Source organism: Scomber scombrus, chromosome 1 (assembly GCF_963691925.1).
Source record: "Scomber scombrus chromosome 1, fScoSco1.1, whole genome shotgun sequence".
Classification (NCBI taxonomy): Eukaryota; Metazoa; Chordata; class Actinopteri; order Scombriformes; family Scombridae; genus Scomber; species Scomber scombrus.
The window spans coordinates 13,197,458-13,300,383 of NC_084970.1; the positions used below are offsets into that span (position 1 = coordinate 13,197,458).

General features: G+C 39.3%; 4 protein-coding genes across 4 annotated transcripts in view; all 4 read left to right on the forward strand.

Moving 5' to 3' along the window:
* The first annotated feature begins 1,155 nt into the window (after positions 1–1,155).
* Positions 1,156–8,811, forward strand: slc7a9 (solute carrier family 7 member 9). Its single transcript, XM_062415830.1, has 12 exons — positions 1,156–1,290; positions 1,844–1,991; positions 4,033–4,275; positions 4,818–4,943; positions 5,033–5,132; positions 6,640–6,684; positions 6,944–7,067; positions 7,333–7,436; positions 7,649–7,745; positions 8,058–8,207; positions 8,311–8,485; positions 8,723–8,811. Exons 1-12 carry the CDS (start codon positions 1,156–1,158, stop codon positions 8,782–8,784), a joined length of 1,509 nt encoding a protein of 502 aa, XP_062271814.1. The 3' UTR covers positions 8,785–8,811.
* Positions 8,812–23,607: 14,796 nt separating this feature from the next.
* On the forward strand, positions 23,608–41,487 carry LOC133981949 (AN1-type zinc finger protein 3-like). Its single transcript, XM_062420833.1, has 6 exons — positions 23,608–23,963; positions 30,396–30,436; positions 31,333–31,521; positions 33,331–33,396; positions 35,751–35,954; positions 39,451–41,487. Exons 1-6 carry the CDS (start codon positions 23,881–23,883, stop codon positions 39,603–39,605), a joined length of 738 nt encoding a protein of 245 aa, XP_062276817.1. The 5' UTR covers positions 23,608–23,880; the 3' UTR covers positions 39,606–41,487.
* A 34,253-nt stretch (positions 41,488–75,740) lies between these two features.
* Positions 75,741–76,517, forward strand: LOC133982015 (uncharacterized; the record flags this gene model as incomplete). Its single annotated transcript, XM_062420909.1, has 1 exon — positions 75,741–76,517. A coding segment is annotated over one exon (777 nt), but the record flags the coding sequence as incomplete, so codon positions are not given.
* A 3,084-nt stretch (positions 76,518–79,601) lies between these two features.
* LOC133978514 (MAM domain-containing glycosylphosphatidylinositol anchor protein 1) overlaps positions 79,602–102,926 on the forward strand; it is a 175,894-nt gene continuing 152,569 nt past the window's right edge. Inside the window, exons 1-2 of the mRNA XM_062416775.1 lie at positions 79,602–79,605; positions 80,988–81,077. Of these exons, the coding sequence (XP_062272759.1) occupies positions 81,011–81,077 (67 nt within the window). The 5' untranslated portion in view covers positions 79,602–79,605; positions 80,988–81,010. The remainder of the gene's footprint in view (positions 79,606–80,987; positions 81,078–102,926) is intronic.

A 102,926-nucleotide genomic window follows, 5' to 3' on the forward strand; every position in this document is an offset into this window, starting at 1 on the left:
CACGTGCAATTATAAGCATCTACTAAGGGCTTTAAAAACTCTTGCCAATGTGACTTCTGCTTGTTCTCCAGTGTACCTAACATGCTCAGCAAAGTTCTGTTGAATCTTTCCACTGTGTTACCCCTTGTGGGGTATGGGGTGGTTCGGATTTTTAGATCCCTGAAACTCCACATAGCTCCTTGATCAGCTTAGACTGAAGACTGTGTCTGCAGTGCACTGTTATCCCTCTGTACAATATGCTCCACCACCATATGTTGCACTTTTGGAGAACTTAAATCCTGTGCTGTGAGAACTGGGATACTTTGAGCTCCACTACATTGAGCTGGGAGAGGTTGCTTATCAACTTTCAATGGTGTTCCTTTAACAGGAGATGCCACAGCTGAAGGTGATGTTCAGCTACATGTGAATCAGGTGAGTTATCATTTAACTCTTCTGTGGGACATCATGTTCTTAAGAATGATGTTTAGAATAATATCTATGCTCAGTAAGGTAAGACTCAGTTGTACTGTTCCCACTCTGTGTGTAAACACTAGCAAGAGCCTGCATGTGATAGCTGATGCTACCAGTATCTTCAACTGTATGAACACAGGGTAATAGTGGTTATAATTCCTGTATAGGAGCTCCTGAGTTGAATCTACAGTTAAGCTCTGGAGAAACTCTAAGGTAAGATCATCTACTTGTATGATTCTGTTCGTGGACCATATTGTTTCAGGAAATCTGCAAATTCCCTCATCTCTCTCTTCCCCACTTTTTCATCAGAGCCTATGCTTCTGAATGATATCCAGTTTGGTTTGAGATAAATGTTAATTCTGAAATGCAAATTCAATAATTTACCTCCTGGCTGGCTCACCAGGAATTACTGTAACCCTGTTAACCTTCCTGTATTGATTGAAACCCATAAGTAAGCTTCGACTAGTTACCACTAGTGGACCAGTGTCTAGGTTCATGGAGGTAAATGCTGTGCTGAGTGATAGTAAAACAGGAGACACAGAGACCCAGGGATGAGCTTAAGTTTAACACACTGTATCAGGATGCAGGTAGAAAAAAAAAGTTTTACAACTTAGCAGCCATCATCTCTATAAAAAGTACATACCTTAATAAGTGCACTTTTATGAAACCAACAACATTCTTACGTGCATGATTTTGTGTTTTCACATGCACCAGAAGACTGAAATGGGTGAAGACAGCATTAGGAAGAGGAAGGAGTCAAAGAATGGCTCCACTGGCCTCAGCGTGGACTCTCAGGCTGAAGACAAGCAGCCTGTGAAAGCCACTGTGCTTCAAAAGGATGTGAGTATGTGTGTGTATCTCTTTTCCTTTCCTTTGTATGTGTGTGGGTTCCTGAGAAAGAGTTTCATTAGATGTTCACACTGTAGGATCCCATCATACTTTTTTTTTTTAAAAAGTGGGGCTGAGACTGAGTACCAGGCAGTACCACAACAACTGTCTCTAGACATTAACTCCACAATGATTTCCTCCATGGTGCTGTCTTGGTCCCCTAAGCCTCCTAAGCCTTAATGGGAATTGAGGGGGAATGAAAGTGTTTCACTGGGTAGATTATAACCATGATTGACAGTTTAGAATAAAGAAACAAACCAGAGACATTTATAAGTTATTCATAAGTCAAATATTCACTTGTCTTTTAGCGTTGGTTTGGCTTTCATCTAATAAATTAATTTATATTTCACAACACAATCATATCACAACATTAATCCCAGAGTGTTTTAAACTTTAGTGAAATCCAACTGCCTAAGATAAGTTCCTTTGAAACGGATGCTAGATAACTCCCAAGAGATGTGACCTTTGAAGTAACTATCATTTTTTTCTGTGTGTGTGAGCTCAGGTTGGTCTGCTGAGTGGCATCTGTCTGATTGTGGGGACTATGATTGGTTCGGGCATCTTCATTTCTCCCAAGGCTGTTCTGCTGTACTCTGGAGCTGTGGGACCCTGCCTGCTTATCTGGGCCGCCTGTGGTGTGTTAGCCACTCTGGGTGAGAAGGGAAATCAAACTAATGCATCACTACAATCAGCATCAGATTTCAGTTCCTGACACACAGTGAACATGATAGACACAATAATAATGATAATAGCTCTGGTTATATAACACATGCAATTTCGTGATTTTTGAGGTGATGTTTTAATGGTTTGAATTAAATTGAGAGGTGTAAATGATAGTAGATGAAACAAAAAAACATGTCTTGTGTTGGATAGGAGGGAGGTTGGCTGCAAGAAAGCTAAGAGATTTGAAATTTACAGCTGGCATCCCTGCCTTGTCCTTTGTATGCCTGAATAACTATTAGAGACATTCATCATGAACTGTCAATAATGTTAAGCTGGGAGCTCAATTTTCAAATTTGAACTTGAGGTAGAGCCCAAACATGAATATTTTCACTGGTTGAACCAATCCTTTACAAGAACCTCCATCACTTTACACACGAATAGGTTGCAATCGCAAGCAGAACTGCTTGTGTACCTGCCAGCTGTTTGTGTTGTGGACACAAAACTAAAATATGGAAAAAAGTAACGTGCAATTGCGTATATCACCATATCATTAAGAATCACGTAAACCTGGTAAGCGGGTCATAAGATGTTGATGTAGCACCTGGCTCTTATTAGCTATTGATGGTGCTGTCTGAAAATCAGTCAGTGATTTTCACACACTACAGGACACAAAGGACCGATTACTCAAATAAGTGTGTCATCAAGAGTCTCCAGCTGCATCAGAGGTGGCAGAATTCAATCAGAGGATGCCCTTCAGGGAGTCTGGAGAGGCAAAGTTTGTCACAAGCACCTTGTGCTTTCATAAAAAAGCCAAGAGGGCAAAGAAGACCTTCATTACTCTCTGTCACTGTGTCTGTGGGAACTTGGAAGGATCTGCTAGCTCTTGACTTCCATCATGTTTTTGTGCTACAAACAACATCATGCCAAGGTCACATCTGAAACAATAACCCTGGAGAAACCAATGAAATGCAGATACTCGATCAAAAAACAAAAGCATACCTATGAGATCACTTTGTAAGACATTGTTTTTGTTATATATATATATTTTTTTTTTACTTCTTTGCATCTTCTTATAGGATAAATTACTGTATAAAGAAAAGATATATAACATACTTTGCTGTGTAACAAGTACAACTCAATTCTAATTCCAACCCTATCTCACTAAATCCTCATGTATATGTATGGCCACCTGTTATGCGGGGAGGGAATCATCAGAAACCAACTTAACATGTCTGTCAGACGCAGCAGTTGGTGTTTGCTTAACAGCGCATGTTTCAGCTTTCTCTGTTCTTGTAAACATACATCGTCGCCGTAATGCTTTAACGAGAGACGCCACACTGGACAAAATGATGTCACTCAAAGCACACAAGGAGAAACTGACACAATAAGCTGACAACAAAACCAATTGCTCCAGTGGCAAGTGTGTTTTTGTGTTTAACAACAGATGTATCAGACAGACCGCTGCAAGAGTTTCCTTATTTGATGGAAAATTGCCAAGACTTTCACACAGCCAAGCCGCTCTTTATGAGCTTGGTTAAATATTCTTGGTTTGTGTTCTAAATCTCTCATTTTATACCCAAGGTTTTGATACTTTGTCCTTTAGTTTAAAGGTGGTAAATGTTAATGTTTATCATTAAGGTTGGTTTGGCAGCAGCAGTGTAATCATTGCTTACAACCTGAAATGTTCTTTGTAATAAAAAATTATGAGCCGGTTTTGTCCTTGTACCATGTACCTTCTAAGTGTTAACACACCTTGCCAAGTTCACGATCAGTCCTGGGTAATAAAATACTAGAGGTACAGTGGTTCATAGAAATAAAAAAAAGTCTCTCCCACAATATCCAATCTAAATATACACAGTATGTTGTTTCTAAAATCTACTGAAGAAACATATTTCTTTTTCATAAAAAAATAATAAGGAAATTAACTGAGAAATGTCTTGTAGATCCTATTTCATTGTAAATTCTCACCAGTAGTCAGTTTGCGTTACATCTTTCCTCCTCTCTCTATCTCTCTGTGTGTTTTTTGCACAGGGGCCCTGTGCTATGCTGAGCTCGGCACCATGATAACCAAATCTGGGGGGGAGTATTCGTATTTAATGGAGGCTTTTGGCTCCCTCCTAGCCTACCTTTACTCCTGGACCACTGTTATGGTGCTGAAGCCCTCTGCCTTTGCCATCATCACACTGAGCTTTGCAGAATATGCCTCCACACCTTTCTACCCCGGCTGCACTCCTCCTCTTATTGTTACCAAGTGTCTGTCGGCGGCAGCTATATGTGAGTTTCACTGTAATGATTTTGAGTTAATGGTTAAAAGCAGTCAATTTACACAGATTGTAGATGTTACAGATTAATGGACATATTATAACTGCACTGACCACTGAAGTTTTCCCCTTGTGTGTGTATAGAGAAATATCAATAACCTGTTAATTATCAATAACTATGCTGCCAAATCACCTGCTTACCAGTTTGTTGTTGTATTGTTGAGAGTAAATAGAAGTGGCATTTGATAATAATAACATTAACGCATATAATTTGTACTGCACATTTCATTTGCAGTCAATGTCACGTCAAAAGAAACATACAACAAAGAACATTTTTAAACAATCCAATATTATGAATAAGTTCACTTGTACCTTTTGCACAATATTACAAGAGAAAAAGAAAAAACAGTGATGCATTGTAAGTAAATTGTTCATGTCTAAGTCAAAGGGAAAATCAATTAAGGTTTAAGTATTATAATATAAATTGTTCTTTAGGAGCGGTTTTTAAATCTCAAACGTTCAAGTTGCCAATTCTGAGATACTGCTTTTTTTCAGTTTTGATTGTCACTGTCAACTGTTTGAGCGTCAAACTGGCGAGCTACATGCAGAACCTCTTCACAGCAGCCAAACTTTTCATCATTCTTGTCATAGTGGTAGCTGGGATTTTAATGTTGGCACAAGGTGAGCTTTCATGTTTTATCATTGGCTTTGAAACTCTGCCTTTTCAATTATTGTACTTAATAATATTAATAACTGTTATGTGTTTCCAGGAAAATCCAAAAGTTTTTCAAATGCCTTTGAGGGCAGCTCATCGTCTGTTGGAACAATTGGACTTGCGTTTTACAACGGGCTTTGGGCTTATGATGGATGGTAACATCTGTACTTGTCTTCACTTTGCTCTGTCTAAAGCAATTCATTGAATTGTGCTTTCTCAACTGAATGAATACTGTGCTTACTTCATGTGAGGAACACTGTGACCCTCTTAAAAACCAATGTGTTTTCATGTGGTGGTGGCACCCTTTTTGCCTCGAGAAAGGTCTCAACAATTCAACAGTAGCACACCACCTTTCAGCTACTCTGTAACCCCATGCCCCTTCTCAAATGTGTGGGTCCAACCCCAAGACATGCACCTTTATATCAACTCCAAATCCAAATGTCCCACACAGTGCGGTTAAATCAACAGTTAACCAGGTTTTCCATGAACTGAAAAAGTCTCTTTCTAACTCCCTGTGAAGAGCACAATTCTCTCAGACTAGACTAGACTCCGGGTTAGTTGAAGAAAACCTGCCAGTGAGCAGGTTAGTTCCACTGAGTATGTTGCCAGGGTAACTGATTCAGAGCTTTCACTAAACCTGCTTTCTGAAACATGCCCCTGTGTTTGCACGGTAAACGAGGACCATGGTGGTGTTGTGACTTGCTTGTGCATTACAGAGCACCAGCAGGTGAAGGTTGCCACCACCTTTTTGGTTATGAGGATGAATGTGGGAGTGTGGAAGTGACTGACCTCTCAGGGATATAATATCCTCTGATTAGTCATTTTCCTGTGTGTGTCTTCATTGTTGTAATTTGAGTTTCAGTAATCATGCTCGTGTCTTCTGTGTCTGGGACAAGCTGGGAGTTGCTGGTGCTGGGGTGTTTGGCCAAGCCTAACGGAGGTTCCTTTCTTTGTATTGCATAAGATCAGTCTTGGCTTTCTCTGGAGGGGTATGGCAGGGTGATGCAGTTTAATTTTTATGTCATGTTGGGATCACAGCAGGATGTCAGGCTTTAAAGGACTATTGTGTAAGATTTAGTGGCAACTGAATAGCCTTCCCATTTAAGCATATAGGAGAATTTACGGTGGCTGGAAAAACGTACGAAAAATGCGAAGAGCCAGTGTTTGGTTTGTCTGTTCTGGGCTACTGTAGAAACATGGCAATGCAACATGGTGGCCTCTGTGGAAGAGGACCCGCTCCTTATGTAGATAAACGTAATGAAACACAATGATTCTTTTTTTCATGGGATTATTCACTAATTGAAACATATTTGTAAATATTATATTCCATCTATGCCAAGTCCATTATGTTAGATGCCATTAAATCTTTCACACTAGTCTGTTTATTAATAGGGTCAAGGGTAAAGCCATAGAGAAATACCATAAACACCATGAATACTTAAGATGCTGAGGGGGTTTACAGTGATTCTCTTACATAGGGTTAGCACTGCAGGCTGACTGATTAAGTCCATGCAAATTTCAGTAAGCTGCTCTGCAGAGGAGAGTGATTTTAGAGAACAATCACCTTTGATTGTATCAGAGTTGTTGGTATTGCTTTAAGGTAGACTATTTGTAGCAGACACATAACATATGTTTTTTGTTTTCTCATTTTGTTTTTTTCAGGAATCAGCTGAATTTCATCACCGAGGAGCTGAAAGACCCATACAGGTAAGAGATTCTCATACACTCTAAATCTGAACTCAGCCCAGTCAAAAATTGCAATTATTGCGACCCTGTAATAGTATAAAAAGTCAGAGCAGTATGTCTAATTCTATAGGCTTGTATAGATACACTGAACAAACAAGAAGGCTTGCTTTTAAGTGTTCACACAGAATTTGTTTCAGATACATGAAGCACATATTCTTGTTTACAGTCCACAATGTGTTTATTACTTATATAATAGACTCTTTCTGTCAATTTGCCACAGGAACTTGCCACTGTCCATTCTCATTGGGATTCCTTTGGTGTCTGTGTGCTACGTGTTGGTCAATATTGCATACTTCACTGTTATGAGCACAACTGAATTGCTGTTGTCTCCAGCTGTTGCCGTGGTAAGAAGCATAGAAGATTGCCATGGTTACCAGAGGGCTAAAAGTCATTAAGGTTTATAGTTAGTTTCATAATGACTTCCTCGGTGTGGTTAAAAATGAGCATAATATAGTAAGGACTGCCTTGCAGGAAACAGTTCATTATTTCACATGTGTATAAAGTATGTGTAAATGTATTGTTTTTTCCAAAGATTGAACCTGAAATGGCTCAGTATTCATTTGCTCTGCTCCCTTGTCTTTTCTAAAGGATTTGTTTGTGTCCCTTTAGACTTTTGGAGACATAGTCCTTTACCCTCTGTCTTGGATTGTTCCACTTTTTGTTGTCATGTCTACATTTGGCTCTGCCAATGGAAGCTGCTTCACTGCTGGCAGGTAGAGAAAGACAACTGTCACTTTATACAAATACAATGTTAATGTGGTGTGCATATTTGTGTGTATGTGCAAAGTTTGAAATGATCTTGGAGAGATTTTGAGAAAAACAGAGGAAAGAGATACACATAGAAAAAAACACTGTAACAAATATGCAGTTCAACAATTATACTCACCAAGATAAAACCTTTTTTTTAATCTTTCTATTCTCACAGGCTGGCCTATGTATCTGGTAGAGAGGGTCACATGGTGAAAATCTTATCCTATATTAGTCTGAGGCGCTACACGCCTTCCCCTGCTCTCATATTCAATGTGAGTTCTGTATATTTAATGAGTCAACTTATGTACTTTTTAATTTGATCAGGTTATTCATCATGACTGTGTTACTTATTTAATGCTAAAAAAAACCTTTGCATGGGCATTCACTGTGCGTTAAATAAGGTTTGTGAACCTTAAAATCTCAATTCTCACAATGCATGAACATAATATGACAAAAAAAGTAATTTTTTTTAATTTTTTTAATATGATAAGCAAATTACTGTGTGGTGACCAAGTGACCAAGATACAGAATTGTGTCCTGGTAGCCAGTCACTTTTTGGTTTCTCTTATTGTTTTATGTTTTAGGGTATTTTGGCTATTTTCTACATCATCCCAGCAGACATCAACACCCTCATTAACTACTTCAGCTTTGCTCAGTGGGCATTCTATGGTCTGACAGCCTTGGCTCTCATAGTCATGCGTTTCACCAGGAAGGAACTCCACAGACCAGTGAAGGTGAGGCTTGCCGGTGGCTTTGCACAGTTTTCAAACGACATGTAACCGCACAAAAACAGCACAAGTAAAAAGTAAACAGTGAATTCTGTGTGATTACCCAAAGGTGCCGATTGTCATACCAGGCCTAATGGTCCTGGTGTCCTGCTACTTGGTGATGGCCCCTATCATTGATAAGCCAGACCTGGAGTACCTTTACTGTACTATCTTTATCTTTAGTGGACTCCTCCTCTACTACCCTTTCATCCACCTGAAGGTCAACTGGGCACGCAAACTCATGAGTAAGTTCACTAATATGAATTAATATTTAATTCTCTCTAGGAACATACCTGTGCAAATAATAATGGAGGTAATCTCAATAAAATACTGAAACGGTTCATATAATCATCACTGGACACTAAATTCCTAATAAATGTGGTCAAAAAGATACAAATACAGAAACAAATGTCAATGTTGTGCTCATGGTGAACTAACTCCCACAAAATACTGATACTGCTGTGACCTTTGACCTTCATTAGGGCCAATCACTATGCATCTCCAGCTACTGATGGAAGTAGTTCCTCCTGAGAAATCTGAATGAGAAGAGACAGTAATGACACCCAGGTCAACTTCAACTGGTTTCCTATACTAGGAAACATGTCAAGCTCCCTTTGGCTTGATATGTAGAAATGTGGCACCCAGAGTGGGATAGAGCCAAAAATCAGAGCTCACTTCTGTCTGAACAGCTTCACGATAAAAGTAAAAGTGGATGTGTATGTTCACAAACCTGTGTACCAGGGTAGGATTTGTCATTTGGGTCCAGCACTAAAAAAATGAGGATCCCTGTTTTTAAAGTAAGTCCCACATGAAGACTACTGCTTCAGTTAAAATCTACTTGTGTATGTATATATGTGTAGTAGAAGCCAATAGTCAAAATACTTCTTTATAATTGTAATTTCCCCCCCCCATTACAAATGATAATGTAACAATTTGAGTTAAAAGTTGAATATTTGAAAATTGTCCATGAATTTCAGAAGTTGTATTTGGGGTGTCCCCCTTTTGCTTTAATGACAGCATGCACTCGAGCTGGAATGGACTCCACAAGTTTGTGCAAAACCTGATGACCCATGTTATCCCTACATGATGTGACAAGGGTCCAAAGAGCTTCTTAAAATGTCACAGTGGCCTTTCTCAGTCTTCAAGTGCCCCATAAATGCTCAGTGGGATTTAGGTCAGGTGACTGTGAGGGAAAGTCCATGACAGTCAGGACTCCTTGGTTTTCTTTGCTCTTCAAGTAGTTCTTGCAAAGCTTTGAGGTTTGTTTGGGGTTATTATCCTGCTGCAGTATGAGTCCTTCTCCACAACCAGAGGGTATAGCATGTCTCTGAAGAATGGCTGTTGCGATATCAGACTTTCATTACTCGATTATAGTGGCCAAAATAATTCGTAATAACAATATTATCGTGATATCTGTAGAAAATCTGAAAAAAAATGTTACCAATCAAATAATCTCTTTGTCTCTTTTATGGCAAATTTATTATGTTCAAAATACAAGTGCAAAGCAACAACGGAAAGACAATCCAATGACTTAGGTGTGGATTATTTACAAATAGATATATTTGTATTATTAACAGGATATTAATATTTAATTTTTTTAATTTATCACAGTTATCATCAATACCAGCATATCACTACACCCTTACTCTGCATAATAGAGTGCTCCTTGGTCAGGATGTATTCAGTTCAGTATAGATGTCCAATTCCAGATGGGGCAAAACACCCCTGACTTTAATATTCCTACCACTATCTTTGAATGTGGGTTTGATACACTGCAGTATCATTCTCCCTACTGTTCATCTCCTTACATCCACCCTTCTGTTACTGCCATAAATCTCAAACTTGGATTCATCAGTAAATAGGGCTTTTTTCCCAGTCATCCACTGTGAGATGCTAATATTTCTTAGACTAACCCAAGCAAGACCACTACGTAACAGCCTTCTTTTGACAGTGCTTTTGCTGATTGGGGTTTGGACACAACTGATTCATTATCTGCAAAGTGTTTTAGAGCTCCATGCACTGCCATCTCAGAGACCTTTAGTCTAGCCATGATATGATGCTGAGAAAGCCCCTCTTCGCTTAGAGAAACAATTTTGATACTTACACTTAGTTCTGATGCCATGTTTCCCACTGCAACAGTGCAATGATTAGTAAGCAATGATCTGCTGGAAACTTCAGGTGCAGCCACATTTATAACAGGTGAACACAAGTTGAATTACTTGATTGAAACTCTGCTGAGCAGATAAAATCCACATGAGTGTCATCTGAAAGCATGCTTCAATAGATGGGATACAACTCAAGGAAATTTGACCTTTTGTACAAAGGCGATATGTTGGTGAATGCCATACATTTGCTTAAATTTGATTGCTGACCTAGAAATAGCACATAATCAAAAATATACAGTATCTTCTTCATTTTACATGTCATAACTTCTTCTGTTTTTGAATATATCTGAATCCTAAAACATTCTGATCATTTCCAGGTTTATGTGAGATTTTCAGTATGGTCTCAGACCTATGGACCCCACTGGTGTACTGTGTATATTTAAAATAAACCCATAGCCTGTGATATAAACAACTTGTTATTGCAATTATAATCAGCACTTATAGGAAGCATTAAGCAACCAGCAAAACATTTCTTCATGTAGTTGATGTGCAATACAATATTTTACAGTATCATTCGTAGAGCTGCTAGATGATTTAGATATGCATGAATCTACACTTGAGCAAAGGGAAATAGTAAACATTTTAAATGCAAAATGCAACATGAAGGCCTCGCAGATCATGCAAGGAAGTGATGTGGAAACATGTTTATTTTTGTTTCTCCAGAATGTGTGAGCTAAAAGATCAGAATGTCCTTAATGATGTCTGTGCATTATTTAATAATGCTCTCTCTCCTCTCTTTCACACTGGATTATACTTAAACTGTGCTGCATTTTGTTACATTAAATGTATCAGTCTCTCGTAGTGTACATGAGAAATAAACAATATGTAATTCCGCCAAAGATCCCTGCTGTCTTCATTATCTGACGGCTGCTTTAGCTAAATGTGTTTTGAGAAACATGTTTGCATACTATCTCTCAAAGGGGATAAAATCACAGAGAATAGTAGTCTGAACAGTAATGTGTGATTATGAAATATATGTTTGCTTCTAGTGTAACGTAGGTACATGTGTAGTGTGTTATGTTTCATTGTCAATTTATTGTCAATCACAGTTAGCAATTATAATTAGCCTATATTTTACCTTGAAAGACCATTGAAGAGGAATCCTCATTTATAATGGTGTTGAGATTCAGAACAAATGGCAACAAGACAACACAAAGGTAGGTATATAGAAGAAAATAAATACAATAAAGGAATACAAAAAATGGAAACAGATAAGATTACAGTGAAGTTAAAAGCATTTACAATCCATTAAAACACAGTCAAGGCCTTTGAACAGCTGGTCGCAAAGAATCCAAGTTTATGGCCTTTTGCAGATTGTTCCAAGTGTAAAGTGCATTGTAAATTCAGACTAGTGGTGTGTTGAGCAACATCCTATTCTATGAGTAAGTACCAATATCGTGTAACTTTAGAGGTAAAGGAGATTATATATGGGGTGGAAATAATACAGTTTTATAAATGAATAAAAAACAATTCTGATATCGCCTCAATGCCAGTGATGACCAGCATCTAATGGAAGTCTGTCATTCACAGTGAGTTTTCAAATCACGGTAATACGCCAACATGTTTAGGAACAGTGAGGTCAAAGAGTATCTACCCGGATAACTGGTTTATCAGTTTAAAGCAGTAAGGCGAAGAGACTCAAAAGTCATGTGTACCTTATGTCTAAGTCTAAAAAAATCTGTCAAAGAGGAACAGTGGGATCATTCAAGAACAAAACAGAGCAGGGTATTTTTCTTTAGTCCAAACTCTGATTTATATATAAATGTATAGTTTGCTCATATACATGCTTTCAAAATTCAAAATATAGGACTATTTTATTACATTACTGATATAAACAAACCATTTAAAGCAGCTGTTGTCCAGTGTTCTTCCATGTATTAAACGACTTGTCAGTGTGAGAGTAATACCAAACTGTAATTTCTGTTTTGATTTTCAGCAAGCATTTGTTAACATTTGGATTGCAAGTTGCGCCTTGAACAAAACTGCAAACTGTTGTTTCTGAAAATGTCAAATATTTAACACTGCGAACTTCACGGTATTGGTATTTACTGCAGAGGTGCTCATTTGTTATTTGGTTAACATGGTGGTCTGTAATGAGTTCATGGACTGTGTCATGCTTGAAACAAGGAATTTTTAACACCTGTTGGCAATGACACAGCTGTTAATAGTAAGAGCAGCAGACTGAGTGAACTGACTGTTCCAAGGAATCTCCACCAGATGTCAGCACAGTATTGATATATGGAGCTGCGAGTGCATGGAGGGACCCTCACATTTTAATTATCGTCTTTGTATTGATAAATAATAGTAAATATCATGGCTTGGGTAAATGAGAAAATCTAAGCAGTGAAATGTTTCTCTGTCCAGTATGTATTGTAGTTCAATGACATGCTGTAATCAAGTAACGAATGCAGACTTCTGCAGAAAGTAGATGTAGTGTTTGTTGCCCTCTAGTGGTGCATATTTCACACACGCACAGCCAGATCTTCCATGTGTGATCCCTTAGTGTAAAAATTGAGATTTTTATGTGCCAGTAAATCTGCATTGATTGTGCTGAATGAGAGAACATTTGCAGAGAAGCTGCTTACAAACTTCTGTCAAATTAGGCTGGAACTGTTAAGATAAGTAGCATGTGAACGGTGTAGCCTGTTATGTTTGGCTCTGTTTAAATGCACATGATGTTTTTGGGAATGACAGGGAAACAGAGGAGTGGTCACTTGCATGCAAGCTATTGCCCTCCATGCTAGGTTGGTACACTGTATTATCAACAGAGAGGTGTATACTACCAAGGGAATGCCTCATACACTGATGAACGTTTTGGACAATACAGTGTTTAACCTTGGTAAAGCAAGGCCCCTGAACTCTTGTGTATTTTCTGCACTGAAATGGGCAGCAACCACTTAAGGCTGTCAAGGGGTAACATTTTAAACACGATTCTATCATAGCCTTGTAACTATGTAATTTAGGATTTTATGTACATAGTAAGCAGTAAGTTTTTATAAACTTTCCTGATATTGGGTTTGAATTGACTGAATTCTGAATTGGCATGGCAATCCATTTATTATGAAAATTAGGCAATAAATTCCATGAACCAATCATAAACAGTGTAATGTACTGTGGCAAACAGTTGCCTGCTATGTGCTTCATTACTGCAGCTAATTACCTGCTCCTTCTTTTAGCGACTAACAGTTTTTTACATGTTTTTCAGATCTACAAATCTGCTGGTTACTTAAGCTTAGCAGTAAGTGATAGCTTCCCTGTCTAACTCTTCTGCTGTCTCTTGCTCGGAGTGTCTTATGTTTAGCTATTTGTCTGCCTCCCTTAGTGAAAATGTAATTTGAACATCTTGTGAGATTCATGGAGACATAATCCCACATCTCATTACACCTGGTGTTAAGAGACATTAAAGACTTGACTCCTGCCAAAAGGTTAATCTCTATAAGAACAGAACCACTTGACATGAGGGCATTATTGTGTTGGAGGTTTGTACATATTTGCAATATGAGAGGGCTTTATACGAGGCAGGATGAGGTGCAAAACTGTTAATGACACTGTTACATACAGGCTTACTTTATGTTTGTTTTACTTCCTTTTTGAACCAGCCTTACAAACATGGCAAAATGTAACATCATATGAAAGTTGGCCATCAGTAGCGGTAGATGCAGGTTTGATATTTGAGGGGGTATAGGACTTCAAAAACTTTGGGAATCACTACTCTATCCTATCTCCTGGTATATTTGTAGGTTTTTTTGAAATGTTGTATAGTAAAGATACACAGTTACATTCTGTTTCATCACTCTTTAATGGGTCTTGGATCCCAGGATGAAAGAATCAACATTTTTCATTTAGGTCCTGGGCAGGAAAAGTGAAACCATTCAAAATTCACAAAAAAAAAAGTTCAGTCTTTATGTGGTGTTGGTGCTTTTGAAATGATGCAAGGCAACTTTCCATTTAGTGTCAGTGGAATTCAGGGATTTGGTGGCATTGCAGAATGAGTCTGTAATTGTGAAATATAATTATTCAAATTCAGAGATCTATGTCCAGCTGACTTACAGTAGATCACAGGAGGAGGTAAAATGTGGTTCTGTGGAATATTTTCTGTCTGTGCCTGGCAATATAAGGCATCATGCTGATAGAATGTGCCTGTGTGAATGATGTATTTTACTGCTCAGTTCAATGTCAAGAATATAAGTCTGCTAAATTGATCCACTGAATACAAATTGTGTCATATTGACTGACTTTGTCACCTGTCCAACAGAAGAAAAACACAAATCTGAAAGCATGAAATTTTACTTCTTTGGATTCACATTCAAATGTTTAGTTTAATACCTTTACAATATGTTCTTGAGTTTTGGATCCCTATTGGCTGACATCCCAGCCAGCAGTAAACCTCTCTGGGCTCTTAGGCAAACCGGTTGACCAGCATATTTTGGGAGAGTGGATAGACACTACAGCACCTATACACAACTTCAGACATCACGCAGGAAGGACCAGAGCTGAAACTTTAACCCAAATCTTTCTGGCTGTGAGATGGCAGTTCTAGTGCTGCCACTCACACCCATTTATGGTGATGATGTCTTCTTTATCTCTTGGGAATAGCATCATTACCATCATCAATAATTAGTTATGTGTACATGTTACATACATGACATGTACAACATACATTACAACTTACTTCTAACTCCGAACTGAGTTCACAATTAGTTTTTTCTGGCTACTGTATCTTAATGTCAAATTAGGAGAGAATGTGGTCATGTGAGCTGGCTGTGATGTAATCAAGTGCATTTGCTTCTGCTTGTTAAATACAGACTATAGCATGTCTTAATCAAACTTTGCATTAGTGCAGTAGTAGATTGATTGAACATTAATATGCTAAATAGTCTGATGAAATGAATGCACGCTCTAACATACACACATTCAGTACATATGCATGTATCCTTGCCTACACACACACACACACACACACACACACACACACACACACACACACACACACACACACACACACACACACACACACACACACACACACACACACACACACTGCACTCAAATATTAACTTATTAATGGATAGACAGCCCTGATGAGAACTCTCATCTCTGCATATCATTATCATCATATTACAGAGGTTTTCCAATCAGTTACTGAATTAGCATTTGGATTAGAACCTTGCAATCATTCAGCGACCTTTCCAAAAACCACATTATACTGCGTCACTAATGAACATATGCTACAGATGAAGTCCGCATTTGTTCCGATTGTTTTTGGCCTATCAGAAATAATGCTTCAAGGCATGAGAGAATAAAAACGTTTTTTTTTGCAATTTCCTGGGCAAGCTCAGTTTTTATCTGACTTGATATTTGATCTATGCACTGTGGCTTGTTTCACTATATATTTTATGATATTAAATTAGACTTAATGGTTTAACTCTAAAGTGGTTCTACAAAATGTACTCAGCTTATTCATTTAAGTAACCGAGGGCATAGACAAGTCGCAGTGAAAAATAATATTTTCTGTGGACTGCAAACACAAGTGGCAAAAAGAACCAAGTATCACTTCAACATCTAGCCGAGGAGTCTATTTTGTCAACATGACCTGTTTTCCTCCATTGGAGGGCACACTTGAATAAGCAGTGGCAGTAAAGTGAGCCAGAGCCCTTATATGTACACAGTGATCCATTTACAGTAGAGGATCCACATCCATTTCTCCCAGACACATTCCCTAGATTTGTGGCTCACCTCCACCTGGCACTTCTCCCAGAAATGTCCTGGCATTGCCTTTAGTGTTAAGAACATTATGAAAAAATGCTGTTCGCATGAATTATTATGTTTCAAATGATTGTTCTCTCACAAATTTCTCATTAATAACTATGTTTGGCAGCATTTCTCTTGCCATCTCATGCGTGCCTCTTTCCTTTTTTTATCCAGAAGGTACTGCTGATTTACTTAATTTTTAAGCATTATGTGACAGAAGCTTCCAAAAATCACATAATCATTATGCTTTTTAACCACATAACCGTAATAGTGATTAAAGCTGAGTAAAGTACTAATATGTATTATTGGTGTTTTTTAATCTGCTTCTCCTAGATTGGGGACATTTAACAAATTATATCTATCAGTGTCATAAATAAATACGGTAAAATGTGCTGCACTTAATTAGAAATGTCTTTTGTGTTACTGTCTATACTCTTTTGGCACTGAATAATGGCCCTCTCTCTTAAATCCAAACCATCTGCCATATTGAGTTGCCTCTCTTTCTCTCTCTCTCTCTCTCTCTCTCTCTCTCTCTCTCTCTCTCTCTCTCTCTCTCTCTCTCTCTCTCTCTCTCTCTGTCTCGCTCTCTCTCTCTCACACACACACACACACACACACACAGACACACACACACACACACACACACACACACACACACACACACACACACACACACACACACACACACACACACACACACAACAAAAAACACCTGCTAACTAATCTTAAAAATGTGGCTTTGTTTGTTTGCTCCGTGATTCCAGGTGTGGATAAGCTGAGCCCAAGGCGCTGGATGCTACTGCTGATGAATTGTTAATGACATGAGTTGACCTCACAAACTCTGCCAGATTATGTGGTTTTACTGTGAAAGTTATTTCTGCAATATCACTGAATATAGAAACAATTAATCACAAGTGACTTGAAGTTGACTTTTCTGTTTATGCTGCCATCTCTTCTCTTTTTCTTTTAGTTCTCCTTGTGCTTTATCCATCTCTTTCACCATATTCCTCTATATTACTCTGAACACTCGGTTTCCAACAGTTTCATTTATACTTTCAGCCCAAGCTGAGGTAGACTCGTGATGGATTTCTTTATTTCTTTATTTCATTATATAGTCATCTGCTCCACACATGGCGTGCAAGTTCACTGCTCCGCTCCACTAACATTATGGGGTAGTCGTGCCAAGCCATGACTCAAGCCGAGCATGCACGCTGTGAGTTTTTTATTTTACACTGCAGGGTAAAGTAAAATAAGTAGTTTACCTGATGGAGGTGTGCTGGTCATCTGCAGCTCTTCATCAAATATCATCATCACTGTGTTTTTCCACTTCTATCCCTGGATTATTTCGAACTGATCCGCTCAACAAAGAGCTCAAAATATCTCTAAAACAGGAAATGTTGGGTTTTCATTGGCAATAACTTAAAGCCACTCTCATATGGCTTCTGGAAAAGGAGGCCATTCAGAGCAGAGTGGGCTCATCAGGTGGGGGGCCTTAAAGGATGACTCCAGCTGAAATTGTTTCTAGGTTGTTCAAATATAAATCCCCCCTTCCCCACACAACCTTTAACTTTTGAGGAAATAACATGGCAAAAAAGATTGACATAGTAGACATGGTGACTTAGCACATGTAAAACGATAGACAATAGACATAACATAACATGAGACAATTAGATAGTGTACAATAAGATGAATGTATGTTAGTGCAGGTAAATTGACCAGATATACTGCAAGAGATATAGCAATGCTGAGTCTGAGTGTGTGACATGTTTACAAATGCCCTGGATGAAGCGGAGGGACAGGCGGCTGCTGAGTGCTGTGTGAGCTCTGGAGGAGAGAGGCGGAACCAGAGCTGGAGCTTCGGGATGAGTGACACCCACAAGTCACACCCGATTCTGCTCTGATCCAGAGCCGTTAACTGGCGGGTTGAGATGTCAGAGTTTATTTTTTAAATTTTGAACAGCAGCAATAGTGAGTGCCTCATTTGTGTCTGTCTGTGTGTGTTAGCACGTTTAGTAGAGCAGCAGCAACAGTGAGTGCTCCGTCTGTCTCTGTAGCTACTGGCTAGGCGGGCCCGGGAGATTATATTGGTTTATATGTAGTAACGTCATTATGCATAAACCTGCGTGAGGTCATACGTGAAAAGAGATTTTAGAGAGGGCTTAACCAAAATGTGATTTTTTTGGATTTGAATACGGAATGCTAGGAACACTGGGAAGCTACAGAATGATAAAAAATAATATAAAAACCTTAAAAATAAATAAATAAATAAATAATAGACCCACCCTTTAAAGAGACGGCCTTGTCAGACAGAGGTTGAATTGAGAGGTTGTACAAAGGGCCAGTATAAGATAAATAACTTTATAACGAAAATAACTTTTCAACTGAATCATGAAAAGCTACTTTAGTGGAGTCCAAAAATAAAAAAAATATAGAGCTGAAAATGAGCATACTAGGTCCACTTTAACCTTTTCTCTGACTTTCTCTCACTCACATCTTCACTCTTTTCACTTTCACACACATCTATTCCTCCCTATCTCCTTTTCCTGCCAGGATTTTCTCTGTATTCTCTTTGATCTTTCTTAAGGCTCTTCACTAACTTTAATTGAGCAACTTAGAGATCAGTGGCAGATGCTATCGTGCACAGTGAAACACAGGTGAAACCACAGTTAATCTTTCTTTGTATATGTACGCGCGCATATACAAAAACATATACAAGCAGAGGTATTTTTGTGGGTTTGTGTTTATTTGTATGCACATACAGTATATGCATGGCTGTGTTTGTGTGTGAAAATGTCAGGGATTGGGAGTGGTATTCAGCATATAAAAAAGTGGTGCTTGCTAATTGTGTTGCTGTGCATGCTCCTCTTTTGCACCCGCTGTAGTTTCTGGCTGTTTAGAGGCTCTTTGATCAGCAGATAGTGAGATGGTAGGGAGGCTGGTTATGCTGGCTTCCCTGCCTGATGCTCGTGTGCATTCTGCACACAGTGGGAGGCTGGACTGTTGATGTGTGTGCACTTATGTGTCTGCATGTGAAAGAAAAATACAGAAATAGAGAGGGCAAGGTATCTAGGCAGAAATGTAAAAGAATAAATTGTATGCGGTGAAAGAGAAAATTAAAGAATGAGAGGGAATAACAGTGTAGGGAATTATTAAACCTTGAATGACAGGGTGCAAACAGCTTTTACTGGCTGCCTGACAGGGTCCTCTCTGATGTTTATCCTGCCTGTGTGTACTTCTAAACATTGCCTACAGCCATTACTGCTTCACAACCAAGTTATGATCTCTCAGCTCCTTGTCAAAGATGGTTTTCCTCGTCTGTCAGCAAGCATTTGTAGGGCAGAAAACCCCATATTGATAAAAGAAAAAGCATGTATATTTAGTGTAATTTCAATCAGCACACTGCTAGTGCAACACATTGCAGTGCAAGAATGCAGCAAGAAGAATGAGAAACTGAACTTGAAATAATAATTTGAGGCAAATTGTCTTCCACTCACCCATTATTTTTCATTTTGCAATATCAAAAGTCACTCAACTCTAACCATCAGTAAATATTACTGTCCCTATCCTGAACCAATATCCAAAGTCCAAATAGCCTGCTTATCCAAATCCATAATGCTGTTTTCACAGTTATCTGACTTAACTAGGTAATCCTGTTTTCTGATAAACCCCCTAAGAGCAAATCTACAAGCTGTGACACGCGGCTTGTCCTCCAGTCAATAACACCCAGCCTGCCTATCTGGGGATGGCATTAACAGATAAGAAAGACTCTCATTTATGGACAAATGTATTCACATAGATTTTCCATACAATCCATCTATGGCATGTTTTGGAGTGCCTGTTTCTCATGTTAGCAGCCATGAATCAACTTTCTTTATTGACACATGGAGTAATGCGAGTGTAGCTGGGTAATCAGCATACACTGTACAGGCTGTGATTTGTTACTGTAGTAAATACAAATGCTACATCGGTTACACAGGGGCTGTGAGATTGCAGGATGGTGAAATAACACCATGGATATTGATTAGACCATATGGGTTGGCCTACCCATAAATAAAATGTACTGCAAAACTACTCTACCTTCTTACCTATAATTTAAACAGGATTTTGTTATATTTCACAGATGATCAGAACTTCTACTCCTTTGATGTGAGCCAAGGGAAAATGAATTTGGGAGCTGTCCTTGTGGCAGAAACTCTTTAAAAACAGGCCTTCAAGGAGCAGTTATTGTATCAAGGAACATTTTCTGTGCATTTTTACAGGGCTGCAGTGCTGTCCCTCAGTGCGAGGAGCAAAGCCTGCAAAATAATCCTATCCGTATTCCTCAGTGAATAAGAGAGGGGTCAACAGACTGCCTATATGTAAGCTGTCATGCTGGATCGGAAATGGAATGTAGGCTTCAACATACATATCAAAGGTAACCCACATGACAAGGGATACAACACTCAACATGTGATTGCACTATACTGGATGTCTTCAGTGAGCTGAATTTACTCACCCATGTTTGATCCGGTGTCTAATGAATTCCTTAAGTTCTTGTGTTTATTGCAGGGGAGGGGAGAGAGGGTATATGGTGTGTAAGGAGAGGGGATCTGTCTTTGAAGTGGTGTTCTGCATGTCTCTGGAGGACAACCAAGCCGGAGGCTGGACTCAGGCTGTGGGGAGGGAAGCAACAACCACTTTTCTACAGCGAGGCCCAAAGTGAGGCTTGCCATGGCCAAGTTTGCTACACTGAATGACTATTGTTTTTTGTTTATTTGAAACAGTAAATCCCATCAGATATATAATGTCTAAACGTCAACAGGAAAAGACTAAAAGTTTACTTTTATTGCAACCAAGAGGTTACCTAAGCCTTTGCTAGCACTGTTCTGCTCTGCACAGAAATATGGGCATTAAAGCCTCTTTCACACATACTGTATGTTCCTGGTAAATTACAGGGATAACCTCCTAAGGCACCTTCAGTGATTTTCATTATTCACAAATGCTACTACACTGGAGGCAAAGGACAGTCCAGCAGATGACGGTCATGCAACTCTTATGGTAGCCAACTGCTCTGCATCGATTCAGAGGAGCTCCCTTATTTCTGAATCTGTCCAGTTTCTAGCCATTCTTGAAAAAATGAGCTTGTTTGCAAACAAAAGAATTTGTATTGCTTGTTAATCATCAAATCAACCACAAACGCACTGGCAAGGCAACCGTAAACAAGTTGTTGATTCAAATATGTCATCAGTGGTCAAGTATGTCAAGCGTCTTTTGTCAGACAGATATAGCCCTTTATGTGCTTGTCCCCACAATGTTAGTGCTTTGATTCACAACAAAGGTGTACCAGCATTTCTTTGAAATGTTACTAGGTTTTGAGGTGGGAAATTGGCTGTACAGATTTCCCTGAATATCGATCCCTGCTCGCATTAACACATGACCCCATGCAGGAAATGTTTGTAAACATTTAAGGGAAAGATTGTAGGTGTTAAAGGGGCTTTAGCAACACTGAAAAAAGATTCTGCATTCCTCTGTGGTATCCCCCTCCTTGTGCCCAACTAGCTAATGAACTATTAGCTATCTATCTTCATTCCCTCATGGCCGACTTGTCCTTCCCTGCAGACAGAAGCTACTTATTGGCAGATCCTGCTGAGGGAAACCGAACTTCCTGGCAGTAAAGTGAAGTGCTGCATTTTTCTGAAAGTCATTTTAAAGGTGAAAAACAGAATTCAGTGATTCTATTTCTGTTGTAGACAGCACACGCAACCAGGCAGTTAAGGCTGTGATCATCTGCGATGTTGGCAAAAAAACAAATCCTCATAGCAAATTGCAGACTGGTGTTGTGGACTAAATGTGGTCTTTAATTAAGCACAAACCTGTTGACTCTTTAGTTTTGTTTTATTCATACTTCTATTTATGTCCACATTTCAAAATCAACAAGATGTATTACTATTGACACAATGTATGTAAATTATTCTGTGCAAAATTGACATTTAATAAAAGTATGTTGAAGGAATCAAATAGCATTCAACAGCATAATCAATTTGCAAGCCATATTATACACTAGACAAAGGTCTCATCTTATGGGTAAATTCAAAGTTATAGTATATACAGTAGACCCATTTCATGTTTGCACATTAGATGTGGAGTAAATTGAAAATGTAAAAGTATAAAAACTAAATACCTGGGAGGTGCTTGTGACTTACATTCAATCAGAGCCTGACTTAATGTTAGGGGTGCCCACAACACCTTTTTCCCTCTGCTTTACAAGAAAAATAATATTGTCATATGTGCTGATATCAGCACGCAGATTAACATACCCACAGTTAGTATGATAACGTATATGATAACAACTAACATCAGATATGTTGACCTGTCATTACAGTAAAAGATAATAAGAATACACCTGTGCTTTTTAACAGGTCACTAAAGTGTTGTAAGTCATGTCAGTAAGTCAAAAATACCAGAGCCCTCGAGCTAGCACATGCACCTCAAGTGCATGCAGCTATTATTGTCTAGTGAGAGAGTCCTGTTGTATGTTATATGCTGACTGTTAGCATGTAATGTTTTGCATGTGAGTGGCCTGTTAGCATCAATCTTAACGGAACAGAGGCTGAATGTAATTGGATCATCACATCTAGATGTTTCTTCATAAACAGTGTTGAACAAGTGGTAAACCTGACCTGTTTGTGCTGCTGTAGGGTGGTTTACCCAAATAAAGGACAAAAATGTTTCAAGGTTATGCTAATGCTGGCAATCAAAAATCCAAAGGGAAAACGGCACCTAGTAAATCCCTCACAAGAGTAGGCCATTGTTTAAGCATGTAATTCTGTCAGACACCGACATGACAGTCTTTTAGGTCTTTCTCACTGCACACATTTTGACTTATTGACCTTAGGTGTGCTTTTAGTCATAATGCCCACAATGACAAATACCTATTGGTTATGCAGGCCAGGTCACAAAAGCGCACATTTTTAGATAAAAGTACCTGTTGCACACCTGTTAACACCCTACATAAAAGGGCACTTTGCAGAAAGAAAGAAAGAAAGAAAGAGCACTTTGCAGTTACTGCATATTTTCTACATAGAAGAAAATGATCAAAAGTTATTTTAAAAGTTAAACACATTTCAAAGGTAATCACAACAATCATGTTTTCATAATTATCTTACTTTAATGTCCATTTTGTTACTTAAAATATGCCTGCATTTTGTCAGTGTTGTGGCTTCCTCCAGTAGTTGTAGGGTAGCATGGATCATACCATGTTAACTCATGATGTCCCAGAAATCAAATATTTATACTCAATCACGTACAAAGGTTAAATGAAGTTTTACTGTTAATAATGTTTAAAATGATTACGACGTGTACTTTTCTTTCACTTTCTATCCAGCACAAAAATATCGGTGTAACTTACTGCTGCCCAGTCTGCTTCTCACACCCCTCTTGTCTGTCAGTGGTTTGTTCCTCACTCCAGCTGATCGGCCCAGGATCCCCCCGGTGACTCGGTCCGTCTGTAGCTCTGACAGCTCCGATATCTCAAAGTCCATTTAAACTGTTTTAATACTCCGCACTTTAGTGGCCGCTCGTGTCGGCAAATCGTTCGTCATCCGGTGAAACTTTGAAGGATTATCGGGCCGGGGCATTGAAGCTCTACTTGTCAAAGCCAGGAAAAACCTCAACGCAAATACGAGGCCCTCACTCCGTCCCCGGATTCACCTGCTACGCGGAGAGCCTCACACGGGAGAGCCGACATGGGGGACACGGGGAGCGAGGGCAGCAAGCCTCCGAGCAACGTTAACGTGATACCCCCGCGCTGCCCCTGCGGGTTTTGGGGGTAAGACTAAAAACAAATGTATTTCTTTCTCTGCCGACAGCTAGCCGAGTCGGTAGCCACTAGCGTTAGCAGCTCAAGCAGGGATGAGCTGCTCTCCTTGTTATTACCCCCTCCCCATTGTTTTGTAGCATTTAGCTGCGAGCTAACACCAGCTGGCCTCGGTCATCTCCCTGTAGAGGCAGGGAGCAGGTAAGGGGGGGTGTGGGATAAAGCCTTCCAGGTAATGTGACAGGTGTGACAGAGCTAATAAAAAAGCTGGTTAAAGTATACAGGTAACATGAATCAGAGTCATCTGTATTGGCCAAGTGTGTTTACACATGCAATGGAATTTGACTCTGGTTTAGTGGTTTTTTTTATGTACTTACACAGAATAACAACACAACAATCTTCAGAAGCATACGCAAAGAGTGATTATACAGGCGAAGTCGTTTCTGTGGACTGTAAACAGGATTAATACAGTACGAAAAAAAAAGAGTTAAAAGAGTGAAGCTCACACTGAAGCTATACACAACCATTAACTGATCTTAGGTGGCAGCTGGGCACTGACAGCTTTATCAGTCACAGTTTGCTGACAGGTGGTTTACATGGTAAGATATTATTTGCACAAAATGACAGCTAAACTAGAGAAACATATTGACACTGCATTGTTTCTACAGAATTGAGCTGACACTGAACAGGTCAGACATAGGGTTATAATTAGGACACTGGACTCTTACCAATTAATACCACTTGAATCTGTTTTTTTTGTTGCTTTAAGTTACTATATGGTTTTGTTATAGTATGTTTCCAGTGATAATAATTATTCAAAATGTCAAAGGGCCTGTACATGTCTGTCAAAACAGGGAAGACATTAATATTAATGCATCACTGCCCTTGTGTTGTCATGTGTGCGTTTAGTTGTCCTCTAATAAACACATAAAGCTCAATTTTAAAAATGTGTTAAGAATGAAAATTAAAGAGGAAACCTATAGATTTACAGTGTAAAAAGTAAACATAGATATTCATGCATTTAATTTAAGATTTAATTACATTTAGTTTACTATTTGCATTTGGTTGGCCAAATTAAATGTTATTATCACTCTTTAAATGGGTATTGCTGTACTATAATTGTAGACACTATGGGCACAGACAGCACGGGGGACGTGTTGAAATTTGTGAATGACATTCTTTTGGAGGCCAAAGTTGAAGTGCATGCTCATCATCATAGCCATAAAGCATTGGATGAAACTTGGCAAACCAAGTTGAAATGTTTGTTTTAACCATTATTATTCACCTAAGGTGTAAGAGCTACTTTAATACTTCAAAGTAACAGCTTCACTGTTCACATATTAAAAAGTGATGTGCTCTGTGATGACAAGCCACCCACTGAATGGTTGGATAAGCATTAGAAAACTGCAATCTGTCACCAGATCACAGTGCAAGAGACGAGGGACGGAGTTCAGAAGCATTTTATCAAATTAGATTTTATCAAATCCCTTTTTGAATCTTACTAAGTTTACTTCTCAACATAAGTAAATAAAGGCTAAAAATAATTTAAATCCAAAGATGTTTAATCACTACTTGTTGGCTGAAAAGGCAGAAAAACCTTTTCAGTTTTTTGTGGCAGTTTAATTTATGTTCATAACATGTAACAGCAACCTGAAAATGAGATGAGCAGCGTAATCATTTCTCTGAAAAAGAGTTGCCATTCTGTGAAACTGTAAAAGCACACAGTTCCCTTGCTGTCGCACAGTGGTGTTACAGAGTTATGTGTCTTTTCATTCATATACAATCTTTGGCTGAATACAGACACTGGCTGCAGTGAGCACATCAACCAGAGAATTGATAAACTTTTTAGTTTAGCTGTTGCAGAATTAATGTTAATTAGCTGCAGCTGATCTAATGTGCTGCTAGTGATGCCTGTCATTTTAAGTAGAGATGGCAGGTTTAAAATGAGAAGCCTGCTGTTCTTATGTTTCTGAATGCTTTTTGCAAATGAAAAAGAGTGAGGAAAGATTAAAGGTTTGATAAGAGACTTGCTGGCATCAAAGGTGACCAAGGTATTTTGCAGATGGAATTTTGGGTTCAAGACCATAGACAACACCCACTGGTTTGTGGACTCCTGTTTTGAAGCCTTGAGTTTGGTGATTTGACTGTTGCCATCTTGACTTTGTAGCCAGTAGCAACCATATTCAAACAAGAGGGTGGAGCTGAGCCTAGTGCTTGGGTAGCACGATGCACAGTGCATTTACAGTCTCTGTTTAACAGTGAGAATGCTAATGTTAATTTTCGCTAGTAAATAACAGGTTTAAAGTCATAAAACAAAATGTTCTTAAAGGAAAAAATGACCAGCCTTTTAGAACAAGCAAATGCTGAACAAGATTATTGTAGGCGACCAAAATGTTACAATTAATTGAAAAATGAACTAAAAAAACACTGTTAAATAGCAGCAGTTACACCTACACTCTGAATCTGGGGTTTCGCTATGGTTATGTTGTGTGCACTGACCTGTCAATGACAAGGTAACCACGTCCTGCTTTAACCCTTCTGTATCATCTATTTATTCTCCATGATGCACAAAATGAGCATTATCCTGTATTGAAGAAGACTTGAAACTAGTGATTGAGACCAAAGTCTACTGAAGTAATAAATCGTGTGAGAAATAGGGTCATTTTCTTATAGACTTACATACAGTCTGACTTATTTTTGCAAACAGCGGGATCACCCCTGCTGGCCATTTGAAAGACTGCATGTTTAAGGCACTTCCGCATTGGCTACACTTTTAAGACCTGGAGCTACCTGCTTGGTTAGGAGCTTTTGGGGGTGATGGTTGGTACAAGTTAATTTATCCATGCTTTCCAAAACTGTTATTAATCACGGTTAAAAAATTGTATTTTATGGTGTGACAATGCTGTAGTTACGTCTGTTTAGCTTTATTCACAAAAAACACTTGGTTAGGGTTTGGGAGAAATCATTGTGTGGGTTAAAACAATCACTTGAAACGTGGTGTGGATTACAGTTATTACGTCCTTAAAGTTTGTCAACCTTCATCATCATGGCAGCAGTTAACGCCATGACAATTTATTTATTTGTTTATTTGATAGGGAAAGTGCTCATTAATTGACAGACAAGATTCTGTAAATAAGCCAGAGTTAGCTGTGTTTGCTAATTTCCATCCGTTGTCCCTAGCCAGTTCTTAAGAAGGCAACCTGGAATAGGAAAATAATAAAATGAGTAAAAACACATATGACTGGGTACATGTCCATGGATGGCACATGGAAGCTAGTGCCCAGACCAGCACAATGCATACCCATCAGCCAGACAGTATGGCACAGCTATGGTTAAACATTATACACAGAACAAGCAAACAACCACAAAATTGATAAAATTAGTACAATGCAAATTTCCTGCATAGTGAAAAGTATATACATGTACATACAGCTTGGGATAGTGCAGTGCCAGGAATTGGGGAGTGTGACTACATATGATCACAAGTTTGGTTTGGCCTAAGCCAGTTTTAGTTAAGTTTTTTGAAAAAACTGTCCCAACTCTCAAAGTGATCTTCATAAGGGGAGGTAAAGAAAGAAGGGAAAAGGAAATGTTCATTTCCCCCCTTTTGCTAATGTTTTCTCACTACAGCACTAGAGTGGTGTCTCTCTGTCTCTTAATGATCTTGTGCAGATAGTACTTCACTTAAATATAAGTCCTTATCCAGCTTCATTGGGACCTGTCTCAAGTTGTTAGTTGAACGTAGTCAGGTTGTATCTCCTGCTCTAATTATTCCCAACACTATATACCCATATGGGTAAGTACACAGCTTTTATTTTTTGGTGCTGTGGTTAGTCACTATGTTTTGATAATTAATCTTTTTTGTGGGGTAATCCTTAAAGGTTACATGTATTAGTTTTCAGGTCAAAGTCAAAGGAAGCTTTTTCTTTTCCAGTACATATGATTGAGATATGCTCATTTTCTGAAATTTCAGTTGAGAAAGAGATAAAAAGCAGATGGAAATCAATGCTGGTGGCTGAGGGATTTAAGAGCGCTGACAAATGAAGGTGATGTAAATCTAGATTGCAATAAATGAATCCATTGATGTATATAATTGTCTAGAGACATTAAAAGGAGAGCTATCCCAGTGGAATATAGTACAATCTCTATAAGCTGATAGATCCTGTCAAGGTTTTGTTATATCCAATAATACCATGACCGACCTTGCGATAAGGTGCGTCAACTAAACGACCAGGCTTTTGATGTGCAGATGTGTGCATACTGTTTCGTTGCTGTGCTGTGTTGTTTGCTGTGCTAAGTGAACTGTGTTGGACACATGAGAAAGAAAAACTGAATACTTGGAAATACTTGGAGTAAAATCTCTGAGCCAGAAAGATGAATCCCATGGTTTAGCCCCAAAGTTTTTTCTCTGTGCTTTCTTGCCTTTTATCAAATGTTAATAAGCAAGTTGTTTTAAAGCTATTCAGATCAATGTTCTTCCCAAGCATTTTTCTATCTAGAATCTTGGACAACTTGCATATATATGTCACTTAGAAAGCAATCCAGTTAACAGCTGGTTATGCCTCATGGGTTGTTGACAAACTTCTATGAATAGCATTTCTAACAGACTTCTATCTGTTTTCATTTAAGTTATTTTTCCATTTTAATGCTCATGTCAGCAGCATTTATTGTGACGTATTCTCCTCAAAATGTGTATCAACCATTCAAGCCTTCACTCCATTGTGTCACTCAAACTGAATCACCAAAGTGACAGATCCCATCTTCCTGTCTGTTCCAATCAGATATTCTCATTAGTAGCAGCAGTGGGCCAACTATGAAATTGACTGATTGTGTGCACTCTGAACAAACTTCACTCAGCTTAACAAGCATGCAGTCATTTCTTTCCTGGATGTTTTTTCTCACCCCTTTTAGTTTCCTTAATTAATCTGTGATTTGATTACCTCTGATTTGTAAGGCTGACAACAGGAAATTAATTGTTGTTGTTTACTCAGTATTGGCTTCCTCCCAACCCGTATCTCATGATGAGGTTTCTCTTCTATCCTTACTTCCCGCTTCCTCCTTTCCGCTTTTATACCCAAGACAACACGCCAGCAGACTGACAGACAACCCTCAGCTTGACTGCAGCTGAACCTACATTTAGGACAAAGGTGTGCACTGAACGCCCAAAATAAATAGAATGTGACTGATAGCGGCGACCGTCACGCTCGGTGCACAGACAGTATGGACGAGGGCTGGAGAGGAAATGAGAGGAGCCCTTTGAGAGGAAAGCCAGAGACATCTGTTATGATAGAGGTGTGCCACTTAAATCAGCAAGGCTTCACTGATTCACACCATAACAACAGCTTTTTGGATCAAAGATCTTTATCCATGATTTGGACGGGGAAGGTGTTGAGGTAACAGAATTTTTTCCATCGAAGCACATGGATCACGATGGGCAGTTAATGTAGCGTAATTTTCTCAATTCATGCCTCTTGCTCATCCTTATCAGACCAGTTGAAAGGTTTTCATGTCTTCTGTCGGCACTGTCAACATACTGGCTTCACGTCTTTGATGAAAAACAACAGTTTGATGCAAACATGAGCCAGCCAGTTCCACCAGAATCAGTGTCTGTTAGCTGGAGATGACAACATTGACATTGACCATAAAACATTGACAATGACTGATTTTACTACAGTCACTGCACACTACAGTCAGGAAACAACAGATGACCTACATCTGGTTAATTTTAAAGCTGCATGAAATATGATGAATTTAAGTTCAGTATTTACCTGCTTTTAGCTCTGGTTGGTCAACAAACTCATGAGAACAGTATCTGGTAGAGATGCTCGACTTTCCTCCCCAGCCACTAGTTCATTACAGCTCTGTGTAGTTTAGCAGTAAGTATACAATCAGCATGTGTGAACAACTGGCCTTTAAAATTACTCAGTTCTTTAAGCGAATGTGATCAAAATAGGTGCATCATACAGGTTCAAAATTGAAAGAAAAAAAAAGTTTTAGTTTTGATGCCTCCTATGTCTGAATGGGAATTTTTCTTTCCTTTAAACATTTTGAATTTGTGTTTGTTCTGCAAGACCTACGGAAAAAGATCAAAATGAAAGTCATATCTCGGTTGATATAGTCTACTCGCTGGTTTGCCATGTAGACCTTGAAAGCCTCTTCGCATGACAGCTTTTGATTTTACTGAATAATTTAAAACCGTAGTCGAGATCAAATTCTGCATCTTGAACTTTTCTTCATTTCAGAATCTCAAATGATAAATTAAGTCTGAGCCTGGGACTTGGAGGTCATGGAAATGTGATGTTACTCTTGCCATGTAGATGTCCACCAGCAAATGGCTTATTACACTTTTAAATCCTTCTCCACCTTTTTTTTTTTTTGAAAACCTCATGCAAGAACACGAATATTTTACTAACATATTTTCTTTCCTCTCTGCTCTTTCCCCAGGTCGAGCAAAACTATGAATCTGTGCTCAAAATGTTTTGCAGGTAAGTTCTTGTTCTGCTGTGTGCTCGTTTTGTTTACTGATTTTGTTCCTAATGTAGACCTGTGTGAGTCGGGTGGGGGGGTCAGAGACTGCCTCCGCTACTGTAGCTGCTCTGGACAGGACTTGAAGTGACTGAGGAAAAGAAAAGAAAAGAAAGGAAAAGAGGGTTTAAGTGAGTAAAGTGTTACTGTCACTCCTTACTCTGTTTATTTTACAAATTGTTATCATTTTAAGAAAAAATTTGAAATTTCATACTACATTTTTACAATTTTCTGGGAAAGAATTTGCATCCTGTAACTGTATTGAACTGGAACGTTACATTTCTGTTGGGATTTGCAACCATTAGGCAGTTACTATTTTCGATGCTTCTTTTCACCAATAAGGTGAAAGATTTTCTTTCTTAACTCACTGCTCTTAAGAAACTGTCAACCACGGGACATGGACAATCTCCACTATTTATATGCAAATCCTCTCACTTAATCCCCCTTTGGATCTTACTATGGGAAAACTTGTGGGTTCAAGACTTTGGGGAAGAAGTTTTGGAGGTATGGAACACAGTTTTGTGTTAATTTCTTCAGTTTTGGGATGGTTCAGTGTGTGTAGCCCAATGGCAAGTCTCATCAGAGTATTTGGTCCCTTCTGATTTAGGCTATAGTTCATTCTCCAACAAAACCAGCACAAGAATTTTATGCAGAAAATGATGTTCATTTACATAAGAATTGTGTCAATTTGCCACAGTCACTTAAGTAATATTGAGCTAAATTGAGCACCTGAGTCCCTTCTTTGCCATGCTTGTTTGGCAAACTGTTCAAGTTCACAACTACTCGATCTTGTAAATTCAAACATGTACACACAGATGCCCAAACTGTTTCACCATTTGCTTTTTTTAAATTAAAGACATACAGAAGAAACAGACAGATGGTGATTGTGCCCCAAAAGCCTCCTCAAGCTCCAGCAGCAGCCAAGCAGACATCTTCTGTAATGAATCGAACAGCAGCATCAGTCCGTCGCTCATGTTGATGTCTAACACATCAGAAGAGCCTTTGCCAGGAGAGACAGGAGTGACATCTCTACCTGCTCAGGACGGTAAGACAGCTGTTAATCAGAGAGAAATTAATTGCATTAGGTTTTCTCTTCAGCTTAAATGGGGAGGTTTGCTTAAATATTTCAGATCAGTGAATGACTAGCTCCTTCCTTGCTTCATAGTTCATTGAAAGATGCATTTTTTTCTTTGAACTTATGCAGTGTGGAGCACTTCCATTCTGAAAGGGAAACTGTTTGAAGTATTGAATTCAAAGGTGATGGTTATATGGTCTGTTTGGTTTGTTCTAACCATTGAGGTAATGTATTGTGTGTCGGAAAATGTATAATCTACAATCCCTCAGTATTGTAGCTTTTAGTCCAGGTCATATTCCTGTAAAAGATTGCTGCCAGTTTCTGCAAGCTGAAACAGCAGCTGCAGTGCCCCTGTCCTGGCTATATTTGTCCCCATGGCACAGATAGAGGGAATGATAGGAAAGGGTATCTATTCAGAAGTGAAGGTCTTAAGAGGACACCTGCAATTGCCAGGGCATCCGTCATCGCTATACAGTGACAAGGTTATTTGTGGAGGCTGATCCAGGACACAATAAAGTGGCGACCAAATGGATGTGCGGAACTTGTGAGAAAATTTCCACACTACCCTGGTGCCCTTGTTACAGCAAGAGTTATTTTAGTAATTTACCCAATCACATGGTTATTGCAGGTTTTTTTTTCTTTTATACAAAGCCCATTATGGAACATGCTTGTAATGTACTCACAAAGTGGCTGAATATGCATCAGTTTCATCAGCTGTTCTTTATGACTGATGCTAACATATTATATGTTGCATGTTTTGTTGTGACATGAAATGTTTTGGTTTTTTTGGACTTGTGATTATTCCTTGTACCTGAAAATCTGATCACAGCACTCCCAGCTGGGTAGTTATGCATTAAATCATGATGAACAATGAATAAACAGTGCCACATGAATACCTTAGGAAATGTCACCATTTTAACTAAGATCAACGGGGCATGACATATGAGTTATAATTAACACGCTTATTATAGAAAGTGAAATTGGTACAGTTGTGTCTGTAACATTAAATACTTTAAAGCAGCTTTTAAAACACCAGGTGGATGATGTATACATTGTATTTACGCCTATATTCAGCCGTTTTTTGGCTGGCTTCAGTCTGCATGCACACATGCTGCGGTCTGTCCTTTACAGATATCTATCATGTTTGCTGTGAAAAGGAAAAAAACAAGCACACAACATTATAAAGGATTCCACACACGGCAGTCATGGTCTTTTCATCCTGCTATGGTGTGGAAATGTTACAGAAGTATCCGAGCAACCACCAACAGATTTTGCAGCAGCTTCTGTCGTCAGCCTGTTACCATTAGAAACTCTGTTTACCATTTATAAACTATGCATGTCAGGGTAACCCTAATGCATGACTCAATCTGTTGCAGTTTACCCCTTTTTTCACACAGTAGTTTGGCTTCCATATTTTCCTCTATATTTTCATAGTGTGTGTATGCGTGATTATGTATGAGTCAGTGTAAGAATTCTTGACTTTAAAAAAAAAAAAAAATGTTTTTACAGTTTGTGATTGCCTGCTCTATATTAAGATTATTTATTGTTGAATTATTTATTGGTCTGTTTTATTTTCATCATACCGAAGAGACATTTTATCTTCTTACTGTTGTACACTTGTATGATTTTGATATTGAAATAAAATCTTAAAGTCCTGAGGTCTACCGGGGACAATATAACATCAACTGCATTATTCTTATTCTGTCTTTTTGTCTTTTCTTCTATTTTCCTTCTTATCTTCTCTCTCTTTCCCTCCCTTCTACTCTTTCTCTTTTTCAGAAGTATCCAGCACAGACACCGTCTTCAGTTCACTCTCCACTCCCACAAAACGCTCCTTTGAGTCAGGTATGCCTCAGCTAAACCACAGCAATGTTTGTCATTGGGTTTTGCACTGTGTGCTTGTCATGTCTGCTGATCCCAGCACCACCAACCAGTCCAGGTTAATTGTTCTTACAGGGGAGACAGTAAAGGGAAGAATAATGGGTGATGCAATAGAGCATGTCTGTGAGAGGGTGCAATTGTAAAGACAATCAAATGGCCAGTAAAGTGAATGCTGGGTATGCACACACGTGTACTTCTCTCCTTGTGTCTGTATATGTGACAGTGATATGATGAGCTGGTGACATATCCAGGGTGTGTCCTGCCTTTCTCCCAAGTTTTTCAATTTAGTTACCTAGTTAGACATTCTTAATATTACATCTACTCTATCTACCTCATTAAAAATTCAGAATCTATGAATATGTAAATATTTGCATAGAAAAATATAAACTGCTGGACACAAGACATCTCCTTCTTCACTGTGAAGTTCACAGTCTTCAGTGTCCTCAGAGAAACGTTCCCCCTTCAGCAGATTAATGTGAAAACAGCCTTTCAGTGTCAAATTTACACATGCATTGTTCTGCACATTGAAGAACAACTGAACTGAAAAATTGAAGAAACAGGAAGAAAAACACATTTCTGAGTGGAGGGGGACTTTAAGTGTCTAAAGAGCTGCTGTGGACAGAAGCCTTACTGTCAGAATTCATTTAAAATGAGAAATCTAAAATACTTCTTCTTTTAGTGTAACTGTGCCTTTTTTGTGTTCGCTCCTGGGTGATATCTAGCTGCTGTATGTGACACACAGCTGGCTGCACTCACACACGACTTAAGACAACTGCAGAGTAGACAAGGCTCAGAAATGGTGTGTGAACATGTTGATCCCTTGTCTGTTGCTGTAGGATCAAGTAAACACAAAACACACACACACACACACACACACACACACACACACACACACACACACAAAGCATCATTAAAACATTGAGGTGTGGTTGAGGAAACTGTTTCTCTAAATGTGTCCCTCTGTATTTCAGTTTCAAGCATACATACAGTAGGTCTTTTCAGCAACCTATAACATGCCTAAATTAAACTGTAGTGCACACGTCTTGCCTTCAAATGGCCTTTTTTTAGGGAAAAATTAATTAGAGAGTTGTTGACTCACATTTAAATTTGATGTGTCACTCTAAATTGGCCACATAGATTTACAAAGTTAACAAAATTCAGTCAAGGAGGAAGCATTTTTTTTTCCTCAACATGCACTCGCACATGTGCAGACACACACTCACACACGTATAGGGATCGATGGGGCAGGCAAGGGGGATCTGGCTGCTCAGCTTGGCCTAGTTCTCAGAGATTTATTGAGCGCTGATCTGCATTCGGCCGGGCCAGGAAAAAGTCTGCAGGATTGATGAAAAAGCTGAGTTGAAATTCCAGCCGACCCCTGAAACTAGCTACAGGTACAGGCTCTTCCTTTTTTAGGTGCTGGCTTGAATGTAATCTATTGCAGGGGGACCATTCATCTCTAAAATGCCTTTTACTTAACACAAAGAGGTGTTTTTTTGTTCTAGTGTGCCATCATCAGTTCTCTCCCAGTTGCAAACCTCACTGAATGAGAGATGATGTCTTTATATATTAAATGGAAGTTGTTATGGAGCCTATTATTTGAGGTCCTACATTTTCTCTTGACATTCTGGTCAAAGCTGCAGTCCTGGACACACAGGAGATGAATTATTTTTGGAATATTATGTGGGCAGGGGAGTAATAAAGGGGGAGAAGTTTTGGCTGCAAGAATATTGGTAAAATTAATTATTTAAATGTGTTTCTTGCAGGTCGATTAACCTTCATTTGATTTGATATCTGTCCACAGCAGAAAGTCGACCTATTCATAGCTATCTATTTGCTTAATTCTGTATAACTGATTAGACTATTTCAATTTTTGCTACATGATGATCACTAAAAAAATATCAAAGTATTATTTTGTTTGATGTAATGATCACAAATCTTTTTCATAATTTGGATCTTACAACCTCATGTTGTCTATTTTAGTTGAGAATATCAGTATGCTGAAAAGGAACATTTTTAATCACCTCATTTCAGTGAAGTGTTACCTTTTGCTGAACAGTACAGTATAAACAGATGGGACGAAGACACATTTGAACCCAATGGAATAAAGATGTTTAGTATGCACTGTTGAGCTATTAAAGGTTTTACTATTCATTTTCCTAAAAGCTGGATGGTTTGGCTCCAGCCAGACTTTCAGACCACTGCATTAGTGTTCCTAGTCTGCAGCATTTTCTTTCTTTTTGTGAAAACCCCCAAAAATGTTAAATTGAAAATGAAATTATTTTTTTCCCTTTCTGTTCGTGTGCGTGTGTCTCCAGCCTCGGAGTCAGAAAGTGACGTTTCTCCCGACAAGCGAGTGAGAGTGGGCGAGCTGCCAGAGAGTGAGGAGTCGTCGTCATCGTCTTTGTCTGCATCACCATCCTCGTCTCGCGGTGGCTCCAAACAGCGGAGCCGCAAACGCTGCCATCGCTGCCAAACCAAACTGGAGTTGGTTCAGCAAGAGCTGGGGTCCTGTCGCTGTGGTACGACTGTGTGCACATAAACATACACACTATAACCCCTGAAGAAACATAGACAGACATATGCAAGGGGCCCTCACACACACACACAAACAAACACAGTATACAACATACATATTAAGCAGCATACATATGAAGCAGCAGTACTTACTATTAAAGACCATAATCATGTATCTTTCTTCTACCCTCCACTACTAATGCTCCAGCTTCAACAGCATGTCTGAGTCAAATGTTGAAAAATTAAAACCCGCTTTGACAAAAAATACTCACGTCACCCAATCAGCTGATGTCAGGATCATTACACCTGACTGAAAACAGAAACAAAACAAATCAAATTTAATATTTTATTTAGCACCAACCCAGTAATTCAGTTCGGCATGAAACACAAAGGTAATAAAGGACTTTTGATATATCTAATACTGGCCTCATAAATACATGAATATGTTAGTTAACTTGTTTTTTTGGTGTTTTTTTTTTAACTAATCAATTTCACATTCAGTGCAGAGGAGTGCATCTACTAACTTAGCGTGTGTTTGTGTGTTGACAGAAATGTCGATGACCAAACTGCTTTTGCTAGCCTCAGGGGACCATTACTGAAAGCCTGAATGTTTCACATTGCACATAAAACATGAGCCAATTACCACGAACACTAATGCAGTTTAAACCAATACTTGGCTTGCTAATCAACTTGTTTGCATACATATTAAAGTACTTAAAAAGTCACAGCTATTCACTGACTTAAAGACCATCTGCTTAAACCCACACAATAATTTCTAAATTGGAAATTGACTTGAATGTTTTTTTTCTCCACTAGGCGCTACTTAATGCACGGGGTATCCATCCTTAATAGCCCAATGCTTGCTATGAAAACATACTTTTTACAGACTGAAGGGGAAATGGGTGCAATTATAGTGATCCTGACTATTGCAGTAATTGTAGATTACTTTGCTAATGGTTCTGCAGAATGTGTCAGAGTATAAGCCAAGAAGATCTGATAATGAGTTGGAAACATGAATACATTTCAGATTTTAAATGGGGAGAGAAAAGATAGCTCCAGCTGAGTATCTGATCCAATGTTGTCACACTCAGACTGCTGCTGTTACACAGTGCCTCTATTATTTGTCTTACTTCATGTTAGTATAACACAGAGTAAAGGCACTGGGACTTAAAAAGCTAATTAAAGCGAATATGGTCTCTTCTGGCAGTGGCAATTCAACAGCAGCACTTTATCTTGGCTTTCACTTTGCAAACAACGGTCATAATATGTTTGATTTGAGAAACACTCCTATACTTTTTCTCAGTCCAGTAACTTGTAATAAAATTAACTGGCTATATTTTGTGTTTATTTTAAATCAGAGTGGTGAAATACTGGGTTGGACAGTCTGATCTGAACCTCTCTCGGCTGTTGGCCTACTGTTCAGGCTGTAGTATGTAAAGTAGATGGTGGTATTCTGAATTTGTAGGTTGAGTAAATATTCATTCAGTCATACAATGCATTAAAATCACATAATGGCTGCAATCTATCTGACCTTGCTGGAATGCTGCATGTAGTGCAGTGGCAGTGATGGTGAAAACAACTTCAATAATTAGCCTATTAATTAATGCCCTTACTACAATAACTGGTTATGTATAAAGCATTTCTGTCTTCGTGTGTGCATGTGCATGTACGCATACATGTACGTGAAAATGTTTTTTCAGCTTTCTCCTCAGCCTTCTGAAATACTTTTGTGTCCATTCTTACCTTAGGTGCAATACATATTTAAGTTTGCATTAAATGTAATAAAAACTTTGAAAGTTAGAAACTTTTGATACTGATACTGATTTTATTTTACCTAAAAGCATTCTCAAATCCCTATAGTCCCTCTGAGCACGCTGATGTTATAAAAATGAACCCAATCCAAAATTACATTTTAAAATGTCAGCAATGATCTGGTGGAAAATGTTTGATTTGGGGTTTCTCATGGGAGAATAAAAAAAAATAGTGTGGTAGAAGAATTATTATCTGGAGGTCCAATCAAGTTATGGGACAAATGGAGAAATTGTATTCTATCTTAATCTACACAGATACATTTTTATCCACTAAACTCATTCATTCTTAAGTCTTCTTGAAGGAATCATGAATCAGTGGTTCTCAGCCTTTTCACCTTGTCACATTTTGCATTGTCCAGTTAAGTCGGTTAATCGTTTTGTCCACAAAGTGTCAGAAAATTGTGAAAAAATAACCGTTAAAGTTTAGAGGTTATATCTTCAGATGTCTGGTTTTGTCTGAGTAACAGTCCAAAACTCAAAAATATTCAGCTTATCATCATATTCAACAAAGTAAAGCAATAAATCATCACATTTTACTTAAGAAATGACTAAAATGATTATTCAATTATCTATTACTTTTATTTATCCAGTGACCCCCATGTTGGGAACCACTAATGCGGATGGTTAACCGTGGAGCACATAGCATACATTGAATGACTCTGTACCCTATAAGTACACTTTTGTACTTAAATTACAGTAAGTGAATGAAAGTAGTTTTGGTCTCCATTGCTGCCTCGTGGTTTGGGGAAATATCTAACAGCCCATCCCTTTGAAAGACTCCAGAGTTACACAACTCACTCCCTTCCTCTTCATTGGTGTTCGCTGCAATCACATAGGTTTTAATTGCATAGCAACCAGCCGTCAAACTGGGCTTTAAATCACTGCTCATTGAATGCCAGCAGTGTTATTATGTGTATTAATGAATGAATTTAAGACGATGAGAGCTAACGAGCTTCTCTGAGCTTAACGAGCCTCCTACAGTGGCAGGGCCTTTTGTTAGAGTGCTACAGTAGAGACAGAGAGTCAATGAGAAATGTATGGTTGTCTGCCTTTGTTGAACTGAGTCAAAAAGAGGAAGCTATAAACTAGAAAGCCTTTTCTGGTAACAAGACCTTTAACAAAGACGTGGCTCCAAAGCAGTAAATATTGTCTCGCCTTTGCAATTAAAAAAAAACTTGTATATTTAAGGAGTTCAGGACATTTATCTTCCAATTTCACAAGGAAATAAGTGTTTTTTCTTTATTCTTATCCATGATGTGACCCAGTCTGCTTTGATGTGTGCTTTCGTGTGGAGGGGTCATCCACAGTGTGTCACCCCTCTTTTACCCATATCTCCAAACAGGGAAGGAGGCAACCCCTGATCCCTTTGCATAGCATTACATAGCATCACATAGCCTAGAGGTGGTGTCATCTCTATCATCACACTTTGTCAAGTTCATTCCCGATTTTATTGTTGTTTGCACTATAGACCGTTTTCATGTTGCAGCACTTTACTTAGATGTAGACAGCAGAGGCAGGGATATATAGACCAGAGGGGGAGAAATCCCCCTACCTCCCCAGCAAATCGCACCCTGGTCGTTTAATTGTAATGGTTTTTAAACATGTCTTCCAGTAATACTTATACATTTGTTGAACTTGGCAAATGAACTACTCTCTCTCTCTCTCTCCCCCCCCCTATCCCCTCTGCTAGGTTATGTCTTCTGTATGCTCCATCGGCTCCCAGAGCAACACGATTGCCTGTTTGACCACCTGGGCCGTGGTCGGCAGGAGGCTGTCCTCAAGATGGTCAAGCTTGACCGCAAGGTGGGCCGCTCTTGCCAGCGCATCGGCGAGGAGTGCTCCTGAGCGGCTGTTTCCCACAAAAGAATCTCAGTGTTCAGACGGTGTCTTAGCACTAACAGGGATTTGATTTTTTTACATTTTTTTTCCTTCTCATTTTGGTTTTCAGGATTTTTGCAGGTTTTTTTTTTTTTTTTGGATACAAACCTGCTCATTTATTTTTAAGTTATGCTTGATTTTTTTCAATCCCACTGTTACCCATATCCAAGTTGTTTTCTGCTTCTGTTGGCTTGATCATATCCCTACTGCTAAGACGCCTTTTGGAAAATCCAAACCCAGGAATAAGAGAACAAGAAAGAGCAAAGGAAATATATACTTTCTTCGCTTTTTCGCCAGGTCCTGACTACAAAAGTGTGAGTGAAGTAAGAATGGATATAAAGATGAGGAGAAGAAATACAAGGCTTTATACAAATGTTTGTCCAGGAAGCCAGTTTAAGACTATACTCTTTACCTCAAAAAAAAAGGAAAAAAAAAAAGAGGAAGGGATGGTTACCCTTTGTGTACACTTTTGCTTTGGCAATGTTTATAGACTGTGCTCTTTACCTCAAAATCAGACAGAGCTGCTTTCTACTCTGCGCCAAGCATGGACTTAGTGAAGCGAACCCAGCTAGCCAGCGTCAGTTGAAGTCGGTGTCTCACCCCCAGGCCGTCCACCACCTGTAATCCTGAATCACCTGTTAATCATCCACCTCAGGATATCAAAGCTCAATCTTAACCCTTCCTTCATCCAACTTGCATCCTTCTCTTTTCCTCTACAGGACACTTTTCTGCCCCTTTGGTTTCATCATTGTTCTGAATGTGTTTCTGTGTTACTGAGGACACCACTGTGGACAATGAAAGTGGCGTATTACTGTAAGCTCAAGTTGAGAATTTGCAGTGTGAGCTGGGCTAAAACACATATTGTGCTGGTGGGGACAGTGAGCTGGTTGTTGGACTGCAGCACAGATCTTTCTTTAACATTGGTGTGATTGATCAAAACTTAATATGTTGAAAATTCTCTCGGTCTTCCTCTTTTTTTTCTAAGTCTTTATCACCTGATTTTCTCCAGCCCATGTGGATTATGTGTGTTGGACGTGACAAGATGGATATTAAAATGTGCTTATGATTTGTAAGTTTGCATTGTACACAAACACTTTATAATGGGTATGTGCCCAGCTGTTGTTCACATCGAGCACAAGCAGGTAAAAATCAAACATTTGGAGTCACTCAGAGGTTGTTGCTTGTTTGGGATGGTGATGGTTGTTATTGTTCAGGTCTCTCAATGTCTTAGGCCTTCATTTCAGTTATCCACAGTTTTAAAGGTCATTTTTGGCTCTAGCTGTGAAACAAGACTCTGTGTTCTTGGGTTTTTCATTCCTCTTTTCAGTACTTAAAAAGTCCTCCATACTTCACTACCCCATGTTTTGATTTCCAGATAGCATGACAAGCTCTCATGCACCCTCCTCCTCCTGTCTTTCACTCCCCTTTTCTCATCTTTTCCTTATTGATTGATCTATATTTTCCCCCCTTATTTCAACCTCTCTGTCTTCCCTCCTCAATTGTTCTTGTTGTACATGAGGGGAAGAGGGCTGTGGTGAGCAGAGCCTTGAAAGTCAAAATCAGCAAATAATTACTTTCTAAACGTTTCCTGGTGGACTATGGGAGACATGAACAGAAAATGCATAATGAATGAATATTCTGTATCTTAAAGAAAACCTTATTTAACCCTTTTTTGCATTTCAGATTTACTTACACTTTAGTGTAGAGTTGCATTTTTTGGTTGTAAGATGGTATAAAATGGGAAGATGAACCTGGAAAATTCTATATTTTGTTTCCATTACATTTTGTTTTTCCTCTCCAACTTTTTCTTTTATTGAGAAAGAATAAACTGGATTAGACAAAATATGAACATCTCTGGTGTACTTATTGGATGGATGGAATGCTGATGGATTGTTTGAAAGAAAATCTCTTGTGAATAGAGAAAAGTGACTTGATCAGTTTAATTTAATTTTTTTCATCCACTGGTTTGATTTTGCAGTGGCATTCTGTGAGAGGATATCTGAGATAAAGGTACATACCTATGTGCACGATGTGTGGTTCAAAGCATGTGGGTATGAGATGAGGTTATGTACAGTACCAGTCAAAAGTTTGGACACACTTTCTCATTGATGTGAATGGGAAAGTGTGTCCAAACTTTTGACTGGTACTGTATGTGTGTGAGTCAACAGTTGAAGCCTTCCTGCAGCATGTTGTTGGCTCTATGCCATGTCCTGCCATTTTTTTTTTTTTACGGTGATGTAAACGTCTGTTTACTGCTCACAGAGGGCTGCCATAAAGCTACTCTCATTTACTTAACAAATCTGTTTGAGGCTGTTTGTGCGTGCTTGTGTGTGAGCATGTGTGTTCGCTAATGGAGAATTTTAACTACATAGGCTTCTGATAGCAGCGATGAGTCTTGTGGGCTGTCTGCACTAATTAATGCTGTGAAAAAAGAAAACATATGTAGCCCTGATCAAAAGGCATCTTCAAATGTTGAAGTTGGCCGGCTTCCAGCACGAGCATAATCTCTCACCCTACTCTTTGCCCAAACCGAGCCAAAACTATCGAAGTAAATGTAAAGTAGTTGTAATCAAAGTTTCTCCTCTGTCAAGGTGGTTGAAACCTTGAACTACGCTGGATAACAGTCTGAATTTACACCCTTTAAGAACTGCCCTATGTGCTCTGTGTGACTAGCTTGCCTAGTGTTATTTTTAAGTTTGACATCCAGTCAGTGTTACAGGAGCTCTCTAAATGTGTTTGATGTGCAGGGCTTTTTAATTGGGGAAAAAAATAAATGTTTTCTACTTGATCAATTTGGGTATCACTATGCTCTTGTGTGTACAAAAGCATATTGCATGTTGACTTATAGTACAGCATATAGTTTATGACAATTCTCTAAATTCAGAGATCCTTTTCAATTTGGAGCCTTGTTTTTTTTTTCTTTTCTTTTGGACACTGTGTCCATATTTTCCTGCTTCGTATTCTTTTAAATTGAATCACAAAATAGACGGGATAGATTTAATCTTCTAAGATCCCCTGGAGCTTTTTAGAGCTTCCTTTCTTTTTGATTGCCAGTGTCTATCCTCTCTATTTTGCTTTATGTTTTCTTGATCATATCCTGACACACGGGATGAAGCCCAAGTGCCAGGATTGGGTGGCAACAAGTAACATGAGATCTGTATTTGCTGGAGGCTAGTGTTAGGAAGGGATTTGAAGGATAAGATGTTGTGGCCGGTGATAAGTAATCTGCTTACAACTCTACAAACAAGGTGTCCTGCAATTATCAGCACCTTGTTTGGATGACATCATTTAAATACACATTTGTATTGGACAACGCCTATGTCTTGCTACTCTATCTATGCCTTCATGTCACGACATGTCACTTTTTCTCTCATCTCTCCAAACCACAAGTTTGTACTGAAAAAGTGTAGGAAACACTGACATGCTAATTCTTGCTTGAAGAGGCAGGCCATGACTCAGAGGTTATAGAAAGAATGATCTCAGATATACAGTAAATGCAAGGTAACAATGTCTAAAGTCAGTGGAGGATCATTTTCTAATGGGTCATAGGCTGTTTCCTCTGCAGGTGTTACCCAATCCAATGATAAAGTCTTATTGAATCCGATGAGCACTTCCCTGCATGTCTGTAATTACATCTGATGTATTACAGTACAACCACTTACCCACTTATGCTGCTCCTTCATTTATTATGCAAATAAATGACACATAAATGGACAGTTGATACCAGATTACAGCTAATGTGATAAAATATTTTTAATAGTAGTATAATATGCATTTAGTCGTGAGTCAGACGTGTTTCTTGGATATGATATTAATGTAGTATGACATTACATGAAGTTTGTCTCACTCATTAAAGCAACTATCATCACATTTTTTAATAATAAAAATGAATGAATTGACAGCATTGTTTACAGCTGTTCCCGCTGTCTGGAAGTAGCCAAAAAATTAACTGCAGGTTTAATCAATGAACACAACAAAACAAAATAGTACATTTTTTAATAGTACGTCATCAGATGGGTCAGCCATGTGCATCTCCTCTAAAGCAGTAGGCATGTTGGAGAAACTGGTGTCCTATTTGTTCATTTTTGACTTGTCTTTGTGAGCTTTACACTTCTATTAACTGCAAGAAGTTTTCCTTTGAGATGCATTCACCAATTAGTGTCCCTGCTGATGTTATATGTTATTAGCATGCATCCCGTGTTGATATATTATTTAAAATTCTTTGCATGGAACTCCTCACTAAGAGACATGTAAGGCATAATCCTCTCTTATACCATAGCTAATGACTTCAGCACCATTCATTACCATCAATACCATCTTTGGCCACCACAAACTGACACTATACTGCAGGAGCCTCAGACAGGCACACTGCTGACATTTGGTGAGGTTTAAGAGGAAATTAGCAGCCACTGCGGAAGATCCAATCCCAGCGTGGCCATTATTGTCACTTGGACATTTTTTCCCCTCCGTCTGACCTTTAAAGAAGAAGCTGAGTTCACACTTTGCTTCATTTACTGGCTGTCTTCAACAGAGTGAGATAAACCACTGTAAAAGGATGAGACTTTATAAGGAATTACTGATGAACTTGGAGGTTTGTATTACAGTGAGATGGCCTGTAATGGATGAAAAGAAGAGAGGTTTCAGGTTTCAGTTTTCAAAATGACGAGCTCAGCTTCACTAAACTATATTAATCTTTGAAAACAAAACTGCCTAAAATCACATTAAGTGTTTCTAATAGAATGTGTTACCTTCTAACCGTAATGTAATTTTCTGCTTTGATTGTGTGTCACCTCTAACTGATGGATATATCTCATTGCGCAATTAAGCTCCTCAGTGTGAGTGATATTGTGCTCAACATCATCAGCCATTACTTACCCGGGATTATGTTGTGGTTCAAACAAACACAAAGTGACGGAAAGTAGAGCAGTCCTCAAAATCAATAACATATTCAACTCCCATTTGTTCAATTTAATGCAACCATTTAAAAACACGTTTAAAGACTGAAGAAGGGTTGTGCATTTTTTTGCTGTACAGCCTTGATCCAATGTTGAGTTTCATATGAGATCCTGATCATGATGTAAGCCATGATATTGTCATGATTTAAGTAACTAACCATCATCAACATGAGCTATTAACTTTATTTTTTGAGTGAGGATGCTTGCAATGCATTTCATATGTTAGCAGCACCCTTTTTATTTTAATTTTTTCAGCATAGACACCTTTATTCAGCAGTAGACAGACAGGAAACATGGGAGAGGCAGAGGGGTGTGACATGCAGCAAAGGACCTCCGGCCGGGATTCGAACCGGGGTCGGCTGCGTATGTGGCATGCGCTCTAACCACTCGACCACTCGCCAGCAGCACCCATTTTTATGTAGATTTCTCATTCTACACCCTTTCAGCATTTTCCTTTTTTCCCCCATTATTAATGTATAGTCATCGTTTTCCACTGTAAAGCCACCATTATTCGGCCGTCTAGCTGATCGCCAGTATTGATTTGCTGTTTCTTGATTCTCTTAACGGAAGCCAAATGGGCAGCATATTTGGATCTTTGTTTTTTCTCTGTTTCTCTTTCTTCTCTCCTCTTTGTCTTCTTTTCCTTTATCTCTAACAGTCCCCTCTCAGCTTTCCCCTCTTTCTTACTCATTGGTGTAATGTTCTGCTTTACTTCTGTCGCTGGCATGCTTGGTCTGTTTCCGAGACCCAGAGGTTAAAAAAGTTGAATCCAGTTTGGACTGAAGAAGGAGCTTTGACAGCTGCAGCATAATAAGCAGCAAAACATCCTGCCCACTTAATGCTTCAGTGGATTCAAAAGACCACATTGGCTATTTTGGCAGGCAAAAGTCCCCCTCTAACCAGCTTTCTGTCATCGGACCAGAACATTGGTGGATTAAATGCTTCTTTTTTGTTAGTATTTAGTTCAACATGACACATTATGTACTGTCTGAAAAACTCTACAAGTGTTAAAGTGTTTGCATGCATTGCAAAGTACCAGATTAACAGAGAGTGCCATGCGATTCTGAGCTACGAGTGTCATTTTTCACTCATATGATTGAGGTTTGGTGTGAGACAAATGCAAAGATGTGTTAGCATAGGGCAGCTTATACTGCCACTGTATATGACACGTCTAATACCAAAATCCTGTTTTTATTTTCAGGATAACACGTAATATGACACCCATATCTTTATATCGCATTATATACAGAACAGGCAATAGTACACTCAATGAATCATTGTTGCTTTAAGCCTCCATAATGCATTAAGCATTTATAAGATATTACAAGTTCTAGTTTCACTGTTTGCATGAAAGGTTATAGGCTCTTATGAACATCAGGGGGCTTTCTGTAACCATAATAAATGAAGAATGTGTTTATGACGGCTTGCTGTCTGCTTCAAGAAAAGTAACGCTGTACTGGTTCAGTGTCCATTTTGCTTAAGGGCTCTGACCGAGACAAGATACAACCATCAAGCTTTTAATTGATCCTGACATGAGAGTCCACATTTGCAACCTTGAGAGAGTATGGCAAACATTCAAAGTGGAAGTGTGATTACAATTTTTCAGTTATTTCCTACAATTTCATTTAGCTGATACTTTTATCCAAAGTGACGTACATCTGAGAGTTGATACAACAAGCAGGGATCTCGTCCGGAGATGACTACATGAGTAAGGGCCATAAAGCTAAGTTTGAATCCTACTGGACGTAGGTGCCAACAGGCAGTGCACAGAGGCAATGCATAGAGTTCACAGAATGTATAGAAGTTGTTTTGTTTTTTTTGATGGAGAAGGATACTGCGGATTGAATAGAGTTTGGTAGCTTATACCACCACCGGGGAACTACTGTAGAGATGGCCCAAAGGCATCATATTTTTTGGATGTCTAAAAAATAACACCAGAAGACATGAGTATGAGTGCTGATGAATTGAAATACGTCTCATACTGCACCTGGTTTTCGGTTTTTCTCAGACTGTATCTGTAGTTTTTTTTCTTTTTAAGCCAACTGGAATTCACACAAATCTTGAAAAAGTATTTGCAGTCTATCAACCGAAACTCTTAATTATAGTAATGAATGGTTAAACTTAAAACACTTGAAATTCCTTATGACTGCTTAGACATCACCATGCATTGTGAAGGTTTATATCAATGGAACATATATTTTGCATGCCACATTATCTAAGTCTCTGTGGTGCATTAAAAACACAGGCCTTAATGCTATTAGCGAAAATGGTGGACAGTATTCATATCCAAGTTGGGTACAGGTGAAGGACAAAAGCAGCAACAAAGGAAAATGAGAAGCTGTCCACACACTGAAATTATTCCTCCCAAGTTTTCATAAATTAACACCTGATTATAATTTTAACACCTGAAATAATTTCAGGTTGTTTCCTGTAATGGTATTAATCATTTGATTAAGTTTGCCTCCTTAAGTTATGATTATGTCATTTTAGAATTTAAGTTTATGGTGACATCCTACGATCAACACATTCTGGAGGATTTGTTCCTACTAATAGGTCTAAGTCACACGTGTACTGTGTCAATAGAGATAGAACCTTTTTCCATTTAATTAGTTGTTGCTAATAAATACTTTTTTATTTGTGTATACATTTGAGATACCAGATAATTTCCCCAATGGGGATGAATAAAATCTATCTATCCATCTATCTATCCATCTATCCATCTATCCATCTATCCATCTATCCATCTATCCATCTATCCATCCATCCATCCATTCTTGAGATATCCGGCATGTGTGAGCTTCCATCTGTTATTTACAGTAGGATTTGTCTGTCCATCTGAAATCCATCCAGTCAGCCATCCGTCTGTCCTTCCATCCATCCGGTAGCTGCAGGCTCTGATGGTAAATGGTCTAGTAAGTATCAGATGCATTATTGTCAGTGAACTGAGCACAGTGTGTGTGTGTTGTAGCAGTGGCTGCAAAACACCTGCAGCATGTGTACTGCATATCCTGTATTACCCTGCAATTCTGATCAGGCTAAATAACAAAAAAAGAAAAATACTTTTATATGTAGGAATGTGGGAGTATTGCATGTCTCCAAATACACTTCAACTGCAAGCTTCAATCAATGTGTCTGTGCCAAAAAAACTGTATTGTACCATGTCTGTCCACACAGTCCTTTCTAGACTATTTGTGATTCATTTTCATAAAATGTCAAGCATATCGACATCCAAAACTCAATGTTCCTTCAACAACGGAACATTTCTTTCTTTCTTTCATTCTTTCATGTCTTTCGTTTCTTTATTCTCTTTTTTATGTAGACTCGTTATGTAGGCTACTTTTGCTTTTGAGCATATTAATATTAATTCATTCTTTTTTTGTGTGTTAAAATGAGAACAGTGTCAGTTATTGCTCCACTGGCGTTTTGTTGGCTCATGTCAAGTCACAAGTGACAAATCTGTGTATTTGAGAAGCTACCAGCTAACAGGAAAAATCCTTTTGCAAAGCAAAATAAAACTAGATGTCCTTGTTTGACATGCAAGACACAACAAATTGGCATTCCTATTTTTATTCCCTCTTCAGACAGAAGTAGGCACTTTAGAGCTGAATGGAAGAAGCATATAAACGCAAACAAAAATACACACACACACACACACACACACACACACACACACACACACACACACACACACACACACACACACACACACACACACACACACACATACACACATTCTGTGATGTCATCAAGAGTCCTTCAGTATCAGCTCGATCTAAAAGGTCTAAATTTTCCACCATCTCACCTTGAGACAAACACAGACACACACACACACACACACACACACACACACACACACACACACACACACACACACACACACACACACACACACACACACACACACACACACACACACACACACACACACACACACACACACACAGAGGGTTAGCCAGGAAACCACATACATGGTTTACCAATCAGTAGATGGCCTTACTGTCAATCCATTTGCTTCCCTTTCTGGTTATCTTGCGTAATCCCCATCCAGTATGTCTTCATGTACTGTATGAGTGTGCCTGTATTTTTCTGTATGTGTGTATGTATTAGTGTGTATTAGTGCATCTGGTCTTTGTGTGTATCTGTGTGGTAAATATCATCTTGGAAGAAGGATTTAGTTTCTTCATTGCGCAGGTTTCAGATTTAACTGTGTGACCTGTTAATTGGTTGAGCAGCCTTTAAACTACACCTCATAGGTTCACTTTCTAGGACAGAAATTAAGACTAGCCCTAGACTTAAGACAATATTTTGTGAAAATGACCATTGAGAAACAATCCCTGTCCGGGAAATTGGCCCATAGTGTTTACACACTCACTCATATGCGTGCACACATGCACAGACAGGAGCACATATTATGAGACAATGACACACATCTACAGTGTCTTAAACCCTTTGCTATGTCTCATTTCTCTGTTGGAAACAGACACAACTTATAAAATAAAACGTGTCCTATACTCAAGTCTTCTGCATATTTTCCTCAAACTGTTCACACCTGTTCATACACACACACACACACACAGTCTCTCTCTTCTCTGCTTTCTCTTTCGCTCTATCCCTCCCTCTTTGTCTCTTTACCCTTGCTGACCTTTCATATTCACCATAATCTATAACACACAGCTCTTCTGATCTGCTGCTGATCTAGCAACTTTATATGATAGAGATCTGAACGTGTTAAGATCAGTTTATACTCGGTACAAACTACTTTGTATGTTGCCTGACCAAAACATCAAAGTGCTTAAGGTGGGGTAAAAAATAGAAAAAGGGAAGAGTTGTGTAATATTGTTTAAATACATGGATAATGACACAAATTGTATCTCTTCTTGAAGATAGTAGTATAAAAACCTCATGGTGTGAATGTTGAATTGTTGGTTTTGCAAAATGATTGTAATGCTCCTACACAGTTTCTTCTAATCCGGCGTTTCTGGCCCCTGACCACACTAAGGGCCTGAATTACTAAAAGTTTGCATGTGTCAAAACATGTGTAAACTTGATATCCCCCGCAAAAAATGTGCAAGCTGATCAAATAATGGCATGCACTGAGGATTGTGTCTTTCAAATGTGCAAGATAATACGCGCCATTTAGTACGTCTCCACCCTGCTGCACCCGTCGTCATTTACGCAGTTACGCAGCCACTGCAGCATATGGCACATGATGAGAACATGACCAAGTTCTTTAGCAGAATAATATATATAAATCAAAGAATATGATGCATCCTTTGACCAATTTATAATTCAGTACTTCCTTGGCGAGAAAACTTCTAGTGCCCCAGAAGCAGAAAAATACATCAGCCCATGCCAGAGCCATAGAGAAATTTTCTGATCAACACATGAAAACTGCTCCTATTCTCTTCATCATCTGACCATTTGTTTCATCTTCATGAGTTGTCACGTTGCTGTAATTATTCTATTGTTCTCCATTTCTAACTAAATTGTTCTCATACACACATAAATCCACAAGCGTGCTTTCAGAGGTCTCATCATTATCTGAATCATATGTCAGTTCTATGTAATTGCCTCTGCAATATCGTTTGTGAACTTTCATACCAATAATGCTCATTAAATTGAGAGTGAATAGAAGAAGCATGAGAAGGTGGGGTGGGTCTGCAAGGAAAAGCTTCGCTCATCTTTCAGGAAGACTGACAACACAATCTTTCAGACCCCTCCTACCTCGCTCCCCGATTCCATTACCCAAGCAGTGATAAAATTTCCCATTGACACCGAGCACCACCGCATCTGCAAAAGGCGCAGACAGAAACATAAATTCAATGTACCAGGGCTGTATAGTGTCTAATTGCTAATTGTTGTAATATCACATTACAGGCAGCGGGTGCTAACAATTTGCAGAGGCCTGTGGTGTGTGTGTGGAGACAGGATTGAGTGGGGAGGAAGTGGGAAGGCAAATTTATTTATCCAGAGTGATGTATGATATTGGACAACTTGATCCAGGTTGGGTTTCAGTGAGGCAGCAGCTGTATTTGTGTGTGTGTGTGTGTGTGTGTGTGTGTGTGTGTGTGTGTGTGTGTGTGTGTGTGTGTGTGTGTGTGTGTGTGTGTGTGTGTGTGTGTGTGTGTGTGTGTGTGTGTGTGTGTGTGTGTGGGGAGGGAAACCTCTTTTTCCACAGTAAACCATAAACTGCAGTCCAAAAATATGACCTATAGCTTTAAGTAGTTTGCCACTGAAAACATGGTATCTACAAATAAATTATCAAGTATCATCACATGTAAAAACAACCATGATGAAACCAAACAGGGTCCACAATATGTACACAAAATAAACTGCACACTTCTCACAAACTCATAAACCTTTATCGATCCTGGGAAGGTTTCTCACCACACAGCCTTCTGTTTGTATTGACTGTAGCAGTACCTTCCTAGTGCTTGTCGGACAAACAGCAAGAGCAAAAAGTATAAATATAAATTAAAATGAAGTAAAATAGATTCTCAAAAAAAAAAATGGTTACGTTTGAGTGACAGACACCATCTTGAGCCTGTAGTAATTATGACCTGGAGAAGTGACACAGTTCAGATAACGCTGGATGGATGGCGAGATACATAGACAAAAAGTAAAAAGTGGCAAAAAGTGGACATTGTTGTGAGTGTTATGTTTCCAACTGTGAGTTGGCAGTAATACTGCAGAGGGAGTGCCTCGGGAAAATTCTCCATTGAAAATGAATGGGAATTTTTTTTTAAACCACAAAATTTCACCTTTTTTCGGAGTCATCTAGCTCTCTCATAACTGCACGTACAAAATGTGATTCAAACTTTAAAACGGAGGAAAACTTGTGCTCTCTCCAAAACACCAAACTGTTTTTACATAACATGTAAACCTTTCAAACTATGAGCAGTCAAACGAGGAGTGGAAATCACTTTTTCTTCAAAGTTAGAGTGGAAGCGTCAGTTAGAGAGTGCGAGACGAGAATAAACGTAATTTTATTTTTAACTCGAGCTCACGGCCAAACCGTAAAAAGGAGACAAATAATTTTTTGTCAAAATGTAGACATAGGTGTTGGGATTCATAAAATGTGACGTTGACAGGCGGGGTCCGCACAAAATTTAAACTGGGGGGCCGAGACCGGTGGCAATACCTGTCTCGCTCCCCATTGATCATAATATAATCGTCTTTTTTTTTAAAAGAATCTCACTCTGTATTCGCACTGAGCTTACACGCTCATTTTAAGGAATATCTGAATAAAATAAACGCTGTCAGAATCTGCCGGCTTCTGTGTCTCTCACGGTGTTCTTGGTTTTTGGGCAAGAGTTACGGTTTTCTCACAGTTTGCAATTGTTCGGGACCTTGTCAGAAGCCAAATTCTGGGGCGTTTTGAGAATTTTTTCCAAGCAGATTCTCAAATCACTGTAGCAACCGTAGAACCTCTGCTGTCCTTGGCAGCCTGTTGCTGGGCAGAAACTGACCTACTTTTTTGTGATTGGCTAATTCCTGACTGTCTGTTTTGCCAGTTAACTGAGCTAGCTCTCAGCAATAGCGTCCATGTTTAGGGTAGAGGTGGTGACTTTAATTGACAGGTGACACTCGATAGGGGGCGGGGCTTCAGCGAACTAGGCAGGAACGCCCACAGCGTTTGGGAGCAGAGACCAGGGCTGATTTTTACAGAACTTTGAAGCCTAATTTCACATATTTAGCTTAGTTAACAACACACTTTTCTGTGGTATGTCAAACTCAGAACACATATTTATTCTTACTTTACAGTGACTTTAATTAGTTTAAATAAATATTATTTATGCTTAAATATGAACTTTTTAAAAAAAATTAACATTTACTTAATATTCAGGTATGTTAAGTTGAGAATGAAGTACTTTACACTTGATACTGACTAGCAAGATGTACTTAATACTCGAAACCAGAATATGATCAGGGTGACTTTTGAACCGGGATGAGTACATGATTTATTTCCAGTCAATTTACAAGCAGATTTCCAGTCATAAAAAAGTATAATAAAATCTGCTCTCTTAATTACGGAAGCTTATTGCATTCATTCAATAAAAAAAAATACAGATCCTGTTTTTCTGAGTAATTTTTCAGTTTTTCTGAGTAATTTTTTTTAAAATCAGTTTTTCTGAGTAATTTTTTCTGTTTTTCTGAGTAATTTTTTTAAAATCAGTTTTTCTGAGTAATTATTTCTGTTTTTTTGGATCAGTTTTTCTGAGTAATTTTTTTCCTGTTTTTCTGAGTAATTTTTTTTGGATCAGTTTTTCTGAGTAATTATTTCTGTTTTTCTGAGTAATTTTTTTTTTCCTGTTTTTCTGAGTAATTTTTTTCCCCCTGTTTTTCTGAGTAATTGTTTCCCCTTGTTTTTCTGAGTAATTTTTTCCCCTTGTTTTTCTGAGTAATTTTTTTCCCTGTTTTTTTGAGTAATTTTTTCTCTACTTCGAAATCTCGCGATAACACCTCACTTGCAAGTAACTTTTTTTTTTTTTAACAACTTTATTTTTGCTTTACAAAATAACAGTGCATACAACCATATGAGCATCATATTAGTAACAATTGGATAACAAATAGACGTGACAATAAAATAAAAACATACATAAATAGAAATAAATAATAGTAAAATAAATAAATAAAATAAAATAAAAAAAGAGTCAGACACACCAGGGGATACGAGCAATGGAAATTAACTTGAATTAAAGATATTAAATTGGGAGCACAGATTTATAGTTTTGATAGCTTTCTTGTTATTAGCAGAGGAAACTGACTTGAAATACACCTCCAGTTCTTTCATGAAAACACAAAAAATGGGTTTTACCTTGGCAAATTTACACTTGTGGATATAAAACTTTGCAAGAATTAAAATGAGATTAATTAAAAAATATTCTTTTTCAGCTGGAGCGTCACTCTTTATAAATCCAAAAAGGACATTTTGCCAGAGGAGCTCAAAATCATAGCAGATATTATCTAAAATGAATCTACAAATATCTTGCCACAGTTTACGGGTATATTGACATTTCCAAAACAGATGAATAACAGTCTCAGTATGGGAGTCACAAAAGGCACACTTCAGATCTAGGTCAACAATTTTGAATTTGATAAAGAAGGGTTTAACTGGGTAACATCTATGAATAATTTTAAATGACACTTCTTTCACCTTATTAACCACAAAAAATTTTTGAGGAAGAGACCAGATTTTTTCCCAACATAAGTTATTTACACGACTATTCCAGTGAAATGTTACAGGAGAAACAGAAGTGATATTACATTGGAAAAGAGCACGAATTTTACGATTGTTCTTACTAGCAGATGGGTTAAAACATACTTTACCAGCTGGTGAGTCAGTTACATCAGTAAAGGGAGCATCAAGTACAGAAACAGACATATTACTTTTGAATAACATGAGTACACCAGATGGAATAGCATCAAAAACTATGGCATACTGTTTAGGAGTTACAGGTATTCCATAATATTGAAGAAACTCCTCATAAGAAAATAAAACACCATTGCTGTTGAATAGCTGTCTTACCCAAATAATATTATTGCTAAACCATTCCCCAAAATATATAGATCTTTTCTTATACAGTATATCTTTGTTATTCCATATAGAGTAACGGTGTGGTGAAAAATTGTGCTTGTATATCATTGACCATGCAAGCAATACTTGTTTATGAAAGTTGGAGAGACGAATAGGGATTTTTTCTATGTTATAGTTACATACTAAGAGGAATTTTAGACCACCAATTTTTGAAAAAATATGATTGGAGATACAGTTCCATATTGAATTTGGTCTTTTCAGAAATTGTTTGATCCAATTGATCTTAAAGGTGTTGTTCAAAGAAACAAAGTCCAAAAAATTAAGTCCCCCATTCTCATATGTGTTAATGACAACAGATTTTTTTATGTAATGCGTTTTATTTTTCCATAAAAAGTTGAACAACATCTGATCTATGCATTGAATGGTTTTACTTTCGATATGTAATGAGAGAGCAGCATAAGTAAGTCTAGATATTCCTTCTGCTTTTTTTATTAGAGTTCTGCCTCTTAAAGATAGATCTCTTAGCAGCCAGAGATTAAATCTTTTTTGAGCTTTTTCTATGATCGGGATAAAATTTAAACCATTCCTGGCTTTCTGATCTTTGGTGATTGAAATTCCTAAATATGTTACAGTATCTTTGACAGGGATGTTCGCTATTGAGTGAGTAGCTGAGTCTTTCACTGCCAATAACTCACATTTGTTTATGTTCAAGTATAGGCCAGATGAGATCAAAAGTGAATCGCCTTTCTTCCATTTTATTGGCTTGGCACAAAGTAACGGCGTTACTAGGCTAATAACGCTTTACTACCCAACACTGCTCATAGCCTATGAGTCATAGGCTACGATTAGCATATAGCTTAATATTATGACGGCATGTGGGCTCGTTTTATTTGTGCCAAGCCAATAAAATGGAAGAAAGGCGATTCACTTTTGACAAAAGAAACTGTCCGGCATGATGGAAACAAAACTGTTAGCGGCTAACTAAACTGAAATCATGTGTATCATACCCTGTGTGTAACTTGCCTCACCTTAATTGACCCCGGTGGAGTAGAGAGCTGAAGACGGGTCATAGCAGGAGCAGGAGCTGCAGGAGTCACTTGCAAGTGAGGTGTTATCGCGAGATTTCGAAGTAGAGAAAAAATTACTCAAAAAAACAGGGAAAAAAATTACTCAGAAAAACAATGGGAAAAAATTACTCAGAAAAACAAGGGGAAAAAAATACTCAGAAAAACAGGGGGAAAAAAATTACTCAGAAAAACAGGAAAAAAAAAATTACTCAGAAAAACAGAAATAATTACTCAGAAAAACTGATCCAAAAAAAATTACTCAGAAAAACAGGAAAAAAATTACTCAGAAAAACTGATCCAAAAAAATTACTCAGAAAAACAGAAATAATTACTCAGAAAAACTGATTTAAAAAAAAAATACTCAGAAAAACAGAAAAAATGACTCAGAAAAACTGATTTAAAAAAAAATTACTCAGAAAAACAGAAAAAATACTCAGAAAAACAGGATCTGTATTTTTTTTTATTGAATGAATGCAATAAGCTTCCGTACTTAATGATAAGATTTACTTAATAATTTCATAACAGTGATGTTCCTGTCTGTGAAAAAATGAAGTAGACTTTACTTAATTAGTGCACTCAACCGGAGGACTTCCGGTTGAGTGCACGCTGGCGCATTTTGCTGCCGCTGCTCACTGGCCCTTATCTGTGATTTTTTTGCGAATTAAATTGATATATGGACTCTGCAGTAGATATTTTACCTTCGGCAAACACGGCGCTGTTGGATTTATACATTGGCTCTCCCATCAAAACCATCTGCTTGTCAGTTTTGTCAGATCTGGTCTGCTCACCTGTGGACTGCTCACCTGTGGGGCTCCCACGCCTTCCTACTCCTACTGCTTTCCGGGTACGTTACTCCTCTCTGGCTTAACATGAAGATCCACAACCTTGCCGTAAGGTTTGTGCTTGCCTGGATTGTTCTGTCCATCATATTTAATCCATCGTCAGCCCTACTCCAATACACGGCTGCTGAGCTCCTCCAGTTTCGGCTCCACCGGTACGATTCTCCACTGCTTCAGCATCTCTGCCCTGACATCGCTCGGCCACCTCCTCGGAAATACATCCACCGTGGCTCGAGACAAAGTTACCACATCGATGACTCCACTGCAATCAACTCCATCTGGTCTACAACTCGACATCCTCCGACAAACTCCGGTAGGAAAGTGGACCGCAGTGTATTAGCCAGCCTAGCCAGGTCGGCTAACATCACCTTCACCAACGAGCGCAGCGACGTCAAAATTGGATTATTTAACATCCGTTCCCTTACGGGCAAGGGACCACTGCTCCAGGACCTCCTCCGTGACCGCAAGTATGACTTTTTATGTCTAACTGAGACGTGGCAACAACCCAATGACTTCTCTCAGCTGAATGAAACTGTACCACCTGGGTTTGTTTACACCTGCCAGCCCCGTCTCACCGGCAGAGGAGGAGGTCTCGCGATAATCTACCGCGATACCTGGAAGGTTTTACCTGTTACAGTTCCACTATATTCATCTTTTGAAACTCTGGCTCTTCAACTTAATGGTCCGACTCCAACTATTTTACTTAATATCTATCGCCCACCCAAACCTAACAAGGATTTTATTAATGACTTCTCTGCTTTCCTGACTCACATCTGCTCTCTCTTTCCCAATGTAATTTTGCTTGGTGATTTTAATATTCATATGGACAACCTCAATCTGCCTCTTACCAAGGATTTTACATCTTGCCTGGACAGTTTTGGACTCAAACAGTACATTGGCTTCCCTACCCACACTAAAGGACATATTTTGGATCTGGTCTGCTGCTCTGGTGTCACTCCTTTTAACTGTTCCGCTGATGATCTTCCCATCTCTGATCACTTGTTAATTACATTCAACTCCAGCTTAAAACTGTCCAAAACTAAACAGTCACGTCTTATCTCTTTCCGTAATATCAAAAACATTGACCTAGCAGCTCTCTCCTCAGGTATTGACAGCCTCCCCAGTTTCATCTACTCCTCCCCTCCTGATCAACTGGTTACCCTCTACAATGATCATCTCCACACTCTGTTGAACTCACTTGCCCCTAAAAAAACTCAGACCGTATCATTCACCCACTCAGCACCCTGGTTTTCACCTCTTTTACGACAACTCAAAACCAAAGGACGTCAACTTGAACGGCTCTACAAAAAAACTGGACTCTCTGTTCACAAGGAAATGTACCACTCCCACATTGCTTACTACAAAGACACCCTCTCCTCAGTCAAATCCCAATATTATAAAGATCTGATCAGTGCTGGTGATGGGAATTCCAGGGCCCTATTCTCAGTACTGAACAAAACACTACGCCCCCCGGACTCTTTTCCCCCTCATTTCTACTCCACAGAACACTGTACCTCCTTAATGACATTTTTTAATGAAAAAATAAGCAAGATCCACCAGCAACTGACCCCTCACTCATCCTGCAATCCGTCTCCTCTGGCTTCTCATGCCCCCCTCTTTCAACCGTTCTCAAGCTTCCAACTCCCCTCTCCCATTGTCATTTCTGACCTCATCCTGAAGTCTAAAACATCCACCTGCCAGCTCGACCCACTGCCGACCTCTTTAGTCACTGCATGCCTTCCCTCTCTGTTGCCCCTGATAACTGCCATCATTCACTCCTCCCTAACCTCTGGCTCTGTTCCATCATCTCTCAAATCCGCGGCTGTAACACCTATTCTGAAGAAACCTGGTTCTGATCCCAACAACTTCAATAACCTTCGTCCGATTTCTAACCTACCATTTATTTCAAAAATCCTGGAAAAAGCAGTGGCATCTCAGGTTCATACTCATCTCCATAACAATAACCTATATGAACAGTTCCAGTCTGGTTTCCGCCCACGCCATAGCACAGAGACTGCTCTCCTTAAAATCACCGACGACCTCCTGATGGCAGCTGACTCCGGACTATCTTCCATTCTCATCCTCCTTGATCTGAGTGCGGCCTTCGACACCATCTCCCACCCCATCCTCCTCGACAGGCTAGCATCTATTGGACTATCTGACACACCTCTGGACTGGTTCATTTCCTACCTCTCTGGCCGCACTCAGTTCATCCAGCTGAAGACATTCACATCCCAACCTTCTCCCCTCTCCTCTGGTGTTCCTCAAGGCTCTGTCCTCGGTCCCATCCTATTTATCATCTATCTCCTTCCTCTTGGTCATATTTTCCGAAAATATAACATCCATTTCCATTGTTACGCGGACGACACCCAGCTCTACCTCTCCTCTAAACCCACCTCCACCTTCCCGTCCCCCTCCCTCTGTGTCTGTTTACAGGAAATCAAATCCTGGTTCTCTTCAAACTTTCTCAAACTCAACAGCGATAAAACTGAGGTCCTCCTAGTTGGTTCAAAATCCTCTCTCACTAACACTCCCAGTTTCACCATCCCCATTGACAACTCCTCTGTTTCCCCCTCCACTCAGGTTAAGAGCCTGGGTGTCGTCCTTGACAGCTCTTTGTCATTCCAGACTCACATTAATAAGGTTACCCAGTCAGCCTACTTCCATCTTCGCAATATCAACCGCCTCCGTCCGTCCCTCACTTCCAACAGCGCTGCCATCCTGGTCCACACTCTAGTTACATCCCGCCTAGACTATTGCAACTCCCTCCTCTTCGGTCTCCCCCACAAGTCCCTCCGTAAGCTCCAACTGGTCCAGAACTCAGCTGCTCGTATTGTCTCCAGAACTCCATCCATCAATCATATCACTCCTGTTCTTCAACAACTTCACTGGCTTCCTGTCAAATTTCGCATAGACTTCAAAATCCTGCTTCACACTTTCAAGGCCATCCACAACCTCGCCCCCCCATACCTCTCTGACCTCCTCCACATCAACACTCCCTCCCGGGCACTCAGATCAGCCTCCTCCATCAGCCTCGCTGTTCCCTCTGCCCGTCTGTCCACCATGGGGTCCAGAGCCTTCAGCCGCTCTGCCCCCCGCCTCTGGAACTCCCTTCCCCCCGACATCAGGAACATCACCTCTCTATCCATTTTCAAATCCCGTCTAAAAACCCACCTTTTCAAACTTTCATACTCACTTTAATTTGTCATCCATCCTGCAGTTTTCTGATTGTATTTGTTTTTTTTTGTTTTTTGTTTTTATTGCACTTACATGTGTCCCTTTTGGCTCTTTTAATTGTTTTTTATCTGTATTGTAAGGCGACCTTGAGTGCCCTGAAAGGCGCCTTAAAAATAAAATGTATTATTATTATTATTATTTAAATAAATATTATTTATGCCTAAATACATTTACTTAATATTTTCAGGGATGTTAAGTTGAGAATAAAGTACATTACACTTGATACTGACTAGTAAGATGTACTTAATACTTGAAACCAGAATATGATCAGGGTGATTTTTGAACACTGGAAATAAATCGTGTGCTCGTTCCGGCAGCAGCCCCGTGGCACTCAAAATTTCCCTGGAATTTTCTAGTTATTCTTTATTATTTTGATTTGTAACAGTTTTGGAAAGCACAGATAGAGGCTGCATATTATAAAAACTCTCCTATGGGTTGTTCGAGAGTGCATGGTACAATTGATCTTTGTAGTTGTTTAATTACTAAGATGTGTTGAATTCAGAAGCTAATTACAGGCAAATAGGCGATGTAGTACCCTATGGGTGCTTTCCCATAATGAAGCTGTGGCAGTTAATTTGATGGCTTTTTGCCATAAAATAATTATGTGTGAAGAAGAAGACAATGTTGAAATAGCAGCAATAGTTTGGCATGTTGATTTCTTAATACCTAGTTACATTACTGCTCGAGTGTGTAACTAGGCCAGGAAACTCTGCTGATAAACAACAGCAACAAAATGAAATGCCATAAAATGAAAAAACCTACAGCATCACAAACACCATCTGTTTATCTGTTTTACTTATCAGTTATATATGGAGAAAAACACTTTATTTGTTATTTCCTTTTGCCAAGCCTCTTTGCTTCCTGCCTAAATAAGTCATGCTGTCTCCATCAGCCATCACAGCACCATACAGCAGTTAGAACATAATTGCTGTTAGATACTGGTTTTGAGTTGACATCAATACTTTCAATTCATTTAACAACTTAGCACAGCGGTGAACTAGTTAGCACTGTTGCCTTATAGCAAGAGGGTTCTGTCTTCGATCCCACCGGCTGGCTGTGGCCCTTCTGTGTAGAGTTTGCTTGTTCTCCCAGTGCTTGTGTGGGTTCTCTTTGGGTGCTCTGGCTTGTTCCCACACACCAAAAACATGCAGCTTAGGTTAATTGATGACTCAAACCTATCCATGGTGTACCCCGCCTCTCACCCAGTGTCTTTTTGTTTTGATTGTGACACACTTTGTAATTTATTATTTAATGGAAAGACTGCACCAATAATCATCTCTGTGAGGTACTACGCGTTTGGTTAACATGTTTTCTGCAGTTTTCCATAAGCCTGTTTAGAGATCTATGTGTACAAGTCACCCTCACTGCCCTCACTGGGTGATGTCTACCAGGTTTTTAAAGAAAGCATGTTTAAAGTTACCTTGGAAACTAAATGACTGCCCAAAAAAGAAAACTGGATTTGTACCTACTACTGTGACCTGCTTCTCTTTGTATTGGTGTTCTGTCCTCTCTGCCTTCCCAAGGCACACACACACGCACACACACAGAAAGGCACACGCGCCTCCATGTTACTGCGTGAGTGTACAGTCAGCAGGGAGTGAGACGCTGCTTTTTAACCACTAATGGAGCACACCTGACAACCCTCTCTACTGCCTTTTACTTTAGATAGAGGAGTTGAGTGGACAGTCCAGCCTTCGTCTGTTTTTAATATATCTTTCAGGTGGGAGTGAGGACAGTGTGGAAGAGAAGTTGATGTTACAGTTGAAACCAGAAGTTTACATACACTGTATAAAAAGACATATAACCTTTTTTTTCCTCACTGTCTGACTTTATATCAGACGAAACTTTTCCTGTTTTAGGTCAGTTAGGATTACAAAAAATATTCATATTTGCTAAATGCCAGAATAATGAGAGGGATCATTTTTTAGACAATTTTTTATTACTTTCTTCAAAGTCAGAAGTTTACATACATTTCATTAGTATTTGGTAGCATTGCCTTTAAACTGTATGACTTGGGTCAAACGTTTTGGGTATTCTTCCACAAGCTTCTCACAATAGTTTGCTGGAATTTTGGCCCATTCCTCCTGACAGAACTGGTGTAACTGAGTCAGGTTTGTAGGCCGCCTTGCTCGCACACGCCTTTTCAGCTCTGCCCACAAATTTTCTATAGGATTGAGATCAGGGCTTTGTGATGGCCAATCCAAAACATTGACTTTGTTGTCCTTAAGCCACTTTGTAACTAATTTGGCGGTATGCTTAGGGTCATTGTCCATTTGGAAGACCCATTTGCGCCCAAGCTTTAACTTCCTGGCTGATGTCTTGAGATGTTGCTTCAATATTTCTACATAATGTTCTTTCCTCATGATGCCATCTATTTTGTGAAGTGCACCAGTCCCTCCTGCAGCAAAACACCCCCACAACATGATGCTGCCACCCCCGTACTTCACAGTTGGGATGGTGTTCTCAGACTTGCAAGCTTCCCCCTTTTTCCTCCAAATGTAACGATGGTCATTATGGCCAAACAGTTCAATTTTAGTTTCATCAGACCACAGGACATGTCTCCAAAAATGAAGGTCTTTGTCCCTGTGCTCATTTGCAAACTGTAATCTGGCTTTTTTATGTTGCTTTTGGAGTAATGGCTTCTTCCTCGCTGAGTGGCCTTTCAGCCCATGTCGGTACAGGACTCGTTTCACTGTGGATAATGACACTCTCTTACCAGCTTCAGCCAGCATCTTCACAAGGTCTTTTGCTTTTGTTCTGGGGTTGATACTCACATTTCTCACCAAAGCACGTTCGTCTCTGGGACACAGAACCCGTCTCCTTCCTGAGCGGTATGATGGCTGGACATTCCCATGGTGTTTATACTTGTGTATAGTTGTTTGAACAGATGAACGTGGCACCTTCAGGCATCTGGAAATTGTACCCAAGGATGAACCAGACTTGTGGAAGTCCACAATTCTCTTCCTGATATCTTGGCTGATTTCTTTTGATAATCCCATGATGTCACACGCACAGGAAGCAGTGTTTGAGGTGTGCCTTAAAATACATCCACAGGTGTGCCTCTAATTAACTCAAATGTTGTCAATTAACCTATCAGAAGCTTCCAAACCCATCACATCATCATCTGGGCTTTCCCAAATTGTTTAAAGGCATAGTAATCTTAGTGTATGTAAACTTCTGACTTTGAAGAAAGTAATAAAAAATTGTCTAAAAAATGATCTCTCTCATTATTCTGGCATTTAGCAAATATAAATAATTTGTGTAATCCTAACTGACCTAAAACAGGAAAAGTTTCGTCTGATATAAAGTCAGACAGTGAGGAAAAAAAAGGTTATATGTCTTTTTATACAGTGTATGTAAACTTCTGGTTTCAACTGTATATGCTGTGGTTGAATGCACAGTGCTGCAGAATAGAATAGAGAATGTGTGCATTCTGCTTCAGCAGTCATCATGAAACAATGTTAATGAATCTAAACTGCTGAACGTGTCCATAAACTAAATGTTGTCTTTCCTTTTCCTCCTTCTCATTATGGCTTTATTTACCTTACCGGCATTTAATCACTTAGACTCCTATGGCTGTTCATAGTGTTTGTTGATGCTATGTGCTATAGCTATGCTATGATGGCGTAGCAGCTAGTGTATAAAACAATATTTCATTTTGGTATAAGGAGTTAACATTTTTACTATTACTTTTGGGTACAGCTTTGTTAATGGTGTTTTGTCTTATTAATTGGATACGTTTCTTTTGCTTTTTCTAATTTGGTGGATCAAATTAAATTGCTACTGCAGGTGATTAAATATACATATCTTTCACTTAAATATAAAATGTTTGGGAAATTCAAAGAAATTGGTGGTATTTACATTGATGTTAGCACCAAAACGTCTGCAAATAAATATTTGCAGAGGGATCAATTTTAAAACCGTGTGTTTTGTCAGTAATGTTTTTTAAAATAAAAATTTTTTCCCAACCCTTTACTCATACAGTAATTTTCTTTTATAGTGGCAAGTGTGCATGTATGTATGCAGGACAATAAAAGTAGAAATATTGCATTTACAATTAAGATAAGAGACAAATATTAAAACCAACAAAGCTACAACATAAAATAATGTAAACATAGCAACAACAACAACATAAAAGTAATAGTGGCTTTTGCTACTGAATTTCTAACATTTTCTTGGGGGCGTCCACACTCTCGGTGGTTACAATGAATCTACATGTTTAATGACATTTTTCTTTCATGCTTTTATACAGTTGAATGGGCCTAACCATTTATAATTGTACTGATGTTAATCTAACTTATTTTAACACAGCACAGAGATGCCACAGAGCTGCACATCATTGTCATCTTGCATGTATATTTTGCATGATCTTTTAAGTCCAGGTCTATAAGTTACTTTTAAAGACAAACCTGCTTCCTGCGTTCAACAGAACACACTCAGTCTTCATAGATGACTTACACTCTCCATGAAGCCAAATTGTTTACAGTTCAAGTCAAATAAATGCAGGAGTTGTTTCAAAGTATCACTATATGTGGTATGTAATTTACCCAGCAGCAGGCAATAGCTGCTGGCAGAATGTGTTAATGGGCTCAACAGTGGCTGCATCATTTACAGGTCAGAGAGAGAAAGAGAGACACTATTATAGTAGACAACAACATTTTCAAAGCAACACCAGCTCCCAATGGATTCATCTCTCCTTCTCTACAATCCTAATTGGGGAAAGAGATGTCACACTGTGATTGCTATTGGAAATTGAGACTCTCAGTCGATTCTCATCACTCCCATAGCTGATCAACGACTGAATGGGAAGGTCTCATCTGACGCGTGCTTATTTATTGTAGCGCTCAATTAACACATGTGAGCTACAATCTCCTGGGTGGTTTTGGATGAGTTGTATTCATATCATCTCTCCACCCTTCTCTCCTATCTAGCTAGTTATCCTCTTTGTTTTAGTCGTATCTATTCTGTGTGTTTCAAATAATTGCTTTACAAATAGCATTTGGTCACACACTAATACTCTAAGCAACATGGGATCACACAATAAGACAACACTTCAGTTGAGGAAAAGAGCCTATTAGCTTACAAGTGAATTCATGTTTAGAGAAAGCTATTGAGACTATACCAAAACACATGACAAACACGATTATGTCTTTTTTAAGACAAAACATGTAATTCTAGAAAATAATGTGACTGTGCAGAGACAACCATTATATATAAAACGCTGTTTAATCTACTAGAATCATTTTGAGGAAGCTGCTAAATGTTGTAGGCAATCACTGAGACATAATAGATTTCAAAAATGTACAGCACGCAAGTTCATTTTTATCATCATTGATCATTCTGATCTGAAATATGTGAGCTGACAATGTGAACAACCCTCACAATAACCTTAGCAGCAAAAGCTACCAACAGACAGCCATTTGTGGGTATGCATGAACAATGTGATGTTGTCACAAGGAGGAAGTAAAGGTAACATGGTAAAGTAAGTGTTCAGAGCAGGCTGAAGTCTGGCTTTTGACTTTCAAAGGAGCATTTTACATATAATTCACCTCACGTTTGGTAAGAAAAAGTGATGTCATTATCTTTTTAAAGGTAACAAGAAGTGCAATTGATAATAATTTGAACTCAATAATTACATCAAAGCTTGTTCACACTGTTAACAGGAGTTAGATGAGAGGGTTGATATCAAGTGTGTGTAAAAACTGTAGAGACATGTCCGGTAGGCTACATGTTAGCTTGGTGCAGGTGCCAGAGGTAGGGTGAGGTGCCTAGTGAATTTGCAAACAAAGAAGGAATACGCCGTCAGGTCGCTCATTAATTTACACACATTTTCTTTCTAACTAGCAAGCTAATTAAGAGTAAGCCTTTATATTAGAATACTTAATGAACCAGACTCTCAGGGTAAGATTAAAAAATCATTCAGAGCTTCAGTCAACCCCTGGGTTGTAATATTAACTGGACACAGTAGGATTAAAGTCTGTGTCTCTAAGCTGCCTCATAACTTTAGTGTCAAATCTAGGAAAAATCAACTCCACCAATTCCTAAAACAATCACTCATGGGATAATTCAAATCAAAATCATCTAAATATAGCCCAGCCTGAGTAGTTAGGTTTGGGATTTAATCTGGTCCAAGCACAAAATAAAAACAGTTCCATTCACTTGATCTCAGTTTGTCTGCATATTCCAGTGTTATTTACAGGCAGGCCCAATATTTGAATTCCTATTATTTGCTAAATAGTAGGCGGTTCAAGAAAGACATTCATGCCTAACAGACACTCTGGGCAAACTGCCAGCTCTAGCTCAGACTATCTGGCAGATAACCCGCCTTTCTGTGAGGTAATTGACTGTGTGGATGACTATTGCAAGGATGCCATTGACTTGACTACCATCAATAGAGGCATTTTGCGGAAAGTATGTCTCCACTAGTAACCACACACACATGCCTGCACACACACACACATACACACACACACACACACAGAGGGTGATGGCGACTGCACATCTAAGAGATGGGAATGCGGAGACCTAGACAGACTCTTTGTGGCAAATCATTACTTATTAATGCCCAAGTCTGATTCACACACAGCATTTGATGTAGAAGCAGCTATGTCACTTTGGGGGCATGATAGCTTTTCAGGCCGTGACTGGGTTGATACAGCTAGTGGTTTATCTGTGAGGTCAAAAGACGAGGACTGACATGTCTCTGCTGATGATTTTCTGTGTGCATACTGCTTTGTGGACACTCTGCCCTTTGGCTAGCTGTTAGCTTATCTCAGGATCTGCTGGCTGGCTGGTCAGGCTTTGTGTGAGCATGTGTGTATGTGTAGATGGCAGCGTTGCACTGGGTTAGATGGATGGAAGAATGCATAGCTAATCAGAATAATCAGGCTCTCTTCTCTCTTTCTCATGCTCTGCTTTTAACTATGCAGGATGCAAAGAGATGACCCTCAACATGCCACAGAACAAGGATTATCCCCTTAGGGGTCGCCCTCTCCAATTTACTGCCTTTTCTCCTTCCTCTCTGCCCTGCTGACAGGCCTGTATGGGGATAGCGAGCGTCAGAATAGACCCGTAATTGAAAGGGAGTGGAGAGTGTCGACTGCTTGTTTGTTGTCAGGGAGCAAGGGCAGAGTAAGAGGGCATCAGAATGAAGGCAGGGGTGAAGACATGGGCTGGGAGAGAAGTGGCTGTTTTGGTAGCCCAGACATTTTGCTGTCAGTGTTTGGAGAAAAAGCAGGAAAAAAACCATCGAAGGAGCTGAGGCTATTGTTGTTTCTTTAATACCTTTTATCTAGGCAAAAATAGACATGAGTCATATGTCTATCTAAAAATCCCCAATCTTGCTCTCAACAATGTTGTACCAGTCCTCTACTGCAAAGACAATCTGAATGGATGATTTAATTTACTAATTTCTTCTTGTTATAAGGAATGACAATAGATGGTGTGACAAGCAACTGTGGAGAGACATGCTGAGTTTTTTCCGTGTGCTTTCTACTCGTCATGGTTACATGGCTATAAATGATCTAATACAAAATGGGAGAGTTCCCCAATGACTGCTGTTAGTGTTGTACGTCTGATGAATTGGAATAGTATTTAAAAAAGCATTGAAAGCACTTATGATTCTGGTTCAGATTTAATAAGCTGAGGATGAATTAATCATGTGAACACAGGCATGCTCACAATCTACTGAATCCATTGACACAATGTTAGATTTATTTGGTAATTTCACACCAACTTTAAGTTAGATAGTCTCTTATATTATTCAAGAATGGTAAAAAAAACAAAAACTTTCAGATGGGTTTAGGCCTGTTTCAGAAAAGCGATTTGTGGACACTGCTTACATGCAGATCTCAAATGGTGCCAGTGTCCTGTTTCACAAATGATTAACACTAACAAGCTCAGGCATGGTATGATGTTTGTTTGATTAGTTAAACATGTCAAGATTAATGTGAGAGGTGATTGTCTCATGTTGCAAGCTAAAACCTGAATGTTGGGCCCTTATAAAGGGTAAAGTCATGATCATATTGTTATCATAGTCCTATTTATAGAGGGCAGGTCTTTGAGAAATAAGTTCTCAAACTTTCTGGCACATTTACAGTCCTCTGCAGCTGGCTGCCACACCATCTATTATGATTCCTGATGGCAGAATTGAATCTATCCAATCATCTTTGCAGTAGAGGAGTGGTATAACACGGTTGAGAACAAAGTGTTGGATTTTTATAGGATAAACTCTTGCCATATGAATCATGTCTGTTTCAGGCAGGCACAGGGAAGCAGGAAGGAAACACAAATGCAAGAAAGTGAATGTGCTGGAGGGATAGCGAGTAACTTTCTTGTTGAGACTGTGATGGGCAATATCCCTTATCTTTGAAATGATTTGATTTAATTTTTGTCATCTAAGTGTTATCCTTAATGAGCTGAAACCAAACTGTGAGTGCTGTGTGGTTGAGAACACTCTGGGCCTGGTTGTCTCAACCCAGCGAGAGTGAAGTGACACAGTGAGAGACAATTTGTACTCTGTGTTTCAGGTAAGGCCTGCGTTCTCTCTGTGGCACCAGCAAAATATGAAAAAACAAAACAAAATACCAGTCCTAACTTTTACAGTAGTGCTCAATATATGTTATTGCCTTTAAGTAGCTGGTTTTGCTACAAGGCTTTGTGTTAACAACAATAACTACCTATGCTGTGACGGTACTGTGAACAAAAACTGCTAGTTGGTATAAACTTTGAAATCTGTGGCATGATAATACCATAAACTACAGTAGAAGTTCTGTGTAGAGCAGAGTGTTACAGCAGTGTTTGGTATATAACATTGTTATGTTGATAGCAAGAGGCGAACACCTCAGTTTAGCTATTTTAAGATTTAGGTAGTAAGAAAACTTCATATTCACACTATAGTACTTTTATACACTTTTTAACAGCAAACTAATTAAACTAAAGAAATCTAACACTTGTTCTTCAAATTAAGTGGTATTTTCAATGTGTAAAAAGACTGTGTATAATCTCCACCACACACACACACACACACACACACACACACACACACACACACACACACACACACACACGCACACACACACAGTAACATACACATAAACTCCATTCAATAGGCATCTCACCACTGGACTGATAAAAAACAAACAAAGTTAGTACTAATACCAACCAATATAGCCTTGGAAAGGAATGAAATATTTGATCCCCCCGTTGTGAGTGTGGAGCAATTTGAGCTGGCAAATTACCTCCTTCTAATAAAAACTCAAATTTGGAGAGAGTCAAGGAGAGAGTGAGGAGAGAGAGAGGAGAGAGAGAGAGCGATATTAGAGTTGATCTCATACCACTGTTGCAGTAATGATAGTGTTTGCCCGTGGCCAAACACACAGAGAGAGCTGTGTCTTAGCAGCAAAGAGAGGATAATAGCAAAGAGAATTATTAGACAGATCTTAGCAGTCTGTGTTTGAGTCAATTCTTTAGCCTTATTACACACTGCAGGGGGTGGGGGAGAAAGGGAAGGAGGGGAAGAGATTTAAACAAGTAATACTGCATAACAGGGTGACAATAATTACTTATACCACTCAAACTGAGGCATTAAGACAGCAAAGCACAAGCTGTGCACACACTTCCTTCCTTCTACTCTTTTGATTGTTTGCTGCTTTTCACCTTCTGTCTGTCTTCCCTTCCTCCTCACTCCTTTCCCCGAATGCTGTCTTTTCCCCTTCCTCTCCTCTCCACTTCCTTTTCCTCGCCTCACTCTCACTTCGCCTCTCTGTCTCTCTCACTCTCTTCCTTATCAGGAGGGTGGCGGCTGCCTGGGTAATGAGGATCAGTGTTGTTTTAAATATGAAATGGTGAGGGGGGCCTGGCGGAGTGGAATCAATAAGAGCCATTACCTCTCCTCTCTAATGATGTGGCCACCCCCTCCTCTCCTCTCTACTTACACCACCCCTTGTCTCAGTCCATTTCTACCCGCTAGCCGATATCGGATGGGAGGAGGTTATGTATTAACGAATCCCAAGGGCAATGTGCCTCGCCGCCAATTACCCAGTGAAAAATGACCCTTTCTTGGACGTGTGTGTGCGTGTTTGCCTGCAGATGTGTGTGAATGTGCTGGGTGGAGAAGTTGACGTGGACCAGCTGGTGTCACACAGTTGTGGACAGCTATGCTTCCTTTATCTGTCCGTCTGTCCTACACACAAACACACACACTTATTTAACTGTGGCTGTTCATTGTGACTGATTATGACATTTTTTTCTTTGTTTACTCAGTTTTTTGGAGTCTGTGTAGGTGCAGGGAATTATTCAGCTTAAGAGGACTACAGGATTTCTGTTGTTACCACACACTTGGGAAAGTCTGTCTTTCTGGTGGTGACCAGTTTTGCATAATAGGCTACAACATAACTATGACCAACAGAAAGAGCATACTTCAGACACGGACATCAGTTAGCCATCTGTCAATAGTTGTATTTCTGTAATATATAATAAATAACCAGTCTGTTATTAATTTCTGCTAATTTGCTGCCCTTTACAGTTTTGCTCCATAAGTCATCCTCAAAATAACTGTTCTTCAAGACTGCCAATGAGCCAGGACTTTCAATTTGTCACATTGCCTCCAAGGAAAGTAGTGTACTGGAGGAGGAACATTGTTGGCAAAATGTGAAAAGGACAAAATACCAGTCTCCTGCAAAATATGTTCACAGTGAACAATTATGCAGTTGTGATTGTATCAAATGCCAACCTTGAGTGCCAGTTATGGAAATAATGTGTCAATTGTTCAGTGTAATGAAGTATAAAGATGTGGAGCAGAGGTGCCCAACCAGTCGACCAGTCGATTGCAGACTGCTTCCCAGTCTATTGCAAGAAATGTAAGACAGATATTGCAGACTTATAGAAACGTTTTTCAGTATTTCCCTGTGCACACTCTCTTTTTCACCATCATATACTGATAAACTAAATACAACGGTAATAACACACTTTTCATGTAACCAATATGGTAATAAACAAATCAGTAGCAAATCAGTTTCCGCTGTGCATGCAGGATTGTTGCTAGACACGTTACGTTACTAGGGACTCGCTGTTACAGTGGAGAAGTTGAGAACGTGTTGCAAAGTAAAACACATTTCATTCAGACTGGGAGGAGGATTATCTTTTTATATATTCAAATTTGAAGTTCATCTGTCTTATTGCAATGCAAGCGTGACCTTATCGAAGAAAGGCAATTCGGAGCGGCATTTCAAGACTGTGCACAAAAGCTACGATGCAGATTTCATGGCTAAATCAGCTCTACGCACCTTAAAAGTCCAGGAACTGAAGGTGAGTGTGCTTTCTCTTACGTACATGAAAATAATGAATTCCAAGTACAGATCTACATTGACTGATGACCACCTTGTTGCCTGCTTAAGGCTTGCAACCATAGACTGTATATAAGAAATGGATGTAACATCCACCAGTAGTATCGGATCTGAGCAGCGCCATCTTGAAAATTTCAGGTGCATGCCGGGAAAAATAAAAACACGGATTCTACTTATATGGGCATCAGGAGGGGCATGAGGCGCCCTCCTGAACCTGTGAACCAATCAACCTGTCAATCACGACGTAGCCACGCCCTAATGCATACCCTGCTTTATAAAATCAGGGAGGCCAAAATTTCACAAATCACTGAGGTTAGAAATCAAGTGAGAAGTTGGTGAATTCTCCATTGACTTGTATAGAGACGGAAGTCCTTTTGACACCAAAACGGTCGCCCACTGGTGGCCTTTTGATAGAATGCAGTTTTAAGTTACTTCCGCGTTGGCCTCATTTCAGAGGACCGGAACTCCCCGCCTGCACCTACTGCCCTGACTATGAGAAACTAGCTGCCTCTTCCCAGTGCCAAAGGTCCTAGCCTACTAAGGTAGAGAAATAACTTTATTGTCACTTTTCAAGCTAGAACTAGGCTGTTTTATCTGGATTAGCATTGAGTAATGGCTGTGACTTTCTACTGGACTGGTGGATCTCGGCACACTGGCAAATTTAAAAGTAGATCTTGGTTCAAAAAAGGTTGGACACCCTATGTTATTGTAAAGGAAATTCTAGTGAACGTTGAAAACAGAGTGTGTGATAAGAAAAAAAGAAAAAAAGAAACAAAATCAAATTACTATTGTTTGTTTTCGTAGCCTCTTGTGCTTGCCAATCAGAACAGAGTTGTGACATCGAGAGGGGAGCCTTAAATAGACAGGAACTAAAACGGCCTGTTTCAGACAGAGGCTGAACTGAGCACTGCATAAAGGGCCAGTATAAGATATATAAGGAGGTTTTTGACTGTAAATAATACAAAGGTATTACAGAAGAGCCCCATAATACAAATACAGACCATAAGGAGGTTTTTGACTGTAAATAATACAATGGTATTACAGAAGAGCCCCATAATACAAATACAGACTTCGAAATGTGCCTGATATATCCTCTTTAATCATACCTTAACCATTCTTTAGTTGAAGAATAGATAAGATTGGTACTGAAAATAAAAAAAAAATGTTGTCAGTGAATGTAATCTGGGGTTTGCAGAAACATCCATTTGCAACATTTTGCAAGGTGAATGGCTTTACTTATCAGTCCCAACAGAAAAATACACACATTTAAGATTATGCTTTGTAAACCTTGGTTCATGCGAACATATAGCTTCTACTGAGGGACTTTAAAGGATATGGCTGGCAATTTTCTACAGTACGGATTACGGTAATTTGTTTAGAAACAGCTCAAAAGACTAATAACAGCGATTACATTTTCATCTCCCTAAGAGAACATTTCCTGTAAGGCTGATGCCACTGCACCTACGTGGAACAACAGAGATCTACGGCACAGAGGAATAAGAAATATCAGGCTTTGGATACACGCACAATATTTGTAAAAGGATGAATTCATTGTTGGTTTGGCTGTATATATGACATTTGTTGACAATCAGAAAAATCTAGAAAATTGCCAGCTATATCCTTTAAGGTGTTTTCAGACTGAGCGGTTGCTGCTGCCGCCTCCATTAATTTTAGTGCAAACATGACGTCAGCCGTGTCACTAAGGTCAGAGCAACGGCAAGAAAAATGCACCTGCTAACACAACGGTGCATACTCTTTGCTTTGAGTATCTATTTTAAAAAAACATACTGTCGACTCTTGGACCACCTTGATCTAACATCAGATGTCAGTCATAAATCTCGCTCAGGGTTTTAGAATACTCTCAACTCTGTGGTCCATTTCATGGTCTGCTATCCTTCTGTGTCTGTGTATTGTAATGTTGAGTTGTCAAGTTGAGATGCCTGTTACCACATCTCTGTTTAACAGAGTTACATTGCCTCTCTAGTTGCCCGGTGTCTCCGCCACACACACACATGCACATGCACATGCACACAATGAAATTATTGCCAGTCTCAAGTGTATCTTTTCTGTCCATTTAGCTGTTTCTATGTGGGAAGTGCTTGGTGCTGATATACAGCACTTTGAGCTCTGATTGAATTACACTGATGGGAACATCAATTACAGAGCATGGTACCAGAAAAAAAATTTAACCGAGCACCTCAGATCACATCACACTCTGCAGTGCTCTTATGGTTCCCAAAATAAAATGTACTGGAATCATAGTACATTTACAGGTAAATACACAACAGTCTTTTTTTTAATTGCAAGGTGTGAATTCCAGGAATTTAGTTAAAGATGATGTCAGTGTCGAAATAGAAAATCACTATTTGTAAACATTTTCATATACAGTAACACAACTTAGGTTTATGTATTACCTACAAAAATCTATTTCCATATAGTCTGTATCTTTATAGCATATAGCATCTAATCGTTCCCTTGTTTTGCTCCTCAGTAATAATACAAATAAATAAGTATACATATTAACAATCATGCAGTATAATTGTCCTAAAGCTTTAAAGTTTCTTATTCTATTGTACCCTTGAAATTGTATATATAGTAGACAGTAATTTTTCAAATAAATAATACCATAGTACCGAAGAACGTCAGTAGTAGTACCCTATTTTTTGTCCCATGCCAGAGGTATTTCTCTACGGATGCAATGTCAGTCCACCACATATCTTGACAATCATCACATGGATTGCTATGTAATTTTTGGTCCCTAGAGGATAAATCTTACTAATGTTGGGGAACCCTGAGTTTTCCTCTGGCACACTGGTAGTTCAGAGTGAAATATCTCAACTACCTGATGGAATGCAAAAATTGACATCATGTATTCAAGGTCCCTTGAAGATAGTTCTCTGACTTTTCTTCTTGCGCTATCAGCGGCGACGTTGTCATATTACTCAACATCTCCTTGATGGATTGGCGCAAAAATTTAATTTGCTGGTTATCAATAATTACACTCACCCAATGTATCTCCAGTTTCCTCAACTCAGTCTGCAAGGAAATTATATTGCTGTATAGACCTTTGATAATTCATTACAAAACCAGTGCAGTTTCTTGTGAGGATGCTTTTTTTTACACAAAGAATTATTGAAAAGGTTTTGAAAATGTTCTGATTACAATATCCAAATTCAGTATTTTAAATGAAAATTGCTTAAATCTTAAAATCTTCTTTAATTATTCTGACAGTTATGAAGGTGATATAATGGACCATTCATCATGTAAAAATAGTTAGATGTACTCTTCAACAAAAATGTTTAACATTTGACAGTATATACTGTGTTTTTTCAGGTTGATTGGCTTTATATTTTAACCAACAGGGCAGCAAAGGGATCTTGTTTCTCTAATTTCATTCAGTTGTTTTTTGAACAATAATCACTTATTTTACAATGTTAATTAGAGATATGGCTGTGGTCACAAGTGAATAATGGATTTGTGAAATATATAAATGCTATAAAAATGGTAATACTGTGAAATTATTATAATTAAATATAGCACTACACAGGCAAACTCACTGCCAGAGAATGTGATCACTTCCACCAGCACAAGTTACACACAATACAATAGTGCACTTATTGTAAATTATAATGACATCTACACCTGTAACACATGAATGGATAATGTTAGTTAGAGTGACTATGCAGCTCCACCAAATTTCTGGCAGATGGATAGCGCATCTTTGTGTGTAGAGTCAAAACACAGAATTTGGCAGGTGTAGTGTTTTGTTTTGTCTGTGTTCATTTCATTGTTGGCTCACTGCAATTATTGCTTCTCTCAGAGGCCTTCTGCAATTCATGGTTTCATGTACAGTGGGATGAATGTGTGTGTGTGTGTGTGTGTGTGTGTGTGTGTGTGTGTGTGTGTGTGTGTGTGTGTGTGTGTGTGTGTGTGTGTGTGTGTGTGTGTTTGTGTGTGTGTGTGTGTGTGTGTGTGTGTGTGTGTGTGTGTGTGTGTGTGTGTGTGTGTGTGTGTGTGTGTGTGTGTGTGGGGCTGCCACCCAAGGTTGTTCCTACAACATGTTGTCTTTTGAGATTCATTGCCTTAAGCAGCGATGATATGCTCTCAGCAAGACATGCCAAGACTGCTGGCTGTAGTCCAAGATGAGGAGCAAAAAAAGAAGGGAAGGAACAGAAAGAGACAGATACTTGAGCCAGATCCCATGATTTTGTCTACTCCGAATAAAAGATTAATTTGAATTGAGAGTGCTAAGTAATTAGTGAGTGTCTTGATTCTGTTTAGGAATGTCAGATGAAAACCCAGGATGTTTACTGCTCTCTGTTGCCCAGAAATGATTGAAGGGCACAAATGTTACCACCATGTTAAAACAATCTGCGTCTTCTAAAAACGTTGTTCTCAGTAATCATGATAATGATTCAGTTGAAAAAACAAAACAATTTGCTAAATACACCTGCCCTATCCACGTTAATAACCGACATCATTCATTCCTCACTGACTTCTGGTGTTGTCCCAGCATCACTAAAGACTGCTGCAATAACACCAACACTCAAGAAACCTGGCACTGATCCGAATGATTTGAACAACTTCCGACCCATCTCAAACCTGCCATTTCTCTCCAAAATTCTGGAAAGAACTGTTGCAGCCCAGCTCCACACCCACCTATCCGACAATAAACTCTATGAACAATTTCAGTCTGGCTTCCGTCCCCTTCACAGCACCGAGACAGCACTAGTGAAAATCACCAATGACCTCCTGATGGCATCTGACTCTGGACTTCTCTCCATTCTGGTTCTCCTCGACCTGAGCGCAGCTTTTGACACTGTCTCCCACCAAATCCTCCTGGACAGGTTATCCTCCATTGGAATCACTGACATCCCTCTGGCCTGGTTCCGATCATATCTCTCTGGCCGCACACAGTTTGTTCAACTTAAGAACCTGAGATCCGGCTCCTCCCCAGTCTCTAGTGGTGTTCCCCAGGGCTCTGTCCTTGGCCCCCTCCTGTTCATTATTTATCTTCTACCTCTTGGTCATATTCTCAGGAAATTTGACATTCAATTCCATTGTTACGCTGATGATACCCAACTCTATCTTTCCACTAAGCCTTCTTCCACTCTGCCACCCATCGCCCTATCGGATTGCTTACTGGAAATTAAATCATGGCTCTCACTCAACTTTCTTAAACTCAACGGCGAAAAAACTGAGGTCCTCCTCATTGGTACCAGATCTACCCTAGCAACACTCAACACTTTCTCCATGTCCATCGACAATTCCACTGTTCCTACATCGCATCAGGTAAAGAGCCTGGGTGTTATCCTGGACAGCACATTATCTTTCGAAGCCCACATCAATAACGTTACTCGGACTGCATACTTCCATCTACGGAACATCAACCGTCTCCGTCCCTCACTTTCACCAACCTGCACCGCTATCCTGGTAAACACCCTGATCACATCCCGTCTGGACTACTGTAACGCTCTCCTCTTTGGTCTTCCGCGGAAATCTCTTCACAAACTCCAGCTGGTACAGAACGCAGCCGCCTGTATCATTACCAGAACCCCCTCTATTGAACACATCACTCCTTCCCTGCAGCAACTTCATTGGCTTCCTATCAAATCCCGCATTGACTTTAAGATTCTACTCCTCACTTACAAGATCCTTCACAACCTGGCACCATCATATCTCTCGGAACTTATTCACATCTACACACCCTCCCGAACTCTCCGATCCTCCTCCGCCAACCAGCTCTTTGCCCCATCTGCCAACTTAACTACCATGGGGTCAAGAGCTTTCAGCCGATTTGCCCCCCGCCTTTGGAACTCTCTCCCACCAGACATTTGCACTTCGGACTCTGTTTCCACCTTTAAATCCCGCCTGAAAACGCATCTATTCAGAGTGGCATACTCTGTCTCACACTAACTATGCAATCATGTTCTTGCTTATTTGTTGCACTGATGCACTTTATAGTCACATTCATATTTATTTCTTTATCTTTGCACTAAAATTTACCTGATTTTTATTGTTTGATGTACTGTTGTCGTGTTTTTGTGCCTTGTAAGGTGTCCTTGAGTGCTTTGAAAGGCGCCTTTAAATAAAATGCATTATTAAATAGATCTTTCTGGTTGTTACAATATGAATAAAGAGCAAATTCACCTCAAACAAATGAACAAATTCCATTTCTTATGCTGCTGAAAGCACCATCAATGTCCCATTTTATTTAAGAGAACCTTTGGCCTCAAATAGTTATCTCAAAGTTCGTAGGATGATGCCATCATACAAGTAACGGTTTTGCAAGTGCCCTGATGCAATAGAAATTATTTGGAAAATTTTAATTCAACATATTTCAAACTATCATGTGGGATTAATTAACAGTTCTTGTATCAGCAGTATTAATCACTCTGTGTAGAAGGCATTCAGAGTACAGTAACACAGACCACTTTGAAGCTTAACATCAGAGGCTTCAATGGTCTGCACATGAGACAGACACCAATATACTGCGTATGACCGCAGGGTTGCTGGTTCTAATCCCTCACAGACAATCCAGGAAAATGAAGAGAAAATGTTCTCTACTGCCTCGGCTACTGATGTGCCCTTGAGCAAAGCACACAACCTGCAGAATCCAGTGCAGACAAGACCAAACAGAAACTTAGGCTACTAAAGCCAACAATTAATGAAGAACTGAAGTTGTTACCTTGGAAATAACACAGGACAAATAACAGGTCACACAATTATTATATTTGATGTCAGAAAAATGCAAACATAATATATGAAACATATAATTAGATAAATAAATAATTAGATACAATAATGTTAACACAAACTTAATAATGAGAGATACATATTTACATACCCATGGTCTCTCTAATATCCCACACTCTGTGGGATATTAACCTTGCATTAGGTACTGAGATTATGCTGCTAAATGGATTAAAACAACATGGTATTTAGTAATATGCCAGAAGGACTTTTCAATACACCCATTATCCTGTAACTGTGAAATCCACCAACTCAATGCTTCAAGTTGACAAAAGCAAACATTAACCAAACAGATGTCCATCTACAATTGATGCTCAAGGTTAAAAAAAAATAAAAATAAGCAGAGCTAGTCACATAATGAATGAATTGGAAAAAAAGAAAATGGACAGTTCAGTATCTCTTTGCCTTAGTGAAAGTCTGCCATATACAACAGGCAATATATTTAACCGACATATATAAATACAAATTGTCATCATCATCATTGTATCATCAAATGATACATGATTAATAAAAAGATGTTTAGCCAACATGTTTATAGAAAAGATGAGAAGTTACACATAACTGCATTATAAAGGCAATTAAATTGTATAGTCCTGTTATTCAGTGACAGGCTGCTTTCTTTTCTCTGATAATCAGCTGTCTGGTACCTTTAAGTGTCTGTTTCATTATCTGTTGCACACATGTAGCCATTGCTCTGTGATAAGCCAACATCTCTCATGCTGACGGCAGAAATACATGGGCCCCTTAGGACACTGATTTCAGACCCTGTCACCACACACCACATGCACAATACACGCGCACGTGCTTCCTAATAGCGGTGATGAGATGAAACACGCCCCACTGTGGCCACGTTGGGAAGCACAACTCTCTCTCTCTCTCTCTCTCTCTCTCTCTCTCTCTCTCTCTCTCTCTCTCTCTCTCTCTCTCTCTCTCTCTCTCTCACACACACACACACACACACACACACACACAAACACACAGAGTGAGAGAGGAGGGGAGAGAGAGAGAGAATGTGCATGCCGGGTTGTTAAACAGTCAGTCTATTTTTGCTGTCATAAATAATTGGTCCACGGGGAAGGGTGCTGGTTGTGGTGTTAAGGGCTCCTCCATTAGGCCCAAAAACTTTCGAAGCGCCTTTCATTTCTAATTGGCACCGACGATTGGTGGCAGAGCAGCTGGCGAACTCCAACAAAGAGTCGACAACAGAGAAAAACACGAAAACCACTGCTGCCCCTTTGGCTCTTAAAGACATCCTGTGGCCCCCCAAACGAGTTGAAACCCTGTTTCAATGCAGGCGCACAGTGAATGGGAGAGCGGGAGGGGGAACGGAGAGAGGGGAGCAATGCTGTTCTTTTGACAACCTGTTCAGTGTGGAGCTGTGAGGCTTGGCTTGAGCGCATCTATGTGTAAGCCTCTGTCCTTCCTCCCCTCCTTCTCTCCAGCGCTCCATCTCTCTCTCTCTCTCTCTCTCTCTCTCTCTCTCTCTCTCTCTCTCTCTCTCTCTCCCTCTCTCTCTCTCTCCCTCTCTCACTTCACAGACAGGGGCGGTCGTTCTCAGTCTGCGCACATATTCCACTTGGCCAGCATCACTTGGAGTCCACAGACACAGCGCTGATTGAACGAGCGGAGGGGAGCTCATTTTCAGAGCGCATGATTGTGTTATAGGGGCTTCACTAGACTGTCACCGGTCAGACGCAGAGAGAGAGAGAGTAAGAGTGAGAAAAAGAGAGAGAGAGAGGGAGTGAGAGAGAGAGAGAGAGAGAGAGAGAAGGGGAGACAGTAAAGCCACTTCAACCACGCCTTTAATAGTAATAGTCCAAAAACATAAGAGACAGTTTCTGTTGGATTTTGCCAAACTAAGCTTGCTTGAGATTTTTTTTGTACTCAAAGGGAAAGCGTTTTATTTTCATCTTGGTGAAGAGGCACTCTGGAATCCAGCAGCGGTGACATTCCGCTGCCCGCGTCTCCGTGCGTAAAATAAAAGTTTAACACACCAAGGAGATTATTTGAGAGCACAGGGAGCCCGGAAAACTATCCATCATACTCTCCGGGAATTGTAAAGCTGATACCGGACGCCCAGTGATAGAGGATATATAACTTTTCAACACATTTGTGGAAAGAAACGGAGGCGGGTTCGTTAAGGAGAGCTGTGGAATTCTCTTCGCGGATCCGGGAGGAGTGCGCTCAGCGCTGAGTAGCGGACTGACCCAAAGGACGGCACCTCGGAGACAAGGTAGACAGGCGGCGGGGGTTACATGCCAGCACAGATACTAGACCTGCATTTTTATTCCTGTCAGGGTTGTATGGTGTATATTTAGTTTGAATCTTTTCTGTGTGCGTTTTTAAGGATGAATGTGGAAAACTGGGAATGTCTAAAAATACAGACTGTTTAATTGTCGCTCTCAGAATCTAAGTTGATCACTCTTGCTCTAATTACAGTTATTATTCTCTATTTGTGACACTCACATTTTGGATATACCCACCCGCCTTTCTTTAATTTGCATAAGTGATATCTCTCCAGCCAATATAACGATCTACCAGACTACATGTCAGTATGAGCAAGTCTAATACAGTGCATCCTGACATTAACTCGGGGTATTAACTCAAATGCACTGTATAATGAAACTTTGATCACTGCCGCGCTGTAGGCTATAATGCAACCTGTCAATGCAACCGGCTCAGTCATTACAGAAATGTGAGGGCAGATGTCAAAAAGGGAAATCCTCATTTGGTGAGAAGAGTCATAGTCCATTAAGTTCTCTGGTTGCAGCTGCTTTGAATCATTTTCTTTCAGGTTTTCCACAGGTTAGGGATTCAAAAATACATTATACAACGGCAATTATGGTGTTTAAAAAAAAAGAAAAGAAAAGAGGATGCCACAGATATAAATGAAAAGTGCATTTTTTCTTCCACTGGACCTATCACCCCGATAATTATATTGATCTGAAGTAAAGGCGGTGTGCGTGTCTGTGGGTGTTCGGGGTGTCAAGTGCATGACCCCACTTGTTGTAGCTAATCCTCTGAGAATGTACTACTGCAGTTTTAGTTTTCTCTGTTGCCCTGGCTCTCTCTCCACCTCGGTGAGGAGAAGACAGTGGACGTTTAGCCGGGCTAAACAGCGGACAACTACAATCCTGTAAATCTCCAATTCTATAACACACACACACACACACACACACCACACACACACACACACACACACACACACACACACACACACACACACACACACACACACACACACACACACACACACACACACACACACACACAGCCCCGCTTGTAAGATTCCTATAATCCATGATTTGTGATTGAATTACCCGCCCTTTAAATTGAATGGAATGATGTAGGCTGTGCAGCGGGGTCTAAATTGTTCTGTAATATTATTTTCACGGCTTAAGAGGACATAGACAAACAAAAAAAGAGAGAATGAAAACAATTGAAACACACCCAAAGGCTTAAAGTACCTCTTATTTCTTTTTGTTAACAATCACTCAGCTGTCGCCTCTTGTTTATCACATGAATTTGCAGGCTGTTCCCCTCAGTGCGCCCTGTTCTCACCCCCTCTCCTCATCCTCCTCTTCCTCCTCTCTCTGTCTCTCTGGTCTCTCTTAGGTTATGACGGAACTGAGCTGAACATGGAGCTTTTCTGGATTTTGTTATTTTCTGGCGTCTATCCTCTTACCTGGGGCCAAGGAGTTTACGGTAAGAACGCGATATTTACAAATGCATCGATGTAATTACATCGATATAGTTCTTTATTAGTGCCGGCTGACTGAGCTCCACTGCAGCAGCTTCATGTTCATTTGTTCAATTATTAGTCCATAACCCTAATTGAGGAGTATCTCCGTGCCACACAGTGTCCGCGTTTCAGTGCGCACTAATATGAGGCAGTATAATAACTGGTGTTTAAACTACTGAGAGAATAGCTTCAGGGAGATCGACAGCAAATTAACTTGAAGGGGAGATATTACCTCTTAGAAGTCACTAGAGGCAGCTGCAAACCTCCAGCCAGTGGTAATAGAGGGAAAACCCACCTACTGTAAATCCAGCCTAATTCCATTTTTAGGCTGACATAAATCTCTTACAGTGAAAATTCACACCATGCATCACAAGAAATAGCCGGATTAGTGTGATTAAACTTTAAATTATTGTTTAAGGGGTTATGTGAAGCACTGAATGGGGGTCATATTTGGCCACAGTCTCACTTACAGTATTACTACAGTATGTCCCATGCTTACTGAATCACCTGCACGCACACAGACACACAACAGGTTTCCACAGGCGGAGGAGGAGCAGGGAGAGAAGGAGAGCTCTCTTAAATGTAGCTCTTCTTTGTCAGGTTAAACAGGACAGTCACACTGTGCTTTTGAGGATAAAGCGGAGATTTGTCCCCTCTTAAAGCGGTCTCACTGTACTACAGAGGCTCAGTTTCTTCTGCTACAGGCGCCCGGCCAGATATGCGTCCTGTCCCTTCAGGCAGGGCAAACACACAAGCCGATCTGTCAGCTTTGATACTTTGATTTTGATGTTTGAAGGCATGTGGCAGCCATTGAAAACAAGGTCTGTTTAGTCATAGTCGTATAGAGTGCTGTTGTCATAAGCAATCCTGCAGTCGGCCGTCACACACACACAGAAATGCAGACAATCTGTTATTTGCTGAAGCATATGGGCCCATGTAAGAGTCCTTGCTAACTAATCATGCTTGTATCACTCTTATACTTAACAATGCTGTTCTTACATGACAATCATGAAATCTTATAGTCATAATATATGTTTTGTTGCTTGCTATACAATGCACAGACATTATGACGCCCACACCTGCAGACAGAGCAGTGTCTAAGTACTGTGACAGTGCTGGATGAGGTCACAAAGTATGGACATTATTTTTTCCACTGTTTGTACAAAATGTCAAACATAGTCTTACAATAAAAAATGGATGTATATGAGTTTTAGTAGTATCACTACTTATCTGGAGTCCTTTTTTATCTGCAGGTATAGGCCTCACCCACTTTGATAAAGCAGGATTTACAGTATATTTGGAACACACTGTTATGTTTGTTCCAAAAAAATTTCAGCATACATATATTAGCTATTTTGGAATGCAACATTATTAAAATATGTAATATTATTAGCTTATTAATTGCTTTCCACGCATGCGATCATTTTGTAGGTGCTTTTTCATTAAGTTGTCTTCTGATGTGACTTTTCTGATCTAGTTGTGCTGTCCTGCAGAAGGCTCTCATCTCCAGTTTGCCCTTATTCATTCTTGTCCTCATTTTTTCCCCCTCGTAACTATGAAACAGTATTTGGTTCTCTACAGGGTGTTGCGCTGATTGTCATGAAAAATGTGTGCTTCTGTGCCTCATGGGCTCTGTCACAAATATGCAGTGGGTCAAAGCAGATGAAATTCCAGTGGTAGAGTCTGTAATTTGGAGTGATTCAAATACAAATAAACAGATATTTTTTTGCTTTTTTCTCCCTAGTGTTGTGGGGTGTTTGTCTTATTTGTGACAGCAGCCTTTCAGTCTCTGCTGAGGGAAAAGAAGTCCTAAAGCTTTGTGGGAATCGTACTGGCAAGCAATCACAGGGCCACGGATTCCCGGGTGGCTCGTGTTGTGGTGGTGCTCAGCTGTGTGTACCTGTGTAACATTTTTTTATGTAGGTAAATCGTCATCACTTAAAAGAGTCATTCAGAAAGAACAAATCGTTCCACAATTTTCACAATTGCAGTAAACAACAGGAAGAGGGAAGATCGGGAAAAGAGCCAATGAGTTTGGCACTCTCGCTCGCTGTGTATGCAGATATGCATAAAATGGTTTCCCTCACTTTAGAATTGTTTAGCACTTGCTCTAGCAGACAGATGCGACTCACCGTCCATCGGGAGTCGAACAGTGTAAGCGTGCCTGATTGATGTCAGTGCTTTGGATCGCTGCGAGATTCATTTGTGTTTGGATGCGTGCGTTTTCGTCAGCGCATGCCTGTGAGTCTGTGCGTGCAGGTGTTTGTGATCGTGTATGTGCCTGAGATCATGTTTGTGAACTCGCAATCCTGTGAGTTTGTGTGTTTGTGCGAGTGGGATGTGTCTGTGCCGCAGACACACTTTTCTTCCCTCTGCAACAGTTTGCTGGCTCAGCAGGGACTTGTGGATCAGTCACTGTTTCTCTTGCAGCAGTGTAGTATTGATTGTGCTTCTGTGAATTTTGATAGGCTGTCATAAAGCTTGTAACACCTGTCTGTCAAATAGCAACTGGACAGACAAGTGCACCAAGGAAATTCAATGCTGTGTTTCAATGGGAAGAAAAAATCTGCACACCAAATATTTTTCTCACTTTAATATTTGCTCTACAAATTTATTAAAGTAGTTGTATAATACATCAGTACATAATTAGTCTTCTCCTCTTCTCTGGGTTTATTTGGGATGCGCTTTATATATGCATCTCCACACGCTGATCGCAAACATCCCTGCATACTTTTCAGTTATTTTCAACTTTCATTTAATCTGGATAGACTGTAATCCCAGGCATTGCAGGCATAATGTGGCATTCACATGCGCCGACTCTCAACATTACTTAAGGATTAGGAGAGGTTTCAGACAACTTCAAGACGGTCTCGCAGGATGTGACTCCTCATCTGAAGGACTCGACAGTTCCAACATCAACAGAGACTTAGTGTACCAGAAATGTGTCTCTCTGTCTTTGTGGTACTGCATCACGCTCTGTGAAGCAACATAGTTCGCAGGGACACCAAAGTATTGATTGCTTGACAAAGTCACACTAAACCATTAGCTGTCAATGTAGAAGGAATCTAGACTGCATTAGCCTGCAATATGATGCCTCATTATGTGCTTGTTAACGGGAAATTTAATGAACTAAAATCAATGATTTCGTTTTCGTTTTTTTTCAAGCAAGGCTCTTGCAGCAGCAGGAAAGTTGAGGCCTTGCCACCAGCCATAGAACAAAGCACCACAAGAGAGGCAGAAAGTTAAAAAGTTTAATATACCCAAATTGTGCACAAATTTAACATCACTTTGAAGATGTTGCCCAAGGAAGTATGAAAGACTTGAAATACATCGCTAGTGTTTTGTTTGCAGTCTATGTGTGTGTAGATGAACCACCAACATTTGAGCATTGTCTTAACATCCAGCTTTACTCTCTCCAGTACTTAAGCATGCCATGGCACATGGGTTGAAAGCCAGTGACCTAGAAAGAGATCATTCCAGGTTTACTGGCCAGGCCACTCACTCCCCAGTGACTTTAACTCTTCCTCTCCCCACATCAGCACTTTTTGTTTGTGTCCCTTTTATGTCTCTCGCTGCTGAGTTTATTTGGGATGCTGAATATTGCCCTTTTCTAATAAGCATCCATAATTTATTGGTGGCTCTGAGGCAGTGGAGAAGGGAAGGGGAGGGGATGGGAGATGGTGATAGGAAGAGACCGAAGTATTAAGCTAGAGATGATGATGATCTTTTTACCTCCCACAATCTGACACCTACTATTCCCTTCCTACTCTTTACCTCTTTGCTTTATTTTTCTTTTCTCTCTCTCTCTCTCTCATATTTGCGCGCGCGCGCGCACACACACACACACACACACACACACACACACACACACACACACACACCACACACACACACACACACACACACACACACACACACACACACACACACACACACCACAGTCACAAACCTCCCTTTGCTTCCAATTGCACCCTCTCTGTGATGTGTAATGTCAGCGATTGTTGAGTGACCTTTCCTTCTGTATAATGTTTAATTAAAAACCTTGGAATTTAATTAATGGTACTCAAACTGTTTTTCCAACTGTCTAAATGAAAAGGAGATAGATAGATAGATAGATAGATAGATAGATAGATAGATAGATAGATAGATAGATAGATAGATAGATAGATAGATAGATAGATAGATAGATAGATAGATAGATAGATAGATAGATCAATTTCACCAGTGTTAACCACAAGTAACAATTAAAATGAAGGTGTAAACTACTTCGACTACTTGTCAGAAGGGGAAAGGAGGGTATCTGCCTGCACAATATACAGTTTTACTGTCCTCCTTTTTGTCTCCTGTCCCTCCCTCTCTTTATGTCTGTCTCCATTCATCTTTGTCAGTCTCTCTGATCCCATCTCTTCTGCTAAAAATTTTAGTGCACATTGAGCTTTGATTATGTCCTCTTGCTCCCGTTTTTCTCTCTCGCTAACTAGGTTCACCGTGGTCCATTGTTGACTTAATATTAGAATGGTCATACCTTGTAGACACTCACACCTCATGTGTAACATCCTTGCTTTGATGCCTATCCAGCTCATTCTTTGCCACTTTTTCATCCTTGATCCTCTCCTCTCCTCTCCTCTCCTCTCCTCTCCTCTCCTCTCCTCTCCTCTCCTCTCCTCTCCTCTCCTCTCCTCTCCTCTCCTCTCCTCTCCCCTCCCCTCCCCTCCCCTCCTCTCCTCTCCTCTCCTCTCCTCTCCTCTCCTCTCCTCTCCTCTCCTCACCTCTCCTTCTGTATGGCTGGCTGGATATTAAAGCCTGACAACATTTCTATTAACCCACAGGTCAGCAGCAGAGCCATAGGCCTATGGTCACAGTGATATGTTGACTGTGGTTTACACTAGCGTTACTACCTGGGGCTGAAGGATAAGAATGTTCAGATGACGTGTTGGGAGGTCTGATTTATCACCTTGCCTCTCACCAGTTACACTCTGAGCCCGGGGTGGGCACAAGGTAGCTGGTGGAGATGGGCAGTCTGGCACATGGGGGCCCTGAATGAGGTGATATAGTCATATATCACCTTAGAAAGCTTAAGTCTACATGTGATATATGTATATACATGTATTTGCACCAAGGTGTAAGTTGTCTTCCTGCCTCTTGCATTCATCTTATTAGGTAATGTTGTCCAGGTGCACAAACTGGTTTAAAGGACAGTTAATTTTACTTTTTTGTGCAGATAGGGAGGCAGAGATGAACAAACATTCAAGGGTACACAGGGCAGAAGGCTTTACAGAGTTTTTAAACACAGCGAGGAATATAATTTGAGTTGTAAGAGGTGAAATTTGATTAAATTATACAAAGAAATCTGATGGATGATATTGTTAGTGACATTTATCTTACTTCCTCTCTCTCCCCTTAACTAAAAGCTCCTTTTAGTCCACACTGTGAAGCAATTTTGTTCCCAGCATTGCGAGTGTGTATAAATAAATATGACAGACTACTTACGATGATTATCTACATTCCCTGAAAATGTTTCCGTTTTTCCAAGTCAGGCTAGAGGAAATCAAAGATTGAAATTTGATGAGGAGGAGTGAAATCTTGACTGCAGGCTCTTCCTGCATCTATGCAAAGTGCTGAGGAGTTCTCTGCTTTGTAGCACCAACAGAATTATTAACATTTTTCCTCACACATCATAATGTAAACCTCCCTCTCTCTGTTCATTTGTATTTCTTTCTTACTGACTTTGTAGTTCACTCACTCCCTCTCTCTTGAATGATGATGTTTCTTTTCAAGTAGTTCACATCCACACACTCACACAATTAAGAGCTACCACACAATTTCCACACGCACACACAGACATGCACGTGTTCAAACATCGTTCACTGCATTTACCTTTCACTGAACTCATAGATCATTACCTCACTCTCCTCCGCTGTCATCTCTCTGCACCAGGATGTTAGTCAGTGGCATCACACACAGCTATTTGGATGAGAGTGGTCCAGAGCATAACAGGACGACGTGGGTGCCCTGTGGGTATGAAGGACTGTCAAAGAAACTTCACTTTTCTCCTCTGTACTCCTGTCACTCTGTCAGACATTATCAAGCACCTCTTACCGGCTCAGCTTCAGGAGAGGAAATACGTATGTGTGTCAGTGTTTGTGTTTTTGTGCACCATTTTGGGGAAAGCATAGCATCTTAGTATTTGAACACAGTGTACTGTAGTAGAGGCTAAAATAACAAACATGTTGTGGTGTAGCTCTGTTTTGTTATCTTTGCATTAGGATTTCTATGGGCATGGTGCCTGATAAGAAATAAGGCCTATAGTGTGTGTGTGTGTGTGTGTGCGTGTGTGTGTGTTTGTGTGTGTGTGCATATAAGTGTGCGTTAGCATGCATGGACGTGAGAAGGAGGGAACATTTGGCATCTAACTTATTCATGAAAGCGACAGGACGGTTGTGAACAGCAGGGAGAACATGACTTACATCAGAGACCGTCTGCCTCCTCCTGCACTTCTCTCACACTGTCACTCTCTTTCTTCTTCACTTCCTTTATTTTCACCTCCCTTTCCTTTGTCTTCAGCAGTTATTTCTTTCTTCGTTCTTTTTTTTCTTTTCTTTTTTTTTGTTAAAACCTTTATGTAAATGTTTTACCTTGCTTAATTTTGCAAGTCTACTCTAACAAGTTAACCCTAAAATCTAACCCTGATAGGGCATATTGTTGTTATAACTTTAAAGCCACAATGTAAATAATTTTTATTACAACATCTCTCAAACTGCTCTGATGGAGATTTTGCCTATAGATAAATGAGGCAATTCCAATGAAAACATGTTGTTGCTTTCATCATTGCGTTGCTGTATGCCACAGTGTGTTTTTCTATCCTACCACAAGGGGCGACTGAGGTTGGAGCAGTCCTACAGCAATTCCTTTAAAAATCACCTCCACCCATTTTTAAGATACATAAAATATTCTTTTTGGACTTTTTCCACAAAAAATTTACATAGTCACAATCCTGCTTACATGTAAATGTCTTCAGTTTATGTTTCTTTTAAGTTACAATGTGGTCTGTTTGGTATAAATCTCTTCAGAGAGCTTTAAAATATTTGCAAATATTTGTTTTGTTTACCCACCACAAACAAATGGTGTAGGTTTAGAGAATGTGCACAGTGCCATACATACAGGCGGGTGTTCTCAGTAGCTGTTGTGCCTTCTGCTGACACCTATTGATCTGTCACTTCATAGAAAACCTGCACACAGCCACTGACTGCCTGGGAACACCTTATCATAAAGATTTGCTATGACTTTAAGAGTGGCAGGAAGCACACACACTGCTAAAACCACACTTTTCAAGGCTGCTCCTCCCACATATGTTCTCCCTTTCCCTTTGGTGTGCGCCAAAAACCTCCAAAAAACAACAAAACAACCGCAGCACCCGTAGTTGGTATGTGTCCAACTAAACTTTCTGACAGCAGGAAAGGATCAACACAAGAAATCTGTCTTCTACTCCTACACACATCTGGTCTTAATAATTCAGTTATGCGTGCTGCTTGGAGATCTTGCCCTCTTCCTCTCTTGCTCTCACTCTCTCAAACTTGCTCTCCTTCAGTGTCAAACGGTCCTCCCCCTTCTTCCTCCTTCTCATTCTCCTCCTCCTCCCCTACTTTAGTAAAAATTTTCCGGCCCCTTTAAATATTTGAAATTTTAGCCTACTACCCTCACACTTTCCCCGGTTCCTCAATGCATCTCAGTTGTCTCAGATATATCCGACAGATCTGTCAGATATGTTGAAAAGTCCCCATGATGTCGGTGTAGCAATTTACCTGCCACCAGCTACACATCCTGATCCCTATCCTCCTCATTCTCATTCTGTCTTTCCCCATCTACTAAACTTTTACATGTCAAGAGAGATGTTCCTGTCATCTTCCTCTCTTCATCTCTCCTCTCTCTGATCCTCTTTTCCTTTGAAACCATCCATATAACTTCCCTAAACCATCAAATAAAATGTGTCCATTCTCTACTTTCCATCCTCTTTCCACCCTAATACTCTTCATTCATCCAAGTGCTAACCCTTCCCCTTTAAAAAGATTCAACCTTTAACTCTCCTCATCTTCACTTCTGCCCCCCTTCCTCTACCCTCCCTACCCTCCTCTTTCTTAACACCCGGTACCTCTTTCCTCCAAAGCCCTGTCATCTTCTCGCTATCATCCGCCGATTCAGTGGCAAGCATCCACCCACCTCTCCACTTACTGCATATATAGAACATTGCACACACTGTCATTGAAAGCTGCAGACAAGCTTTGGGAAGCAGTGGGCTGAAACTGGGGTGCAAGGAGACAGCCGGGTTAGCACAAACCTCAGGAAATGAGGGCAGAGGGAAAGGTGAATCATGAGGAAAGGGGGTTTTATTTGTGGTGAAAGTAGCAAAAACAAACAGGAAACTGAAATTCAACAATTATTTTGATGGTGAATGAAATGTAATGTTTTTTACGGTGTATTATTTAGATACATGTGCTGTTTTAAGCCCAGCAGGAACTTGTTATCAAAAGAAGAATAAGGATAAATTGACTGTATTTATATGCAAATGATAGCTAAACCTTGCTGGCCAGTTTGCATAGGGTCTAGCTGAGTTATCATGACACAGAAGTTCCCAAACTTTGTTTGACTGATATACCCACAGGTCAACTAAAAGTGGCTATTGTGACAATTATTTTTCACACAAGGCATAGTGATTCTAGACTTGATCTCTTTTTTTCAGCAGGTTTGGTCAGTTTTGACATTTTAATGATCTATTCATTACTGTTATCTATCTTTTTTGACTTCTCTGCATCCTTGTTAACTAGTTTTCATACACTCTCATTCGCAGCGAATGGTGTCACCTGATTTGGTTAAGCCTATTGCAGCTGGTAATTGGTGACAGTAAAGCTAAACATTTGCCTCGGGTTTTGTAATCATATTTGTGTGTTTATTTTCCACCTAAACACTAATATGTGGACATATATTTTCTTTACCATGTAATAATTTCCATGTGTACAATTTACCTGATTTATTACCTTCTGGTGGCTGCAAAAGTACATCTTGGTGGTTGGGAATCACTTGTAATTGTTAGAAGTCACTATAGTACCAGGAAATATCAGGGTGAACACATCAGTGTTGTAATATGTTGTTATGGGAGAACAGATGTTGCAGCCTTTTCTAATCAAAAAATTGTGAGATTGAGTTGATGAGATCCTTAATTCTTTGAAAATGTAAAATGTAAAAAAAGGAGCTCAAAAGCTTGTGGAAACATGTTCTATGAGGAAAGATAAAACCAAATTAGATCTGCTATTTCCAGGTGTATGTGTGAGAATATTATTTCAAACTCAATTACTATGATGCCTGTGGCTCAGGACACGTTATGCTGCATAAAAATGAATTCCTCCAGACATTCTTTTTTGAGATGGAGGTGTTGTTAAATATTAAAAGATAATGCTCCAGGTAGTTTCAGGAAAATTTCACACTGCCATTCAAATTCTTTTTGTGGGGATGCCACCACACTCTGACCACCTGGTGCGCCATCCTAGACGCACATAACCATTTTGTGAAAAGAGGATCACACTTAGAAATATATAATTCGCTTGATGTAGTTGTTTATCTGTCACAGAACTTTTTTGGCTATCCGGCCATCAGTGAGTAAAATGAAGGAATTCCTTACTAAAAAACTTTATGTGATTCCACTCTATGTAATGTTTTTCTATGTGACTGCAACACCACAGTGATGAGTAATTAGGCCCACCAGGCAATCTACCTGACCCCTTTAAATACGGTGTGTGACCCTCTTTTCACAAAACACTTTAATGGAGAGAAATCCATGATACACATGGTAGTATTTTGATATGTCAACTGATAACATGAACATGTAGCCATAAAACAGACAGAAGTTTTGACACCTCTGCGGTTGTGATGTACATATTTTACACACATTTGAGGATGTGAAGTGATTTAGAAAGAAGTTACATCATTTTGTGTATGTGAAACTGAAGATGACAGTTTCTCTGAAATAGATCACCTTATTTATTTATCAACATCACCTCACCACCTCAGGCATTAACACATCTGTGTGATGCTGATGAAATGTTTGAGTTTTGACATTCAATAGAGATGACTTGGATCTGGAGACAGGAGAGAAAGCACACACGGCACAGCGAAAGGCTCATATTAAAAAACTGGGAGAGACACAGTGAGAGTGACATTGAAAAGGGCAGGGCCAGATACAGAGCTGCTAAAAGAAGAAAGGCTTCCCTAGAGACAGACAGCTAGACCGACAAGTGTTTCAGAAAATGAGAAAGAAACAGAAAGAACGAGTCAGTGCAGAAGAACGAGAGAAAGTGGGAATGAGGGTGTGACCTAAACTTTATTTGCCTTAACCCAAACCAAATATTCAAAAAGTTTACTTTGCAGCATTTTTACATTTGATTTTGTGTGTGTGTGTGTGTGTGTGTGTGTGTGTGTGTGTGTGTGTGTGTGTGTGTGTGTGTGTGTGTGTGTGTGTGTGTCCGTCCGTCCGTACCATTGTGCATTGCTGAGCTTGATGGAGTTATCCATATTCTTTGTTGCAATTTACCACCAAACTGAGGGAGAATTCATGAAAAATAGTTGAGGGTTCAACTTGCATATCCATTATTTTATTACTGATTCATCTGCTGATTATTTTCTTAATTAATCCATGAATAATATGGTCCATAAACTGGACAAGAAGAATGTATATTACAATTGTTAACTGCTCATGGTGACATCTCGTAAGAGAATGTAAGAGAACCAGCAAATATTCACCTGTTAGAAGCCAAAATCAGTGACATATTTGATTTTAAAAAATGACTTTATTATCAAAATTGTTTCTGACTACATTTTTGTTGGTCAATTAATAAGCTAATCATTTCAGCTCTAATTTCAGTATTTGTGTATTTATCATTTAGTTAAGTCCAGCATGAGTTATACTGGACATTTTGCTTAAGATAAATCTGCAAGTCCTACAGTCCTCTGGCATTCTCGTGTATTGGTCACAAGTATTTGTTTCTTTTGATTAGCTGAATGTGTCAAAATTAACATGACAGGAAATGATAACTCCAGGGTTGGTTTATGAGCTACTGGTACAACAATAGGGAAAAACAGGTCAATTATAACACAAAAGTCAAACTGCACTACATGCCTTGAATCAGTCGTTTTCCTGAAGTAGATTGTCACTCCTTTTGGCCACCGTGGTTAATCAGTGTGATCTAAGTTTGAGTGGCATTGGTCTAATTTTCCCAACAAGCCAAGCTAAAGGATTAAATGTTCAAATGCTTCAAACATCGCACACACTAATACACCACTTTGGACCTGAAAGGGCTTGCAGAGTTTGAAGAAGCTACTTCTGAGACTTAGCTGTGAGATATTCAAAGGTTGTAGCATGAAAATGTTTCAGTGATTGGTGCTGGCTTTACTTTTTATCAGACTCTAACCATCCTCATCTTCTCCTTTTTCACCAGGAGTTTTTCGCAGTATATTCTCTGATAGGACAGCATTCCCTTTCTCTCTTTCATTATACTGTTTCTCACCTTTAAGGACACACAAGAGACTAGAAGTGCATGTGGCAGCACAGATGGTGCTGACTTGTCCCCATAAAAACATTTTCTCTGCTTTTTTTCTTTTCTTTGTTTTTCCACATCATGATTACTGTACTTGCAACCAGCTTTCTCCTGTGCTGTATATTCTTTAACTTTCATTCTGTCTTGCTATTCAAAGTCTTCATCCATTTCAGCTTCATTCTTCATTCCCCCTTGTTTTTTAATCTTTCTTCCTCGCCTTCTCTATTCTCGCCTGCAGCACCCTGCAATGCAAACACAACCTGTTCTGAGGGGAAGTGAATTATTGAAACCGCTGCTGCCATTCCCTCTGTGCAGGAGTGGGCCTCAAAGGAAGGAGGGAGAGAAAGGAGGGAAGAATGAGGGTGGATGAAAGAAATGGAGAGGATGAATTTGTCAGGACGAAGGCAGGGAGGTTTCAGGGTGCAGAGAATCAGATAAACTTGTGATGAACTTGTTTACTCCTTGTCTACATGGAACTGTGTTTACAGTGGGACAATGTGGTGAGGTGTGTGTGTGTGTGTGTGGTTGCCTCTGCATCCATACAGTACATTTTTTTCAGCGTATCAGATGTCAGACATTCTGGCAAACTGGACTTTTCTTCAAGGGGCAAACTAAATATTTTGTTAATCTTTCTCTAACCTTAATTATGTGTGTTTATTGTTTTATTTTTTTCATTTGCAGCCATTACTTTGCATGCTATGTGCATAGTCCTGTCAAGCCAGAATTGTTGTTTACCAGCTAACATAATGACACAGCTACACCAAAACCCATTATTCTGATCGGATAGAAGGTTTTAGTAATGGAAATATACATGACTAAAATCACAAGCGGGAAAACTGGGGTCAGTTAACTAAAGTGCGATCAACTCAGCTACTCATCTTGTTTATGAAATTAGGACCTGTGACACTTCTTCAAGATGTAAGTGTGTTCAGCATACAAAATAGTGAGCAAAAGCACCTGTGTGCAAAGTCATGCAGTCTTGTGAATACATTGAAAACTGTATTTAATTCAGTAGAGCAGGAGTCAAAACTAAGATACTTTACAGGCTAAGTGGTTGAGTAGTTGAGGAAATTGGAACATGGTAAAATGGCTTTATAAGAACAATGATATTGTACTGGTTGCCAGTGCACTTCTTCATCTGGAAGTCTTTTTCACATGAGTAAAGCTGGTGGGTCTCTCTAACTGGCCCACACAAGACCTGTCCAGGCACTTTACATTATGAAGCTACCGGGCTTATTCACAGAAGGTGCGTAATGGATGTGTATGACCCGTGTATCCCCCTCTTTGTTTTAGCACCCATGTCATGAGGAGGTGCTAGTAGCTATGTACTATTGTTGGGGTGAACCACAGAGCAAAGGTGTGCATGCAGCTCATGCATTTACAGCAGTTGTTGCATCATCTACTCTGTATCTCTTTGCACAGCCTGGACTTCTAAAGTGCACTCGACAGAAACACACTGACGAGAGAGAGATGGATAAATCCTATGCTTGCCTAAAGATAGTCCAGAAATAATGGAATGAAACACCAGCTGAAAAATAACACTGAACAAATGAATAAAGCTGTCAAAGCTGACAACTTAAAGGTCACTGATATAGATACAGTTACATTAACATTACTATTAGAACATTGAAATAAATGAGGTTGTTGTTTCAGCCTGATGCTTCAGCAACAAGTTGATGGTTTGTGTTGAGTATTACACTGTGACTTCAGCATTGACATGTCATTGAAACGGACTTCTGGACTGAACATCCAGGCTGAACAAGGGGATGCATATTGTAAAGATGTCTGCTTCTTTCTACCACAACTTATGTAAACTTGGGCAGAGTGCACTTTCTTCTCTGCATTGACAGAATGCTATAGAAGTCCACTGTATAGTCTACAGTTAATTGTAATAACATGGTAAGAGAAGAGTATACACTTTTCAGCATATCAACCTGACTAAACATTATAAAGCTAATTTAATAAAGCTATTTTAACATATAATAGCTAATTATGTTTTCTTACACTTAATGCTCTTTAATTCTATTATTTTTGTTTCTATGCTGAGGCATACCAAATATAGCCCACATAATGCTTTTGTTTTGACTTTTCAGATGTTCAAAATTCGATGCTACCGCATTTGAACTTCCATGTTCATGCTGGAGACAAAAAGAGGCTGTCCAAAGAGGCTGTTCCTGCCACAACAAATTCAGAGACTAGAACTGGAATTCATGAATATTACACAAAACACTATGTGTACCTTTATTATGTAGGAAAACATAAATAAGTAATTATTTGTGGCAAAATCTAACAAATAATAAAAGAACTTGACCGGCATATCTGGTAAGACTGTCTAACTTTGATGAGACACTAAATATTTTTATTTGTGATCAATTGTTTATTGAGATACAAATGATCGTTCCATCAATCTTATTGACAATTTAAATAAAGGTTTGATACTAGAACAGTGCCAGAACAGTTGTAAGTTGTAAGTAGTCTCCTCTAACAGAGCCAGGACATTTAGTGCCTAAGTCACTGATTATCAGATTTTTAGATGAGAAAAAATGGTGGTGACAGATTGAAAATCTTCTTCCCAACTTTTTATTACTGGAAGTGGTTTGGTGTTAGAAACCAAAGCTACCAGTTTGGTCTTGGTAGTACTTACACTAAATATTATATGTTCCAAGAGCAACAAAGCATAGGATATATATAATGAAATATGATAATAAACAAATTAAGAGGAAAAAAACCCTGCACATTTTTGCATGGTTTATCTCTAATTTATTGAAAACTCTGAGCAGACAGAGAATAGTTCACCCACAAGAGATATGACTGTTGTAATTGGTAACTGGAGAATTTCATGCACTTTCATCTTCCCTTAAGATGTCCACTTCTCTAATTGCTGCTTTTTGTTTGGCAGTGAGAGCTTTGAATCCATGCCCAAGAAAATATGTTTTTATTGCTGCCAAATTGAATTGAAAATTGTTGATGCAATATAAATGCACGGTGTCGGCTCTCTGCCAGAGTGTTGATAAATGTACTTTGGCTTGATTTAAGAGCAGATACAAACCTCCCCTCTTCAGATGTCTGTAAGTATCCTGGGTTAACTTTTACTTTTTGATGTTGTCCTTGAGCGTGACAAGCGATTTTTAGTTTTATTGTAGGTAATAAAAGTAAGGGGATGATTGAAAGTGTAGAGGGGGGTAGATTGTGTGTGTTCATAAAATCTCTTTTTAAAGGGTGATTATTTTATCGGCCAAAGCTTACCTGCTATTAGTAAATTCTCATTTCACATATCTATTTGAGATACTTACACATACTGTAACGCCTATAATTGCCACCCTGCAGAAGTGTCCTTGTGCCATGTTATATCGTGTGTTTGTCGCCACTCCTTATCATGCTCCTTGTTGTGTGTGTGTGTGTGTGTGTGTGTGTGTGTGTGTGTGTGTGTGTGTGTGTGTGTGTGTGCGTGTGTGTGTGCATGTGTGTGTGCATGGGCGTTTATTTTATTACACCTCCTTCTTTTTTCTCTACAAGTCTGTCACATTCATCTCTCCTGTTTGCTCTTTTCCTTTTTTCTCTCCTCTTTTCTGCCTGTAGTCACCTCCTATATTATAATACTTATATTCAGTGTACAGATAGCTTCCTTTATTGGTTAGTGTACAGTCTTGTTTATTGATATATTATTATTATTATTATTAGTAGTAGTAGTCTGTGTTCTCGGGTAGATTTGTCTATATTAAAGCATTATCTTGCTTACCTCTCAGTGTAATTTATGTGTGTTCTGTGTAAATGTGTGAATATGTGCAGTTGCATTTAGATATATTAACATTGACATACTGTACACACACCTGCATGGGCATGAATACATGTTTCCCTAATTCTCTGTGTGAATCATTTCTCCTTACCTGTCAGGAATACAGAAACCGAGTGATCAGTGTTTCTTTGATCTTACTTGCACAGTAAATGGGATCATATTTAATGTTGCAGTTGAGATGGTGCAATAGTGTCTCTAGATCTGTGAACTGAGCATTAGAACATAATTTAAGTCAGTTTCTGTACATTTTATGACCTACAAGCTAATGTGAACAGTAGGTTGCAGACATAAGAATGTAAAGCCGTCACACAAAAATGTAGCATTTATTAGTTGAAGGTCCTTTGCCTATTCTTCACTTACTGTTGAAAGTATACAACCTTTGTGCTATAATAGAAGATAGAAATCCATCTGACAATTTGAGTGAAGTGACACTGCTCATGGATTGGGAATTTGACATCAGTATTAATAGATGTAATGACAGGCAACACAATGTACATTTCTAACAACAGTGAAAGAGCTGCCCTCACAGACACTCTGTTCGACTGCTTGAGTTCAAGTTTCATAGGTGGGCTATAGGCCTGCCCTTTGTTTCCTCAACCAAATTGTTCTGTTCTTTATTCAAACTGCTGGTATCGCCTCCTCACACTGCTCAGAGCTGAACTGGGACAGATGAAAAGCCGACCACTGAGGAGGTGAAAAGATGTCTTTACACGGGGGGACTGATCACAGAGCAGCCATTATCAGAAGCTGCAGGAGGTGAAAAGGTCAGGAAGTGAAGTGATATCTTCCTGACTGTCTGTCTTAAACACAACCAAGCACACTTCAAGATTTTTTTCCCCCCTTGGAAACATTTTCAAATCAGTTTCCTTCCTGATGACCCAAAACTGATTTAGTTAATTAAAGCGATAATTCTGCTGTGCAATTACTTTAACTGTGAATCTTCTTCTTTCTGTATTTTCATTTTTCTAAATATTAAGCGTTCCGCCCTTGAAGAATTTTATCGGAAACCTTTTGACCTGAGCTCCATTTATAAATTCTGTGTCTTCAAGTATTACTTGACAGGAGTAAAGTTTCCATTCCTCCAAAATGTTACACTATTTTAAACATACTTATCCATTCCATCATACTTATACTTTGAAAATGCTTTTAATGATTCACTAAAAAAACCCAAACACATTAGCTACATTTGAACAACAGTACAGTTTACTAAGACAGTTGACTCTGAAGGGTTAATAAAGATGTATCATCTGTTATGAAGTGTGCAACAGACTAGTAGCTAAAAAAAAAGCCTAAAAATGAAGTATCTATTACTCTTTTCTTCCTTATTGGCATATGTTGCATTTGGCAGTAATATTATCAGGAGGGAATGGATGATGCTGTAAACCTGCAGCTTTTTAATGAACCAGATAAAGGATTGCAATGGTTACCACCTGATTCTCTTTCACTCTGAAGGACAATAGTGTGTGTGCATGTGTGTATATGAATTTAGTGCAGGGCATTGCCTCTCTCTCTATTTCTTTCTTTGATTGCTATTTCTATAGGTCTTGACATCCTCATAGATAGGGCTGTACTTCAGAATATGACTTTAACAGGGCATTGTTGCTGATCCTTCAGAGGGGGAAGGTATATTATAAATTATGGGATTAGCTTACAAATAGGATTCAAGAAAAGTAAGATAAGGCCAAGTGTTAGGTGTTGTATCTATGAGTTAATTTTAAGTAAAGGGCTTTCAGAAAGAAGGAGGGTCAATAAAATGCTCTCACAGATACAAACCTATGTGTGTTTATTTTTTAAATATTAGACACACGCGTGCATGCACACACCAATTCTCCACAGGACTCATTCCATAAACTGAATATTGAATTACTCCTGATGCTCCAGCAGGAGTGTTTCATAGAAAGAAAATATAGAGCAAGGGTCCATCAGGCATATTGACTAGGAGGATCACACACTTATAACACACACGAATACTGTACACACAGGTAGATACACACATTATTGAATAAGACCAGGCGGTGCTCTGTGGTCCGCTGTGGTTGTAATAGCCTCATTATTCATCGGTGTGCTCTGCTTATACACGCAGCGAAGCCAAAAGGAGTAAAACCAGAACCTATTATACACACATAATGTACACACAAACAGGCATACACACATTTGTTGCACATATCCTTTAGCACCAACTATACATCACCAACATTCATCAACTAGAGTACATGTAGGAAAAATATGAAGCCATGGCCAACAAGTTAGCTTAGCTCAAAGACTGAAAACATGGGGAAACAGCTGGATTGCAGTCTTATCATCATCGTGAAGTTGAAAGCAGATACTCCAGTAAAACTGTAGTTTTCACTGTTTTGTTTTTGTATGGATCAAACAAATGATATATAAGGTGTTTATAAGAGAGGTTCAGAGGTGCTGGTAAGCACAATTTGTTACCTTCTGACAACCGGCTGCTGGCTTAAGCCTTAAATTTAACATACAGATATCTAACTTCCTATCGAACTCTTGGTTGGAAAGCAGATTAAACACAAGTCCCAGTCCTAAAACAGATCCAAAGAGAAAGGATTGCCCGGAATCAATTCTGTTTTCAAAATTGTTCTTGTTCTGCAGGCCTTAAACTTTCAAGTTGGTTCTCATAAACACAGAAGGACTGAAGCACATGCACACTCGCATCACTCTTTTTCCACAGAAATGATACACGCTGTTTGGGAAAATGTTGAATTGCATACAACATGGACTGCTGATGAGGAGCCTTTGTTTTGCTTGGATCAGGGGAAATAATACACCCAAAGCTTTCAGGGTAAAAGTAAGCCTGAGCTTTAATTAATCCATTTGTCTGTTGAGTGATCTTTGTGAGTGAAAGTCAGAAGCCTCTTGTCTCCGTGACTCTGATATTCACAAGTCTTGTTTATTGCCATGGCAACACAGGCCGCTGTTACAGTCAGTGTTGGTGGTACTACTGAGGGAGACTGTGGACTGAAATGGATGTCGCACAGAGTAAGGAGATTTTGTTGCCTCATACAAACAAATACTTTGGATACTCTTGTTGTGTTTCATGCCATTAATCATCATGTTCTTATTCATGTTTTTCTTCCATAACTCCTTTTGACACTTCTCAAGGATTGTTGAATTCAGTATGTGCAGGTGGGGAAACCAATACTGAATAGTAAATTATCACAACAGAGAGATTCTCCAGTCTATGAAAGGCAGTTGTTTTAGAACTGTGTTGCCTTTAAGTCTTCTGAGGTGACTGCCAGGAGAGAAACTGGTGTCTTTGCCTCTTCTGCTGAGATTTTTCCCAGTAGTTGTTGAACATCTGTGCAAAATGTTGCCTACAAAGAAGTCATTGCTTTTTTATTATTCTGAAGGGATGACACTGAAACAAAACAGTTGTGTTATGCATCATTGAAAAAGCTTCCTTTTTTAGACTCCATTTTCACTGTATGGGAAATATCTTGACATGAAGCCATCTAATGTTGCTGTCCTGTGAAAACCATGTATGTTACCAAAACAATGGAAGTAATACTTCTCTAGATGAGTCAGTTAAATCAGAACACTGTGGGCAGAAGAGTAACGAGGTACATTGGAATCAAAGCAACTGACATAAGTTGTTGGTAAGACATGAACCATGGTCTCTTGAGTCAAAGTCACATGCATCATAAGCCCAATCATCTATCTAACAACCTCCCTGCCTTTTTGCAGCTGTGCAACACTGTTGTGACACTCTGCTGCTGAGAGAAGACAGTTTTTATTCACAGGACTACAAGAGGTCAATAGAAGACAATTAAGAGGTCTGCAGTCCTGTAAAACAGTGATGAATTCACATGCATTTATGTAAGTTGCCTTTTTTTCTATCACTATTCAAGTCAGAATAAAAAGAAATGGACTTGTCCTGTGTAAAAAGGCATGTATTTAGTTGCTCTCAAAGAAACCTGACGGTTTTGTCATTGTTGTCCTGACCTTATTCAGTGTATAGACAGTCGGAGCAGAGCAGCTCAGCTAATTAACACTCCAAATAGGACTTAATCAGATTCCAAGTGCTCTAATAAAAATGAAAGTCGTTGGGAAAAAGGCAGGCTCCGCAGGGGGATAGGGAGGGATATTTGAAGAGAAACTAGTGTGTATATGTGCTGATCCATGTGTGTATTTGTAGAGGATTGAATCAAAATTGCTATTTTCTCACTGACAATAAGTTGTAGAATGTCTGTCCAGTCACACATTAAATGAAAAAGGTGCCACAGCATCTGCAGAGAACTTCATAGTTATTGAAGTTCAGATGAAATCTGTTGTGACATTTATTCTGTTGGTACCCATGAGCTCAAATGAACAGCAGGGAATTTCTAACAAAATTGGAAATTTACAAAAATATTTTGATGATTATTTATCAAAGGCGCAGAAACAATACTTTGAAATGCATCTGAGGATTTCAAGGGCAGAGTGGCCATTAGGACAACTGGGAGGCATCCCGTTGGGCCTCTGCATATATCAGGCTGATGCAGTGAAAGAAAGTGAGACAGAAAAACATACACAGTAAGAGCTGTACTTTAATTGGCATAGGCGAGTGGGCTGCTTGGCTCAATGTGTTTCTGTGGCTGTCATTAACTCCCTCACGTGTGACTCTCTGCCACAATCAGCTGCGTTTAGTTATTGGCTGGGTCAAACATCTCAACCCAACCCTTTACTGTTTCTGTGTAAGTACCTTTTAGTATAATTTTAACATATGATCCAGCTACCAGCAGAGTGGATTCAGATACAGAGTCAAGGTTTTACAGTTGAAGCTACAACAGAAGGTACTTTGGGTTTAGTTGGCAAGAGAACATTGTTTAGCTCTGTTTTCTCTGCTCTAGTTTCATCCGAGGATCTAATATACTAATTTAACTAAAAGTAATCTGGTATGTTGTGAAATTGATTATGGTAATGCATGTATATTTTATGGTAACAGATGCATGACATGTATTTTCCTTTTAAATCACAATGTACTTATTGCATACTGATGCAAAAAAATGTAAATGAGTAACAAAAGGAAATAAAGCATAATTTGGCACAGTGCAGCGTATTACTGAATGCTGATAGATGGGCTTTCAGCTGTTGAGACATTAAGCGTTATCACACTGCAATTGAATTCTACCTTGACCAATTTAAATGGCCACAAAAGGCAGGCAGCTGATGCACAAGGTTGCTGTAGCTCCAAGCAGCACTTAGAACTGCATTTTATCCAGAAAGTAATGACCATTCATTGAGAGACAAAGAGTCATGAGTCAATGAGTCAATGTTTTCCAGATGAGTTGGGAGAGAAATCAAGCAGGAGAGTGAGCTGATTATGGAGAGAGAGAGAGAAAAAGTGAGACCTAAACTGAAACAGAGAGTGTGAGTAAGAGAATGTGGAGGTATAATAACTCTAAGCTATGGCTCAGTGCCTGTAAGGATTCATGGAAAATATATGCTTGGGTAAGTAGATTGTGTGTGCATGTAATTATCCCTCTCTCTTTCTTTGTATGTGAATATTTAATCATGTCATGGCGTGCTATGCAGAGTTGGAATAAGTGTATTTAATATGTAGGCAGTGCCAGTGGTGCCTGTGATTGATGCTGCATTGTCTACCTTTGGTTCAATCAGGAGAGACAAGTGAATGAGGAAAAAGGAATTGATTTTACAGTTAATATTGATGATTAAGTGTTGTCAAAAGTCTTCTATACTTAGACTCTACAGGGAGATTTTGAATCAAGGGACATCAGTCCTGAGCAGCAGCAAGATACGTCCCCCCACGTAGGCTACACTGGTGGTGGTGGTGGCTGATTACTTCTGCTGAAACTGATGAGGCTGATAAAGTGATGCATGGATGAATCTGTGAAACTGGGCAGTGATGGGATGTGCAAAATGGCACCATTAAAGCACTAAGGCGGAGAGGGAGAAAACAGTGAAGGTGTGTCACCATGCTATTGGTTAGCCAGCTGATGTGAACTGCTGACTTCTTAATTGACAGCAAATAAATTATGAATGAGCATGAGCCAGAGATGAAAGATGATTTGAGAAATAAAACTACAGACCTGAGAACGCAAATGATATTCTTCCTGACTCAACTTTTGCAAAGCTCCATTTCAACACTTCTCATTCTCTTTCAGCAGCATGTTTGTAAAAAAAAAATGCCTCAAATGTCTGTATGTCCAGTGTGAATGCAGGATGAATCTTAAAGTGAACTGAAAAGTGCTGTCAATCTTTGCCAAGATCTTATTAGGCTTAGTATTAGGATTTAGTTGGTAAAACAATGCTCTGATTTCTGTCAAAGTTAGCTACCATTCTGTGTGTTTGTGTCATTGAAATTAATAATGTGTATCTCTTTTTTTCTAGCAATACTATTCATTTAAAAGCAGCAGTTGAGCAAAATTGCTTTTTCTTTTTGGTAGTCTCTCCGCTGATTTACAAGTTGAAAC

Excerpts from the sequence above, each read along its gene's own strand:
- LOC133981949 (XM_062420833.1), top strand. The coding sequence starts at position 23,881 with ATGGGGGACACGGGGAGCGAGGGCAGCAAGCCTCCGAGCAACGTTAAC. Across the intron at positions 23,964-30,395 it reads TGCCCCTGCGGGTTTTGGGG|GTCGAGCAAAACTATGAATC; the intron begins GTAAGACTAAAA and ends CTCTTTCCCCAG. Across the intron at positions 30,437-31,332 it reads GTGCTCAAAATGTTTTGCAG|ACATACAGAAGAAACAGACA; the intron begins GTAAGTTCTTGT and ends TTTAAATTAAAG.
- slc7a9 (XM_062415830.1), top strand. The coding sequence starts at position 1,156 with ATGCACCAGAAGACTGAAATGGGTGAAGACAGCATTAGGAAGAGGAAG. Across the intron at positions 4,944-5,032 it reads GATTTTAATGTTGGCACAAG|GAAAATCCAAAAGTTTTTCA; the intron begins GTGAGCTTTCAT and ends ATGTGTTTCCAG. Across the intron at positions 7,437-7,648 it reads AGCTGCTTCACTGCTGGCAG|GCTGGCCTATGTATCTGGTA; the intron begins GTAGAGAAAGAC and ends CTATTCTCACAG.